Below are 143,547 nucleotides of genomic sequence, written 5' to 3'. Positions count from 1 at the left end.
TCCCCCCACTTTTTCTTTAACAATTTATTTATTGTGTGTGTGTGTGTGCATGTAGGTGCATGTAGAGCTCAGAGGGAACTTTTGGGAGTCAGTTCTCTCCGTCTACCATGTGGATTCTGGGGTTCAAACTCAGATCATCAGGTTTGGAAGCAGGTGCTTTTACCTGATGAGCCATCTCATTGGCCTGACAAGAAGAGTCCAGGCTGGGATAAGACTCAAAATCTTTTCCTGTCTCCAATGCCCAAGTGTTAGGATCCAGGCATGCACCATGACCCCTAGCTTGTTTCTGTTTTAAAGGTCTGGGTCATTCTCAGGTGGTATCTGATGCTTTGAGAGCACCAACTGTTGTGCCCAAATTCAAACCCCCCCAAACACTAAGAGACCCGATCCAATGCAAAAGCAAAGAATCTTTAATTAATTAACAAATTAACTGTATTAACTCAATTCCTCTGTCCATCTGACACAGCCGGTGGAGCAAGAAGGACCTAGAGGGACTTTGGGGCAGTGAATTTATTGGGGTAGAGCAAGGGGAGTGTCTGGGGTCTGCAACAGTCTCAGGATTGGTGCACTTCCAGGCTTGGGTAGCCTGGCCTGTGTTGATTGGTCAACTGGTTGCCATGGCCTCTAGGCCCTTCCAAAGAGGTTGTTATGCTCTAGAAGTCACTGTTACCTTAAAGCACATCCAGAGCCTGCCAGCTAACTTCTGATTGGTTCCTTGCCACATTGAGGGTATCTGACCTTCTAGTGACTAGGAGGTTGGGCAAGGTCAGGAAGATCAGCACATGTTGCTGAGTCAGAGACCTACCTCTTGCTGGGTCTTTTCTGCAGCTTGTCATGGCTGCTAAAGCAGGGGGCCAGGTGAGGGCCTGGTCCCTTCACAACTGGTGCTGGATCATTTAGAGAATGCTTCTTGGTGATGTTGTATGCCATTTATGGGTGGGGCCTAGTAGGATATGCAGATGCTTAGGTGGTGGGTGCCATGAGAATCAGGGAAGGCCTAGAGATAGTAGAAGTAATTTCTGTTATTTCTTTTTATCTATTGACCTAGCCTTGAACTTCCTGTCTAGACCCTGTCTCAGGGGTGGTGGTGTCTCTGCAAAGAAAAGACCACTGAGAGCCCTGCCCATGGCCAAGCCCTTTCTGGCTCTAGGATCAGCTACACTTACTCTCTAGGTTCTTTTCGGCTTTCTGGAGATACTTCAAAATGGTGTGAACACAAGCTCCTAGTATTGGGAAACTTTTCATTAGCCTAGTTATACACTATCACTAAGGGCAGGAAACATTTTGGTTTTTTCTGCATATGTGTATGTATGTATGCACATAAGTGAGGCGTATGTCTTTGGAGGTGCACATGCATGCAGAGGACTGAGGTGGACACTGGGTGTCTTCTTAGATCACTCTACCACTGGCAGATGGAGGCAGGGGCTCTTGCTGAATCACTGTGTGCTGTTTGGCCAGCATGGCTAACCCACTTACGTCAGGACTTCCTGTAGCCATCTCCTGCATACTGGAATCACAGGCAGACTTCCAGGCCTGCCCAGATTCTTCTGCGGGTTCTGGTGATCCAAATCCTGGTTCTCATGCTTGTGCAGTAAGCACTTTACTCACTGAGATATCTCTCGGGTCCTAATATGGTGTGTGTGTGTGTGTGTGTGTGTGTGTGTGTGTGTGTGTGTGTGTGCATGTTTTCAAGACAGGATATCTCTATAGCTTTGGAACCTGTCCTGAAACCCACTTTGTAGACCAGACTGGCCTCAAACTCACAGAGATCCGCCTGTCTTTGTCGCCCAAGTACTGGGACTAAAGGTGTCTGCCATTACTGTCCAGCTCTCCAGTCCTATTTTAGTTTTTAAGTAATAGAAACTAGTTTCTTGGGGGTCAGAGAGATGACTCAGAGGTTTAGAGCACCGACTGCTCTTCCAGAGGTCTTGAGTTCAACTCCCAGCAACTACATGGTGGCTCACAAACATCTATAATAGGATCTGGTGTCCTCTTCTGGCATAAAGATGTACATGGAGATAGAGTCTCATATATATATAATAATTTTTTTAAAAAAAGAAAGAAACGCTTGGCGTTGCTGGCGCATGCCTTTAATCCTAGCACTTGGGAGGCAGAGGCAGGCAGATACTGAGCGAGTTCTAGGACAGGCTCCAAAACAGTACAGAGAAACCCTGTCTGGGAAAACCAAAAAAAAAAAAAAAAAAAGAAAAGGAAAATAAGAAAGAAACTAGTTTATCTGTGGCAGGTTGGAATTGTCCCACTCCATTTCTTCTCCAAAAAATCCCGCCTCTAAATGCTTATTCATGACAAAGGATAAATTTTAATGTCTCCCAGTGCAATAAAGAGAAACATTTATACACGAGAGAGTTTCTTTGGGAGGGATTCAGAAAACCGAAGAAGGAAGGAATCTATCTTCTATTAATTGGAAAGGGCCAGATTTAGCCTATAGGAAAACATTTTTTTCTTTATGAGTAGACTTCATTTTGGAAATATCTAAGAAAGCTGCAGGCTTAGATTCAATTGGTGGGAAGTTCAACTGAAAATGAAGGACATGAGCCTAACTTTGGACCTGGGCAGGAGTCCACTCCTGTCAGGGGCCAAGAGACTGACAGAGGCCAGATGACAGTTAATCAAAGGAATTTCCTTGTGATATTCAAGATTGAATTCAGTTTAGAGTCAGGAAACCCTTCTCTATCATCCAGTACCACTCACTAAATTGGCTAGAACCAAACAGACAGAAACAAGCGTAAATGAGAATGTATATAAAGTTGTGTAATAAAACTCTTCCTGGGCTTCGGGGCGGTAGTGGTGTACCCCTTTATTCCCAGCACTTGAGAGGGAGGCAGAGGCAGGCAGATCTCTGTGAGTTTGAGGCCAGTCTGGTCTACAAAGCTACAGAGAAACCGTCTCAAAAACAAAAAACAAAACAAACAAACAAACAAAAAACCAAAAAACCAAAACAAAACCTAAAAAATAAAAATTCTTTGAGTCAATGAGTTCTCTACTTACTCCAGACAGACAACCCAGACAGACCAAAGTATGAATACCACCGAAGTTCAACTTGGTGAACCAATGAGTTTTATTGGGATTACTTACAGGAATGTGGGTTGTTGGGGAAGTCCTGTGTATATGTCAATAAAGCACTGCTGGCCAATAGGAATCTAGATAGGTGGGGCTAGGAATCCAGGAGGATTCTGGGAAGGAGAAACACAGGAGAGTCGACATGTGACGCCACGGGGTAGGAGCCCGGAACTATTCTCCGGTAAGAGACATACTTAGATTAACAATTATGGGGTAATTACTTAAGTCAGAGCTAGCCAGTAAGAAACAAGCAAGGCCAACAGCTTTATAATTAATATAGCCTCCTGTGTGTTTATTTGGGGACTACAATGCAGCAGAGCCCAGGCGGCTGGCGGGGGATAAACCAAAGCGGCTAGCAAAGAAAAAGCTTCTCTTTACAGTGGGTGAGGGGTTACAGGAGTAGAAATGAGTCAAGGACAACTGCATGACTGAGGCCCACTCCAGCACAGGTGACAGAACACAAAATTTGGGAAAACTAGAGCTATACAGCCTGCAGGCAGCTCAACAGGTTGGAGGGTACCCTGTGCAGGCTCCTCAGTTGCTCTAAATCTCTTCCAGGCAGCTCAGCTGCTTTCCCTTCGTCCAGGTAGCTAGCTAGTCCGCTCTCAGAATCTTCTTTGGGGTTGATCTCTGTGTACTCTGGCAGGGAGGGCCTAGTGATTCTAGTCAGTTTCAGGACTTCCTAAAGCTGTTTTTTAGTTGTTTAACTTGACATTCAAGGAGTTCTCCTACACAGGATGGAATGTTTTAATCCCAGAGGAGACTGTTAAACAACAAAAGTAGAATTATCAAACCAAGCAACGGTAGTACACTCTTGTAATCGCAGCACTGGGGGTGGGGTGAGAGAGTGGGGTGGGGTGAGGTGAGGGGGTGGGGAGCTGAGGCCAAAGGATTGTAGGTTCAAAGCTAACTTTGGCTGTATAGTGAGTATCAAAAAATAAATAAAGCAACAGGGGCCAGTGACATGACTCTGAGTTAAAAGGTTCCCTGTCCCATGAGACTTGAGTCCTGGAACCCTGCTTTGGGGATGGGGGCATCGAGAGAGTGAAGAAAGGACAGACACCCAGAGACACATACAATGAAGCAGGGATTATGTGGGTTTCCCGAACCACTACCCATTCCTCTGCATCCTAGAGCCTTAGTGTGTTTATTAGGTAAGGCACAGTGGGAGGGGTTAGCAGTCTCAGGCTGTAAAAATCTGACAGGAAGCAGCAGCAGCTGCTGGTATTTGTTCCTATCAGCTCAGAGGCCGGAGTAAAGCTTTTCCACCATCCCTCTTCAGCCTGGTTTGCACGGGCAATGGCTCTGCCAATTTACCATATGCTAATTGGTCTCAGAGTCCTTTGACAGGGCATGCTCATGTCAAAGTATACATCCTTTCAGAGCCTCCTCAGCTCCGTATACAAAGGCACTCGCTGTCAAGATTGAAGACCAGAGTTGAATTGCAACTAAGGTGGCTGCAGAAGAGAGCTAATTCCCACAAGTTGTCCTCTGACCTCCATATGTGCACTATAGCACATGCCCCCCCATTAAATAAACACACAAAAAGAAAATAAAACCAGAAACAAACAACAACAAGAAAATGAAACTCTGGTGGTGCATTTCTGGTGGGGGATTAAAAACTATTTGGTGAAAAATGTTTGGCAGTTCCTCAAAAAGTTTTTTGAGACAGGATTTCTAGCCCAAGTTGGGCCCAAGCTTTTTATGTAGCAGAGGACTGGTGGGGGTTGGATGACCTTGGACATACAGTTTTCCTTCCTCTGCCTCCTGAGGGCTGGTGTCACAGTCACATGCCACTGTCCTGGTTGATGTGTTGCTGGGGATGGAACCCAGAGCTTGTGTGTGCTAGGGAGGTACAACCCCACCCCAGTTCTTCAAAGTTTTAAACATAAAGTTAGCACAGAACCCAGAACTCCCATTCCTCAGGGATATCCTGCAGCGCCAGTGCCACAAGCAACTCCAAGGTATCAGGAAAAGAAAGATCAGACGTCCAGCTGTTTGTACTAAGAGAATGCATGTCCTGCTTTTATTGCCAGGAGAGAGAGAGAGAGAGAGAGAGAGAGAGAGAGAGAGAGAGAGAGAGAGAGAGAGAGAGAGAGAGAGAGAGAGAAAGAGAGAAAGAGAGAGAGAGAGAAAGAGAGAGAGAGAGAGAGAGAGAGAGTGTGTGTATCTTCATTGCAAGTGCTAACAGGTCTCTCTCTTGTAGGAGGGAGGAGCTATATATACAGATTTACAGCACAGTGGAAAAACCCCAGGTAGAAGAGAGCAGTGTTTTCCTCCTGCTGAATGTTGATGTCAGAGGGTCAAGGCCAGGGCAGTAAGCCAGGACTAGAAAACAGGAAGCACTTGGACTGGAAAACAAGTTGCACTTGTAGGCAGACCAGCAACACAGAGACCCCGTGGGGCTGGGGCCCAACATCTCCCCCCTTTTTTATATATAAATTAGCACCTATCTCAGGTGACTAAGACGTTAATGCCAATCTTAGTATCAATAACCAACCCTGTATAAATGTAAACATTTATAATCAAAATTTGGGAATGTGGGCATCATTCTTTCCAAACTACTTCCTGCTGTTAAGGGGTGCTGAAATACCATGGGGATCATGACAAAAACAAAACAAAACAAAACAAAAAACCCAGAAACCTGTTGAAGTTATTGTTTTTGTGGTCTGTAAGGCTGCATCATCTCAGCTGTTTTAGATGTTGGATCACCTGGGCCACTGCTTCAGGTGGTCTTGCTTCATCAAACCATACTAGTCTGGAAGGAACCCACAGCTTTTTATGTTCTGTGGAAACAAAAGCAGAAATTCTTTTCCCAAGTAACCTGTCCTTATATCTAAATTTAGAAGTCAAAGCATTTTCAAAATATATAAATTGGATTAATTTAGCAACATTAATAATCAAATGTCTTTTAGCAGTTTTTGTTCCTTTCTTAGCAATTAAACAATTTAAAGACAACACAACTGTACACAGTAGCCAGACTCTTTGTGTATTTTCCATTCCATATACTTTTATCTTTTCCTTAATACCAGTACCTCGTTTATTAACTGTCACCAATTCACCCACTTTTAATCCATCCTCCAACTGAGGGTGATCTCTCACGTTTCCCTTTCTTTCCTGACCTTGGTGTCAGGCGAAGGCCTGGAGATTTAATCCAATCCACCCTCCAACTGAGGGCGACCTCTCAGGTTCCCCTTTTTTTCCTGACCTTGGTGTCAGGTAAAGGCCTGGAGATTTAATCCAATACACCTTCTCCTTAGAAGGTGATCTCTCAAGCAAAGCCTGGAGATTTGACCATTCAATTTTACTGTTAGAAGTTGAGGTACCTGTTTAATTCTTTTCTTTCTCGAGTCTCTCCTCTCCTGAGTCTTCTTTCTGGCTGATCTTTCCCAGTCTTTCCAAGTCTCTCTGGATCTTGGTGGGACCTCCAATTGCGGTGCCAGCGCCACAAGCAACTCCAAGGTATCAGGAAAAGAAAGATCAGACGTCCAGCTGTTTGTACTAAGAGAATGCATGTGCTGCCTTTATTGCCAGGAGAGAGTGTGTGTGTATCTTCATTGCAAGTGCTAACAGGTCTCTCTCTTGTAGGAGGGAGGAGCTTTATATACAGATTTACAGCACAGTGGAAGAACCCCAGGTAGAAGAGAGCAGTGTTTTCCTCCTGCTGAATGTTGATGTCAGAGGGTCAAGGCCAGGGCAGTAAGCCAGGACTAGAAAACAGGAAGCACTTGGACTGGAAAACAAGTTGCACTTGTAGGCAGACCAGCAACTCACAGAGACCCGGTGGGGCTGGGGCCCAACAATATCCCTTGAGAAATGAAAATGTTCATCTCCACACAAATGCCCTAAGCAGCATAGACAAACTATGGAAATAACTCAAATGTCCACCGTGGAGGAATGGAAATAACTCAAATGTCCACCGTGGAGGAATAGATAAGTCAAATGTAACATGCTCATATACTAAACTCTTTGGTGGTAAGAGGGAATGACAATAGATATATGCTCCAATATATATGAACCTTGAAGATATTGTGCTAAGGGAAAGAAATATGCCACACTTACATGAAATGTTCAGAAGAGGCACATTCACAGAGTATAGATTGGCAGTTGCCTGGGGCTGAGCGGTGTTTGGGAAGCAGGACTGGGAATGAGAAATGGCTGCTCATGGGTGAGGGTTTCTTTTTGGAGTGATGAAAAGTAAAAAGCTCTAAAATTAGAAGATGATGGTTGCATTTTGTGACTATAGCAAAACCACCGGATTATATACATCTAAAGGGTGGATTTTTCCTGGATGTGGTGGTGCACACCTATATTCCCAGGAATGAGGAGGCAGGGACCAATGGATCCCTGAGTTTGAGGCCAGCCTGGTCTACACAGATTGAGTTCCAGGACAGCTAGGGCTACACATTGAAACACTGCCTTGAAAAACCAGAACCCCAAAATGTGGAATTTATGATATGTGAATTATATCTCAATAAAGCTTAAAAATAAACCTCTACTTCAAGCATCCTCAGACTGCCTCTAACATAGTCAGGATCAACAGTGGACTTTTGGCGGCCCATGCACTTTCTTGGTTATTTATTCATTGTCTAGTGTGTGTCTTCCTTTAGTGAGTTAACCTGTTTTCATTTCAAGTTCCCTTTTAAGCTGTGTGTGGTGGTACATAGCTTTAATTCCAGTACTTGGGAGATGGAGGCAGATGGATCTGGGTGAGTTCTAGGTCAACTTGGTCTACACAGGAAGTTCCAGGTCAGTCAGAGTGATACAGTAAGACCCTGTCTTGGAAAAATAAAACAGGGTTTCTCAGTAGTTCTGACTGTCCTGGAGCTTGCTTTGCAGACCAGACTGGCCTCAAACTCATGGCCATTTGCCTGCCTCTGCCTCTTGAGTGCTGGGATCCAAGGTGTGTGCCACTGCTCACCCGGCAAATTTATAATTTTTAATGATGATTTTGACAACTTCATACTTGTGTACAACCTGCTCGCTCACCCCCCCCCACTCCTGGTGAGTCCCTGAGTCCCCATTTTCTCCCCAGTGGTCCATCTCCTGTGTTCCTGCTTTTGTATGTATCCTCTCATGAGTGCCCACATGGATCTTACGCAGGTAGCCACAGCTTCTATGTGTTCTTGATCACAGTGGCTATCCCATGTCTAGAAGACAGTGTTTTATGGCCTCTAACTCTCACACAGTCCTTTTGCTTCTTCTCCCACTTCATGAACCTTGCATGGAGTGATGTAGTTGTTCCAACTAAGGCTAAGCACTCAAGGTCTTCAGCACTTTGACCTGTCACATGTCTCTGCATTAACCATTACCCATTGCAAAAACAAACAAACAAACAAACAAAAAACCAACAACCAAAAAGAGCATTTCTGCGTCATAGGCTGAGAGCAGCACTAGTCTATGAGTGTAACCATAAATATTTAGAAGGCAGTTAAACTACATCTCTATTTAACAAAATACAGATTTCCCCACCAGGGCCTGTGAACTCCCCAGCCATCAGCTTTTGGCCAAATTTACTAGACCAGGCATGTGTTCTCTGCCGTGGAGTAGGCCTCATGTCACTATTGTGTGATGGGCATGTCTTGCCTGGCTTCTGATATTGTAGCACACAGGGTGGGCCTACAGCAGGATAAGGTGGATGATTTTCCTCTCCCAGCAGCCTGCACAGCTGTATGAGTTCCAAACATCAGGGAAGATGCTTCCCACTTAGCTCTACATTGATTTCTCTGTATTTTTTTTATCCAAAGCTTATGATGTCTTCAGCGCTAAGTTCTCACCATCTAGTTTCATGTGGAGACCTAAATTCAACATTCCTCAGGTGTTGGGGAAGTCTTATGTCAATAAAGCACTGTTGGGCCAATAGGAATCTAGATAGGTGGCACTAGGAGTCCAGGAGGACTCTGGGAGGGAGAAACACAGAGAGTCGAGATGTAACGCCATGGGGTAGGAAGCCCGGAAACTTCTCCGGTAAGAGACATACTTAGATTAACAATTACAGGGTAATTACTTAAGTCAGAGCTAGCCAGTAAGAAACAAGCAAGGCCAACAGCTTCATAATTAATATAGCCTCCTGTGTGTTTATTAGGGACTGATGCGGCTCTAGAACCAGGCTGGCGGGAAAGCTTTTCTCAAAGGAAAAAGCTTCTCTTTACACTCAGGTATTGTCCACTTTTCTCTATTGACAACATAATATTTTTATTAATGTTTTTGATGGCTTTGAGCACATATTATTTCCCACTAGCCTCATAACTGCTTCAAGATCTACCCCCACTTCCCTAACCCATCCCCCCCCCCTTTTCTGAGACAGGGTCTCACTGTGTAGCCCTGGCTGGCCAAGAACTCAGTATAGACCAGGCTGCTGACCTTAGACTCAGAGATATGTCTGCTTCTGCCTTTCCAGTGCTAGGATTAAAGGTCTGAACCACTGTAATCAGCTTTTTTTTTAAAAAACCTTTAAAAAATTTAAATTAGAAACAAGCTTGCTTCACATGTCCATCCCAGTTCCCTTACCCTTCCCTCCTCCCCCAATACCCCAGTCCCCCACCCAATCCCCACTCTGCTCCCCAGGGAGAGTGAGGCCCTCCATGGGGGATCTCCAAAGTCTGTCATATCATCCGGGCAGAGTCTAGGCACTCCCCCATGTGTCTAGGCTGAGAGAGTATCCCTCCATGTTGATGGGCTCCCAAAGTCCATTTGCATGCCAGAGATAAATACTGATCTATTACCCAAGGCTCCATAGATTGCCAAGGCCTCCTCACTGACACCCAAATTTAGAGGGTCTGGATCAGTACCATGCTGGCCTCTCAGTCATCATTCTGGGGTCCATGAGGTCCCCTTTGTTCAGGTCAGCAGTTTCTGTGGGTTTCACCAGCCCGGTCTTGACCCTTTTGCTCATCACTACTCCCTCTCTGCAACCGGGTTCTAGGAGTTCAGTGTTTAGCTGTGGGCGTCTATCTCTGCTTCCATCAGCCACTGGATGAAGGCTCTAGGATGGCATATAAGGTAGTAGTCAATCTCATTATAGGGGAAGGGCATTTAAGGTGTCCTCTCCACTATTGCTTGGTTTGTCAGTTGGTGTCACCCTTGTGGATCTCTGGAAATCTTATTAGTGTCATATCTCTCCTCATACCTATAATGACTCCCTCTATTATGGTATCTCTCATCCTGCTCTCCTCTATTCTTCCCTCGACTAAACCTTCCTGTTTCCCCATGCCCTCCTCTCCCCTTCTCTTCTCCCTCTCTCTTTTCCCCAGCTCCCCCTCCCCTCTCCCCATGCTCCCAATCTGCTCAGGAGATCCTGTTCCATTTCCCTTCTCTGGGGTAGCATGCATATCCCTCTTAGGGTCCTTCCTGTTTCCCAGACTCTGTGGCAGTGGGATTGTAGGCTGACACTCTCATGCTCTGTGTCTAAAATCCATATATGAGTAAGTACATACCATGTTTGTTTGTTTTTTTTGTGACTGGATTACCTCACTCAGGATGGTTTCTTCTAGTGCAATCTATTTGCCTACAAATTTCAAGATTCCATTGTTTTTTTCTGCTGAATAGTACTCCATTCTGTAAATGTACCATATTTTCTCTATCCATTCTTCAGTTGAGGAGCATCTAGGTTGCTTCTAGGTTCTGGCTATTACAAATAATGCTGCTATGAACATAGTGGAACAGACATCCTTGTTGTATGAATGTGCATCTTTTGGGTATATGCCTAAGAGTGGAATTGCTGGGTCTTGTGGTAGACTGATTCCCATTTTCCTGAGGAATCTCCATACTTATTTCCAAAGTGGATGTACAAATGGGCACTCCCACCAGCAGTGGAGGAGTGTTCCCCTTTTACCACACCCTCTCCAGTATAAAGTCATTGGCATTTTGATTTTAGCCTTTCTGACAGGAGTAAAATGGTATCTCAGAGTTGTTTTGATTTGCATTTCCCTAATGGCTAAGGATGTTGAGCACTTTCTTAAGTCTCTCTCAGCCATTTTACACTCCCCTATTGAGAACTCTCTATTTAGTTCTATACCTCACTTTTTAATCAGATCTTTTGGTGTTTTGGAGACTTGCTTCTTGAATTCTTTGTAAATTTTGGAGATCAACCCTCTGTCAGATGTGGGGTTAGTGAATATTTTTTCCCAATCTGTGGGCTGCCTTTTTGTCTTGTTGACTGTGTCCTTTGTCTTACAGAAGCTTCTCAGTTTTAGGAGGTCCCATTAATTAATTGTTGATCTCAGTGTCTATGCTACTTGTGTTACGTTCAGGAAGTGGTCTCCTATACCCGATTCGTTCAAGGGTACCTCTCACTTTCTCTTCTAAGAGGTTGTAACCAGCTTTTTAAAAAATAAACTACTAATTTCTATTTGTGCCACCCATATACTTATTAGTTTTGGGCTTTCCACTGGAGAGTGTGGTTGGCCTACTAGGGGTCACATTCCTAATGAATATGACTCCCCATCCCCTAGAAACCATTAACTATCAATAGTTCCTCTTCTAGGGGTGGGTACTCATGAGCTCCTACCCACTCCAAGCTAGGGCATTGACTGGATTGATTTTGTGTAGATCTTGTGCAGGTAACAACAGCTGCTGTGAATTCATGAGTCAGCAATCCTGTCATGACCAGATGACGCTGTTCTGTTCTGGTCCTTCCCGACCTCTGGCTCTTACAACCTTTCCTTTCCCTACTTCTGAGATGGGTCCCTGAGCCTTGGTGACTAGAGAGGAGTGGGTTGACATCAATGTTCCATCTATGACTGAGTATGCCACTGATGTTTTTTCTCTGCACTTTGACCACTTGTGAATTTCTGCATTGACCATGGTTCACTGCACAAAAAGCTTTTTCTTCTGAGGATTGGGAGTTTCCAAGGCTAGGCTGGCTAGATAGTGGGCCTCAGGTATCCATTTGTCTCTGTCTCCCCAGTGCTGGGGTTGCCAGGACAAACCCCCACACCCACTTTTTACCTAAAGAGTGCTGGAAATCAGACACAGGTCTTATTGCCCACCGAGCCATCTTTTCATTCCCACCTTTGATTTCTCAACTTATTCCTATGCTGTATATCTCTTTCTGTTTTGGAATGATCTTTCTGCACATTGTAAAAATGTGTTTCTCTCATTGTTAATAAAAAGCTGACTGACAGCTAGGCAGGATTTTGGGGCAGAGAGAATGCTGGGAAGAAGAGTGGAGTCTGGGGGGCTGGTCATGAGCTAGACTTGGAAGAAGCAACATGGAAAGTTCATAGATGAAAGTTCATGTCTTGGGGCAGCACGTAGATGAATAGAAATGGATTAATTTAAATTGTAAGAGCTGACTGGAGATAAGCCTAAATTATCAGGTGAGCATTTATAATTGATATTAAGTCTCTGAGTGGTTATTTGGGAGTGGCTGCTGGGACAGAAGAGAAACTCCAGCTATATTTTTCTAATTCTTTGTGCAATTTCTTCATGTGTCTAGTTACTAGTCCTTTATCTGCTGGCAACAACTCCCAACTCTGCTTGCCTTTAAGCTCTAGCAATGGTGCATTTGATAAACAAAATAATTTAATTCTGCAGTTAGCACATTTATGAGTCTTTTCTATTATGGTTAGCATCCCTTGTGTCTTGTTTGAAAAACTCCTCCCTGTGCTAGGTCTTATCTTGTAGAAGCTTTACAGCCATTCATTTGCGTCAACTCCAACAGGTGGGATTGAATATTGTGTGTGACATGAGATAGGACAGTCCAGTTTCACTTTTTCCACAGATGACCAGCTTTATCAGTAGCATTTATTTAAAAGCCTGTTCTTGGCTGATCCGCAGGTCCCCTCTGCCATCCAGTAGGTGTCGATATGTACAGATCTGTTTGGGGCTCTTACTTCTGTTCTTCACATCTAAAAAATTTATTATTTTACGTGTATGGATGTTTGTCTGCATGTACATCTGTATGCCACATGCATACCTGGTGCCCATGGAGGCCAGAGAGGGTGTTTGATTTCCTGGAACTGGAATTACAGATGGTTATGGGCTGCCATGTTGGTGCTGGGAATTGAACTTTGGTCTTCTGGAAGAGCTCTTAATCACTGAGCCATCTTTCCAACCCAAGGTGTCTTCTTTAATCACTCTTCAACTTGCTTTGAGACATGGTCTCTCACTGAACCTGGAGCTTGCCAATTCAGTGAGACAGGCTGGCCAGCAAGCCCCAGAGACCTTCCTGTCTCTGTCTCCTTAGTGCTGGAATTGTGGGCCTTCCCTGTTGCACCTGAGTTTGTACAGGAGCCCTGGTGAGTGAACCCAGGTCTTCAGAGTTGCACGGCAAATACTTTACTGATTGAGTTATCACCCTAGCTTTGAACAGTGTAAAACTTAGCCTGATGTGGTGGTGCATGATTCTGATGCCAGTACTTGGGAGGCAGTGGCAGGCAGATCTCTGTGAGTTTGAGGCCAGCCTGGTCTACAGCTTGAGTTCCAGTTCTAGGACAGCCATGGATGTAGAGAGAAAAAAGATTCAGTTGGGTGGGACAGGGCAAAGACTTTCCATTTGGAAGTCAAAGAAGGAACATGGGCGTTGGTTCACATTAGCTTTGTTCTAGTGGCACCCAGGCAACACTCAAGGCCAGAGCCCAGAGAATCATAAAAATAGTCAGGAAGTCTGAGTTCTTTGTATCTCTACGTGCTCCAGCTACATCAGCTTGCTTTGGATTTCTGTTGCTTGTAACTGCTCAAAGCACCTGAATATATCCATGAGCTATCTGACATGTTCAGGGAAAATATATTTCCTTCGTGTAAAGGAAAACCACTGTCACAAAACTATTAATTTTATTCTTCAAGGAGCCAAGCTACAATAGAGACAATAATGATGACAGTTATAGCTAACATTTACCAGGACAAGAACTGTCTCCGGGAAAGAATAGATAATATATCATAATTTAATCATCTCATTCAGTGGCCATGACCTCTAAGAAATGTGACTCTTGCTTGTTCATCTATTTGTGCTTTTGAGACAGGGTCTCATTTTGTATTCCTGATATTTTCCTGAAACTCACTATATAGCCCAGACTGGCATTGAACCAGAGGCAAAACTCCAGATTTAGCTTCCCAAGTACTGGGCTCACAGTGTGACCCACCAAAGAGAAACCATTCGTTCCTCTGTTTTAGAGATGAGGAGACAGGCCCAGAGAGATTCCATAACTCTCCCAATGCCGTACAGCTGATAGAAATTAAAGACAGGCTTGTCTGGCTCCCACACACTTCTCAGCTGCTCTTTTTACTTGAACTCTTTATTAAATCTGGCAAATTAAAAGTGTTCAGAAGGTTGTTGTGAGTGCACCCATGTTTGTGGTGAACTGATTATAAAACCAGTTACGGATTTCTTGCTGGTTGTGGCTGCACACCCTTAATTCCAGCACTTAAAAGCAAGATAGTGCGACCCTGTCTCAAAGCCATTTTAGGGAAAAAGGTAACTTCCTCATTACTCATTACTGTAGGGAGGTGTATAAAATCCTTTGTTTTGGAAGGGGGTTTGGCAGTATTAAGTACTTGAAAAATGTTTGTATTACCTCCCTCACTCCCTCCTTCTCTCTTTATTTTTGTTTTTTTTTTCTTTTAGACATGGTCCTTTAATGTAGCCTTGGATGTCCTGTAACTCTCTATGTATAAAAGGTTGTCTTGAACTCACAGGTATTCACCTGCCTCTGCCTCCCAAGTGTTGAAATTTTAGTGTTATAGTCTCTTTTTTAAGATGGGTGTGGTGATATATTGTCTATGATTTACTAAAGCCACCGGAGATCAAAATAGCAAAGCAACTATACTAGTTACCCATAGAAATCAGGCAGTGGTGGCACACACCTTTAATCCCAGGACTCAGGAGACAAAGGCAGATGGAACTCTCCGAGTTCAAGGCCACCCAGGACTACAGGAGACTGAATCAGTCTAAAAGAGTAACAGAGTTCACACCTTTAATCCCAGGACTCATGAGAGATATTTAAGACAGGAATAGGGTCTCAGAGCTGGCATTCATTCTCCAGCCACATTGAGGATAGGAAGGCATTGATTCTCTAGCCACACTGAGGAGAGGCAGTAGTCTGAGGCCTGGTGAGAGCTCGTGGAGACAGGATCAGCCCTTTCAGCCTGAGGTAGAGGTAAGAGCTACTGGTTTGACTGCTTTGCTTCTCTGATCTTCAGCTTGAAGTTTGAGCCCCAATATCTGTCTCTGGATCTTTTCTTTTCTTTTTTGGGTGGGGGTTTTCGAGGCAGGGTTTCTCTGTATAGCTTTGGAGCTTGTCCTGGAACTAGCTCTTGTAGACCAGGCTGGTCTCTAACTCACAGAGATCCGCCTGCCTCTGCCTGGGATTAAAGGAGTGTGCCATCAATGCCCGGCTTGAATCTTTTTTTTCTGTGTTACATATGGGGTCTTTGTTATGTTGCCAAGTCTAGCCCTGTAGTCCTGGTCTCAAGTAGTACTCCTGCTTCAGCCTTCCACAGTGCTGGCACTACAGGTGAGTGCCATGCCATTAATTCAATTCACACACACACACACACACACACACACACACACACACACACACACACACACACACACACAGAGAGAGAGAGAGAGAGAGAGAGAGAGAGAGAGAGAGAGAGACAGAGAGAGACAGAGAGAGAGAGACAGCATCAGTGCTGCCTCTAATGGAGAACATCAAGGATGTCTATATCAGCAAATATTTTAGTAGAAAAAAGGAAGGTTGAGGGGCTGAGGAGGTTGGCACAGTGGCTAAGGGGGTTTGCTGCTCTTCCAGAGGACCTGAGTTTGATTCCCAGTGTGGCAGGCCCTAGACTTTAGCACAACTGACTCCAGGATGGAAATTCCATTCAGGTCATAAAATTCAGCATGTAGACAGCACCACCTGCCAAAATGAAAACAAAAACCTAATTCCTCAAAGTCCATAGTTCTGGGAAAGTCTCTAAGTGTGCTAACCTGGCATTTTGGCTTCTGTGGTTCTGCTTTTGGCTAACTGTGTTTGCTAACTGAACTGTGTCAACCAAGGATGTGGTTTTGTGTTTAAAAGCTTACCCAGAAAAAAGCTCAGGGCTACACTGGGATCCCGAACACTGGCTGGCTAATAAAGACTTATTGGCTTGAAACCATGTCTGAGTGGTGTTCTCTGGTGGATAACACACAACACCAACACAGCAGGTGACACAAAGCTAACGCAGCACCCCTAACTGTGTGACATACACTCACCCAGACATATAAATGGAAAATAAAGAGGATTGAATCAATACATTTTAAAAACTGGAAATAGAATTGTAAACATTAAGAACAATATTTTGGGGAACTGGAGAGATGGCTCAGCAGTGAAGAGCACTGGCTGCTCTTCCAGAGGTCCAGAGTTCAATTCCCAGCAATGACATGCTGGATCACAGCCATCTATAGTGCAATCTGATGCCCTCTTCTGGCATGCAGGTGCTCATGCAGAAAGAACACCATATACATAAAATAAGTCTTAAAAAAAAAAGAATCATACTTTGGCACTTCTAGTGACAAGAAAAAGTATATCTTTCTTTAATTAAGCAGATTACAAAATAATAGTCACAGCAGGATATACAACAGTAGACACCATTTAAAGGGTTAGAAGGGCATACAGTAAAATGATAAAAGTGATTATCTCTGAAAGGTTGGATTATGAATATCCTAAGATGTATTTTCTGAAATTAAAAGTTTTTAACAAGAACATGTAGACTATTTGATATATAAAGACTCTCAAACCTACTCAAAGGTAGGGAAACTAGGATGTAACACCAACAGTAATAACATTAAAATTATTTCTTTTCTTGTATATGGTTGTTTTGACTAGACATCTGTCTGTAGACACATGTGTGCCTAGTGCATGAGGAGGTCAGAAGATGGCATCAGATCCTCTGGGACTAGAGTACAGATGGTTGTGAGCTGCCCTGTGGGAACTGGGAATTGAACCCAGGCCTCTGTCAGAGCAATCAGTATGTGCCCTAAACCACCAAACCATCTTTCCAGCGTCCCCCTTTATTTATTTTCATTCACTTTTCTATCAAAGAAGCTGAGTCATTTGACTTTCAGAGTTCCCCACAGCTTTGATTGAGGAACTTATTTTTATTATATTTATTTATTTTGTGTGTGTGTGTGTGTGTGTGTGTGTGTTCACACATGTACATGCTATAGTGTATATGTGGAGGCAAGAGGAATTCCTTCTATCCTTCCATTATGTGAATCTTGGCGCCAAGGGTCTTTACCCTCTGAGCCATCTTGCTGGTTAGTCATGTGACAGCTTGATGCTATTCAACACTTTGTGCAGAATTTTGCCTGTTTCACACAGATACAGAGAGCTGATAACATTCAGAGATTTACTTTGTTTTTGCAGTGAGGTGGGACAAGGCTAAAACAACGTGGGGGAGTTTGCCTCTGTTTGAAGGATCAGATGTCTTGCTAGCTGTCACTCAGGGTTGATGTCACACCTGTCAATAATTAAGGACTGCAAGTTGGTGATGGTCTAATTCTGTCATTTATTTTCCCCTTTTCAATTGGAATACTTCTTTAAAGGAAAATTTTCAGCAGGACATAGAGACACATATCTAAGTCTAACACTACAAAAACAAAGGCAAGAGGATCAAGAATGCAAGGCTAGCCTTGGCTACATGAGACCCTGTCTCAAAACAAACAAACAAACAAACAAACAAAAGAACAGTCAACCAATTAACCAAACAGAAGAAAGAATCCTGCATAAGTTTCCTTTCATCAACTATTTTATTGTCTCTCAAATTAGAGCACAAAGGAAAGCGTTTGATTCTCTTTAATAACCATATTCTCAATATTTATATACATAAAATATATGACCTGTAAAATATATACATATTTTTGTGTGGGGGTACTGATGATTGAACCTGGGGCCTTATACATTATAGACAAGTGCTTTACCACAAACTAGCATTTCCAATCCTTTGCTATAATGGTGAGTATCAAACTCAACCCTTTTCTCATAAAGTATTTAGCACCACGGTGAACTTCTGTGGCCGTGACCAAGCACCTGCCATACACAAGTTACAGGAGGAAAGATTTAATTCCCAGTTGGAGATGGTTTGGTCCATGGCCACCTGGCTCCATTGCTTCCAGTCCCTGCACGGTGAGGCCGAACAGCATGGCGAAGAGCATATGGTACAGGAAAGTGGCTTGCCTCTTGGTGGACAGGAGAAAGGGGTAAGGATAAAGGCATTCTATGCAAAGGCACGCTTCCAACGAACGACTTTCGCAACAAGGCTTCACTTCGACAGTCCCACTACCTCTCAAGCGTATATTCTAATTCTGAGTCCATCAATGTATTAAACCATTGGTAGGGTGGAGCCCTCATGAACCAGTTGTCTCTGGAAACTCCCTCGCATATGTATCCAGACTGTGCTTGGTGAACGTCCTAGGTGACTCCCAGTGCAAGCAAGCTGACATTCAAGATGAACATCACAAACACCGAGCCACGTCCCCAGCCCCTAACAACCAGGTTTTAAAAGTAATTATGTGGTTTCCTAACAGCTTTCAGAGGTGACTCATTATTTTTGTATCATAACGAACTCAAGGAGTTAAAAATAGCGTGTTTTAATCCATTTATGTTTTTTAGCTGATTTAACATGAATTATCTCACTTAAAAAAAAAAGAATCTTTGAGAAAGTGTTTCTCTGTGTAGCCATGGCTGTCCTGGAACTTGCTATAAAGATCAGGCTGACCTCAAACTCATAATCTGCCCGCTTCTCCTTCCTGAATGCTGGGATTAAAGGCACGCAGCACCACACCCAGCACCTTTAAATAATTGGAGTGTCTTTATGTTGGATTCAGAGTTCTCTCAGCCCAATTCTGGTAGAAGTTGATAGGTTCTGGTTAAACAAGATGTGATGGATGATTTGAGTATGGTTTGCATCCTGAAATTCAGACAGGAGTTTGGTTCTTGGAGTCATATGCTAATAGCATCAAGAGGGTAGAAACTAACCTGACTACAGCATTTAGAGATGAAACATTTGGAATTGATAAGGATTAGATACAGTCTTTAGGATGCTGCACCCTGGTGCCTCATAACATGGCTCAGTGGTTAAGAGCATCGGCTGCTTTCCCACAAGACTTGGGTTTAGATCCCCAGCATCCACATGGTGGCTCACAAACATCTGTAACTCCAGTCCCAAAGGATACACGCCCTCTTCTGGCCTCTGTGGGCCCTGTACACAATGGTGCACATACATATGCAGGCAAAACACCCGCACATATAAGACAAAAATAAATCTTTTTTTTAAAGAGGGAGAGATGTATACACTCTCAAAATTGTGTTGTGATACAGCCAGGGGGACTTTACAGAGAGCTATCACCATGCTGTTTAACTTTTAGCCTCCAGTAGCTAAGAAACCTCTTTTCCTTTTAAGTTAGCCTTCCTCATATACTCCATTGTAGTAATGAAGAGTTATTATAGAAAATATACTGAAATAATCTTACACATTTCTATGTCTAGACATAGAAGAAGCCATTTCTTTTAGTGTGGTCCTCTGTATGTGAGGAAGGGTGTGTGAGTGGTTTATATTTTTATGTTATTTTTTTTTTTGAGACAGGGTTTTTCTGTGTAACAACCCTGGCTGTCCTGGAACTCACTTTGTGGACCAGGCTGATCTTGAACTCCCAGAGATCTGCCTGTTTCTGCCTCCTGAGTGCTTGGTTTAAAGGTGTGTGCTACTACTGCCTGGAAGTTTTTATGTTTATTATTATTACTATTGCACACATATGATGTGCACCCACACATACAACACAGAGGCTCTTTCTTCCAGGAAGCAGGTTATTGGTGCTGGTGCACAGGCCCAGAGGATTAGCATCTGTCTTAGTTAGGACTTGCTTCTGTCATGAAACATCACGACCAAAAGCAGCTTGCAGAAGAAAGGATTTCTTTACTTTCACTTCCCAGTGTATCACTGAAGGAAGCCAGGGCAGGAACTCATGACAGGAACCTGGAGACAGGAACTGATGCAGAATCATAGAGAAGTACTGCTAATTAGTGACTGCTCAGCCTGCTTTCTTATAGCACCTGGGCCCGAGAGCCCAAGCATGGCACTACTCAAAATGGGTCCCCCCACATTGATCATGCTCACTAAGGCACACAGACCTGCACATGCACGCAGTGTATCCTTGGAGGCCAGATGAGGTGGTCTGAATCCCTTGGACTGATGTTACAGATGGTTGTGAGCTGCTTTGTGGTGAATGAACATGAATGTATCATGGTAGTTGATACCAGCGTGTTCTAAATGTTGATTTAAAAAGAAAAACCCTTAAAAATGTATGAGCTGGTAATCTGTGCTTATTGTCAAATGTAAGGATTTGCATCTTGGAATTTAGCAAAGGGGCCATGAGAGATGATGCCAAAGCCCATTTGCCCCCTCCTCCTGCAGGGATGCCAACCTACCCACCTGAAGCCGTCAGCACATAGACCCTTTCCTCTCCCAGGATGCCACTGGCCTCAGCATGACTCACATTTCCAATGGCCTGTCTCTCCCAGTGAGAGTTCTTGACATCTGCTCTGCCCTCCTTTCCTGGCAGCAGAAGGCTGGTATGAGATTTAATTTCCCAAGACAACTAAGAAAGACACTAAAGTTTCTAGTCTGCATCTCACATGAGCCCCGTTCTTCTTTGGGTGCAGAGGGTCCAGGAAGACAAAGCAGGTCTCATCATCCCTCATGATGGTTTTTCTGCCTCTAATTACAGAACACACTTAGCTATTATCCTCTGATTGCTCACTGCAGTTGCATTTGGACAATTGCCTCCCCCCCTTTTTTTTTTCTTTGGACAAAAGCCTGTTTTTTTTCTGTTTTGTTTTCTTTTCTTTTCTTTCTTTTTTCCCCCGAGACAGGGTTTCTCTACCAAGCCTTAGCTGTCCTGGAATTAACTGTGTAGACCAGGCTGGCCTCAAACTTACAGAGACTCACCTGCCTCTGCCTCACGAGTGCTGGGATCAAAGGTGTGTGCCACCACTTCCCGGAAAGCCTGGTTTCTGATGCTTCTCCTGGCCCACCTGCCTTTTCCCCCTCTCCCTCTCTCCTTTCTGCCTTGGTCCATTGCCACTCCAGAACCTCATCTTTCTTTTGATGAAAGAAGAACATGGTAGCATTTTTTGGAGAAGCCACTTCACCTCCTCTAGTGGTTCTCTGTGACTGTGACAGTTCATTTTGATTGCCAACTGGATGGGGCTTAGCATCATCATGGACACGAATCCCTAAGCACATCTGAGGGACTTTGTAGATTAGGTTAATGGGGGTGGGAAGATCTACTCTAAATGTAGGTGATCTACTCTAAATTAGCCATCTAGAAGGCTGAACAAAGGTGGGAGAAGGAAGATGGCAGGCTTATTCTATTCCTGCCTCCCCCAGGTGCCCATCTTTGTCTTTCACATGCTCTTATTGTCACGAAGTTCTTCAAATAGCTCCTGTGGTGGTTTGAAAGAAAATGACTTCCGTAGGGAGTGGCACTACTAGGAGGTGCGGCCTTGTTAAAGGAAGTATGTCATTGTGGGGGTGGGCTTTGAGGTCTCCTATGCTCGGGCTACGTCCAGTGTGGCACAGAGTTGCTTTCTGCTACCTGTGGATCAAGATGTAGAACTCTCAGCTCCTTTTCCGGCACCTTGTCTGCCCTACACTGCCAAGAAGATAATGGACTAAACCTCTGAAACGGTAAGCCAGCCCCAGTTAAATGTTTTCCTTTGTAAGAGTTGCTGTGGTGCCTCTTTGAAGCCACAGAAACCCTAATTAAGACAGCTCCACTACACTGATTCACACGGGATGCTGGGCAGAAAGTTCAGTTGGGTAAAGTGCTTGTCTTGAAAACATGAGCACCTCAGTTTTATCCCCAGTCCCCAGACTCCCTTCCAAAACAGCCAGGTGTGGTGGTAGTGCAAATTTGGAATCTGAGCACCAAGGAGGTACCCACAGAGGGATTCCAAGAGCTTGATGGCCAGCTGGCCGGCATACTTGTCTAACTGCAGACCGATGGGATTTTTGTCTCAAAAAAAGGGTGTGGGATGGCACCCAAGAAAAAGACATTGAGGTTGTCCACAACTGCCACATGGACACACTCATTGTATACTCCCAGCATGTGCACCTGCACACACAGATACACATCTACACATGCACAAACACAGAATTCATATGGCTCTTGGTATAACTGAGATGGATGAACTATTTTCATGAGGGAGTTTTCTTCTCAGCACAGATGAGGATAGTACTGTTCCCAGGGGCTATGCCTTTTTTGGTGTTCCTAAGTTTGGTCATTATGGTGCTTTAAGCCCGAGGTCAGAAATTCTAGATTACACTCTGTAGTGGCTGGTTTTGTGTGTCAATTTGATACAAGCTAGTGTCATCGGAGAGAAAGGAGCCTTGGTTGAGGAAATGCTGCCATGAAACCCAGCTGTGAGGCATTTTCTCAATTAGTGAGCCATGGGGGAGGGCCCAGCACACATCCCTGGGCTGGTGGTCCTGGGTTCTATAAGAAAGTAGGCTGAACATGCCATGGGAAGCAAGCCTTGCAGCACTCTTCATGGTCTCTGCATTAGCTCCTGCCTCCAGGTCCCTGCTCTGTTTGAGTTCCTGTCCTGATTTGCTTCAATGACAGCGATTTGCTTCCACAGCAATGTGGAAGTGTAACACTAATAAACACTTTCCCTCTGGGTGTTGGAGTTCGAGACCGGCCTGGTCTACAAGAGCGAGTTCCAGGACAGCCTCCAAAGCCACAGAGAACCCTGTCTTGAAAGAACAAACAAACAAACAAACAAAAAACAAAACAAAACCCTCTTTCCCACCCCATCTTGCTTTTGGTCATGGTTCTTTGTTGCAGCATTGATTCCTTTCAGATATCAAAAACACATCCCTTTAGCTCAGGATAGCTGGACCACATTGTAGGGTAGGCGAGGCAGATGTCCATGACATAGACTAGGTGCCTAGAAATTGTCCAGACCCAAGAGGCTCCCCACTCCCACCCAGGGCCTCCTTCTGCTCTTCTGGCCCTCACACACCAGTGCTGCTGGGGTGGAGACTGGCATGTGGATGGCTCCCTCTGAGGGAGCTGGATCGTGGCCTGGCCAGCTTGGGTCTGAGCTTCAGGCAGTTCCTGCTGGGCCTTTCTGTCCTGGGCAGATGCTGACACAAGCCTCCTGGCCTCAGTCTGTGTCACACTGCTGGGCACTGTTCACCTTTGGGTAGCATGGGGTATCACACTGGCTTTACTACTTCTCTTACCACAGATTCTTTGTTCTTGCCTTTGCTTCAGAACACGGGTGCCTTAATTAAGGATTTTTTTTATTGCAGTGAGGAGACACCGTGACCATGGCAACTCTTATAAATAAACAAAAACAACCACAATGAAACATTTAGTTGAGGATGTCTTGCTTACAGTATCAGAAGTTCAGGCCATTATGGTCTCGAAGGGGAGCATGACAGTATACAGTACAGGCAGACTTGGTATTGGCTACATCTTGACAGAAAGTAGCAAGAAGTAGAATGACTCCCATTGAGTGAAGCTTAAGAAAAAGACCTCAAAGCCAGCCCCAACAGAGACACGCTTCCAGCAGAAGGTGTGGCCCAGATTAAAGATGTGCCCTCCACAAGCAGATCTCTGTGAGTTCGAGGCCAGGCTGGACCGACAACCTCCAAAACAATACAGAGAAACCCTGTCTCATAAAACCAAAAAAAAAAAAAAAAAAAAAAAGATGTGTCCTCCAGCCTCAAGGTCTGGATTAAATGTGTGTGTCATCCAGCCTCCTCCAACCAAACCACACTTCCTCCAACAAGGCCACACCTCCTAATAGTGCCACTCACTGTGAGCTTATGGGGACCAAATACATTCAAGCTACCACACTAGGACAGTTTCCTCATCACTTCCTCCACAGCCTTAAAGAGGAGCCCCATGCTCTGAGTATTCTTGCGGGTGCTTCTCTTCTGGAGCAGAGACACATAGAATCTTGTATGAAATCCTAAACACTCAGTCACCAGCCTCTGGTCTCTCTGTTGCAGAAACCCAGCTGGGACCTGGGGAGATTCTGAAATGTTCCCCTTCTGGCTTTGGTTGCTTAGTTGCATTTTCTATTGAGCTTCTCTGGTCAGATCCCCCTCCTGGTTTAAAATCCTCTAACGGATTCCTATCACACATTGATAGCTATCATTCTTATTATAGGGGGAGGGCATTTAAGGCAGCCTCTCCACTATTGTTAGGTTCCTAGTTGGGATCATCCTTGTGGATCTCTGTACAATTCCCTAGTGTCAGATTTCTCTTTAAACCTATAGTGGCTTCCTCTATTGATGTGCCTCTTTTCTTGGTCTCCTGCATTTCTCTCCCCACTCAATCTTCCTGTTCCCTCATTTACTCCTCCCCACTTTTCTTCTCCCCTCCTTTTTCTCCTACCTTCCTCCCCCTTCCCCCATGCTCCCAATTTGTTCAAGAACTCTGGTCCCTTTCCCCCTCACTGGGGGACCGTGTATGTGTCTCTTACAGTCCTCCTCATTTCCTAGCTTCTCTGGAGGTGTGGATTGTAGGCTGATTGATAATCCTTTGCTCTATGTCTAAAATCCATATATGAGTAAGTACATACCACATTTGTCTTTTTGTACCTGGGTTACCTGAATCAAGATAGTTTCTTCTAGTGCCATCCATTTGCCTGCAAATTTCAAGGTTCCATTTTTTTCCAATGAGTAGTATAAATGTGTAAATGTACCACATTTTCTCTATCCACTCTTCAGTTGAGGGGCATCTAGGTTGCTTCCAGGTTCTGGCTATTACAAATAATGCTGCTATGAACATAGCTGAACAGATGTCCTTGTTGTATGAGTGTGCATCATTTGGGTATATGCCTAAGAGTGGAATTGCTGGATCTTGAGGTAGACTGGTTCCCATTTTCCAGAGAAACCACCATACTGATTTCCAAAGTGGCAGTACAAGTTTGCACTCCCACCAGCAATGGACAAGTGTTCCCTTTTCTCCATATCCTCTCCAGCATAAACTGTCATTGGTATTTTGATTTTAGTCATTAAGATGGTATCTCAGAGTTGTTTTGATATGCATTTCCCTAATGGTTAAAGATGTTGAGCACTTTCTTAAGTGTCTTTCAGTCATTTTAGTTTCCTCTGTTGAGGATTCTGTTTAGTTCTGTACCCCACTTTTTAATTTAATTATTTGGTGTTTTGGTCACTAGTGTCTTGAGTTCTTGGAGTATTTTGGAAATCATTCCTCTGTCAGATGTGGGGTTGGTGAAGATCTTTTCCCATTCTGTGGGCTGCCTTTTTGTCTTGTTGACTGTGTCTTTTGCCTTACAGAAGCTTCTCAGTTTCAGGAAGTCCCATTTATTAATTAAAAAAATTTTTTTGAGACAGGGTTTCTCTGTATCATTTTGGAGGCTGTCCTGGAACTCACTCTGTAGACTAGGCCACCAATGCCCTGCTCCCATTTATTAATTGTTAATCTCACTGTCTGTGTTATTGGTGTTATGTTCAGGAAGTGGTTTCCTCTGCCAATTTGTTCAAGGGTACCTCCCACTTTCTCTTCTGAGAGGTTCAGTGTGGTTGGATTCATGTTGAGGTCTTTGATCCATTTGGACTTAAGTTTTGTGCATGATGATAGATATGGATCTATCTGCAATCTTCTACATGTCTGCATCCAGTTATGCCAGCACCATTTGTTGAAAATGCTTTCCTTTTTCCATTGTATAATTTTAGCTTCTTTGTAAAAAATCAGGTGTTCATAGATGTGTGGGTTAATATCTGGGTCTTCAATTTGATTCCATTTGTCTATCTGTCTGTTTTTGTTCCAGTACCAAGCTGTTTTCAGGACTGTAGCTCTATAATAGAGCTTGAAGTCAGGGATGGAGATGCCTCCAGAAGTTCCTTTATTGTACAAGGTTGTTTTGGCTATCCTGGGTCTTTTGTTTTTCCATATAAAGTTGAGGATTTTCCTTTCAAGATCTGTGAAGAATTGTGCTGGGATTTTGAAGGGGATTGCATTGAATCTGTAGATTGCTTTTGGTAACATTGTCATTTTTACTATGTTGATCTTACCTATCCAAGAACATGGGAGATCTTTCCATTTTCTGGTATCTTCTTTAATTTCTTTCTTTAATGACTCAAAGTTCTTGTCATACAGGTATTTCACCTGTTTGGTTAGAGTTACCCCAAGATATTTTGTGTAAAGGGTGATGTTTCTCTGATTTCTTTCTCAACCCCTTTATTGTCTATATATAGCAGGGCTACTGATTTTTTTTTTAGTTAATCTTGCATCCTGCTACTTTGCTGAAGGTGTTTTCAGCTGTAGGAGTTCCCTCATAGAATTCTTTGGGTTACTTATATAAACTATCATATCATCTGCAAATAGTGAAAGTTTTACTTCTTCCTTTCCAATTTGTATCCCCTTGATCTCCTTTTGCTGTCTTATTGCTCTAGCTAGAACTTCAAGTACAATATTGAAGAGATATGGAGAGAGTGGGCAGCCTTGTCTTGTTAAGGATTTTAAAGGAATCACCTTGAGTTTCTCTCTATTTAGTTTGATGTTGGCTGTCAGTTTGCTGTATATTGCCTTTACTATGTTTAGGTATGTTCCTGTTATCCCTGATCTCTCCAAGACCTTTATCATGGAGGATATTGAATTTTGTCAAAGGCTTTTTCAGCATCTAGTGAGATGATCATGTGGTTTTTATTTTTCAGTTTGTTTATGTGATGGATAACACTGATGGATTTTTGTATGTTGAACCATCCCTGCATCTCTGAATAAAACCTACTTGATCATGATGTTGTTTTCTGTTGTGTTCTTCGATTCTATTTGACAGTATTTTATTGAGTATTTTTGCATCAGTGTTCATGAGGGAGATTGGTCTGTACTTCCCTATCTTAGTTGTGTCTTTGTGTGGTTTGAGTACCAAGGTAATTGTAGCCTTTTAAAAAGAGTTTGGCAATGAACCTTCTGCTTCTATTGTGTGGAACAATTTAAGGAGTATTGTTATTAGCTTTTCTTTGAATTTTTGGTAGAATTCTTCACTAAACCATCTGGGACTGCACTTCTTTGGTTGAGACTTTTGATGACTGCTTCTATTTCATTAGGGGTTATACATCTATTTAATTGCTTATCTGTTCTTGATTTAATTTTGGTAATGGATATCTACTCCGAATATTCTCCATTTCCCTTAAATTTTCAAATTTTGTGGAGTACTGGTTTTCAAAGTGTGACCTGCAGATTCTCTGGATTTCCCCAGTGTCTGTTATTACGTACCCGTTTCATTTCTGATTTCGTTAATTTGTAGGTTCTCTCTCTGCCTTTTGGTTATGTTGGATAAAGGTTTGTCTGTCTTGCTGATTTTCTCAAGGAACCAATTCTTTGTTTCATTGATTATTTGTATTGTTTTCTTTGTTTCTACTTTATTGATTTCAGCTCTCAATTTCATTATTTCCTGGCGTCTACTCCTTCTGTGTGAGTTTTCTTCTTTTTGTTCTAGAGCTTTCAGGAGTTCTGTTAATTCTCTAGTGTGGCTATTCTCCAGTTTCTTCATGTGGGCACTTAGTTCTGTGAACTTGCCTCCTAGCACTGCTTTCAAAGTGTCCCATAGGTTTGGGTATGTTGTGTCTTCATTCTCATTGAATTCTAGGAAGTCTTTGTTTTCTTTCTTTATTTCTTCCTTTACCCAGGAGTGATGTAGTTGAGCATTGTTCAATTTCCATGAATTTATTGGGTTTCTGCAATTTGTGTTGTTGCCATGGTGGTCCGATAAGATACATGGGGTTATTACATTTTTTATTTGTTGAGGTTTTCTTTATTGCTGAGTATATGGTTGATTTTAGATAAGGTTCCATGTGGCGCAGAGAAAAATTTATATATTTTTGTGTTTGGATGGAATGTTCTATAAATATCTGTTAAACCCAATTGGGTCATAACTTCTGTTAGTTTCTTTGTTATGTTTCTGCCTGGTAGTCCTGTCTGGTGGTGAGAGTGGGGTGTTGAAGTCTCCCACTATAAGTGTGTGAGGTTTTATGTGTGATTTGAATTTTAGTAATGTTTCTTTTATGAATATGGGTGCCTTTGTATTTGGGGCGTAGATGTTCAGAATTGAGACTTCATCTTGATGGAGTTTTCCTGTGATGAGTATCAAATGACCGTCTTCATCTCTTTTGATTAATTTTAGTTTGAAGTCTAATTTGTTACATATTAGGATAGTCAAACCAGCTTGCTTCTTAGGGTTATTTGATTGGAAAATCTTTTCCCAACCACCCTTAACTCTGTGGTAACAACTGTCTTTGAAGTTGAGGTGTGTTTCTTGTATGCAGCAGAATGATGGATTTTGTGTTCGTATCCATTCTCTTAGCCTGTGTCTTTTTATAGGGGAGTTAAGGCCATTGATATTGAGGGATATTAATGACCATTGATTGTTGATTCTTGTTTGTTTTGGATTTGTTTTTGGTGGTGGTTTTGTGTATGAATTTTCCCCGTTTTTCTGGATTTTGGTAAAATGGGATTATCTATTGCCTATGTTTTGTGAATGTAGTTAACTTCCTGGTGCTTTAAATAAAACATGCTGTAGTGAATGTTATAAAGGGGTAGAGTAAGTCTCAGAGAATATGGGGGTGACTGTGTAGTTGTAAACAGGGATGGTGTTCTAGTTAGGTTTCTATTGCAATGATAAAACACCATGACCAAAAGCAACATGGAGTGGAAAGTGTGTATTATCCAGGTCAGTCAGGGCAGGAGCTCAAGGCAGGAACCTGGAGGGAGGAGTTCATGCAAAGACCACGCAAAGCTTACCGGTTTGTTCAGTTTGCTGTCTTATTTTTTCCAGACAGGGTTTCTCTGTAGTTTTGGAGGCTGTCCTAGAAATAGCTCTTGTAGACTAGGCTGGTGTCAAACTCACAGAGATCCACCTGCCTCTGTCTCCTGAGTTTGCCTCTGTTTGCTTTCTTACAGAACCCAGGACCATCAGCCCAGGGAAGCACTGCCCACAGTGAGCTGTACCCTCCTGAATCAATCATCAATTAAAAAAATCACCACAGGCTTACCCAAAGGTCAGTCTGGTGGTGGTATTTTCTCAATTAAAGTTTCTTCTTAAGGTTTCTTCCGAAGCCACTCTAGCTTGTGCCAAGTTGACATGAAACTAGTCAGTGCAGATGTCCTGTCTGTGGAAGTGACATTAGCACAGAGAACAGATACTCCAGAATAGAGTGGACCTATGAAGATACAGGGAGTAGCAAGTGTATGGGCAGCAACAAGCCTGGTAGGTTGAGGAATAACAAGTTTGATGAGCCAGGGGAGAGAAGCATTGGTGGATTTTTCTATTCAGTGCAGTGTGACAGCTCTGAACATCAATATTCAGTTTCCAAAACACTCACTTGATTCTTGAAAGAACTTCTTAAGTAAGTAGGGTCAAGAAATGGATGCTTATCAAGAGGGAAATAAAGATACCATCAAATAGAAAATCTGCTATAAGGCACACGGTGCAAACATAATTCATCGAGTCTACATAGTGTTGTTAATCCTGGCTGAAGACTAAAACCTCTTAGAAGTTCCACTAAGTGCTTATTTGGCTCCTGCCTGTTGAAGTTGGATTTAACAGGTCCAGGGATGGCCTGGGAGGATACTTGGGGCTCTGTAGATGACTCCAGTGTGGCAGAGAACAACTCCCAGTGCACCTGCTTTTTTATCATGGCACATTGACCCAATGCCAGAACCTTTCCCTTGACTGGGGTGGCTTGAAAGAAAGTGGCCCCCAGAAACCCATAGGGAGTGGCACTATTAGGAGATGTGGCCTTGTTAGGGGAAGTGTGTAACTGTGGGGGTGGGCCTTGAGGTTTCCTATGCTCAAGCTATGTCCAGTGTGATACAGTCTCATTCTGCTGCCTGTGGATCAAGATGCAGAACTCTCAGCTCCTTTCCAGAACCAGGTCTGCCTGCACACCTCCATAGATAATGGATTAAACCTCTGAAACTGTAAGCCAGCCCCAATTAAATGTTTTCCTTTATAAGAGTTGCTCTTGTTACAGTGTCTCTTCACAGCAATAGAAACCCTAACTAAGACAATTGGCCTGGTGAAATCACCCACTGTCCTTTGGGGGGTTGTTGAGGTCCAGACCCCAACTTAGAATCTAAAATAAAAAGTGTGTGTGTGTGTGTGTGTGTGTGTGTGTGTGTGTGTGTGTGTGGTCAGGGCTCAGGCACTACTAATTTGAAAAGCACCTCGGTTGCCTCTCTGCTTTGGAACTTCTTACACTGGCCTTTTGATTTTATATCTGCTTTGTCTTCTGTGTGTTCTCCTTGGGTGAGATGCATTTTCTTTCTTTCTTTTCCTCATAATTTTCATGAGATTTCAGAAGGGAGAGGATTTAAGTAGGTGTGTTTAATCTATCATGTTTAATTGGAAGTCTGCAAACTTGAAAATCAATTTAATTAAATTTTAATATGAAAGTTTACACATTCACTATACTAATTGAAGTTCTTTACGCTTTCCATCCCTCAGTGACAACTACTGGCCTGTAGCACCAACAGTTTCTTAGTTAGACTTACTGTTTAATTTTAGCAACCGAAATTATGTTTTTTCCCCTCTGCCTCACACATGCTAGGCAAATACATTCATTTTCTCTCATCTGGTGTTTGAGATTTATTTCTTTATTTCCTGTGGTCCTGGGCATTGAGCTCAGGATCCTGGCCATGCTAGGCATGTTCTGTATGTCTGGGCTCTACTTCCAACCCCTTAAGAATGAAAAGCACTGTCTATTGCTGTACTTTGCTTAATCTTTAAAATTTTGCAAATTACTTACTATTATTATTTTGTATATGTTTGTGTGCCTGTGCGTACATGCACATGTGATCATGCCACAGCGCACGTGTGGAGGTTAGAGGATGTCTTGATGGAGCTGAGTCTTTCACCAGTATGTAGTAGGATGATACAACACATATCATCAGGTGTGTTTAGCAAGTACGCAGTTACTCACTGAGAGGTCTCACTGGCAGCATTCAATTCTGCTTTTGGGTCACATTCTCTGTTCCTGGGTTGTTCCCAAACAAACACCTTTCCCAGGGGAGTTCCATGTTCTGCTTTTAGTTTCTTCTTGGACGGAATTAATATTTCCTTCTTTGTGCTCTATACCATTTGATTCATATGTAACTTTACCAATTCTTGCCCCATTTGGACATGATTGATTTAAAAAAAAAAGATTTACTTATTAATTACACAATGTTCTGCCTGCATGTGTGCCTGAAGGCCAGAAGAGGGCGCTAGATCTCATTACAGATAGCTGTGAACCACCGAGTGGCTGCTGGGAATTGAACTCAGGGCCTTTGGAAGAACAGCCAGTGCTGTTAACCTCTGAGTCATTGATTTTACTTCAGTGTGTATGAATTGCAAACTTGAATTGGTGAGGACTATGTCATCTCTATGTGTCCACCGTCTCTGTGTTTCGGCCATCTTCTCTGTATATCGTTTTTTTTTTTTTTTTCTTCGAGACAGGGTTTCTCTGTATTGTTTTGGAGACTATCCTGGCACTTGCTCTGTAGATCAGGCTGGCCTCGAACTCCAGAGACCCTCCTGCCTCTGTCTCCGGAGTGCTGGGATTAAAGTCGTATGTCACCACACCCAACTATGTGGTTTTTTTCTTTATGATGCTTTTCAACTAAGCTAAATTCTTAAATTTAATACAGTTCAAACTTATCAAGCTTCCCTTTACAATTTGTGCATGTGACTCTTAAGCCCTGTTGAACTCATGAAGATACATCCCTTTAAAACTTACTTTATTTTTCTCATTGGACTCTTGACTTCAATTAGTTTCTTCGTTGGGCAGTGATGGCACACGCCTTTAATCCTAGCACTGGGAGGCAGAGGCAGGCAGATCTCTGTGAGTTCAAGGCCAGCTTGGTCTTCAAAGAGAGTTCCAGGACAGTCTCCAAAAACTACAGAGAAGCCCAGTCTTGAAAGACCAAAGAAAAAAGAAAAAAGAAAAAATTAGTTTCTGCCTGCAGAGCTAGTCAAAGGGTCAGCAGATAACTAGTGCTCAGCCCCTCTCCTGTAACCCGCTGTCTTACCCCAGTGATCTGGAATGATTCCCTATCAGAATCAAGCTTCCACAGATGTCTGGAGGCTTCTGCGCTCTTTAAGAGGTTCCAGCCCTCTACCCATGCCTATGTCAATATCACATAGTCTTAATTTCCATAAGTGTACCTGTGGACTATGGAAACCCAAGCCTTTGAAGCATGTTCTTAAATTGATAATGTTTTGATTACGTTTTATCCTGTGCTTTCCCATATACTCTTTAGATTAGCTTGTTAAGGGCCAGGTAAAAATCCTGTTGGGAATTTGATTAGAATTACATTGAATTGATAGATGAATCCCCCTATTCAATCTTTGTCTTCCCACAATGGAACAGCCTCTGATGTTTGTAGAAAGGGCGTCTCGTAAATGTTTTCAAAGTACATCTTAGAGGTCAATATATCAGGCTCACAGCTAATGTGCATATTCTTATTATTTAACAACTGTCTGTGAATTTCTTCTTTGACGACTCATTCTTTTTTTTGGAGAGGAGGTACATTGTTAGAGTGGCTTTTAAAAAAATTTTCTTCCTTTTTTTAAATTTAAGCTAGAAACAAGCTTGTTTCACATGTCAATCCTAGCTCCCTCTCCCTCCCTTCTTCCCCATCTCTCCCTACCAGACTCCCCCCCCCAGTTCCCCAACCAATCTCCACTCCGATCCCCAGGGAGGGTGAGGCCCTCCATGGTGGATCTCCAATGACTGTCATTTCATCCAGGGTAGGGTCTAGGCCCTCCTTCAAACGTCAAGGCTGAGAGAGCCTCTCACATTGTGGCATGGGCATTCAAAGTCTATTTGTACACCAGGGATAAATACTACCCAGGGCCCTATAGATTACCTAGGTCTCCTCACTGACACCCACGTTCATGGGGTCTGGGTCAGTCCCATGCTTTCCACACAGCCATCAATTTGGGGCCCAAGAGATCCCCCTTGTTAGGTCAACTGTTTCTGTGGGTTAAAACAGCCCAGTCTTAGCTCCTTTTCCCATCATTTCTCCGTTTCTGACACTGGACTCCAGGAGTTCAGTTCAGTGTTTATCTGTGGGTATCTGCCTCTGCTTTCATCAGTCGATGGATGAAGGTTCTGTTTCCCAGACTCTCTGGCAGTGGGATTGTATGCTGGCACTTCCCTGATTCATGTCTAAATCCATATATGAGTGAGTACATACCATGTTTCTCTTTTTGTGACTGGTTTACCTCACTCAGGATGGCTTTTTACAGTACCATCCATTTGCCTGCAAGATTCCATTGTTTTTTCCGCTGAATAGTACTCCATTGTGTAAATGTATCACATTTTCTCTATCCACTCTTCAGTTGAGACAAATCTAGGTTGCTTCCAGGTTCTGGCTATTACAAATAATGCTGCTATTAACATAGTTGAACAGATGTCCTTGTTGTATGAATGTGTATCTTTTGGGTATATGCCTAAGAGTAGAATTGCTCGGTCTTGTGGTAGACTGATTCCCATTTTCCTGATCAACGACTCATTCTAATGCCTACTTAAGATTTACAGTTCTGCAATTGCAGCTTCCCACTAAACATGAACCCATAACCTGATTCCTGAAAAACATTCTGAGTAAGATTCTGTGTTGGTATCTCAGGCAGAGAAACGACCTAGAAGGAAATCCGCTCTGGCTCAGGGATGGAGAGTGCTGTAGTTAGTCTCAGTACTGCAGAGGCTCCGGCTGGCGTCCATCGGCTAAGGAACCGAGGAGAACTACAAGTCCCAGCAGGCCTCGCGGCACCGGCTTCAGTAAGCACCCGGGTGACTGAGGCACGGTTTCCTGGAGTACTGCGGCCGTTCTGCTTCCCTTCCCTCGGGTGAGTAGCTCCTGCGGACGGAGCCAGGGCAGACCGGGCTGCCAGATCTCTCAGCACGTGGAGCTCTGGGGAGCGGGTGTAGCTGTGCTCCTCACCGTCTGAACCCAGGCTTTGCAACCCTAGCGAAGCTGGGAGGAAACTCGAGTGTGTGACCTTGTCACCCTAGCAGGCGCGATCACTTGGCTCAGGTGACTCTCAGTGCCCGGCCCCCTTCGCCTGCGACTCTGTAGCCTGGTGCCCTAGCGGTGGTTAGCGTGGACTGGTCACTTTGGCGGCCCAACCTTGCGTGCACCGGGGTAGGCGGAGGTGGACAGGGGCTGCGAGGGGCTCCACCAAAAGCATTCACACCTTGGTGGCCTTGTGGGCTCCCTCACAGAGGTAGCTGGGGCGGTGAGCGTGGAGTGTTGAAGAGCAAGGGGTTCCCCAGAGATCAGGTCCCCTAGGCTTGCAACAGGGGCCAGTCTACTTCTGATCCCCGAGTCTACTTTCCGGACGACAGGCCGTCCTGCTGACTCGTGGAGAGAAGCCTGCAGTAGACACCTGGTACAGCTGTGTCCCAGACTTGAGTGGCGATTACTTGCCACCAAGTGGGAAGCTTAGCGGTTAGTAGGCGCTCAGGAAATAATTGCTGAGCTGATAGGAGTTAGATTTTTGTCCTGTCAGGAATTTTCTTTAAGCGTCTTCTTGCCACTGTAGTTCTCAGGCTGTATAGGTCGCATCAGAATTGTGTGGAGGGCTTGTTGCTGTACAGAATTCTGCCCACTCCCCTCCAAACTTCTGATTCTAGTATGGTATTTGAAGTCTGGAATCGGCCTGTCCAACATGAATCCTGGAGATGCGATGTTGCTGTCCTGAATGCTACTATTTTATAAGATAAATCCATACTTTCTTCATCCTTGGTTACGGTTGTGTTCTTTTGCCTTCTGTTTTGTCCGTGTTTGCCAGCTTCACTACTGAAGTTGGGCCACCCCTGGGGATTGCTTTACACAGTGCACCCCACCCCTATTATGTTACCTATGCATATTCATGGGAGTTTAGTCACTTTCGTCATTTTTTTACCCTGGGTTATATCACAATTTAGTTTTCTGTGTTATTTACTTGTTGCTCAACAGGCCTTGTTGTGTGAGATTTTTACCTCTGCTGAGAGAATTTGCATTTCATTTCTTTCTAGATGTAAACCCTTCCCCCATTTTTGTCAGAGAAGGGACTGGTGATAGAGAACGCTTGGTTTTGTCATCCATCTCTGTCTTGTCCAACCCCAATGGGTCGCCTAGTCTCAGTGTCCACCACAGAGAACCACTGGCCACCCCAGGACCCAGGCAATGATTTGCTCATATCCACCTGCTGTTCTGATGGTGGTGCAGACACCCCTGGATCCAAGCTTTCCCTCCATTGGCTCTTAGCCCTGTGGGCCGTTCCTTCCACTTCCTTGTCTGCAGAGGGAAACTCCAGAGACAGGCACCTGAGAATCTAGCTGTGTCAGTTACATGACTTATTTATATAAGCACCACTGGGAGGCTCACTGACTTATCTGCTGCTTGCCCTTTGTTCTTGACCTTACCTTGTTGGTCCCCCTTTCCTGGGTGACGTTTATTTCCCTTATCTGCTGAGGAGCCTTCACACTGGTCGGGTATTCCTTAATTTAATTAGTATTGATCCTAGCAACTTCTAGCCATTACACACTAAGAAGTGTGGTTAAAACTCACTCTTTTTTTTTTTCTTTCTTTTTTTTTTCTTGAGACAGGATTTCTCTGTATTGTTTTGGAGGCTGTCCTGGAACTCGCTCTGTAGACCAGGCTGGCTTTGAACTCACAGAGATTCACCTGCCTCTACCTCCTGAGTGCTGGGATTAAAGGCATGTACCACCAATGCCCAGCTAAAACTCACTCTTGCATTGAACTTTGCCAGGATTTGTAGGATGGGGAAGAGTGTGAGCCTGCTCAGGTCAACTGTCCCTGGGGATTAACTCATCTTATTTGTTCTTCTCAAGAGTATTTTGGGTCTTTCCTGGTTTGGATAACATTCTAGAAAAAAATAGTGCTTATTTGCCCAATAATCTATGGGAAATGGGAGGTAGCTAGGGTCACTTTTGGGGAACATTGAATTGGTTCGCTAAGTGATTTCCCTCAGTGGGGTATAATTTCAGGTCTGTATTCTCAGGATGTGGCCTGGGAAGGGGGCAGCCAGCAGATGGTAGTTGGAAAGGCCATTTACAGGAAGTGCTTGCTTTCATAGTTAGTTCTGTCCTCGACATGGACATTTCTGTTTGACCGTCAGCCTCCACATGTGGAGTCATGATGAACTGGGGTGTCTCCTCTGGCCCCTTGATGTGACAATTAAACAGCCACGTCAGTGCTTCAGCCCTTCTGTGCTATTTCCTGGGAGGTATATTGCTTGACCTCTGACATGCTATTGATTTCCAGAGCTGCAGACACAGCCTTTCACAGGCCTGGCTCTCTGGGGGTCGGTAGCAGGTCAGAAGTGATAGTTTCTGTCTGCAGCAGTGTATTTACTCCAAGTCTGTCGTAAGGACTTACTGTCTTGAGGTCCAAGTATCCCTATCAAAGAGATGTCATTAAAAAAAAAAGAAAGATGGGGCTGGAGAGATGGCTTATGGATATGAGCTCATGCCTGTTTGTATCCAGGGGTTTTGAGTTTGGTTCCTAGAATCCACATTGTGTGACTCATACATGTGTAATTCCACTTCTAGGGGATCTGATCTCCGTGGGCACCTGCACACACAGACACAGGCACACACACACACACACACACATACATAGACACACGCACAGACACATACACAGATACACATGGAGACACATACACACAGAGAGACACACAGAAATACACACATACACAGAAACACAGACACAGAGAGAGAGACATACACACACAGACACACACACATACGTAGACACACACACATACACATGAAGACACATACACACAGAGAGACACACAGAAATACACACATACACGGAAACACAGACACACACACAGACACACACAGACACACAGACACACACGCAGACACAGACACACACACACACACACACACACACACACCACAGGCACACGGGCTGAAAAGGACTGGTTGAACATTTGCAGTGGGCAAGCCTATTCATATCATTTTTGCCACCTTACTGACTGAGCCACCTGGGACTGCACTCTCACTCTGTGCCTTTGGCTCCTCCGTATACTGGAGAGGGTGATGCTTGCCTCATCTCACTGTGCTGTGTGAGGCATTAACACGATGAGTGTACCAAGTTGTGGGATTCAAAGTGTGCGCCACCCAACCCCACATGTGTGCAGAGGACTCTGTAAAGGGTAGTTATTGCTAATAACGTTATCTAGTGATTAGGTTTTGGGCTCTTGCTAGCCCCAGACCTCCTACAAGATGTGTGGCCTTATGAGAGGTAACGCAGGTGGAAGTCAAGGCAAGTAAACAGAACAGACAGGTGATTCATTAGCAGGGACCTTAATAATGAAAGGTGTTTTTCATGGACAGACATATTTCACGCATGACAGGCCTTTTAAGACACCCCGAGGGAAGCAGCTCATTTATATGGTGAAGACTCTCTGACACCGTATGGAAAACTCCAACTCCAATCTATTTAGACACAGTTTGACTCTTATATCAACTATTTTATGTATTTCAATTCCTACCACTTTTATTACTGAGGACATTTGTTTGAAAATGGGATTGCCTCCCTGTTCCTTCGACACCCAGAGGTGGTCTCAAGGGTAGGGGAGACTGCAGTCCATCAGGGGCTGCTGTGGGGGACGGTACAACAGGAGGGTGGAATTCAGAGGAGCAGAGGTTGGAAGGTAGTATGGGGGGGATGGGGAGAGAATGACTGTTGAGTTGGGGGCCTGGGGTATATTCATCTAGAGACCTGTGCTGTTGCTGGTTCTACACAGGCTTCATGGGGGAATATAGTTGGTCCAGTTATTGACTAATTGGGTTAGTAAATGTTTTTGGAGCACTTGTGGTGTGCTAGACTAAAGCCTGGCATATTATATCCTGGGGACCACATTTGGCCAGACCCATTGCTTTGCATGTGCTTTTTAGTTGCCTTGCACTAGAATGCAGAGTTGAGTAGTTGCCCCAGAGGTGGGGTATTCCCCCAAAGCTAAAAGTAGTTACTGTATGGCCCTTTGTAGAAGAGCTTGCTGGCCTCTGTCCTAGGCAGAGAGAACAGCAAAATCAAACTCTTGGAGTGCAATATGTGGCATGTTGGAAAACTAGGAAGTTGGAATGGAGTGAGCGGAGGCTAAGGTGGAAGGCCGGAGAGCCTTTGTGAAATCTGGAAGGCAGATCTGTTAAGACCTTGGCTCTTTGTGACCGAGTTGAGATCATTTGGATAGCTGAGTGCACAGAAGTAAATAGTTGGACTTAAGTTTCTACATACGAATCAACTCAGGGAAGCTGAGTGTGGTGGTGAGTTTGAGGCCAACCTTGTGAGATCCAGGTTACCAGGCTTTCCATAGACCCTATTTCAAATCAGTCAGCCAACCAACCAACCAAAAAAACCCCAAAAACCAAAAACCAAAAAACCAAAAAACAACAACCTACTGGGGGAAGGGAATTGCTCTGTTTAATAGCTGAGTTATTATGTTTAACTCTGATTTGGTCTTGAGGTCTTAGAGCAGTGATTCTCAACCTATGGGTTATGACCCTTTCATTGGAAAATACAGAGATATATATTATGATTCACAACAGTAGCAAAATTAAAGTTATGAAGTAGCAATGAAAATAATTTTATGATTGGAGGTCACCACAACATGAGGAACTGTATCAAAGGGTCACAACCTTAGGAAGGTTGAGAACCACTGTCTTAGAGGAATGGCTGTGTCTTAAGTTAGGGTTTCTATTGCTGTGGACACCATGACCATGGTAACTCTTATAAAGGAAAACATTTAATTGGGGCTGGCTTACAATTTCAGAGGTTTAGTTCGTTATCTTCATGGCCATGTGCTATCAGACATGTTGAAGAAAGTGTGTCATTGAGGGTGAGCTTTGAGATTTCAAAAGCCCACACCACGCCCAGTCCCTCACTCCTGTTTCCTGCCTGCAGATCAGGATGTGAGCTCCAGCACCAGGCCTGCCTGCCTGCCTGCTGCCACGCTCCCCATCATGATGATAATGGACTCACCCTCTGAACCTGTAAACAAGCCCCCAATTAAATGTTTCATCTACAAGTTTCCTTAGTCTTGGTGTCTCTTCAACAGTGTCTTCAACATGTCTCTTCCACATCGTGTCTTTTTTTCTAAGGCAGCAGGGAAAGAAAAGACAATGGAACTTGATGAAAAGTATCATTGAGTCCATGAAAAGTCAAGAAATGAGAGAAAATGACTAGAGGGATGGCTTGGCAGTTAAGAGTGCTGGCTGCTCTTTCAGAAAACCGGACATGGTTTCTGGCACCCATGTCTGGTAGCTCATAATTGCCTGTAACTCTGGCTCCAGGGACTCTGGCATCCTCTTCTGTCTTCCATGGGCATGTGAACACGTACAGATTCATACATATACATACATATAAAATAAAATAAATCTTGAAGAAAGAAAGGAGAGAAGCAGAACAGGTAGGAAAAATAGGAAGGGTTGGAAGAATTGCAATACAGATGTATAAGCTATGTTGAATGTAAGCCTAGAAAGCCAATGATATGCTCTTTAAAGAAATGGTATAAAGTTCAAGTTGAAAGTAAAAAATGGAAAAAAAGATGTGTCTTGTGTATATTTAAAGAAAAGCCTGTGTCTATATTACGAAGCATGAGTCAAAATAGACTCCAGAGAAATTGAAGACAAGGTTGTTTATAGCAGTAGTTTCCTTGCGGAGAGAAACCAAGTGGCAGAACGGGGCCAGAGCAGAAACTTATGAGGTGATGAACTGCATCTTGCTGCTAGTCTCTGAAGTCTTTGCACTGACAGGAGGCTTGGGAATGCTCCTTTCTGTCTGGGGCCTGTCCCTTACCATCTGCTGCTGGGTCAAGGGCTTTAGTTGGATTCAGAGTACTCAGTGATTGCTGAGGAGGTAGTCCAGTGGATGCAGTGTCCCCAAAGAATGTCTGTGTAGCCACCTGGCGAGTTGAGGTATGAGTAAAGAGGGTAGGATCTTTCTGCTCAGTGTATAAGTTTGGTACCCAATAGGACTGTATGTGGACAGAGTAGTATCAGTCATGCCCCAGGAACACAGTCTGAACTATGTGATTGTAGTAAACATTTTGACTGTCAGCTAGATGCAGAGGAACTGCTGACTGCTTCTGCCCGGCTACCATTTTGGCTGGGGCCTGCCTACTTCTAATCTGTACATCAAGGCTAATGGCGCCCGTGGCTGTGTGCTGTTGTAAACACTGGTGACAAGCGCCAACCGTGAGCACTCTTTCCTGCCTTTCCTATGTAAAAAGCACCCACTTCTGACCCTTTACCCCTCGGCTTTCTGATTCCTACCACTCCCTGGCAGCTCTGATAGTGTGCTACGTGTCTTTTTGCTTCTCCGCTGCCCCACCCTAGGATGTAAGCACCACATAGGCAAAAGCTGCAGGTTGTTAACCTCTTCTGCTGTAGCTAGAATAGCACCTGGTGCTGTCAAAGGAGGATGCTGGGAGCTGATTTGTACCAGGTGCTACACTAAGCACTTTATGTAATTATCTCACTTCATCTTAATTTTGAGGTTGGGCATTATCTTGTTTTATAAAGGAAGAAACTGAGATCCCTTGAGATCATGACAATGACACAAGGTCATACAATCTGTGAGTGGCAGAGCTGGGATTTGAATTCTGGACTGACACTCTATAAAATGCTTAATTGCTAACCTTTCTTGACCTTCCTTTCTTGCACAGGGTCCGGGGACATGGCCAGAAAGGCTCTCAAGCTTGCTTCGTGGACCAGTGTGGCTCTTGCTGCCTCTGGGGTCTACCTCTACAGCAACAACTACTTGGACCCTAATGACTTTGGCGCTGTTAGGGTGGGCCGAGCTGTTGCTACGGTAGGTTTTCCTCCTTTGACGGTAACAGAGGAGTTACAGCATTACCTGTAGGTTTTCCACAGGTGTGGCAGGTGTGCGTGCTGACATATATGGAAATGCAGGCATGTCAGGTCTGTCTACAGAAGTTCGGGGCTCGGGATGTACACCCTCACAGGCCATCAGTTCTGCAGCAACACCTGCCACTCTACAGTAGAACACAACAGAGTCGTGCCAGATCCCTGCTCTGAAGCCTCAGAGGCCCTGTGTCCTATGGTGGTGATGACTCAGAATGGCAGTGCTCCTGGGAAAATGCCAAGGACAGAAGACTTTGTGAGAAGATTTGACAGTTCAGTTCTGCCTGCCATCTCTGAGCTTCCCATCAGCTCTGAGGTGAACTCTCTGGGAGGCCTTTCTTACCACAGGTTCCCACCACCAGGTTGTTCCAGCAAGGGTATGGGGCCCAGCAAAAATGGACTGAACACTCTGAAATCATTAATTAAAAGAAATCCATCTCTAGCCATTTCTAGCATGGTGGCGCACACCTTTAATCCTGGCACTCGGGAGGCAGAGGCAAGTGGATCTCTGTGAGTTTGAGGCCAGCCTTGTCTACAGAGTGAATTCCAGAACAGCCAGAGCTATACAGTGAAACCCTGTTTCGACCCCCCCCTCTTTAGAAAGACAAACTTCTGCCAGCAAACTTGATCTCACTCCAGCAAGCTAATCTGAGGAGTTGGCACTTACATGTTGATTGTCTGGGGCTGGGGGGACTTTATCCATCTCCAAGTAGAGACTCTGATTTAAATATTTGACTTTAGATGTTTTCTCTGGTGGTTCAATAGCATACACTCTTGGTGTTATGTCTCTTTAGAAACTTTTTCAGATTTATTTGTTTTATGTCTATGAATGTGTTGCTTGCATGTGTATGTATGTTTGCATGTCTAGTGCCTTTGGAGGTCAGAAAAGGATGTCAGATCCACTGGAACTAAAGTTACAGATGGTTGTGTGAGCCATCAGGTGTTGGGAACTGAAACCAAACCAGGATCTCTGCAAGAGCAGGAAGTCAACTTAGCCGCTGCCCCTCTCTCCGGCACCCACCATGGCTTCTTAACTCTGCCTACAGCTCACAGTCTTTGCAGAATAGATTGCCAGCCATTACCAGCCACACACATCATGCTCTCTCTCCTTTGTTGCTACTGCTGAGCATAAGTTAACAGTTGCTGTCCGTGTCGTCCCCACCCCCCCACCCATGCGTGTATGAATCTCAATGTTGCTTGTTTAGTTTATTTCCTGAGAAGTCAGTGTTATGAAGTGTTCTCAGAGGAAGGCCACTCTTGGCGCCTATCTTCAAGGGGAAACTGAGTTAAAGAATCAAATAGACAAACATGCTTCGGAATAGCAGGCTATGGGATATGAAACCATTTCTAACTGTTTACCTGGTGTTTTTTGGGGCCCACCGTTTTCTTTTATGTTTTGAGGGGTGAAAACAGACTGTTCCATCTAGACCCAGGCTTGAAGGAGCCTCTGCTCAGGGAGCACACACATGGATACATCCAGAAGCAGTCTAAAGCCAGGCACACATCAGGACGGCTTCCATGGTCAGATGTAGGAGTGAGCACTGGGGCTTGGGAGTCAGGATGAGTATTCTGAGGAAGCAGGATTTGACTGGAACCTTAGGAATTTGTATAGCCAGAAGGAAGGCAGGGCAATATCAGTGGGCACTTTTTATAAAACCAGCTGCTAAGATGTGCATTCTTTCCTTTTTCATTTTTTTTTCAAGACAGGGTTTCTCTGTGTAACAGCTCTGGGTGTCCTGGAACTCTCTTTTTAGACCAGGCTGGGCTTGAACTCACTGGAATCCACCTGCCTCTGCCTCCTGAGTGCTGGGATTAAAGGAATGTGCCACCACTGCCTGGCTTTCTTTTCTTCTTTGAGGACAATTTTATTATAGTTTAAGGGAAAAAGTTTGAGTCAGGCAAGCTGTCATGTAGGAGTGAACCCCACAAAGCTATCCGCCCAACAGGGCGGGGTCAAGGTAGAGATAAAGGAAGTGAAAGGAAAAGGGGCTTCCCTTTTTCTCCTGGAAGCCAGCCATGCTTCTAACTCCTGGTCTGTGCGACTCTCTCCTTCTCTTTCTGGTAAATAAATATATTGTTTTCCCTATATAGCATCGAATATCGTTATACTGTCAGTCTCAGTAGCTGTCCAGAAGAGGGAGACAGGGAAGAGAAAGAAAACCCGTGCCGTCTGAGTTCAGTTGGCGTGGAATCAGCCTCGTGGCAGGCAAGCAGCCACACGGTATGGAATGGAGCATTAGAAACAGAGTGAAAAAACCCCAACTAACAGAGAAAGCATACTTGGGTTCTGGCTATCATCGAAAAGAAAAAGACAGTAGGAAAGAAAAATTAATCCCAGCATTCAGGAGGCAGAGGCAGGTGGATCTCTGTGAGTTGGAAGTCAGCCAGGTGTACAGATTGAGTTCCAGGACAGCTAGAGCTGTTACACAGACAAACTGGACCTGAAACACAACACAAAACAAAACAAAACAACAAAAAAGGGAGTCTTGAGTTTCACCTCAGAAAGGCGGCCAGACCCATTCTCTGAAGACCTCTGGTCAGGTCATCATAGTTTATTCAGTGAGCAAACCTTGCTAATAGCTGGTGCTCAGCACCTACAGGTGGAATGGAATTAGTACAAACGAACACTTTTTTGTGGGTAGCGCTTGGAGACAGGGTTTCTCTGTATAGCCATGACTGTCATGGAACTCGCTCTGTAGACCGGGCTGGCCTGGAACTCACAGATCCGCCTACCTCTGCCCTAGAGTGTTGGGATTAAAGGTGTGCGCCACTACTGCCCGGCTGCAAACCAACACTCTTGAATATAAATCTCAGAACATTGTATCTAAGGTAGTTAGTTACTCAGTCTGACAAGGAAAGTTTGAGCTCAGGGCTCCTCCATGCTGGACATAGGTTGGAAGCCTGTGATTTTTCTGATTGACAGTGCATGGGGGCCCCTCTTCGGAGGGTTTTGGCCAGAGGATCTAGAATGGAAACTCAAATTTAATAGCATCCGTTTGGTTAGTATTTATTGACTGCCTACCTGTGTAGTGTAAAAGATGCTGGAGAGCAGCAGGAAGTAGGAAGGTCCAGCCCTTAACTTCAGATAGCTCACAAATAGGGAAGCAAATGGGCAAGCGAGTTGGTTATGATCAACTGGGGGCAGTTCTGATGTGTGTCTGCAACTGGAGATCAGACCTCTCTGGAGCAGTGTCAGTCATGGTCACCCCAGAAGGCCAGCAAGGAACAACCTGGCTAAGATCTGGGAGCTGAACATCCAAGGGGTGGGACCAGCTACTCTTTTTGTTTTCTTTTAATTACTATTTTTTAAATTCATTGTATATACCAACCACAGTTCCCCCTCCCTCCCCTCCTCCGGCCCCCCCCACTTCTGCCCACCCCACCCCCATCTACTTCTCAGAAAGGGTAAGGCCTCCCATGGGGAGTCAACAAAGCCTGGCACATTATGTTGAGGTAGGACTGAGCCCCTCCCCCCTGCATAGTGCCTGAGCAAGGCACCCCGCCATATAGAATGGCCTCCAAAAAGTCAGCTCATGCACCAGGGATAGATCGTGGTCCCACTGCCAGGGGCTTCACAAACAGACCAAGCCACACAACTGTCACCCACATGCAGAGGGCCTAGTTTGGAACCAGCTAGCTACTCTTCTACATCCAGCAGCTCCTGTGTGGGTCTCCTGGCTTTGGCAGAGGTGTGGTATTTGATGTCCTCAGCTTTCTCCTCCTTTGGTTCACAGACAGCTGTCATCAGTTATGATTATCTCACCTCCCTGAGGAGTGTCCCATATGGCTCAGAGGAGTATTTGCAGCTTCGATCCCAGGTAAGGGACCCGTGGGACCCATCAGAGCTGAGCCAGGATGGGGTATGTCTGAAGAATGGGCACAGCCAGTTTACTTCCTATGGAAAGTTGGGCTGAGGACAGAGTGGGCATTGAAGTAATGGCCATTGACCATGTGATTTGGGACAAAGGGAAGGGAAGATCACCTGCTCCTTCCTATGCAGGTGCCTTATTACTGGGTCTTCCATACTATGGTGGTTTGAAAGAAGAATGGCCCTCAAAGGGAGTGGCACTATTAGGAGGCGTGGCTTTGTTGGGGTGGGTGTGACTTTGTTGGAGGAAGTGTGTCACTGTGGAGGTGGGCTTTGAAGTCTCTTATATGCTGAAGCCATACCCAGTGTCTCAGATCATTTCCTGTTGCCTGTGAGTCAAGATGTAAAAACTCTCAGCTATCTCTTCAGCACCATGTCTGTCTGCATGCCACCTTTCTCCCTGCCGTGATGATAATGGATTGAACCCGTGAAACTGTAAGCCAGCCCCAATTAAATATTTTCCTTTATAAGAGTTGCTGTGGTCATGGTGTCTCTTCACAGCAATAGAAACCCTAACTAAGACACATACTAATGCCATTATCTATAAAGTACTTTTGGGAGGCCACTGTGTGTTTCTGGTGACAGCAGGGATGTAGGCTCCTTTTGGAGGGATAATAACTTCTAAGTTGTGTTAGGCAGAAAGAGGTTAATTGTTTTTTGTTTTGTTCCCTCTGAAGGCCATTGGGGCCTTTCATAGGAGTAGAGCTGTGACCTCACACACCTCCTCAGTCAGAATGTGGTAGCTGATGCAGATGTTTTAGAGATACCAGGGAGGCGGGGGAATCAAACACGAGGTCAAACAGAGAGAGCTGGGCATCAGCCTGCTGTGTCTTTGCTCGGGTGGCTCCTGCGCTGGGCTGTCCTTAGATTGCTTAGCTATGCTTTTGGGCTCTTCTAGGCTCTCCTCTGTGCCACTTTCCTTCCAGGCATCCTTTGTGGATGGGCTGGTTAATGAAAACATTCATTTAAACTTTCTATTATGCACATTTTAACTACCCATAAACAGAGAGCAGAGCAGAGTGTAATGACCTCACCCCCACCAACAGCCTGAGGAATGACTGATGTGTCATTTCTCTCTTTTATTTACTCACTCTCAAGTGTTTAAATGAAACCTCAGGCGCCATATTGTTTCATGTATAAATTCTCCAGTACATGTCTCTAATAGAGAAAGACCTTTGAAAACCACAGCCATAATACTGTGGTCACCTGTAATGAGATGAGCAATTCCACAGTACCTTCTGGTCCATGTCTAGATTGCCCTTCTCCTGGAAACGCCTTTTGAAAGTACTTATTTATTTATTATGAGTATGTGTGTATGTGTGAGCTGTGTGCGTGTATACATTGGGTGTACACTTTGCCACTCTTTGCTTGATTTCCTTACCCCAGGTCTCTCGCTGAACCTGAGTGAGGCTTGTTGGGGAAGTCCTGTGTATATGTCAATAAATTACTGCTGGCCAATAGGAATCTAGATAGGTGGGGCTAGGAGTCCAGGAGGATTCTGGGAAGGAAAAACACAGGAGAGTTCGAGATGTAACGCCATGGGGTAGGAACCCGGAACTATTCTCCGGTAGGAGACATACTTAGATTAACAATTATGGGGTAATTATTTAAGTCAGAGCTAGCCAGTAAGAAACAAGCAAGGCCAACAGCTTCATAATTAATATAGCCTCCTGTGTGTTTATTTGGTACTGGTGCGGCTCTGGAACCAGGCTGGCGGGAAGGCTCCTCTCAAGGAAAAAGCTTCCTTAACAGAGGCTGGCTGTCTGCAAACTCTAGCAATCCTGTGTCCATGCTCACAATGCTGGGGTTATGGGTGTATGGCGCCATATCAGGCTTTTTATCTGGAATCTGGGAATTTGAACCCTGGTCCTCATGCTGGCATTTTTACCTGCTGCCCATCTCCCCAGCCCTGAGATGTCTATTTATAGTTAATTTGTTCTAACCTGGATCCAAACATGATCATGATATATATTGCATTTTGTTAACATTCCCTGAGTCTTTTAGAATCTGTAATATTTCTTCTCTCTTCATTTATTTTATTTTTTATTTGGTTATTCAGTTGTTGCAGAGGCAGATCGTTTATCCCGTAGTATTTCCACACTCAGGATTTGGCTGATTGCATCCTCAAAGTGCAATTTAATGGGAAATGCATTCAAACGACTCTCAATTCTAAATATACAATATTTGAAACAGACAAAATGACCCTTGTTCCTCAGGTACCCAATTTCCCCGCCTGGAGGCAATCATCATTTGTTGTGTATCTTTCCAGAGCTATCTTCCTGTAACTTAATCACTCTGTCTTTATTCCTGCCATCGTTGATAGTTAGTTACACATCTCTCAGACTGTTGCTTCTCTTACATTGGAGATGGGACTCTCGATTTGCATATCTAATATTCAGCAATAATGCCTAGGATGGGGGCTGGAGAGATGGCTCAGTGGTTAAGAGCACTGGCTGCTCTTCCAGAGGACCCAGGTTCAATTCCTAGGACCCACATGGCAGCTCACAGCTGTCTGTAACTTCAAGATCTGATGACCTCACACAGACATACATGCAGGCAAAACTACCAATGCGCATAAAATAAATTTAAATAAATTATAAAAAAGTAATACCTAGGATGGAGTGGATTTAATGTCTGTTTCAGTGTCAGGTTATGCCCTGCCTTCGGAGAGGCCATGGAAAAGAGTCTAAGGTTTTCATTTAGGAATCCCCAGCTTGTGCCTTGGCTTTGGGAAATTCATCTATCCACGTGGAGTGGCTGTTTTCCTTGCATGTGACTAGAGATGGTTATTCTACTCATCAAGGATTACGTAGTCAATTGGAGTCTGTGAAAGATAAAGCAGATGGGAAAGTAAGTCAGAGGTCTCCTAGAAGGTGTGCTTCATGGGGACAGACCTGGTGTATGGTGTGAGTTTCCAGGTCTGCAGTGCCGATGCAAGTACCTGGGACATAGCTGGTTCAGAATAAAGGCCTGAATAAATGAATGGATGCCATAAAGGGTTCCTTGGAATATCTCAAAGCCCTTGTCTTTGAGGTGTGGTTCCCCTCCGCTTTCCCGCATGTCCTTTCTCCATCTATTTCAAGCTATGGCCCTTGGAATCCTCCAGCGTGACAATTCTTCAGAGATACCCAGGTCAGGACTAGTGTAAGGTTTGTCTTGGGGAGTCCAAGGAGCAGGCGGGCTGTGAAGAGACTGGCTTTCCAGTATGTCAGTCATCTGAAAGGCAGTGATGCTGCCGCTCCCCTAGAAGCCGACAGCCCTGGGGAAGCTGGTGAGGAAGGTATAGCCAGGTCTTTGAGAAGGCAGCACGTGGTGGCTGGATGTACCAGATAACAGAGTGTAGGCTGGTTCCTGGAGTTGTGCCTGGGGAGGGGACCCAGCAGGCACAGAAGGGCCTGGATACATACTGCAGGAGTGTTCTCATCATCGTGACTGATAAAGGAGTGAGCAAGGAGAAGCATCATTATCTCACTTGTCAGGCCCGCATCTCTTGTGTAACCCAGGGCGGCCTGGAACGCACAGAGATCCGCCTGCCTCTGCCTCCCGAGTGCTGGGATTAAAGGCGTGCGCCACCACTGACTGGCTTTCTTGGCTAACTAGTATGGCTGCTGGGATTAAAGGTGTGTATCACCGCTGCCTGGCTGTATGACTGTGGCTAGCTTTGCATTTTGATCTCCAGTCGTTTTTAAATCATAAATAATCAATCACTACATCTGCTGGTCCCAGATATTGATTTAGGAATGGTCCCTAGATCAATTCTGACCATTGAAAATTATTAGGTCCAAGACATTTCTTTTGAAACTTCAGCTTTCTCTTTCTGCTGGGTTAACTGAGTGTGTAGGCTGTTGGCTAATTTCCACTGGCAGCCATCTTGCCACTGTGAAGAAAAAACCCCATTTGTGGGTGAAGTTGGTGTTGAAGAGTTGGGTTATTTGAGTTCCTGTATGTAGTCGAACCTGAAGTCAGTCCTTCACCAGACTTCTCAGTTATGTCTTCCAGTAAATTCTTTTTTGTCGTTTAAGGTGATTTGCACTTAATATTAATTAAAACCAACGAGTCTTGGTGATACTGGGAACTCTTGGAGAAGGATGTCTGTTTGAAGTATGGTCGGCGTTTTGACAGGCCACAGAAAGATCAATAACTTAAGGGAAACGATGCCAAGGAAAGGTTTGTTTGGTACAGGGTTGAAATGGAGCCACTGTGGGCCAGGAGCCATCTCTACAGCCCCTGTGTATTGCCCTTTTTGTTTAACTCTAGACAGTCTAAGATAGTCAAGATTAGGCGCATTCAGTGTGGTGTGGCCGTAGACAGACATCCTAAGACAGAGAAGACCCCGAAGGCCTAGGAGAGCAGAGTGACCTCAGATGGGTGAGGCTGTGTTAGGGCAGTATTGATTGAAGCTCAGACTGGAAGGGTGGAGTGGGACAGCCATTCTCAGGAACAAGGTGATTTTGGCTGAGGCTCCTGGGTAAGATCTGGGGGACTGTTCATAAGAAACAGAGGTTACTTCAGTGTGCTTTGGTTACATTTGTGTTGCTGTGGGCTAATACCTGACAGAAACATCTTCCTGGAGGGAAGATTAGTTTTGGCTCAGAGGTTCAGAGGCATTTCAGTCCATCATGGTGGGCATGCAAGGCCCACTGCCATGTGTGAGCATGAAGCAACTCTTGACCTCCAATCAGAACTGGAAGTGGGTGTAACCTTCAAAGACCTGCTCCTGGCCAGCTTCAGTCAGGCAAGCCCTGCCTCTTAAAGGCTCCACAGCCTATAAAATAGCAACACAAGCTGGGGATTCAGTGTTCTGTAGTTCTCTTTACAGTGTTCCAAATATCAGCCTTTGGGGGACACTATGGACTCAAATATGGAGACTAGGGCATACTGACCAGTAGTATTAGAGCCAAATCATGGAGGGACTTGAGGCCAGGTTTTATATCATAGAGTAGACAGTCATGGAACATTGTTAAGTACAGTTTTTTTTTAAGTCTTCAGTGAGACTATAATGTTTAAAGCCACTAGTTACTGAATATTTTCTTCAGCTTTTATTCTATCAATGGACACACACACACACACACACACACACACACACACACAGAGGGTGGGGAAGAATGTCATAATACAGTAAGGGACCTTGATCTCGACTGCATTGTACCTACAAAGCCTTGTAACTGACCTCACATTGTGTTACTGAGCGGACCTCTGGGCCCTTGGTGAGACACTTCAGTGCAGCTGACTTATTCTTTTCCTTACGATGGTATTTGGACTTGAGGAGGTAATGGGTAATACATTCTCTTCTGGCCTGAGAAGGAGAGCCAAGGAGACAGAATGCTGTTAAGTGTCAGCTGTATTACTGATAAATGCTGGGTTGTAGCATAAGGTTTGGGTCACCTTGCTGAACATCGTCCTTAAACTGGATAGATTTCCTTATCCAGGCTTGTGGCTGTGCATGCCAGTCATGGTGGTGGTGGGGCAGGGGTGGGGTGCTCTTAAGCAGTTAAGCAGATATGGAAAGAGAAGAGAGCTGGACATGCTGTCCCCCACCAAGCTAATTAGTGAATCCTGTTCCAAGCAGGAGAGGGAAGAGAGAAGTTAGCCTCATACCCCATTGAGACATCCCACCCCCGTGAAACTTAGGAGAGGGGAGCCCAGCAGTATGTAGGTGAGCAGCATGGAAGATGGATCTAAGTCTCCTGTGAGAATCTTTTGTGCCCATCAAATTCTGAGAACCACTGTACCTGTCCTTTTTTGGGCATAAGCTGGTTTAGGTTAGAGGGTGAGATGTTAAATTTGGCATTGCCAAGATCTGCCAAGATTTAGGAGGAGGGGTCCAATGTTAGCTTTTAGAATCTTGAGATAGTAGGGTGTTTAGGTGTAAAAGGAACTCCCTTTGGAACCAATGGATAGAAGACAGAAGGGTATAGTAATGGGCTAAAGGATGGTGGTGTTGCCTTTATAGGTAGTTATTCCATTGAACTTAAGAATCAGCTAGTTCTAGCTTCCAGTGTAAGGTTCAGGACTGGAAGGCCAAGGATGTGATGGGACTCCTTTGGCTTCCCCCACCATCTCAGGCTTGTTAGTAACATTTAGATCACTTCCAAAAAAAGACTCTCATGTTCGTTGCACCCTACACTCTGCTGTTTCCTTATCTGCTTCCAGCCCGAGGAAAGCACTACAGCAGATAGAAACCGGAAGTCAAGATGGCTTTCACCAGCTCCTGCTGCTGGAGTTGTCTCTCTGCCTCTGAGCCTGAGTCTGGGTCCAGCTGCTGCTGGGGTGGGCCCGAGGGGTACAGAGGAGGAAGGAGGGCCACAGAGCTTCTTCCCCCCGAAGTTCCTGATCAATCGGACAAGCAGTTAATTCCACAAATATTTGACATTGATATTCCACAGTGAAGGGGTGAGTAGACCTTCCAAGGAACAAGCAGATGAGCGCTCTTTGCTTTGGAAGGAGAATCAACTCTTAGCGTTGAACAGTTCTCTCTCCAGCCTACAGAAGGGATGGCCATTCAAAAAGCATTCTAAGGATCTTGGTTTACAAAAGGGAACTGTGGTATATGTGGTTCTTCAGGAATAGTCTCTGAGATGTGAGCACCGTCCTGCCCAAACCATTCTTCTTCTTCCTCCTCCTTTTTTTTTTTTTTTTTTTTTTTTTTGAGACAGGGTTTTGCTGTGTAGCCCTGGCTGTCCTGAAACTCACTTTGTAGACCAGGCTGGTCTTGAACTCACAGATTTCCATCTGCCTCTGCCTCCTGAGCGCTAGGATTAAAGGCTTGTACTACTACACCCGACCCAAACCATTTTTCTATTTAACTGTTCCTCCAGCTAACTTGAACTAACCTGTTTTATGCCAGGTGCTGTGTGAAGCTCAGAAGCTACGCAGGGAGCCCTCCAGTCACTCCTGCTGTGTCTCTGGGGCAGGCAAAGCAGGCATGGAAGACAGCTCTGTCTTTAGGGCTCTGCTCTGTGGGCTGTGTTGACTGTGTTTGACCCATCAGCAACTGGCTCCCAGTAGAGTGGGGGCGGCGTAGACGCATGCTGGAGCGTGGGGACTGTGTAATTGTTCCTCTGCACATGCGGTGCCTGTCCACTTGGTGTGGATGCTTTCCAGTGCATTTTCACACCCCGAGCCCCAAAGACCCCCTTCTTCTGCTCCCCGTGGTTATCGGGAGCATTTGCTTGCGAACATTCTGCTTAGAGAAGGGAAATCGAACCCTTGCTATCTCTGTGACTGGCTTTCTCAGCACTGTGATAAATTCCGCATGTGCTGTGCTGGGGTGGGGTCACCTGAGGATTGGTTCTCTGGGGTGAGGGAGGCAGTCTGTGATTGAGCAGGTAACCTCTTTCTGGCCTTCTATGTCCCCAGGTCTCCTTAACACGGCTGATCAGTGCAGATGTCTGCAGGGGCCCTGAAGCCTTCCTAGTCCTGGGACTGGTTGGCAGGAGTGGGCCTTGGTGCATCCTGGGGGACCTAGGGGACACTGCCTTCCTTTGGGGTGAAGCATGGTGGGGCTGCAGCTTTCCCCTGGAGCCTGGGCTCACTGGTGGCGGCCTCTCTGTAGGCCCCAGAACATGCCAGTGCCTTCTTACCTCATCTAGGCTGGTTAGTGGCCCATGGACTGTGGCCATTAGTAGCACTTTGTTTTGTCATAGCTGCATAAGACCTTGTATTCTAAAGCATGGGAAACACTGAAGAACTAATATTGGTAAAATTAGTTTTGAACTCTTTTTCTTTTCTTTAAATTAAAAAATTAGACTTGTTTATTTTATTTTATGTGTGCATATTTTGCCTGCGCGTATGGGTATGTGGTCATGTGTGTACTTGGTGTCCGCTGGGGTTAGAAGAAGGCACAGGATCCCGTGGAACTGGAGTTATGGGTGATTGTGAACCTGGGTCCTCTTCAAGAGCAACAGCGTTCTTAACCAGTGAGTCATTTCTCTTCTCTAGTACCCACTTTAAATTTTTTCTTCATTTTTTAAATTTAAATTAGAAACAAGTTTGCTTCACATGTCAATCCCAGCTCCTTCTCCTTCCCCTCCTTCCCTGCCCTCCCCACTAGGCCCCCCAGCCCCCCTCCCAATCCCCACTCCAGTCCCCAGGGAGGGTGAGACACTCCATGGTGGATCTCCAGAGTATGTCATTTCATCCCGGGCAGGGCCTAGGCCCTCCCCCAAGAGTCCAGGCTGAGAGACCATCCCTTATTGTGGGATGGACACCCAAAGTCCATTTGTATGCCAGGGATAAATATTACCCAAGGCCCCATAGATTACCTAGGCTTCTTCACTGACACCCACCTTCAGGGGGTCTGGATCAGTCCCATGCTGTCCTCCCAGCCATCAGTCTAGGGTCCATGAGCTCCCCCTTGTTCAGGTTAGCTGTTTCTATGGGTTAAACCAGTCCAGTCTTGACCCCTTTGCTCATCAGTCCTTCCTTTCTGTCACTGGATTCCAGGAGTTCAGTTCAGTGTTTAGCTGTGGGTATCTGCCTCTGCTTCCATTAGTCACTGGATGAAGGTTCTGTTTCCCAGACTCTCTGGCAGTGGGATTATATGCTGGCACTTCCCTGATTCATGTCTAAATCCATAAATGAGTGAGTACATACCATGTTTCTCTTGTTGTGACTGGGTTACCTCACTCAGGATGGTTTCTTCTAGTGCCGTCCATTTGCCTGAAAATTTCAAGATTTCATTGTATTTTTCCACTGAATAGTACTCCATTGTGTAAATGTACCACATTTTCTCTATCTACTCTTCAGTTGAGGCACATCTAGGTTGCTTCTAGGTTCTGGCTATTGCAAATAATTCTGCTATGAACATAGTGGAACAGACGTCCTTGTTGTATGGATGTGCATCTTTTTGGTATATGCCTAAGAGTGGAATTGTTGGGTCTTGTGGTACATTGATTCTCATTTTCCTGAGGAATCTCCATATTTATTTCCAAAGTGGCTGTACAAGTTGGCACTCCCACCAGCAGTGAAGGAGTGTTCCTCTTTCTCCACATCCTCTGCAGCATAAACTGTCGTTGGTAGACAACCTCTCTTTCCCTTCTAAAGATGTATCTGTGTGACCTTGATAGCATGTCTGTGTGGCCATGGGGTAGGGAGTGTGGTAGTGTAGGTGATGTGCTGGAAGTTACAATCAAGCTCTTGTGGTTACTTGTCCGACAACTCCTAAGCGTCTCTGCAGAGAAGAGCCCACTTTAAAATTTTAAGTAATTACATTTACTAGTTTATGTGTGTGTTCATGTGTGCACATGTGTGTGCTCGTGTGTGTGTGTGTGTGTGTGTGTGTGTGTGTGTGTCTTGTAGGAGTCAGTTCTCTCCTTTTGTCATATGGGTCCTGGGGATTGGACTGGTCAGTCTTGGCAGCAAGTGCCTTTACCTGACAAGCCGTCTTGCTGGCCCTCTCTCCTCTTTAATGTATATGCTAACAGCGTTCCCTGCACTACCTACACCTGCCTACTGAACCCTTTGTTTCACGCTGTCACCTGCATAGGGCCACCTTTGAGAAGCAAGCCTTAACCATCTGTAGGGGATGTTGGGTTGGACTCTGGCTGGCACCCACCCGCCATTGCCACCTCCTCTCCTCTGCTTGAGTCTGGCCACTCTCTCTCCACTCGTCTCCTGGCTCTCCTTTTTGCTTTCTCCTTTTAATCCCTGGGACTGCATCAGGCTCCCGGAAGCCTGGAGTTGGGTTTTCTTCCGCGGCTCTGAAGCAGCAATCACTTTCCAAAGGGTGTGGTTGGAGTGGTGTGAAACAGGCCCCTGCACTTCTGGTGGCAAGAATGCTGCATCCGACTGTCAGGGGCACCTGCATTAGCTAAGTACCTGTGTGGACATGTCTGTAGTCGCTGGCCTTCTCACGGCCTAGACCCTTGGGGCTGCTTTCAGGATGTCCCTGTTTTCTGGCTCCATGGGATGGTGGGCATAGTGATCGTCCTATTCCCCAGAGAGAAATGCATAGACACTGCACCTTATTCAAGGCCCTCAGCAGAAACCCAGCTGTTGCCCAATTTAGATGCATCCCAGCCTGATGAAGACAGGCTCTGGGATGCTAAGAGCAGGTGTTCACATGTACCCGAACAGCAGTCGCGAGACAGGTATGATGGTAGGGCTCTGTCACCTGTTCTAACTCCCAGACAGTCTAGAGGGGTAGATATCATTGTTCTCAATGTAAAGAAACTTGAAAAATGAATTTCCTAGGTTAGACTACAAAGGTTTCGCAATGTCATCCTCACACACGTGTTATTATGTTTTGTTCTTGTTTGTTCCCCTTCCCACTGATCTCTCCTGTGTCCCTCCTCCAGCCCATCCTTTCCTCCCTAGTCAGTCCCCTTTCAGATGAAGGAACTCTGGCACAGGCTCGTTAAATGACTTGTCTCGGGGTCCACAGCTAATCACCTCTCTGTGATTGTATACAAATGACTTAAAATGAGTGGCTTAACCCAACAAAAATATATCCTTCTATAGTTCCAGAGGACAGAAGTCCAAAGTCAAAGAACTAACAGGCTTGTGCTGGTTCTGGGGGCCCCAGGGAAGAATCTTTGACCTCCTCTGAAAGGTCCAAGTAGTCAGTGAACATTTCTCTAATTTCGACCTCCACTTTCCCCTCTTTCCTGGAAGGACAGTTGTCATTGGGCTTAGACACGTTCCCCTCCTATCCCAGGTGGTTTAGGCTGAGCACATTTGAGAATTTCCAGCAATGTTGGCAAAAGTCCTCTTTCTAAGTAAGGTTACAATTTTAGGTTCCATAGGCTAGTCTAGGATGTGTCTGCATCTCTCTCTCTCTCTCTCTCTCTCTCTCTCTCTCTCTCTCTCTCTCTCTCTCTCTCTCTCTCTCTCTCTCTCTCTGTGTGTGTGTGTGTGTGTGTGTGTGTGTTGGGGAGGTAGGCTGCTGTTCAGCACACCCCAGGAGCTCAGATGAGCTGCACAGTGTGGCCCTTCCTCAACCTGTGGCCATCACTTCCTGACTGGGAGCACCCAGGACTCCTCAAGCCTGCAGTCACACAGGTGTGGGTTTGCTTGCTGTGTCAGAGAGGATGGGCTATTAAGTCTTGACATTCCACTGTCTTCCTGCCCTCCATGCCTTTGTTTCTTCTGAAGCCTTTTGGTCTGTTCATCTTGGATTTCAGGATTCTCCCATCTCAATGTGTTCAGGAGGTCAGGCCTCAGGGGCATCGAGGACAGCTTGGTACCTGGGCAGGCAAGATGGATGTGGTAGGCTTGGCTCAGTGGCCACACCTCTAAAACGGGACTGCGGAGCGGTGCGATCTTACTTACGGAGTGTGGAGGGAAGTGTTCCAGCTGCAAAGGTGGCCGGCTGCTTGTTAAGACAGCAGCCATTGAGCAGGCTGCTCTTCATTCCCGCTTCTCACCCCTGTTGTGGCCCCAAGCAGCTATTTTCTACCAAATTAAAATCCACTCAGCACTCTTCCTGTTCCCAAATAAAAGCTCCTCTCCAAGCCCTTGCCTGTTACAGCAAGACTTTTTAATAGATTCTGCCTCGTAGAACCACAAGACATATGTCCAATTAGCGGAATAATTTTGCTTAAATATACAAATAAACTGTTGACTGACAACAGTGGCACATGTTTGAGGCTAATTTAAGGCAAAGTAGTTTGGGAACTGGGGTATGGCCTCTCTCCCCATTTCAACCCATTGCTAAGCCTTTCCTTAAGGGATGGATCCCCATCCTGACCATCTATATGATGAGGGGGACATCTCCATGCTATGCTTCATCATTGGGCAGAGTATCCAAGGATGAATATTCATAGACCCAATGGAGCAGCCACTGCTCAGTGAGCATCTGGTATGCCAGGCACCCTGTGGGATGCTGGGTATACACTGGTCCATTCCTGAGGGGCAAGAGGTGACTGACAGCTGGGAGCTCACAAGAGCATCTGCTCCAAGAGGACAAGGACTTGGTCTCTCTTGCTTGCTGCTGTGTTGGTTCACTTGGCACAGTAGGCTCAGTGTATATTCTTAGATGAGTTTGTCGAGGGAAGGAGCAAGATATTTTGAGCTCTTATTGAGTGTCTTAAAGGAGATAAAATGTAGTCACGGGATAAAAGCAACCGAGGGTGGTTTAAGAAGAGCTCTGACCTGGGCTGTGTCTGAAGAGCTGTCCAACAGCCAGCTAGGGGAGGGGTGCTGTCAGAGCTGGCTTTGCAGTTCCTGAGGCTCTGTGCAAAAGTGGCTTTGGCTGGGGGTAGGTGAGCCTGTTTCCTTCCTTTTGTCTGTGTTACCTTGCTGCACTGATAATGGGTACTCTCAAGAGGTTGTAGCCTCCATGCTAGTACATGACCAGGGTCTACATCTGAAAGTGGTGGAAGATGCCTGTCACGTGACCTTTTGACGTTGCTGTGGTCATTGGAGCCATGGTTGGGTATAGATGCCATATGGCTCTTGTGTGACTCTGACTCACCTCATGCCTGTACCAGGCTCCCTGCAGGGCTGCAAGGCAGTGGCAGAATGCAAGCCACCCTGGGTGGAGCTTCAGGGATTTCAGGGCAGAGGTAGGGAGGCTGGGGTTGAGACAGCCAGTGTGCCAGAACATGGGAATAGCCTCCAAGAGCCCATCCTAAGGATAGAGAATATGGGTGAGCTAAATCCCCTAGTGTAGACTCCCCTGCACTGCCAGATTTCACTTAAAAACATAAATTCAGAAATAAAGTAGTTCAAGACAGCCACTGTGTTAGTTTCCTGTGGTTACAGTAACAAATTGCTACTGAATGGTGGCTTAAAACAATACAGACTTGGGGCACTGGAGGTGAGAAGCCCAGAATGATTCTCTGTGGGACAAAATGGAGGTGGTGTTTCCTATGGCAGCTCTGGAGGAGGATCCAGCTCTTTTTTTTTTTTTTTTCTTTTTGGAGACAGGGTCTCACGAGGTAACCTTGGCTGGCTTAGAACTCATCATGCAGACCAAGTTGGCCTTGAACCCATAGAGATTGTTCTGCCCCTGCTTCTGCTGTGATTAAACGTGTGTGTCATCACACCTGACTATTTTTCTGGTTTTTAGAGATGCCCCAGATTTCTTGGCTCGTGGTCCCTCTCCCCATCTTCAGAGCCAACAGCATCTGGTCTAGTTCTTGTGCTGCTGTCTCCCTGGTTCTCTTCTGCCTTTGTCGTTCACTTCTAAGAACTGTGGAGATTACCGGGGTACACCTGAGCAATGCCACTAATCTCATTATCAAGATCGCGGGTTATTAGCAACCTTCTTTTTTTCCCTGCAAGCCTGTGAACTGCTGTTGGATCTGTTAAGAAAACAAATCTCCCTATGAAAAATTCCAAGTGTTGTCACAAAGAACAGAGAGTAATAAAATGAATGTTGTACCTGGCGCCTCCACCTAAAATATGCTGCCATAATTCTTTTGTTTGCTTACTGCTAGAGAACTTTAAATTGTAATTTTAGTTTATGTCTACGTCTCTAAACCAGGATAATTTGCTAAGGAATCATGGTGTTATTAGTACATGCAATGAGATTAGCAAGCATTAATGTTGTCTGTATTAGTCAGGATTCTCTACAGCAGTGGTTCTCACTCTCTCTAATGACACTTCGTACAGTTCCTCATGCCATGGTAACCCCCAAGTATAAAATTATTTTCAGTGCTACTACATAACTATAATTTTGCTACCGTTATGAATCATAATGTAAATATTTTTGGAGGTAGAGGTTTGTCAAAGTGGTTGCGACCCACAGGTTTTAGAACCACTGCTCCAGAGGAGCAGACCATAGAGCAGGACTGTGCCCAGAGTGGAATGATTGGACTGGCTGATGTGGACAGGTTGGTTAATCCAACAGTGGCTGTTACTCACTGGAAAGTCTGAGAGCCCCATAGCTTCTCAGTGCAGGAGGACAGATGCCTCTGCAATTCCAGGCTGGCACCAAAGGCCTGGAAGATTGCCGGGACCCAACGATCCTCAGTTCTCATAGGAAGGCCCCAGGAACTGGGTTCTAATGTTGGCAAAGGATGACAGGCAAAAGCAGCTGTGCCGTTTCCTCAGATCACTTTATATCTGGGCTGCTGTTGGAAGGTACTGTTCACTCTTGGGGAGTGTCTTCCCCCTCAGGTCATTCTTCTGAAAAAGTATGTCTCTTAGTTGATTTTAGACCCTGCCAAGTTGGCAATCACATCATCTAATTGCTACCTGTCGTCACTTTGCCCTAGGTTCCCCACCTAATGCCCTTTCTAAGAGTGAGGCTTCTTGCCTACATCTTTTGGGGTTTGTGTAGGAGGAAGTTTCTGTCCTGCCATCAGCTCCCAAATAACCAAGCACAGAGGCTTATTTTATTTACAAATGCTTGGCCAATAGCTCAGGCTTATTGCTAACTAGATTTCACAACCTAAATTAACCAATTTCTATTAATCTATGTATTGCCACGTGGCTTGTGGATTTATCTGTCCTCTAGCATGTCTTGTTCCCTCTGTGTCTCCTGGCCACTCCACTGACTCTCCTCTTCTTCCTCCCAGAATTCCTAGTTTGGCTATCCCGCTTATACTTCCTGCCTGGCTACCAACCAGTCAGTTCTTTTTTAACAATGAGAATAATACATAGTCATAGTGCACAGCAGGGTTATTTTACAGCAGGTTTAGCTTTGTTTCCTGCCATCAGTCATGAGAACTCGAGGCTGTGTAGATATGAGAAGAGACTGTCATCCCAAGTCTGAGAGACAGGATGGGAGGCAGGCTGGCTGTCGTGTTATTCTGCTCATGGCCTTAGCATTTGTTATTCTTGTCTGTAATTGCTATTCCAGAAATGCCCTTACTCTTCTGGCCACAGAGCAACTGTGAGAACAAATTAATTATGCATCTTCTCACCGTGTGTGATTAAGGGGCAGGTGGAGGGAAGGGTTCTCTGCAGCTTTTCTGGCCATGAGGCTCCCAAATGGATAGTTTCCAGATTGAAGAGTACAGGTCCCCAGCTCCTGTGGGCATCTGTGGAGGCAGGCTTGCTCTTTGGCAGGGGAACTGCAAGTTGCCAGCAATAACATCGTTAGTCTCTTAAATTTGCAACTCATTTGCTGAGTGCTTGCTGTCATGACAGCTCATTTGTGTGGATTCCAGGGATCCTGGGACAACTGTCTTTGGTTCGTACCTCCCTAAATGATTGCCAGCAGTTTTAATTCCATCACTAGAGACTGATTCCTTCAGTCTAAAACTCTGTTCCCAATTATGATACAGGTATTGGGCTGGGGAGATGGTGTATGGCATGCAAACATGAGGACCTGAGTTCAATTCCCAGAACCCATGTTCAAAGAAAGCCAGATAGACACAGTGACACAAGCCTTTAATCCCAGAACCTAAGAGAAAGAGGCAGGCAGATGTCTGTGTTTTTGAGGCCAGCCTGGTCTGTGTGGCATGTTCCATGCGTGCTGGAATTACATGATGAGTTCCTTTGTTTTAGTTACTTTCCAGTGCTGCAATAAAACATCACTGCCAAGGGAACTTATAGAAGGAGCTGGGGATGTATCTATTTTAACTTCTGTTTAAATATGCCATGTAAGTGTGGTGGCATTATGCACTCAGACTGTCCAACTCACAATCCGTCTACCTTGGCTTAGATGCACTTTATAGTCTAGACCTTGGAATCCTTTTGCATCATCCCCTGAGAGCTGGAAATACATCAGGCTTGGCATTAATGTTATTAATTACTAACTGTAGCATCAGTTCAGGTTTGAGTTGATTTTATTTGATGATTTGTCCCTCTTCTCATGACACGTGCTTTCTTGAACCTCTGCATATCTGCTAATTTTCCATTAGATGTTAGATATCACATTTTATCTTTGTGGGTGTTATGTATTTTTGTAATGATTTTTCTTGAAATTTGATCTGGGGAATTGTTGAATTTCTGGGGGATAGTTTTTTTTTAGGTCTTGCTTTAATATTTGTTAATTGGGAATGAGTCAGTATTTATGCTATCTCTAGCTACTGAGGCTGGAATTTCTATGAACAGTATCCCAAGTGAATTACGAGACTTTACCAGTCTGGATGGTAAGAATAGGTCACATGTAAGTCCTGGTACTTAACTCTAATCTCTGGGGTTGTTCTTTTTCTGGGCTCAGGCAGTTTTTGCATGGATGTGTGCTGATCAGCCTAAGTTGAGGACCAGGGTCTGACCCTGTGCAGATTGCCAATATTCTTTTATTATTATCCTTTACTTCTCTCTCCTGCCCTGTGAACTCCATCTCCTTAACTCAATGGTCCTTTCCGTGGAGACTGCAGTTAATTGGGACCACCATTGGGTTTACCTTCCCTCTTTCTACTTTCATTGCATGACACATAGGGTTTTGAAAACCACTGCTTTGTGTTCCGAATGTGAAGGTAAGAGAAGCCCCCTTTTGGAACATCAAGGTCTATGGCCTGGGCGACTTCCGAGTTTAGAGTTGCCATTTCCTAAGGTGGGGAAGCCTGGGGTGGGGGATCATGTTTCATGGTCATGGGTGTGGTGGGAAGCACACACCTTGTTTGGGGCACTTACTGGACACTAGTGTGATGTCAGAGAGGCCACTGGATCTGTTCAGCTCAAGGCAGGGGAGCAGTCTGGGTAGTGACATTGATCTTTGTGCCCACAGTGTATGGAGCTGGAGGAGACTTCCCAGGGAGTAAAGCTAGAGGATCAGACCAGCTATTGTTTAATTTTCTGTTATCTTTGACTGCTTTGAAGTCCTAGGTCCCTGTAGGCAGTAGAAGGGCGTTTCCTCTCCATAACTGACTCTGAGAGAGCTAGTGCCTCTCTTCCACTGACTTTCACATACAAACCAACTGATGCAGAGTACTTAATCCCCAACCACTTCCACCCAGCCTGTACACTCATGCCACATTCCCTTAGCTCTAAATGTCCAGGACCAAGTCCCAGATCGCTAGGCATAGCTTCTGTGCCCCAGAGTCTGCAGTAATGATTCAAACCAGCCAGTTCTAAACTGTCCTGCCTTACCCATCTTTCCTATAGAACCCACAACAAAGACGTTTGCCCTTGCTTTCTCCCCACCCTGGTAGTTTCCCATGTGGCCCTGTGTGGCATGCCATGACTTCTAGGGATTTGTGATGAAAAATTCTAAATTTTCCTTCATAATAATTGTGTCTGTGTTCATGAATCTTACCACACGTGCTTAAAACACTTCCCAGGTTCCCTTACAACAAGTATAGGAATACCTGCTTTGACTAAGAGCAGAACATATCCGATTTCCCTTCCCAGCAACTCCCCGAGGAAGCTATTGTTTATGGATGTGAAAACTGAGTTGAGAGAAGTTCTGTAAGTTGCCCACGGTGATGCTGCTGCTTTTCATTGCTGTTGTTGTCTTGGTGCTCATCTTCATCTTCTTTGGCATATGGTAGTATACAGTGCAATGAATTCATTATGACATTGCCAGGCATGCATACAATATACTTGATCACATTCGGGACTCAGTTGGCTCTGTTTGGAATCTATGGTTTTGTCTTTCACCGTTCCCACTCCTTCCTGTCTTTTGTGGGGCACTTGTCTCATGACATTCCCAGACATTGATCAGTTCTGATGAGGCCCCTGTGAGTTCAGTCTGATATTGGCACCTTTCTGCCAGGTTTGGGGAAGTAGGGCCTCCGCTCCCAGGGGTTCAGACAGGGAGAGAGAGAACGGTCCTGCTTGGGCCTTTGCTCCATTGGCTCAAATCAGCAATTAATCGGCACTGAGTTTATCTTATTAGCCATTCATTGTCTCCCCTCTCAAACCACAGACCAAGCTGTCGAATAACAATGCTTTTAATTAATATGAGGCAGATTAAAAGCCTTTACAGCAAGGTGGTAATGAGGTAATCATAAGGCGTGTTATTGAGCTGGGAGGGAAAAGGAAGAAGGAGCCTGGGCAGGGAGACCACGCCAGCTGCTGGGTGATAGTTCAGTGGGGATGGGAGGCAGGTGTTGGGGATCTCGGTGAGGAGGCATCACACCCATACATCCAGCTGCTCAGTGAAGCCAGGTACTAGGCAAGGGCGCAACTGGGATCCAGTGAGCAAATAGGTACCAGATGTTAAAGGTAGAGGCAGGAATTGGGAGTTCTCTGAGGGGACCCTGAAGTCTATATGTTTAGAATAATACTCCACTTCTATGTGTGTTTCTATCTCTTTCCTCTCTCCTTCCCCCCCCTCCCCCGCAGCTCCATCCCTTCCTTTTGTGAGATGGCCTAGAACTCTCTAGTTAACCCCGATAGGACTCAAGTTCATGAGCCTCAGCCTCCATGTGCTGGGATTATGGGGCATGTGTCACAGGTGTGATCTGCATTTCTTGTATTATGATGCTTTACAGTTTAGGTGACAGTCTGTGAAAGTAGCTTTTGTTTTTGTTAGGTTGTAGGGACCCGGTCTATTAGCCTGGATATGTGTATGTGGCGGGCTAGACTGTGTGTGTGTGTGTGTGTGTGTGTGTGTGTGTGGTGGGCTAAACTGGATGTGTGTGTGTGTTTGTTTTGTTTTTTCTTTATTGAGACAGGGTCTCTGTGAAGCTTAGGCCTCGAACTCACAGAGATCTGCCTCCCCTCTCCCCAAAAGCTGAATTGAAGGTGTGTGTCACTATGCACGGCTTTTTGTTTGTTTTGTGTTTTTAAAAACATTTTTATTCATTATTTAATTAGTTCCTCAGCATTTCACACATATTTTGATCATATTCATTCTCCTTCCCCCAGTTCTTCCAGATCCATCCCCTTCCTTTCTCACTTAACTCTTTTCTTTTAATCCACCAAAGGGCATTTTTGTGTTGGCTCTTCCTCTTCCAAAGCAAAGAATTGCCAAGAGCTCAGCTAGGGCTGGGTCTGTGTGTCCACTTCCTCTCTTGTGATGGGATTTGGTTTGGCTGGGGCTTGCACAGGACTTGTGTGTGATGTCACACCCACTGTGAGTTCATATGTGTGCTTACCTTGTTGTGTCCAGAAGACAATGCTTCTTTGTAGTCACCCAGTACCTCTGGATCTTAAACTCTTTTAGGTCACTCTTCCACAAGGATCTCTGAGCCTTTGGAGGTGTGGCACGTTTGTTCCACTTAGGACTGTCATTGTCAGTCTCTTATTCTCTACACATTGGGTCTCTGTGTCAATCATCATCTACTGCAAACAGAAGCTTTTCTGATGAGGGTTGAGAGATGCCTTACTCTATGAGTGTAATGGCAGGTAATTAGGAATTGGGTTAATGCTATTTACATTTAGTGGAATAACAGTAGTTGGTTCCCTCCTACAGTCTGTGAGCCTTCTCACCATGGTGCATGGCTTGATAATGTTGCCAAGTGTGGGTTCCCTCCTGTGTAGCGGACCCTAAGTCCAGTCAGAAAGCGGTTGGCTACTCCCATGACATTGTACTCCTTTTTCACCAGAATGCATGTCTTGCCAGATAGACTGTTACTGCAGCTCACAGATTTCACACCTAGGTAAGACTGATGATTACTTTTCTCCTCTGGTAGTGTGCATAGCACCTTGCAGCACAATGAAAGCTAGCCAGTAGGGGAAAAACTTTCCGGTTAGTTCTAGCTTGATTTCTCCATGTTCTGTGACTCAGTTTCTTCAGCAAGAGGGTCTTGCTGTCACGTTCTGGAGGGCAAGCAGTAGTGCTTGTAATAACCTGTACTGTTTAGGGGTCTATGGAACCTCACTAGCCTACAGCTCCAAGAGAAGCAAACTATTCCTAGCACTGGGCTTTTGATTTATTAGTCTCTGGTGTCTAGTAGGGGCCCTGTTGCCCTTGTAGGGTAATTCCATCTTGACTCTTTTTATGTATGTGTATAGATATATTTTAGGAGGATTCTATGGTAGGAGATTTCCATATGATCTTTTTTGAAGTCTTTAGAGTTATTTCCTCCCTCCCCAGTTTCCCTCTTCTACCCACCCTCCCCTTCCCCACCATAATTTATTCCTTCCTGTCCCATTTTTCCCTTTGAATCCTTTGCATCAGCACGGTCTATCTCCCATCTCTTGAAAGCCCCTCTCATGGTCTGTTAATAATTTCCTAATCTCTGTGGGTATTCCAGTGGGACACAAATATATAAGGATTCAAAGCTAGCCGGGCATTGGTGGCTCACGCCTTTAATCCCAGCACTCGGGAGGCAGAGGCAGGCGGATCTCTGTGAGTTCGAGGCCAGCCTGGTTTACAGAGCAAGTTCCAGGACAACCTTCAAAGCTACACAGAGAAACCCTGTCTCGAAAAACCAAAAAAAAAAAAAAAAAAAGATTCAAAGCCAATATCCATAAGTGAGAGAAAAACATGTGACCTCTACATTTCTGGGACTGGGTCACCTCACTCAGGATGACTGTTTCCAATTCTTCTCAGTCGCCTATGGACTTTATAATTTCATCTGTCTTAGTAGCTGAGCAATATTCCATTGTGTAGATATACCACCTTTTCATTACCCATTCATCTGGGCATCCAGACTGCTTCCATTTACTGGATATGGTGAACAGAGCCACAATAAACATGTCTCAGTAGTAGGATACAGAGCTCTTTGTGTGTATGCCCAAGCGATAGTTGAATCATGTGTACATGTGTGCATATATTTTCAGCTTTCTGAGAGACGCCCACATTCATTTTCATAGTGGCTGCATTTGCACTCCTACCAGCAGTGAATGCAGGTTCCTGCTTTCCCCGCATCCATGCAATCATTTGTGTTTCAGATTTTTTTTCCTTTTTCTTGTTTTTGTTTTAAGACAGGGTTTCTCTTTGTAGCCCTGGCTGTCCTGGAACTCACTCTATAGTCCAGGCTGGCCTTGAACTCACAGAGATCCGTCTGCCTTTGCCTCCTGAGTGCTGGGATTAGAGGCGTGCGCCACCACCGCCCGACTGTATTTTGGATCTTAGCTATCCTGACTGGGTGCGATAAAATCTCAACGTAGTTTTGTCAGTTTCCTGATGGCTAAGGATGCTTAACATTTTTAAAATTTATTTTATTTTTAATTATGTTTGTGTTAGTCAGGGTTGCAAGTGGGTATGTGTGCCTGTCTGGGAGTGCAGAAGCCAGCAGGGGCCAGAGGCATAGGATCTCCCTAGAGTGGGAGATCACAGGATGGGTGCTTAACATTTTAAAAACTGTTTCTCAGCCACTCTTTTGGGAACTGTTTTTATTAATTTTTAGGCATTTCACTCAATGGGAAGATTGTTTCCCCTCTGCCTCTTTCTGCTAAGTTTTGAGCATTGACTATATGCTGGACCTGGTGCTGGGCTTTTTTGGTTTTTATCCATTACTTCATTTAATCACTGCGGTGAGCATAATTATTGCCCCCTGTCTGCTTGGGAAGAAACCAAGGTTCTGTCAAGGTTTGATGATACGTAAGTAGCAAAATAGGATTTGGGCCCAAGTCTTCCTGACTCTAGTGTCAATGCCATTGATTAGCAAGTCACATGATTCCCCCTTGTTTGGTTAGGAATGAATACATCTTTTGTAGCCATCTGAAACGTATACACTGGATCCAACTGTCAGGGCCAGCACATTTCCTAACCTGGTGCCCATTAAGAGCCTGTTACATGGAGTGACTGGGCAGCTGCCTTTGCTGCCTGCTGTTGAAAGTTTTGGCTTGATGGACATATGCCCACAGCTCAGTAACTGTAGTCTTTCTATGCAGAGACCATGCATCCCCACTGCAAACCATGGTGCAGAGGATACAGGGCTGGGTATCTGACGGATGAAGGCCACATCGTGCTTTTACCACTAATTTACTGACTGTGAGACTTTGAGGTCACTGAGCTCTGAGGTTATTAAATCTTTATAGACATATCAAAGATCTGTGCTCTGGAGCTGGGGAGATGGCTCAGGTGGTAAATGGCTTGCCTTGCAAGTGTGAGACTTCGAATTTGACCCCCAGAACCTGTGTAAGAAGGTGAGCTTCGTGGTGTGTGCTTGAGATCCCAGTGAGGGTGAGATGAAAGACAAAGACAGGTAGAGCCGCTGGGGCTCACTGGCTGGCCAGCCTTGTGTGCTGGGTGAGCCTCCACTGGCTGGCCAGCCTTGTCTACTGGGTGAGCCTCCACTGGCTGGCCAGCCTTGTCTACTGGGTGAGCCTCCACTGGCTGGTGATACACACATACAGAGACACAGAAAAGACAGTGACAGAGAGACAGATAGACAGAGTAACAGAGAGACAGACAGAGAGGGGAAAGGGATACACATAGAGAGACACATGGGGTGGGGGAGAGTAGTATGCAGATTAAAAAAAACTGAGTTCGAGGCCAGCTTGGTCTCAAGTTCCAAGACAGCCAAGGTTACACCCTCCACCCCTCCCAAAATAGAAATCTGGATGGAGTGTTCATGTGTGTACTTACACCAGGGTACCGAACGGATGCTTTTGCATTGATTATAGCTGCAGCTCTTTGATGGGCCTGAGTTGTCCACTGTGGCAGCCACTAGCTCTTTAAAAATCACTGCATGTAATGATTCTTTGTAAGCAACTTAATGCAGTTGCCCAGCCACACTAGCCCATTTCAGCTGCACAGTAGCTACTCTGTAGGCAGTAGGCCAGAGCATGTTCATGTCACAGGAAGTTGACTGTGCAGTCTTATCTATCAAGTCATCCCTCCCTCCCTCCCTCCCTCCCTCCCTCCCTCCCTCCCTCCCTCCCTCCCTCCCTCCCTCCCTCCTTCCCTCCTTCCCTCCATCCCTCCCTCCCTCCCTTCCCCCTCCTCTCTCTGTGAGTGTGTGTGTAAGCTCAAGGATGTGTGCTTAAGGATTGGGGTCAAGAGGGTGAAGAGATCAGGAGCTCCTGGAAGCTTTGTTCAAGCATATGTGTATGGCTGGGAGATGGTCCCAGGAAGAAAGAAGCATTCCACTCCTCCATGGATTCCGTGCTACCAGTAGGCTCAACACCATGTGGTGCCAAGTGGAGTGACTGAAAGCCAGAAACTTTGTACTAAGTCAGGAACTTTCCTGAATGTAGAATGAGTCTGGTTTCTGACCCAAAAGGACAGTGGACCCTGGAGCAGAGCAGGGACTCTTGGAGGTCTGAGTGCTACTCTGTTAAACAGCATTTGTGTGTGTGTGTGTGTTTTACTATAACAGAATATTTTAAGTTTCTGTAAGTGGCAATGCTCCTTGTCTGTGAGCAGTGTGTGTGTGTGTGTGTGTGTGTGTGTGTGTGTGTGTGTGTGTGTGTGTGTGTGTGTAGCTGGATGACAGTGACCTCAGGGCTTCTTTAGTAGAAATGAGGGTGATATATACAGTAGGTGCTGACTCAGTTTCATGGATCCTGGTTTTGTGAGTATATGACTTATCTTTGTCATCATGAGTCTACATTTTTGGTGTCTGGGTAGCTTACCCTGAGGTACACAGACTGTATTATAGACATATATAACCTCTGTACCCAAGAACTGATGTGCAGGTAATAGTTGGGTCAGGGTTGACTAGCCTCTCTGGCCTTGGGTGAACCAAGGATCCCTGTATTGCTTAGACTGTTTTGAAGGCGGCCATCCCTTTTTTGTCAAGAGATATCCATTTGTCACTGTTTCAAGCTATAGGTGAGGGACGATGAACTCTGTTTGCTTGTGGAGGGGCTGGACAGGATGAGGCCAATGCTTTGTAAGGACTCAAAACAATAGGGTCATGTAGATGTGACTCTAGCTTAAAGAACATGGTGGATAGGTCTGCCAACAACACACACACACACACACACACACACAGACACACTCACATGTACATACATGTGCACGCACACATACCGAGGGCACCTCACAACATTCGAGCATACACAGAAACACATGCTGCAACCTTCAGGATGCACACACATAGTTGCATGAGCGCACACACACAAACTGTGCCTTCAATAGTTCTCTTGATCTGAAAAGTCCCTCAATTTTCATCTTAATCATTGCAGATTAAATTTCAGGGCTTGGCGCTGTGTATCACCCGGCTCCTAATTACATAAGTAATTTGAACAGGGGAAACTGAATGTAAAGAATTATTAAGTAGTGAAAGATGGCTAACTCCTAAAAGAGATCCAATGATGTTCTAACGGCAGTAACTGTAAATATATCCTGGAGATGATGGGGCAGAGAACTTAGCTGCCACCTCTTGGGCAGCCTGCTGGCTGGCAGAGGAGCTTGTTAGTGGGTATGACAGCCAGCTAATCTGTAGGGACAGCCTGTTGGGTGCTCAACACATTGTGGAGTGTCTTGGTTGGGCTACAGGAGGGGACCACAGGTAGTGGAGGGTATGGGCCACTGCTAACCTGTGAGGTCCTGGGGTGAGCAATACCTGGCCCACCTGGCTGTTCATCTCTTCTGGATACTAGAACCGTTAAGGGCAATGCTGGCCTCTGTTTGGACCTCAGAGAATCCCCCCACTGCCTGAACCTGGTACCTAGCTTTGGGATCAAAGGAGAGGTGGATCTATAGTTGAGGGGCAGTGCAGAGAGTCCCACTTAAGGGGTTTGATTTATTAAGATTTTTTTTTTAACCTTTCATGACAGGGGGAAATGTCCTAATTGGCAATATGCCTGTTGTGCAAGTATGGGGACCTGAGTTTGGATTACTGTCACTTACATAAAAAGTTGGGTGTGGTGATATGCATCTGTAACACAGCCTTGGGGGGAGTTGGGAGACAGGTGGGTCCCTGTCTCCCTGACTTACTGGCCAGTCAGCCTAGAGAAATGGACGAGCTCCGCTTTGCTGACAGACTCTGTCTCAAACATTGAAGTGGAGTGTGATTGAGCAGGACACCTGATGCCGGCCACTGCCCTACACTGGTACTCACACACTCAGGGTTGTTTGCCCACAGTGCTTTTAAGCTTTATACCGGAAACATCATCTCCTCTCAGAACTGCGGCTTAGCCTTGACCAGCTGTGGCCACTCCCCATATAACCCAGCCCCATATGTCCTTCCACTGTCTGGCACTGGCCAGCTTTGTCCTGGTTTCAGGTCTTTGTGGTTCTGGGATTGAACCAAGCCCTTATGGATGCTAGATAGTCATTCTGCCAGAAGAACTGCATCCCCAGATCCCCGTTTTCTCACTTCTCAAGAGACTCTCCCTGCCTCCCAACTCTAACTCCTCCAGGGTCACTCTCCACATTGGGACTTATTTCTTCCTATTTCTTGATAGAGGGAACACTGTCATTGGTGCCAGTAGGACCCTGTCTGAATCAGGGCCGGAGGGTTCCACTGAGGGGTGGGATTGTCGTAGGGCCACAGGTTTCCCCTGGAATGGGTTGCGATGGGCATCAGAGCCATACATCAGGGTTAGAAATGGATGGATTCCCGTGTGCCTGAAGACAGCCTGGAGCTGGGACAGGGGTGTTCAGGGCTGCAGGGTTCTTTTTCTTTTCTTAGATTTTACTTGTTCCGTGTGTCTGCATGTTTGCCTGCATGTGTGGATGTGAATCATGCATGCCAAGAACCCATGGAGGTCAGAAGAAGGCACTGGATCCCTTGGAACTGGAGTTACAGATGATGTGTGAGGTGCCATGTGGGGACCAAAGCAAGTCCTCTGCAAGAGCAGCAAGTGTTCCTAACTGCTGAGCCTTCTCTCCAGTCCCGGGGTTCTCTTCTTACTGTCAAAAGCAGTGGTTCTCAACCTTCCTAATGCTGCGACACTTTTAATACAGTTCCTCATGTTGTGGTGACCTCCAACCATAACATTATATTTGTTGCTACTTCATAACTGTAATTTTGTGACTGTCATGAATTGTAATGTAAATATCTGCTTTCCAATGGTCTTGGGCGACTCCTGTGAAAGGGTCATTTGACCCCCAAAGGGGTCATGATCCACAGGTTGAGAACCACTATCTAAAGGAACAGTGTGCTCACCTGGCAATTAATTATACAGGAAGGCATTTCTTCCGTCCGTGTGAACTCTTCACATGGTCTTATTGCTAATTGCATCATTATTCTTCTTAGCACCTGGAAGTGTAAGTTCATCTTCAGGGTTCAAACTCCTTTGCTGCTTTGGTGGAAGAAGCAGACAACAGGTCTCCATAGCACACTGGGACTCCTTGTCTCCTAAATTACATGCAAAGCCCATCATTCCTTAGAAGCTATAGCTCCAAAGCTGGAGAGATGGCTCAGTGGTTAAGAGCACTGACTGCTCTTCCAGAGGACCCGGGTTCAATTCCCAGCACCCACATGGCAGCTCACAACTGTCTGTAACTCTGGGATGTGATGCCTGATCTCAAGACCCTTAGCTGGGCTGGGCTGATGACTCAGGGGGACCAGGTTAGGTGCATGTAGGGACTCCTCTCAACTCCAGTAGGACAGTCTCATCATTGGTAACCTGCCCAGCTGTCTGCTCCATGTGTGGGAATAGAGCCCTAGATTTGGAGTGTTTTGTAGCCTTTCCTTGGATATTTATCTCTGTTTTCTAAATAAGACAATTGACTTTCTTGTCTTTAAAGGTATCAACTCTGCCTCCCTGAACTGCTTTGAGGAATAAAAAAATATGATATATATGAGTAGTTATTATTATTTACTATTATTACTGTTATCATCCTGTCAGTGGTAGAGTTGCAAACAACTCGAAGTGCTAGATGGTTGAGGAGTAGGTGGCAAAAGTATTAACTCAGTATACCCTTGAAGGAGTCAGTATGTTTGTCTTGGTTAGTAGCTGTGAATACTCATTTGTGGGGACTGAGGTTCCAACCAGTTAAGCTTTGATAGAACGGGAGGAGACTGGAAGCATCAGACTGGGTGCAGAGGCTGGCCTCAGTGAGAGATTAGCATTGACTGCTCTGGGGACCAGTAAGGTAGAAGATTAAAAGAGAGGTGTGTGTGTGTGTGTGTACACGCATGCTCATGTGTGCACGCATGCGTGTGTCTATGTGTGTGCATGTGTGCGTGGATGCATGTGTGTGCATATGTGTGAATGCACATGTGTGCATGCATGTATGTGTACATGTGCATATGTGTGTGTGCACTTTATGCCTGTGTGAGTGTGTGTGTATACACATGTTCGTGAGTGTGTGTATTTGCATGTGTGTATGCATTCGTGTGTGTGTGTATGTGTGTGTGTGCAGGCATGCATGGGTGTTTACGCATGTTTGTGTGTGTGCATTCTCATGCGTTTGTCTATCCATGTGCATGTGTGCATGTGCGTGTGTCTGTGTGTGTGTGTGTGAGTGCATGTATGTGTGTATATGTGTATCTGCCCTTGTGTGTGTGTGTGTGAGTGCATGTATGTATGTATATGTGTATCTGCCCTTGTGTGTGTGTGTGTATGTGTGAGTGTGTATGTGTGAGTGCATGTATGTGTGTATATGTGTATCTGCCCTTGGCACTGGGGAGTAAACAGAGGTGTTTGCGTAGAGAGGCAGAAGAAGGGAATACTGTCAGGGACCAGTCTGCTCTCACTTCTCTGACTTGCCTGTCTCCTGCAGGTGCACCTCCGCTCTGCCAGACGTCTCTGTGAGCTCTGCTGTGCCAACCGGGGCACCTTCATCAAGGTGGGCCAGCACCTGGGGGCTCTGGACTACCTGCTGCCAGAGGAGTACACCAGCACGCTGAAGGTGTTGCACAGTCAGGCCCCACAGAGCAGCATGCAAGAGGTCCGACAAGTCATCCGGGAAGACCTGGGCAAGGAGGTACCTTGTTTTGGAGCAGGGAGGGGGCAGAGCAGGGAGGGACCAGAACAAAAGTGAGCCTTTACAAAAGTGAGCCTTTACAAAAGGGCCTGCTGCCTGGGCCTAGGGCTCTGAAGAGTCATCCCTGATGTGGAATCAAACGTCTCAGCAAGATTCAGTGCTAAACCAAAAGCTAGAAGGGACCTCAGTGACCATCAGTAAAAGATGTATTAGCCGAAATATGAGATGTCCATATTCAGCAGTGTTGGCTGGTAATCTAAGAAGGTTTGGGTGTCTTGACCTAATACTGTCAGCTCCTGGGGCTTTACTGCACACTGGTCAGACTGTCACTGTCGTGTGTTACGCTGCCACAGTCAGTCCTCACAGCAATGTGAGGGGAGAACTATTACTGACTCCATTTTGCAGCTGAGGGTTGAAGGCAAACTCATTGCACTAGGACGCTATCAACAAACCATCCAGTTCACTGCCTTGGTTTCTCTGGAATGTTTCTGGTAGACACTTATCCACCTTGATCTCCAAGGGATGGGGCGCTTGCTCTCTTAGCTGCTGGTTGTCCAAGGACCTCTTCCATCTATTGCCAGTGGCCTCTGACTATCCGAAGGCTTCCTGCTGGACATAGTGCTGCAGGCCTTTAATCCCAGCACTCGGAAGGCAGAGGCAGGTGGATCTCTGTGAGTTCAAGTCCAGCCTGGTCTACATAGTGAGTTCCAGGACAGCCAGAGTACATAGTGAGACCCTGTCTCAAAAAGAAAAACAAAACAAAACAAAAAAACAAACAAGTGAAAGACTTCCTTAAAGTAAAGCACTAGAATCGACCTCAGGTCTCAAGTTCTCATGTCCATTCTGTGCGCTGGAGTGACAGAAAGGAAGGAAAGGCCCCTTTGTCTCACCTTCAACTTCATGATGGTGACCTGCAGGGAGGTTTTGTTTTTTCTAAATTGGTTTCCTGGACCCTCACTGGCTGTTTTTGGACACAGAGAGGGATTGGAGTGCCCTTTTCGGGTAACTGAGCAACAGGTCAGGCCCAGCCTTTAAACACCATGTGCTGTAACTTGAGCATCCCTTCCAAGACCTCTGCCAAATCCTTATTCCCCTCACTTAGTGCTGTGTCTTTTGGAGTTTTCTGAGCATGATCTTAAAGTCCAGCTGTCACCTGATGCCTGTTCTGAGGTTGGTTTGTAATGGTTGGTGCCTCCCAGTTGTCCTTAAGTTAAAATCCTGGAGGTTGGAGAGATGACTCAGTGCTTGGGAGTGCTTGCCAATCTCATAGAGGACCACTTGGTACCCAGCTCTCGAACTGGGAATCCCACAGCCATCTCTAACTTTAGGATCTGATGGTCTCATAGGTACCTGTATCTGTGTGGTACACACACACACACACACACACACACACACACAGTGTGAGAGTCCCCACCACCTACCCGTTTTATGACTGCCTCAGTGTGGCAGAGGCCTGGTGACCAGAGTTAGGGCTTTGGAGCCACAGTCTTGAACCCAGCACAAATTATGTGTTCTTGTACCTCATCTGTAAAATGAGAAAGACCATAGTGTCCGCCTTGTAGGGGCACATGCAGATCGTAGAGGACAGTGGACCGCAGACAGTGGTACCTCATCTGTAAAATGAGAAAGACCATAGTGTCTGCCTTGTAGGGGCACATTCAGATCGTAGAGGACAGTGGACCGCAGACAGAGGGTGGTGTTGTGATGCTCGTGATGTCCTGTGCTCCCCTGGTCACGTCTCACTGTGTGCACCAGTGCCTGTGGCCTCGATCCCTGCTCTGCTTGCAATGCTTTTTTCTATATTCTCTACCTGCCAAGTGATTCTAGGCCAGTTGTCCATCTGTCCATTCATCTAGCAAATGCCAGGCAGAGTGCTAGGTGGTGTTTATCCCATATAAACAGCAGCAGCTGTCCTGGGAAGTCTTTGATCTTCTCAGACCATCTGTATCAGGCCCACATAACTTAGCACCCTCCAAGTGTGGCGTGGCTTGCTGGAAATCAGGCCATGCTATCACGAGTCAGAAGAATCTTCAGGGATGAAGACCATGACAGTCCATTTTTCCTGGACCTGTAGCACCAGAATAGTAAGGTGTTTGGTAGCTCCCAGTCTTTGTTTACTAGCAAATGAGCTGTCCTGGGTTATGCAAGGCAAGACTGAGAAGAGGGGCAGGGGTTGGATAAGGATCAGTCCTGTCTCCCCGCCCCACCAGTATGTGGAGTTGGAAGTTGTAAGAGGAAGTCTGTATGCGCCTCTAGTAAGTCACATCGTTAATGGCGGCATACAGACTTCCGTTAAGTATCCAGCACCCAGACAAGGAGGTGCTGTGTATCAGTGATGGCCTGGCCTGCAGGGTCTGACTCTTGAGGCTGGGGTCAGGCGCAGATGCCTCCAAGACTGCCTTGCTCTAAGGAACATTTCCTCCAGAGGGAGAGAGAAGGAATGAAAGGCAGATTGGACTTAGGGCTGGAGTCAGGGAGAAAGCTGGAGGCTAGGAGGATCAGGGCTTGCACAGAGGAACCCCTGAGCAGCACGGACAGGGTTGGCATGCTGCTAGCCTGCCTGCCTTTGCCTCTTGCTGCGAATGTTGGCTTCTGGATTCTAACAGTGGGAGATTCACCCCCTCCCAAGCTAAAACAAAGTAACTCTCTGTAATAACAGTGCTGAGAGGATCCTTGCTAGCATGTGGCGGCTCAGCAGGGGTGGGTGTGAGGGAGGGGTGGTAGGAGAAGATTAACCCTTGGAAGCATCTGGGTGAGGGGTGGGACAAGGGCAGAGGGAGGTCCTTCTAGACCAGGCCAGGGCAGAGGGAGGTGACAAATCAGTCAATAGTCATGGTGGGGCAACTAGCTGGCTGCAGGGTGTTTGGGGTCGGAAGGTTCTCCTGAGTATTCAGGCTTCTCCAGCCTCCTCTAGCTCATCTTGAGCCTAGTGGCTGTATGGCTACTGTCCTAGTTTGCTTGTAGTTCTCCCGAGAGAATGAGACTGTGGTCCAGGCCATAGTTCTGAGTGGCTGTCCCTCATTGCTGGGGATCATAGTCCCCCCACCGCCTGGAAAGGTGGCATTTGCTCTCTGGTGACACACTTTTTCATCTGTGGGCAGAGAGGAGGGAAAGGGGCTGTGTGGGAGGCAGGGGTGTGAGGGCGGAGGAAATCACTCACTTTGTACTCCCTCCTCCCCCAGCCCCTCCCATGACACTGCTTGGGAAGAACGTGTTCTTTTAGGATAGTGTTGATGGGCTGCACTGATTCCTGCCCCCTCCCGTGGCAGCCGGGCTCCTTCCCTAGTTTCCAGGATGTAGTCGGAAGAAGCTGAATATCGAGTATCACCATTTTTCCAGCTCCCCAGTTCTTGGCTAGGTTTTAAGGTCATCCCAAGTTCAAGGACTGCTTGAGTGTGCCTGCTTCTCAGACTACAGCAGGGCCAGGCAGGGCTGAGGGTGCTTCCTCCATGCGTTTCTTCAGGATCCTTCCCAGCCACAGAGTCCCCGAGTCAACTGTGTACTCAAGCCATTTCCTGATCTAGGTAGTTAGGGCTGGTCTAAGACGGTATCTCCACTATAGAGATGGCACATAAGATGGAGGTGACAGCATCCCTGGACTCTTAACTCCATGGTTACACTGGTTCCAGATGAGTCCCAGCCCCTTGACATCAGGTGACCCTATCTATCAGTGTAGGGAAAAGGTCATTGAAGGGTTTAATCCTTGCATAGGGACTGGCTTAGAAGAGTTCTGGGGGCCTTTGGCTAAGTTAAAGGCAACAGAAAGTAATAAGAGGAGGCCCAAAAGCTGGTCCCTAAAGAGATAGGGACTTTTTCTGCTGTCTCAGAAGTGACCTTGGCCTGGATTGAGTCACCTCAGTTCCTTGACCACCCTAAGGGCCACAGGTCCAAATGCAGTACTTCCTTTGACCAGCAGATGGCACCTAAGTTCATAAGTCAGGGATGTTTAGTGGAGCCTTGGCCATTTCCTGCCAAGGGGTGCCCTGAGGATAGGTTCAGGCTCTTTTTATTTTCTTCACCATGCAGGGGGCAGGCGCAGTCACTGTGCTGCTGACTGTTTTGTTCTCTGACGTTTTGTGTTTTAAAGGGTCCTGGACTCATGGCATTCTACCTCTAGTAGAAAGGGCCCTCTGGGAGGACCTTAGGTCATCCGGAACTGTCTTAGTTACTTTTATCATTGCTGTGGTAAATACCAGTGAGAACCAATGTCAGGAAGAAGGGGTTTATTTTGGCTCTCGGTTTGAGGGCACAGTCCCTCATGAAGGTAAAACATGGTGGCAGGAGCGAGGCTGTCACAGTGTACCCGCAGTGTGACCCCGCAGTGTGTGCCCGCAGTGTGTGCCCGCAGTGTGTGCCCGCAGTGTGAACCCGCAGTGTGAACCCGGAGTGTGAACCTTCAGTGTGAACCCGCAGTGTGAACCTGCAGTGTGAACCCGCAGTGTGTACCTGCAGTGTGAACCCGCAGTGTGAACCCGCAGTGTGAACCCGCAGTGTGTACCTTCAGTGTGAACCCGCAGTGTGAACCCGCAGTGTGAACCTTGAGTGTGTATCTGCAGTGTGAACCTTGAGTGTGTATCTGCAGTGTGAACCCGCAGTGTGAACCCACAGTGTGTATCTGCAGTGTGAACCCGCAGTGTGAACCCGCAGTGTGAGCCTGCAGTGTGAACCCACAGTGTGTATCTGCAGTGTGAACCCACAGTGTGAGCCTGCAGTGTAAACCTGCAGTGTGTACCTGCAGTGTGAGCCTGCAGTGTGAACCCACAGTGTGAACCTGCAGTGTGAACCCGCAGTGTGCATCTGCAGTGTGTATCTGCAGTGTGTACCTGCAGTGTGAACCTTCAGTGTGAACCCGCAGTGTGAACCTGCAGTGTGAACCTGCAGTGTGTATCTGCAGTGTGTACCTTCAGTGTGAACCCGCAGTGTGAACCTTCAGTGTGCATCTGCAGTGTGAATCCGCAGTGTGTATCTGCAGTGTGTACCTGCAGTGTGTACCTGCAGTGTGAACCCGCAGTGTGAACCTTCAGTGTGCATCTGCAGTGTGAACCCGCAGTGTGAACCTACAGTGTGTATCTGCAGTGCTCCTGGTTAGCTCTGTCTCCTTATTCAGTATGGGACCCAGCCTGCCACATGCTTTAAAGTGGGTCTTCCTACCGCAGTTAACCCAACATAGAGAATTCGTTACAGACACGCGGAGGTTGATTTCTGTGATAATTCTAAGTACTGTCACATTGGCCGCTAAGATCGGCCGTCACAGGGACCCTTGAAGGGAATGGTTAGCCCCTTCCTGTGTCTCTTTGTTTCCTGATCATGAGACAAGCATTCTTTACCTGGTGAGGTAACCTATGGGACCTTCCACCAGTTCCAACAGCCTGAGACTTTGTGACTCAATGCTATTTCCTTCCTTCTTCCCATTTTCCCCCCCTTGCTTGTAGAAATAGTTGGAATATGTGAAAAAGGAACAGTTTCTAGACCCTGATGCTGCCAATTATGGTTTGACCTCATTCCAGACCCCTTGGTGGGAGATAGGCAGGTCTAGGTGATCTGGTCGTGTGAGGGTCCAAGGGGTTTGCAGGAGAGAGAGGGATTCCATTCAGGTTCTTCAAAGACGGTTGGGACCAGAGATGTTGCAGATGGGAGGAGGGGCTCACTGAGGGATGACACAGGACCAGCAAAGGTGTAGTCATAGGACAGGCAAAAGCAAGGAGGAGACTGAGCTTTGTTGACTGGAATGGAGTGTTTAGGAGGCGAGGCCATGTTTTGAAGGGCCTGCGATGTTCATTTCAGATGTGAGCCTGAGGGAGTGAAGGACTTGGAGGGGGCTGGGCAAAGGAAGGCTGAAGGGACCGACATGTAGATAGTGGAGAAGGGAAGCCATCCAGAGACTGAGCCCGACTGTCTCAGTAATGCAGAGATGTGGTCCTCTTTTATAAGAGGGTTTGGGGAGAGTGGGACTTGGGAAGTGATCATGACTGCTGGCCATCTTTGATTTCAGACATGCACATGCGTGTCTGCCCACAAGCACAGGTGAGTCAGGACACATCACATGTCAGTAAATGATGCAAGCATGTAAACACAGCACGGACATCCAGAACCCTAGCACTCAGAGGCTGAGGATCATGAGTTTGAGGGCAGTCTGGGCTACAGGAGTGAGTCTTTATTGAAATAAAGGAAAGCAAAACAGAGCAATCAAGAGAGAACCGATGAATGCAGGCTTATCATCATCATGGAATGTAGTTGTGCCAGCTAAGATTTCCACCTCTGAAATTTTATGAGACGCTAAAGAGAATGAGGTCACTGGCTGGAGTTTAATCTGGAAATGCCTTTGTTGGGGACACTTGTGTGGTTAATGTCCTCTGAAACATGTTGATGTCAGTCTTTTGCATTTGAACTCCCCTGCCAGGGGGTATAGGATTGGCCTTATTTTGTGGCTTCCCATAGTGGCCAGGGACGAGTGCATTATGTTTTCACGAGTGCTGTATGTTGCAGGTGCTTAGTGTTCTTGGTGGGACACATGGCTGGAGTGTCTGCGGAGACTCAGAAGAGATCTTGTGGTGCAGTTGTGTACCAGGTAGAAACACCTATTTTTATGTGAGTCCACAGGGTTACACGGAGGCTGATTTATTTGTCTTGTTTTGCTATGGTTGAATCATAAGTTCAGAAGAGAGAAGAAACTTCTACCCCAAAGATGTCAGTTCATTATTCAACACGGAGGGCGTAGCCAGAAAGACAGAAGGGCATAGCCAGAAAGACAACGCTGTGGGGGTGGGGGGCAAGGACCAGCCAGAACAAAGGCAGGAAGGGAGGGGACACAGGAGAGGGGACAGCCTGGGCAGGGAGTGCTCAGGATTGCTGCTGGCTTGGGGAAACCGGTGAGAAGTAGGACAACATGCCCCCTGCAGGCAGGCAGCCTTTCCTTCAGGCTGTTAGCGCTCTGCCAGGGCTGGGAACATTTTCATTCCTATGTTACTCTGGGTTATCCAGAGAAACCGAGCTGACATGAATATATGCTTTTTTATATGTAAAGACACACTGGTTTTTAAAAAAATTGGATTATGTGATTATAGAGGCTAGCAAGTCCAAAGCTGCCAGAATCCTTGTAAGAGGTTCCAATGTGAGGGCCATCTGCTGGCACAATTCCCCCTTGCTTCAGGGATACCATCTAATTGCATGGGGCCCACTCACATATGGAGGGCAACCTGTTTCACTACTACACTGGATGGGAAGGTCTGTAATCCCAGTGCTGTGGAGGTGGAGGCAGGAGGACTGAGGGGTGGAGGCCAGCCTGGTCTACACAGTGAGACAGTGTCTCAAAACCCAAGGGCTGGGTTTTGGGTTTTCCAGCGTGGCTCCGTGGAGGAGGAGTGCTTGTCTAGCATTGTCAAGGCCCTGGCTCTGACCTCAGCACTGGACAAAGGAAAAAAGAAAGGGAAAAATCCACCTAGAGTAACATTTCCTCTAGTGTCTGGGCACAGTGGCCCAGCCAGGATGGTGCCTAGATAAAGCCCTCTTTTGAGGGGAGCTGTGTGTTCTTACCCCTGGCCCTGCTTTGATGTGATACTTGATGTTTATATTGAACTTAAGGTCAGGAGCCAAACTCCCTGTTGGTTTATTAGTTTTGTGGCTTTGGGCTTATTATTCCCCTGCTTCTTTTTTTGTAGACTCTACTAAGGGTGGGCTTGCTGTGGGTGAGTCCACGTGGGCTGTTTGAACACATGTGCCCATCTGCCTGTCCCTGTCCTCCTGCTATGAACGTGTATTTACTGAGCCCCTCCTGGTCAGGCATTGTGTCTGCCCCTGGGAGTCCTTGCTCTTAGGATCCCTTGTTCCTGGTGCTCTTACTCTGGCACGGGCCTGATGAGGTTAGCTTGCTTGTTCTCATGGCTCAGCTCGCCTCATTGGCCTGTAGTTATCTATAGGATCACATTGTCGGGCTCAGCTGGCCTTTGACCTGCTTCTCCTGGCCTGAATGCTACCCTTGTTTGTCCCAGCACCTGGCTCGTCTCTCCTCTCCCCAGATTGTCACTAAGAAGGCCACCAAGTGAGTGTTCTGGGAATGGAACAGAAGGATCAGTGGGGAGGGAGAGTACTGCTCCTCCTGGCTTGTCCTCATCCTGCCTTCCCAGCAGTTCTCAATAAAAAAATACATTTATATTAAAAACATAATGAAGAATAAAAAACATTTTCCCCCAATAATGCCGAACATCAAAAGGAGATTTTTATCAATTATGAGAGAGAGAGATTTTGGCCATAAAATGGTAATTTAATGAGTAGGAGACGGATGGCGGGAAGCATTAATGTCAGCCACAATGGATGGCCTGCCATTAGTCACTAGAGGAGAGGTGGTGGCCACATAGCCTGGCTGGTCCTTTTTTGATGTCCCCCAACTCCTGATCAGTCCTCCTCAGTCAGCTCCTTTCCCTGAGCCTGCTAAGTCTCTGCTCCAGGCTCCCTCTGATTATTGTAACTTTTTTTTTGAGACAGGTTCACTATGTAGCCCTGGCTGTTTTTGGTCTTACTATGTATGCCAGGACTGACCTCAAACTCACAGATATCTATCTACCTTTGCCTCCTAGTGCTGGGATTAAAGGTGTGCTCCATATATAAAGGTGACTCTAACTCCTAGTGCTGGCATTAAAGGTGTGCTCCATATATAAAGGTTACTCTGCCTCCTAGTGCTGGGATTAAAGGTGTGCTCCATATATAAAGGTGACTCTAACTCCTAGTGCTGGCATTAAAGGTGTGCTCCATATATAAAGGTTACTCTGCCTCCTAGTGCTGGGATTAAAGGTGTGCTCCATATATAAAGGTGACTCTAACTCCTAGCGCTGGCATTAAAGGTGTGCTCCATATATAAAGGTTACTCTGCCTCCTAGTGCTGGGATTAAAGGTGTGCTCCATATATAAAGGTGATTCTGCCTCCTAGTGCTGGGATTAAAGGTGTGCTCCATATATAAAGGTGATTCTGCCTCCTAGTGCTGGGATTAAAGGTGTGCTCCATATATAAAGGTTACTCTGCCTCCTAGTGCTGGGATTAAAGGTGTGCTCCATATATAAAGGTGATTCTGCCTCCTAGTGCTGGCATTAAAGGTGTGCTCCATATATAAAGGTGATTCTGCCTCCTAGTGCTGGCATTAAAGGTGTGCTCCATATATAAAGGTGATTCTGCCTCCTAGTGCTGGCATTAAAGGTGTGCTCCATATATAAAGGTGATTCTGCCTCCTAGTGCTGGCATTAAAGGTGTGCTCCATATATAAAGGTTACTCTGCCTCCTAGTGCTGGGATTAAAGGTGTGCTCCATATATAAAGGTTACTCTGCCTCCTAGTGCTGGGATTAAAGGTGTGCTCCATATATAAAGGTGACTCTGCCTCCTAGCACTGGCATTAAAGGTGTGCTCCATATATAAAGGTTACTCTGCCTCCTAGTGCTGGGATTAAAGGTGTGCTTCATATATAAAGGTTACTCTGCCTCCTAGTGCTGGCATTAAAGGTGTGCTCCATATATAAAGGTTACTCTAACTCCTAGCGCTGGCATTAAAGGTGTGCTCCATATATAAAGGTTACTCTGCCTCCTAGTGCTGGGATTAAAGGTGTGCTCCATATATAAAGGTTACTCTGCCTCCTAGCGCTGGCATTAAAGGTGTGCTCCATATATAAAGGTGCTGAGTCGTATATACCTGGGGTCAGGTGGCCCTTGTAGCTGTCAAGAACCCCACAGTGAGAAGAGCAGATGTCGCAGAAACTCTCAGCCCTGCAGCCCGGCCTGCCTGGGCTGCCCTAGGGCTCCTGTTTTTTTGTTTTTATTTTTTATTTTTAGGTTGACTTATGTTTTTGACTGCCAATCTTTTGCCTATGTGCACGTATGGGCACCACGTGCATGCCTGGGGCCCATGGTGGTCAGATCCCCGGGACCGCATTACAGATGGCTGAGAGCCATCGTGTAGGTGCTGGGAACTGAACCTGGGTCCTCTGCGAGAGTCATGAGTGCTCTTCACTGCTGAGCCCTCGCCTGTATCACATCTGTCCTGTTTCATTCTGTTCTCATTTCCCCCATGTGCTCCCTGGACTTGTTCTCATTCTTTGAACCTCTCTGTCTGACCACAGTGACCAGCTGCATGCTAGGTTAGCCATTACTCCAGGAGGGGTCCTGAGGAGCAGCTTCCCCTGACACTTCTGTGGTTTCCTCAAGTACCCTAGTTGGGATCAGTGGCCCTTTTCGGCACCCGTAGCTGGTCACTTTCTAGTACTGACTCTCTCATGGTGCCCAACTTGGACTTGGTATACAGTATTAATAAATGTCATTCAATAGAATTCTAGAATTGGGTTGCTTCTGTCTCCTTGAAGCCTTAACTGACCTCCTCAGGCAGATTAGATGGACCCCCTTGTGGATCTGAAGCACATGCTGTGGACCCCAACCCTGGTCTTCTCTGCGTTGGCTTAGGGTTTTAGCAGGGCATATTGGGGTTTCCTCAGGGTGCTTCCCAGGGCCTGCATAGAAAAATGCTTGGCAGTGGCTTGTTAGGTGAATGGGTATTCTGTCTGACTTGGAACCTTGCTTGAGTTCCAGGTGCTGTGTGTCATCCTGGGTGTGATCTTTCTAGCCTTGGTTTCCTCGTCTGTAGCCAGAGGTGATCAAAGAATCTGTGAATTTATAGAGCTGTGGTACGGACTGAAAGATATAAGCTGACTGAAAATGCCTTAGGACCTTGGGCTGGGCAATGATGTTTTAGGTAAGACCTCAGAAGCACAGACAAGAGTAAAACTAGATCACCAGGATCTTGTGAAATAAAACTTCTACACAGAAGACAGTCAGCAGATTGAAGTGAACCTGCAGAGTGGGAGAAAAATATCTCCAAGCTTTTTTAATCTATTCAATGAAGGAATGAAATCCATGGTTTATCAGAAACAAAATGAAAAACCTTAAACCAAACCTCAATAGAAAAAAATGACTTATTAAGACATATGTGTGATGACATATTCCCATCATGTGGGAGGCAGAGGCAGGAGGATCTCTATGGATTCCAGGCCAGCCTGGTCTGCATAGTGAGTTCTAGGCCAATCAGCGCCACATAATGGCTATCTCAAAAACAACAAAAACAAATAACAGGAGATAGGCAGATGATCTCAAAAGAAGACACACACGCATGTGGCTAGTGAGCATTGGAGAAAAACACTCAACATTGCTAATCAATGGTGGTGTATGTCCAGCAGAAGGCTGGAACAAGAGGATTCATGTACACCAGAGTCCAGCCTGAGATACATAGTGAGTTCAAGTGTAGCCTGGGGTACATAGCAAAACCCTGTCTCAACCCTCAACCTCTTCACAACCCAGATCCTGAAAATGAGCTATCTCTCACATCATTTAAAATGGCTGTAGCAGCTGGGCGTTGGTGGCGCACGCCTTTAATCCCAGCACTCGGGAGGCAGAGGCAGGGGGATCTCTATGAGTTCGAGGCCAGCCTGGTCTACAGAGCAAGTTCCAGGACAGCCTCCCAAACAATACAGAGAAACCCTGTCTCAAAAAACCAAAAAACAACAACAACAAAAAGGCTGTAGCAAAACAGATGAGGACGTAGAGGATAGGGAATTTCTCACACTTTTTTTTTCCTTTTGAGTTAGAATCTTGCTGTGTAGCCCTTGCTGGATCTAGTTATATAGACTAGATTTCCCAATTTTTCCAAGTTCTGGGGTTATTGGTGTGTACCACCACTCCCTGCCTCTCCTGCACTTTCTGATCTGCTGTGGAAAACAATGTGGAGTTTCTTCAAGAAGCTCAGGTGAGACTACCATACTATTCAGTGGTCCCATTACTGGGTCCATCTCTACAGAAATCAGCATGCCAAGAGTCATCTACATTGTCATGCAGTATTCATGATAGCCAAGATTTGGCACCCATCTAAGTGCCCAAAAGAAAATGTGGTACATATACACGAGAGATGACTATCCAGCAGCAACAACAACAACAACAACCGCTGTCAGCGGTGCTTCTGCTGCATGGAGCCCTCAGCGCATGTGCAGGAACCTCCCGGCTCCTGGGTCTTCTGGGGCTTTTCTCCCCGGCAAGTGCACGAGGCGGAAAAACCCGTAAGAACCCTGGCTGATGGGTCACAAGGATTTAGAAGCCTTCTGGACCAACCCTGAACATCCTAAGTGAGGAAACTTGCGTGGTATGGCACATCTGGGAGGTAGAAAGGGGAGTCGAACCCACGTCTCCCTGCTCTTATCTAGTGTTCATCCTCCTGGACTGTCATGGTCCAGGGTGGAAGTTTAGCGCCTCAGAGAGAGGCTGGTCCCGAGGAATTGGACTGGACCCCAGGACCCAAGGAGCCTTCACTCCTCCCTGGAGACCTTGTGGTCTCCTGTGAACTTTGAAGAATATATATTTTCATACCCCCATCCCTCAAGGCCGCAGAATCTCTGGTATGTAGGCATCTGCTCTATGCTGGATAATCACAGGTTTTCACCCCCTCCTCTGGCTGCAGAGGAGGGGCAGAGGTGGGTGTTGGTGTAGTCAGGCTTTTTCATCTGGACTTTAGACTCCTGGGGCTGCTGGTTACTGAGGCAGGATCCAGGGAGCAGGTGTGGCCGGGTACTAATTCTCCTGACTGCTCTGTGAGGGGCAGACAGTTCAGAGAGGTCCAGGCCTGAGCCTGAGGAGAGGCTCGGCTCCTAACTCTGGCATTCTCTGGCCTGAGCTTTTCATGGAGGTTCCTGTCCTGGCAGGGTACTGCTTTTCTGAGATTCCTAAGAAGAAGGTGGGCAGGCAGATGAGCTGTTGTTGCTACTATTTATTAAGTGCTTCCTTCGTCTGAGGCGGGCACTGGGTGTTTTCAAGCATGTGGTCTCATTTAGTCCCAGAGCAGCTTGGCAAGGTGTGTTTGGGACCCCTTACCCTGGTGTTCCTAGGTGTGGAAAGTGACTTAGAGACATTGGATGACTGAGGGCCACACACATGACTCCAGAGACACACCCGCTTTAGTTAGGCTGCCCCTCAGAAGAGATGGGCCTGGTTCAAGGCCACACTGACAGGCCAGTGAGGCTGGGCTGAGCCAGCACCCAGTCTGGTGAAACTGGTGAGACTCACCCAGGAGAGAGTGAGGCTGTTCTCCTCGTTCTGGTCTCACCCATGTCCGCCATCTTGACTGCGGTGCCAGGCTGCCCTTGACCTGTTACTTCAAGAGCCAGTCAGCTGGTGGCTAAGTGGAGGCCTGGGAAGCGCCAGGGCAAACGCTCAGGCTCTGGTGTGCCTCTGGAGAAGCCGCTGCCCTGTGCTTGCACGCTGTGGTTGGAGGGAGGGGTGCTGTCTTCCAGGAAGAGCCTCCATCTTTGTTTCTCCCCACCTGCTTTCTACCTGATGCTGCCCTTGGGCAGCAGAGGGAGATGTGTTCTGCATGTCTAGTTGATTTATGTTCACCACTGAAACAATAATGTTTAATCTGGAAAGGGCTAATCAATTTTTTATGCTGATTATGAGTCAGCCAGGTGGGCCTGCTGCTTCATTCACGGAGCTTCAGGAACAAGTCCATTTCCTGACTTGGGCATGTGTGGTGATATATGCTGGGGAGGCCCTGCTTCAAGGACAGCCCCTTTTTGGAGCCTATACCCTATGGGAAGAGCATGAGCGTGTGCCTGTGTATGTGAATTCATGCATTCACATACATTTGCATACTTGTGTTTGTAAATGTATGTTTGTGCATGTGTGAATGTATGCACCGTATGCACGTATGTGTAGGTGTGTGTCTGTGTCAAAATGTGCATGTATGCACATATATTGCACATGCACATGTGTTGCATATGTGAATGTGTATATACGTATGTATATCTGTATGTATGTATGTACTGTATCTGTATGTTTATGTGTGTGGATGTGTGTTTACATTTCTAACCAGGGAGGTAGCCTGATGTCTAATGGAGGGCCTATTCCATGGATGTTTGTATGAGAACACATATACACTCCTGTGTGTATGCACGTCTCAACGGGGAGGTAGCCCGACTCCAGATAGAGAACCAGACTTGGGTATGCATGTGTGTTTGCATAAGTGCATATACTTACGTGTCAGCTTATGTACCTGTATGCACACATCTTTAACCAGGGGTGTATACTGAATCTAGGCAGAGACTGTGTGCACATATACAAATACATTGCTGTGTGTAAGTTGGCTGCTATGGACCTTGGACATAGTTTGGAAATTGCAAGTTGGAAAGGGTTACAACATCATAGAATTGGAAATGTCAGCGAATCTTCTAAACACTCTGCTTTTGTAATTTAGGAGTCAAGACCCAAAATGGTAAGGTGATTTCCTGATGTCACCAGCTTGATGACAATGTGGGTCTAGCTTTTACCCCTGTATCCTCCAATGGCTGCATATGCTTCCATGGTCATGGTCATGGTGTGAGAGTTAGAGGAGGGGACTTTATGATTGGCTGGGGTTGGCTAGTCTTTTGACTTTGCAACCATCTTAACATCTCTGAGAGCTGGTACTTTGGGAACAAGACAAGGTGGTGACACGCCACAATATAAGGGCAGTGTAGAATAAAAGAGAGCTCCCTTGAGTTTCTGCTTCCAGTGCTCCTGGATCCCACAGAAGCATGTGGAGGGGGTGAGTCGGAGTTTTCTGTAGAAGGGACTAAGTAGGACATGGCATAGAGAGAATGAGCAAGAAGGTTTTTGGGTACCTATATACAGGTGACATGTCCTGAGCTGACTGCCAGTTTAGCAGGATGGGGTATCACACTGGAGGGGTCACCCCAGGGAGGTATGTGAATCTTGAGTGAAAGTAGGGAGGACAGTGTCTCTAAGTATACATAGCTCAAGTGTCCAAGCCTGGGGCACTGGGATTTGTCATCTCTTATTCATTGTCTGCTTATGTGCTCCCTGCCTCCTCTACTGGCCTCGGAAGCTGTTGTGTGGCCCTGTGTTATACAGTTGAACAAGCTTTCCGTGAGGGAGCTTGGTATTTTTTTTTTTTTTTGGTTATGGGAATCACAACAATAAAACTCTAATGACACTTGCTTAAGTGTCACAAGGAGAAGTATACAGTGTTCTGGATAGTGAGTTCAGGAGGCGAAGCTGGCCTGTCAGAGCAAGTGGTTTGGACATTGTGATCCAAGGGTAGCTAAGGGACAGAAGAATGTGACACACAATGGAAACTTTATATGCCTCAGGGCATACAGTCTGGTCAGGGACTAGAAGGAGGGTGACTTGCAGGCAGAGGCTGGAAGTGAGCTGGGCGTGTTAAGGAGATCTGACACCGGCAGCCATTTATCGGCTTTCTGAGGAGCACAGCATGGTCTAATGTGCGTTAGCTGGTCTGTGGAGCTACTGGGAGAGCAGTCACGTGTCTCCACGGTCATCCAGGCAAGAGGTGATGTTGGTTGGACCAAGGTTGGGGAGATGGAGAGGATGGATTGCCACACTTGGAGACTGAATTAAATGGGACGGCACGCAGGAAAGAAGGTGCCAGGATCCAGCCTTGGCACTGAATCCGGTGTTGAAAGGAACAATACAAGATGGTGTTAGCCAGCCATCTGAGGACGTATCTTCTGTAACACTGGCATTTGCTTCCTCTCTGCAGAATGGAAACTGGTATCGAGGGTTACAGTGGCCCTGGGTTCATGTAGGACTGAGTGATTGAGCTGAACCCGAGAAGATCGCTCAGTCAGTGTGCTGCTGGCCTTGTAAGAATGAAGATCTGAGTTTAATATCCAGAAGCAGGTAAATAGTTAGGTGTAGTGCTCTTGTGGTCCCAGCACTAGGGAGGCAGAGACAGGTGTATCACTGGAGCTCCCTGGCCAGCCAGTCTGGTCTACTTGGCAAGTGTCAGACCAATAAGAGACACTGTCTCAAAAAAGGTAGATAGTGCCTGAGGAATACACCCAAGGTTGTCCTCTGGACTATGCGGGGCTGTGTGCACATATATGTGTGTGTATCCATGTGCATGACCATGCATACACACTAAGATTGAACAGACTGAGGTGTGTGTATGTGTCTGGATTTCTATTAAGTTGAAATAATACATTGGCATGCTGGTGCCGTGAGAGCTTTGGGGTGTTTCTCTGTAGTCAGGTGTGTGGAAGGAGAGGCTTATTGCAACAACTGGAGAGCCTGCCTGTCAGCGCTGCAGTCATGAGAGGAGGCTTTTGGGGGCTGTGTAACTCTTCCTCAGGGCCTGAGGTTGGTGACTACTTGAGAAGCTGCAGAGAAAGCAGGGTTTTTGCAAGGGGAGAGGGAGTGCCGTTGACGTCCGATGGGCTTGGCCTTGGCACAGGGGTTGGGAAGGGGCAACCTGAGGAGACAACAAGTGGAAGACCGTTTGCTGTGGGAGGGGAAGTGGGCTGGTCCTCCATGCCATCTCCTGGTTGGGAGTTAGCAAAGCACTGGCATCCCCTCCTGGTCCATACTGGGGAATTCTTGTTTGGTTCATGTTACCCTGATAGTGTTCGCAGCTTTCAGGCGCACCTTTGACTGGGGGAAATATGACAAAAGGCTAAAAACTGCTTTATACTTTATATTTTGATGCTCATATTGTGTGTTAAGGGTCAGTCAGCAGACACTGGAAATGGCCTGCATAAGATTCCTACTACTGCAGTGACAAATCTCTGCACATTTAGTGACTCCAGTCAATACCAGCTTATTGTATTCCTGTTTTGCAGGGTAGGAATCCTAAAATCAAGATGTTGCCCAAGCCACATTCCTTCTGGAGACCCAAGAAGGAACTTTCTTGACCTTTTGTAGCTTCTAGAAGCTGGCTGAGTACCTTCGTCAATCCCTGTCTCAGCCTGGCACCTCCATTCCTCTCTTTAATTTTGGCCCTTATGTCCCCCCATCCTCTTCTCCCTTTCCCTCCTCCCTTTTCATCTATTTCTTTCCCTTTCTCTTCAGTATTGGGGATTGAATCTAGGGCCTCATTAATGTTGGACAAGCCCTTTGCCACTGGGTTATAGTCTCATTTCCTCTTCCCCATCATATGGTTTTTAAAATTGTGTGTGTGTGTGTGTGTGCGCACGCATCTGTGGAGGTCAGAGGACAACTTATAGGAGTTGGTTCTCTCTTTTCAACATGTGGGACCTGGGACTGAAATAAAGTCATCAGACTCAGTAGCAAGCACCTTTACCTACTGAGCCGTGTGACATTGGGTCCTGGCTGCTTTCCTCACTTTGGGATCTCCAACTTCGTCAAATCTACAGAGTCTCTTTTGCCATGTAAGATCACATTTACAGGTTTTAGGTTGGGAACATAAGCCATTTTTTTTTCTGTTTACCCATATTTTGACTTTCTCAGGTCATATTCTCTTTGTCACAGTGACTCAACTCTGCCTGGTGTGAGGGAGCTGTGCAGATGGGCATGCCATTGGCTGGTTGGCAGGGAGGCCCCCACCCTGCAGCTATTTTGTATGTGCGTGTATGCATGTGTGCTTTTATGTGTGTGTGGTCCTCCCGACCCCCGTGTGTGTGTGTGTGTGTGTGTGTGTGTGTACACGTGTGCTTGTGTGTGGAGGTCAAAGGTCAACATTAGGTGTGTCTCCATCTGTTGCTTTCCACATTGTTTTTCTTCTTTTTAATGACTGGGTTTCCCTGTGTAGCCCTGGTTGGCCCGGAACTTGCTCTATAGACCAGGCTGGCCTCAAACTCATAGATCTGTCAGCCTCTGCCTCCCCCACCCCCAATGCTGGGGCCACCAGGTCTAGCTCCCACCTTCTCTTTTGGAGACAGGGTCTCTCACAGAACAGCTGGCTGTTTTGGTTAGATTGGCTGGCTGTCCAGCTGCCTCCACATCTGCAGCACCAGGATTATAGGCACATGCTGTTGTGCTCGATTTTTTTTGTAGGTGCCGGGGATCTACAGGTCCTTTGGTTTGTTCGGAAAACACCATGTCCACTGGGTTGCCTTGCCAGCCCCATGGCTGCAGCATGCTCTCCTTCCTTGTGGTCTCAGTAGCTCTGCTGCAGCTGAGTTTCCCTTCCTTTTAAATTCCTGGGCTCTGCATCTTCTTCACATGGCAAGCGAGTCCAGAAAACTTCTTGCTGTATGCACGTTCTGAATTCTTTGCTCTGGGCTCCAAGGCATGGGAACATGGCTTAGGCATCTGCCCCTTCCCAAAGCGCATGAAGCCTGTCCCAACAGCAAATGGAGTGCCCATACATGGAGGAAACCATGCTTCATAGTCTCTCCCCTCTCTCGTTTTGAGCCTAGGGACATCTCAGGTGGTTGGAGAAGGCCTGTGGGGTTTGTGAGGCTGAGCCTGGTAGGTTTCAGAATTCATGAGCTGCACAGAGCTTCGTAGTGAGCAGGAGCGGTGGAAGAGCTGTGTGAGGGACCACAGAGCCCAAGTTGGTCTGGATTCTGTATTGGGAGCTGCTCTCCATCAGATCCTGGGCTCTCTTGCCATTGTATGCTGTTGCTCAGTTCCCAGGTCTCTCCCCTGGAAGGCTCTTCCTTCTCTGTTTTAGCAACTCAGCTGACTCATCAGTCTTCGGGTCTCATTCTAGCTATTTTCCAGAGAGGTCCTCTGCCCGTGTTCAGTTCCTTGAGCTCTTTGTTCCTCTCCCCTCACAGTGCTCATAAGGACCAGACATTGCACCTTCATTTGTGATGACTTGGTAAATTCCTAACTGCCCCCCACTTCCCTTTATATGCTGCTAGTGACTTCAGAAAATGGTGACTGGATTCATTTCGTACTTACTCTCTCTTAAGTCCCACAGTGCCGCGCACATGTTAATCACTTAGGATTTGTTGTTGTTGTTGTATTGTAAAAAGAATAGTGACTTTTGGTGAATATGTTGTCCTGGGGGTTGGTAATAGCTCCCCCAGCTAACTTCAAGAGGGAGTGGAGGACTAGGTAAGAATTCTTTGAGGACACCAAGCATTATGCAAAGGTAACGTGTTGCCTGTGGTTGATTTGAACATCCTATTCTTGAGAAGCTAAGTTATCCTGATGTTTCCTTGGTCATACCTAGGTTCAGAATCAAGGAGGTAGAAAGGCCTTCTGCGTGCCAGCTGGCACTGGAAGGCAGAAAGTTCCAGACTTCTGGTCCTATGTTGGAACCACATCTTGGCTCTGGTGGAATGACAACATGTAGCCTGCCTAGGTGCACTGCGGCTTCAAGAGCGTCTCATTACCTATGCTCAGATCACTGGGGGGGAGAGGGGGTGCCTGCTCAGGTTGAACCCTGGCTGGGGGGGCATGACTTCATAATCTTCTTTATCCAGGATCTCTGGTCTCTTGTCCCAGAGACCTCTGTCACAGGCAGAGGCATCTACATGGCACTCTCCAAGACTGTAAGAGTTATTAAGATGGGAAATTTGAAGGATTAGATTTATGATAGGCAATGGTGGATTATGAAGAATAATTTATCAAATGTCAGTGCCTGCAGCCTACAATTTACAGAAGGTTTACTTAAGCTGAGGAGATCTGATGGGACATGCCCCTCCCCCACCACTAATGAGTGACAACTCTAATGGGATGGCTTCCCAGGCTGGCCAGCCACACTGGGTGTTTATCTGCTTTTTATTAATCATTATTAACATAAAAATTCCCTAGAGTTCCTCCGGCTACAGTTCTCAAGATACTCCGTGCCAAGGAGGCTCCCTTGAAGGAACTGTGGTCACTTCTGGGAGGTGTTTCAGCTACCTTGGTCAGTGGGAAGGTCCCAAGTTCCTTTTCCATGATGGACACAGGGAACCTCGTCTCAGCTTCAGACATGCACCAGAAAGTTCCTAACTGACTGAGCACAGGTCTGTGTCAGGCACTTGGGATACAACACTGTGAGAAACCAGAAGCCTCTAGTTCAAGGGGGATGAGGAGAACTGAGGAAATACAGGAGGTGAACACAAAGTCATGGCACTGTTCTCAAGGAGGGCATGGGCTCTGAAGATGTATTCAGGTCTCTCTGAGTAGGTGACAGTGAGGGAGGGCGAGCCTTCCAGGTGGAGGGCATAGCATGTGCAGAGACCTGTAGGGGCCTAGGAAGGAGTGACCCGGGGTCTAAGAAAGCCTTCTGGTTGGGACAGAAGGAGGAAGTTTGAAAAGGGAAGCAGATAGGCCCAGCCCTAGTGGGCCTGCTAGGGATTTGAACCATAGACTCCTGGTGAGGTGATTTAAGCAGAGAGAAGTGACACGGTCCAGCTGTGTTTGTGGAGGAGGGTAGATCAGAGGATACAGGAATCTAACTGGATGAGTTGGTTAGGAGGCCAGTGTAGTCTCTGGGTAAATGAAGACAGTGGCTTATATCACGACAGAGCAGGATGGAGATCAGTATCTCTGACTGTCCTGTGCTTTGGATCACACCACTGTGCCCTCATGGAACCATAGTGCAGGCATTTCCTCTCTACTCCTTCTGCAGTTGTTGGGGGTCTAGGGTATTCTATACCCTCTGTGTGCATGTCATGTGTCAGCCCCGCAAAATTGTTTTTATAGTGTTTTAGATGGGGAAGGTAGGCAGAAGGGTATGTGAGCTGGTACATCACAGAATCAAGATCTGAACCTGGTATTCATCAGCACTTGTATTGAAGTCTCCACAGCGCACTGTCCCTCAGGCCTGATTGTCCTGACCAGCTGCTGAACATGTCTCAGAGGCATGCTCACAGTCGCCACACATTGTTCCTGCTGTCCCTGGGCTCTGGGTGTTTGCCACCATTTTACAGGAAGAAAGAAGCTTGGGCATGTAGCTCAGCTGATAGAGTGCTACTTAGCATGCAGGAACCCCTGGCTTTGGTCCTCTGCGTCTCACAGACAGCTCAGTGGTACACGCCTGTGAGCTCAGCACCGGAGAGGTGGAAGAAAGGAAGCTCAGAAGTTCAAGATCAGCCTCAGCTATGTAGTGGGTTTGGGACCCTCCTGGAGTACCTGAGACCTTATCTTCAAAATTAAACCAAACCAAAGCAGCAAACATCTAACCAATAAACTGAAAACAGAAAAGAAAGAAGACCAAACAAGATGATAAAAGGAATATGCTTGATTTGAGTGGAGAGGCCTTTGGGAGAGCCGGGTAGATGATGCCCAGAGTCTGGAACCATCAGCAACTGCAGGAGTTGTACTGGGTTGGCCTCCTCTCAGAAATGTTGCTAAGTTGACCTTGGATTCTGCCGATGGCCTCCCATTTTCTCCCAGCTCAGTAACGTCAGTAGCCAAGGGCTCTGCAGAGCTGACAAGCAGCTCCCTCAGAACTGCAGAGAACATGCTGCGGGCCTTGAAGGTCCACGTGGGCTCGAGCTGTTGTTGCTGTTAGGGTTTTCCTTAGATTCACATTGTGGCTGTGCAGGCAGGATGTCTCACTCTGGATGCTGAGATGAAGAGGGAGAGACTTTGATGTGATGTCCTCTTATTGGTCAGCCAGGGTCTGTGCAGCCATACTGGAGGTCTGCTCAAGGCAGTTTGCTGAGTCCTGGCTAGTTGGAGCTACCCTGATGGCCTTAGGCTGAGGTTCCTTCTAGCTACTCCATTAGCATAGACTGAGACCTTGTCCATCAGACTTGAATGGATGGCAGCTGGAGCCCAGCCGGGTCTGGACTAGGCCAACTCCACAGGAGAGAGCCAGATGTTCCTGGTGCCAATGTCATGGTAATCTTCTTCCCCCTCCCACCAACAACCCTGCTGCGTTGGTCTGTATTAGGTACCCAGGGCATCTTCTCAGCTCTCAGAGAGCTGTCTGGCCCTGGTATTTAGGCCTGCTTAGCTAAGATAGGCTCCTATCCTCATAGAAGCTGGACTGTCCAGGGCCTGGGAGCTGTACTGTGCCTCCGATGATAACATCTTTGAAGCTAAAACTGAGCTGATTTGAATGAGTCTGGGGACCATGGGATGGGATGTTGTGTGTCGGGTCTTGTTAGAAAGCCCATGCCCACTCTACCCTAACATGTGACCTTGAGCAAGTGGCCACGAGGGGCGTCAGGCTAGCCAGGGTGTCAGACAGTGGTATGGCCTGCTAAGATACTGAGTTGAGGCAGGATTCCCCATCCTCTCCAGGGTACCCTGACTCTTGTCATCTTATTTTGGGCCAAATGAGGCTCCTGGCTAGTGCTTAGCCATTTCATGTGGTCTTTTGGAAAAGATGCCTAGCAGCCCTGCTTTCTAGGAAGCCTATAGGCCTGACTTAGGCCTCTATAGACGGTGTCACTCAGTCTTCAAATCCTGAAACCCCTTCTCCTCAAGACAGACAACTGGGGAGTGAATGGCCAGGGTCCCAGAGAGGATGCTGATCTTGTCTGGCTAATGTTTTTCCTCATAAAAGACCATCCTCCTTTACATTCATGTTCTGTCCCTCTGTCTGTTTCTCTCTAAAAAAACTGGAGCAACTTTTTCCCTTATAATTTTTTCCTTTCTAGGTGATCATATCAATATATTTGAATCTCAGACTGATGATAATTTAAAAAAAGCACACAACTAGTCATTTTAAAATTCACCTATTTTACTTTATTGATTTTGCCTACAGAGAGAGAGAGAGAGAGAGAGAGAGAGAGAGAGAGAGAGAGAGAGAGAGAGAGAGAGAGAGAGAGAGCAGGGAATCAAGCCTTAGAAGGGAGACAAGTTTCCATGAGGGACTGGAGGCAGCTGAGGGTCCTGCTTGAATCTAATTGCTGAAAATGCTGCCATTTGTTTCTGCTAATGGTTTTCTGCCAAGAGAGAGGGCTAGGGAATGAGGCAGGTCCTTAGCGATTGGAGGGGAGGGGCAGCATTTATTTCAGCTGCTTGGGGGTGTATAATTCTGCTTTCGGGACAGGGTCTATTTTTCCTTACTATCTATCAGCATAAAGTACTTTCACTGAACACTTTGAATTAAGGTTCCATTTAGAGATACTTTATTCATATTTAATTACAGGCTGCAGCACTGATCTTTAATTACCTTTTTTATAAGTCAGCTAGGAGCATCCACTAGTGATCAATTATTGTGTATGTGTATGCGTGTATGTGTTTGTGTGAGCACGGGAGGGTGGAGGAGTTACTTCTAGTTAGAGAAGGGAGGATGGCTTCACAGATGCTGGGGCTTGGGGTGGGACAGGGCTTTGTCTCATACCTATCCGGTGACTCCTTTGCTTCCAAGGGTGAAACTGAGAGTTTGGTTAACCCCTTCCTGCCAGGGCTGGTTCAGATGCTGAGTTAGCAGCTGGGGTTAGGTGGTATCTTGGGGGCTTCCTCCATCCCTGGGTGAAATAGCAAGCCTGGCTTCCTCTCGTTGTCGATGTGGATCTGCTTGCCCCAGCCCTTTCCTTCCTCCACTTCGCTGTGGGGAGTTCTTGGCAGCTGTTCTTGTCACACAGCCCTCGAGATGCCATGCCACTCTGGTTGCGATGACTCTGCAGTGTCCCCGCAGTGGCACAGGTTTGAAACAGGTTGTCCTTCTCAGAGAAGGAGGTGATGTTCCCTGGGCCAGGCAAAGGCTAAGGTTAGGGAATAAGGTCACAGGAAGATTGGGCAAGGTCCACAGCTCTGCCTTGAGAAATGGTCTCCTTGGTGGTCCTCCAGACGTTACTAGTCTCTAGAGGGATCTCATTATGCAGCAGCAAAAGCTCTGCTTCATACTGTTCCTGAGTCCATGTTCCAATAAGGGGGCAAAGAGGGGATAAGACCCCCAATTTCCATGTCTTTAAGGGGCCCTGGGCGTGTGTCTTCCTTCCCTCAGTCACCTCATGATGTTAGAGCCCCTTCAGTTGTCTCTGTCACAAAACTTTGCTCAAATTGACCCAGGCAAGCAGGCAAACAAGCAGAAAAGTATTGAGGGATGGTTACATCAAGGGACTAAAACTAACCAGGATTTGTTTCCCATTTCTTGACTCGGCTTTCTTTGTTTCTATTCTGTGACCCTTGGCCTTCCCAGAGTTGTGTTTTTCTTCTCAGGTTCAACAGAAAGTACATCTTCTCCCACTGCTTAAACAGATGCAGAAAAATTGAGTCTGACTGGGCTAGTCGGGCACATGTCCACTTCTGAGCCAGTTGGGGTGGTTGTGACTGCTGAGGGTTCCGGCAGGCCAGGTTGAGACCTCTCCTGGAGTAACAGGTGGGCTCTGCCCAGGTAAAGTTCAGACATAGTATATACTTGCCCCATTCTGGACAGCAGTTCATTGGAGTGTTTGTGTTGGTGGCACTGTGGGAATGGGAAGGCCGAGCAATTTCAAAGGGGAAGGCTAGGTTGATTCTGCTCTCAGCAGGGACTTGTTTGACACTGACTGGTCCCATCCCTGTACAAATTGCAGGGGCACAGCAGTGGCCAGAGTCGCAACCCCCCAGCTCCCTCAGCACATGGGGAAAGCGGTTACACTGTTCTCCCATCCCACGACCAAGTCCATGACGAAAGTTCTTGTGCTTAGAGCCCCAGCGTGAGTAGATAACACAAGAGACTCAGGAAGCCTCAAACTCACAGAGCAGGGAAAGGCAGGTGTGTTGTTGGGGAACAAGGAGATTAAACACAAGGATGGGGAGAAACCCTCCAATGGAGGGCTGTCTCTCATGACCAGCATTTGAGACCCTTCCCCAATGCCGGGGCCTTGTCCTCTGCAGAATGTTGACAAATGCAATGAAGTTTAGTGGAAGGTATAGGAATCGCGGCAGGGAGGAGGGAACCATTTGTGACGTAAAATTGACAGGGAGATCCTGACAAACAGAATTGGGATGGTAGCTGTGGGGCGTTTGGCATCTCAGGTTTGAGGAGAGAAAGGGGCAGGACAAGGTGTTTGGAAGTGGGGACAAAAGCAGGAATTGGGCAGGAAAGAGGACTGGATTGACCTTGAGTGGGCGTCTGCGGGGAAGCAGAGGCAAGTGATGAATTACAGTAAATATACTAGTGTGTGTTTGTCTGCAAAAATAGCCAAGCTTTCTGGAACTCTGAGGCTGTGAAGAGCCTTAAAGAAATGGAGAGGATTTGAACCACAGCCTTTGCCAATCTTTAGAAAAGTTTCGGGGGGGAGGGGTGTCTTTTTCCATCTAGTAGGATATTTGTCTCTGGACCGTGTGGTGGTGACCAACTGTCAGAAAGAACCAATATGGCAGTTCTGAAAGAAAAGCGAGGAAGGAAGAAAGCAGGAGAAGATGCAAGAGTAAGGGTGCACTTTCTACTTCATGCTGAGAGAAACTGAGGCACAGAAGCAGCAAGGGGAATCCCAGAGACTCACTTTAGGTCTCCGGCAGCCCTGGGATCCCGCTAGGGTGTGGCCAGGTCAGCAGTGGCTCAGAAACCCATGTTGAGGCTGCTGCTCAGGCAAAGGCAATTGGTGACCATGATTCGAAGCCTCCAGCTTAAGATCCCTGAGCCCTCTAGCTTTGTGGGATCGGAGCGTCTTCATCAGGTCTGTGAGCTGCTCTGGCCCCAGTTCTGCTAGCTCTGTGTGATCTCAGTCACCTCATGATGTTAGAGCCCCTTCAGTTGTCTCTGTCACAAAACTTTGTGTGAAGGTGCAGCAGACTCAGCGATGAGTCGTTCAACGGGCAGATGATACGAAGTCTTTCTTTGGCTGTTGATGGGGGCTTACAGGGCTCCTGTGCAAACACGCCCTTCACGTGTATCTGCTGTGGGATACTGAACACTTCTGGCTCATCGTCTCTCTGGCTCCCCCCACCCTCCCTGAATTAGGCCACCTTCTTCTCAGTTACGCTGTTTTCTTTTACTCCGGACAGATCCAGGATTTGTTCCTGAGCTTCGATGACACCCCTCTGGGGGCAGCCTCCCTGGCCCAGGTCCATAAGGCAGTGCTGCACGATGGCCGGACAGTGGCAGTGAAAGTCCAGCATCCGAAGGTCCGGGCTCAGAGCTCCAAGGACATTCTCCTGATGGAGGTGGGTGCTCCCCCTTTCTCTTACCCGGTGTTTCTCAGGAGCCAGACGGCCTCGTAGACAGTTACTCAGGCTGGTGGGTGGACTGCGGCCTCTGAGGAGCAGAGTGGGGGAGGAGAGCTGAGGCACGACCAAGGCTGTGTCATAAGAACTTGGACTCACACCCTGGTAAGGTTGGTCAGTTCTTGATTTGTCCTGGAAATGCTCCTGGGGTATGTCTCAGAACACGACGAACAGTTGATGGGGTTGAGCTGACTCAGGGGCCCTGAGTCATGGCGAGAGATGCAGTGGAAATGAAAGGAACCAAAGGTGGTCTCCTCGGGGGTAGGCAAAGTTGCATCATAATGGATTAGATTTTAGCATAAGAAAGTATGTGATAAGCCAAGGCACAGAAAAAATGGAGTGCAGATCATGTAGAAATAATTATGCAGATGGCTCACTTGCTTATATGACATTTGCCTTGAATTAAGAAACTTACATTCTTGCAAATGGCCCCAGGGAAGTCCCAAGAGGGCTGTGTGCTCCTGGAATCTTCTATACATATGTCCACCAATGGAGGGAGCCTGTGTGTTCCTATTATTGGAGAAGAAGCCAGTACTCCTACAGGGAGGTCAACAGTCTGTTGTCCCACATGCCCCTCTCCATCTCTCCTCCTTTCCTTCTTAATCTAGTCTCAACCAAGGTCTCTTCTCACTGTGTATTACACGGGTGCTGAGGGCATGTTAATAAATGAGCTCTGTCCCCACCCTCACGTCTAGCACAGGAGACTGCTGACACACAGCCATCAAGTGGGAACCTGAACTCTTAGCCACAGGAAGGCACTGTGCCAGGATGCACAAGTTGGCAAGAGGGCTTCCCTGCAGCGTTAGTGTTCTTGTGGACTTGGAGGACTCATGAGACTGCTGGCCAGCGCATGGATAGCCCAGCACGTGGGAGGGCCATGAGGCTTGTAGGAGCAGAGGGACCTTGGAGAATCCCCAAGGAGTGGGAGTAAGACTGGGAAGACAGACAGACAGGACAAGAGAGGACCCTTACCCCAGGCTCCGGTGTGGAACAGTAGCCACAGTCAGCAATGACATACTTGTGGGACTGACAACATCTGATTGTCTCGGTATTCAGTGGTGGAGCCATTTAAGAATCCTAATCAGGCGACTGTCAGGATCAGATAAGCACTGGAAATAAACGTGTGTTGGCAGTCAGGAGAATGCACTGGGAAAGCACAAAGTCTGTGTAGTCAGGAGACTACTTGAAGGGCTACAGTGTGAGGGAAGCAAAGTATGAAGGGAGACATTGTCATGGGGGTAGAGGAGGAGTCATCTGGACTTTGTGGCCAGCTCTTCAAGGGGAGGGGCCAAGGAGGAGGTTTCTGGTGTAAGTGATTACCATGAGGTATCTTTGCCTATGTATATCAGCTAGAGTCCAGTTGAGGAAAAAGAAATTGCTCTAGGCTGCAAAAGTAATAAGTATATGAGGTTCCAGAAGCATATTGGAATGGGAACATTGTTGAAGCCATTTTGGAGAATAGTTTCCCAGAATTACTTAGCATTGCCTAGTGGAAGGCCAAACCAGGAAGGCACTGAAAAGGGTATTTGGGGCTGGGGGATCTTAGAATTGTTACAACGAGCAGCTATGAAGGTGTGAAGGGTGAAGGAGAACTGATACCCAAGGAAGTGAGGGCACAGTATAAAATTCTCCCATCCAGTGTTCAATCATGGGCGGCTGGGGAGACTTAGTCCAAAGTGTAGACTTCAATGCACCTGGGACATGAGTAGGCTTTCCTCAGCAGATGGGGAAGGGATATGGGAGACTGAACAGAGAGACATGACTAAGAAGTCCAGAAGGACATTCAAGAGAATGGGCACCAAGAACAGAAAAAGACATTGGCCTTGATAGGTCTTTGCTTTGGACATAGAAGGCAGTAAGGCTGAGCATAGATGAGTGTGTGGGGCCCTGGAGAGGGGTGGGAAGGTAGGCAGCAGAGTGTGTACCAGCCTGATAGCCTCTATTTTTTCTCTGCTGTAGGAGGCCAGACCATCTGCCAAAAATGAGAGGGTAGGAGGTGGCATTGGAGGCTTGAGGGGGTGAAGGTTTAGAATAGCTGCTGCGTGTCTGTTAGAGAGAGTGGATGGGCTGATGGATCAGGACTACAGAGTGGCCTTGATCCTGTGCTGCCTAAAACCTAAGGTTTTAGAGAAGAGTCTCTAAAGACATGGTCACAAGCAGGGGAGAACATGGGCCAGGAAGGGTCCATGGGTTTCTGATGGCTCTAGAGTCAGGTAAGAGCCTACCTTTGCCCAGCATAGGTTTCATAGCCCCCTGGGCCAGGAGGAGAGCAGTAACTTTGCTCTGTTCAGATCCTCAATAGCTCCTTAAGGAATGGTGGCCATAAAGTCAGTGGCGATAAGAACAGTATTAAGGTCTGGCATCTTCCTTCCTGAGGTTAGCATCAGATGCTTTTGTTGGGACATACGCTTGAAGAGTCCTCTGCAGAGCACACAGTGCCCTCCTGGCAGTGACTGGGAGGGCTAGGGTTAGGATCACAGGATGGCCTGATGCTGCTACCCACACAAGCCATCAGCAGCAGAAGCGGGACCAGGTTGGGTCCTTGGTGGTAAGGTTCTGTCATGGTTACCTTTCTCTACTGAGAAACCCAAATAGAAAGCTTTTGTTGTTTGACACTTGAAATTAGTTTTTTTTTTTTATCCCCAAGTCCAGATCTAAGTGGTATCTTTGTTTTAGGGATGGCAGCCCTAGGAAGGTGCTTAAGCATCCATGGCGGGAAGAGAATGGTTTATTTCTAGGGGACATTAAGGTCACTTTAGGTACCAGAAACTTGTGGGCAGGTGTAGGCTTTTCTGCATAGACTGCTGGGTTTCCTTCCACGACAATTCCAGGTTTTGGGCACCTTCAGGCTTGCTTCTTACTGTTGGAAGGGCAATCTGATTAAAGTAATTCCTACTAAACAGAGAGGGACTGATGGGCTTAGTCTCTGGATATTTGCTGTTTTAGGAAGGCAAGCTTATAAATATACCATACATCTCATCCTCTGATAGAGGGCATAGAGGCTTCATGGACTGAGAGTTTTGAGAGTGAAGATGCGAAGACTATGGGCTGTCCCAGCTAGGATGCTTTTGGTTGACATAATTAGAGTATCCATGGAGAGATGAGGCAGATGGGATACCCGTATCTTCTCAGGTGTGGAAGCACCTGTCCCAGTTGTTCCAACGTTGACTAACCTGGTACTCATTGTGGTTTGTAAGGACCAAGGTTCTTCCCAACTTTAGCTGGCCATTAGCTTCTTCAGCTTCCTGGCTTCTCCTAACAGTATTCCTCATGGGCACCCAACAGCTGCACAGCTCTGGTGTAATCCAGATGCCAAAGACTTGCTCTTTCTCCCTTATATTCTTTTCAGTGTCAGCTTCTTAGCGAAGCCTGGCTTCCCTGATAGACAGGAGGATGTGCTAGTATCATCTTAGCCAGAAAGATGGATGGGAGAGGTGGCTCCTGGGTTGGTCCCCAGGAACATGTGCCACCCTAGGATTCAGTGTTTTGTTTTGTTTTTTGGCAAATCAGGGCATACCCTTGGGGTTGGGTGGGGACTGTCTGGGACAGAGTGTAGCAAGATGCCACAGAAAGAGAAGTCACTCAGAGCACAGCACCTGACAATCTGATGACACCAGTGACTTTGTGCAGAAGAGAGAGGCTCAGCCAGGGACACTTTTCAGCTTTGTCATTATCACCTGATATTGTCCCCTGAGCAGTTGGGGTAACTTCACTTCTAAATGCACAGCTAGGGACGCTTATTGATTTGTGTGGCTGCTCAGAGCCAGACTAATTGGGCCCCGGGATTGGAACAGTGATTCAGCAGGAAGGACTGAGGGGATGGGCACTATCTTTCCCCCTGCTGGCCAGTGCTGTAGTTCTTTCCTATGCAAGGTGGTGGGAATTCAGCAGACCATATATACTGCCATGGTCACTGCCGGAGCAGAGTGGGACTTGGTGGGCTCTGAGCTGGCACTGAATCCTTCATCTCCAGTTCTCACGGCACCACCCTATGTCATTGTCCCCCCTCCATACCCATTGTCTATAGAGCTTCTGAAGCTGATGGAGAACAGCTCTTGCTCTGTCACCCCTAGGGATCTAAGTCATGGCCGATGCCGGGCCATGCATATGCCATGGTCCCCAAGTGGTCTGATGCATTGAGGCAGAGCTTTCCGGCCTGAGTGCCAATGTCTGATCTATTGCTTGATGGCACTTGGCCTTTCCCAAGGGTCTTTTAAAGAAGTGACTGGTGACAGTTCTGTTCTTAACTTTTTAAGTAGCATTTTTCCAGTGTCTGTCATCTTGTTGCTTTTCTAAATGTGCTGATTGAACAGTGGGTGGCTAGGTAATTCCTGGATTGGCACAGAATCCAACAGCCGATTTTAGTTAAAAGAAACAGATACATAACTAACTATGCGGGGATGTAAGCCATCCCCATGGACAGTGTGTTCACTGTGTACTTTCTGACCGTCCATCCTCGTCGGCACCCATCTTTACCAGCTCAGTTCAGTGTGGGCCTTGTCTCTGTGCGCTGGCTTCCCCTACGCGATATCTACCTTATGGTGTTTAATAGCAGTAACGTCCGCTGTGCTTTGCCGATGACACAGCTCTTTCTGTGCCTCCCCGCGTGTCCTATTTGTATTAACTCGCACTGTCTCCTAAGAGGCAGGACTCTAGAAAGGAGGGAGGAAAACCTGGGTCCAGATTCTTCCCAGGCAGCTAGAAGCTGTTTCAGGCTGCTCAGGTCTCCCAGAAGCACTTTCCTTCTTTGTAAAGTGGGCAGGGCGATTAGATGAGAGCGTGTCTGCAAAGTTCTGTGTAGCGTAGAGCTGGCACATCGTGGACACTAAGCGATGAGTGCTTTCGTTTTTTTATAAATAAATGTCACTGTGACCGAGCATGGAACTGCACGACTTTGATTCCAGCACTCTGGAGGCAGAGGTAGGAGGATCTCTGTGAGTTTTGGGCTAACCCGGTCTATGTAGCTAGCTCTAGTACACCCAGGACTATATAGAGAGAGAGACCCTGTTTTCAAAAACCCAGTAAAAACTGGTACTTGTTTTCAAACTTCCGCATTACTGTTTTTTCCATTGTATTTTTGTATGTCTCAAGATTGATTTTTCTCTATTGTGAGGCAATTACTATATAGGAAAATAATTTCATTACCTATATTTTCCTTTTTTGAGATAGATTTGTAGCCCAGGCTGTTTGTGAACTCAGAGCAACCCTGCCTCAGCCGCCCTCATGCTGGCATCACCAGGCATGGGCCACGGTGTCTTGCTCCATTTTGATTATCCCGCCTTGAAGGAGACATTAGCTACCCACTGCTCCTTGATTGATAAGGCTCCAGATTTGGAAGCGGATTCTCAGTTACTCTGTGGTTCTCTGGAATTCAGAGGTAACCCTTTTCCGACCCAAGTCTCCAAAACAAAACCTAGCCCATTCCCGTCACTCAACCGTGAATGTAACTGTCTGGAGGAGAAGCTGAATACTTTGAAATATTCATGTGTTCATTTGCTTATTCACTTTTTCATTCATCTGAGTGTCCAATAAACATCTGCAAGCGTTGAGTAAGTGCTGGCTGCCGGTGGAAACACTGGCTGCTGGGAGGGTTTTATGGAGAAAGTGCATTTTGGGGAAAAAAATTGAAAAGGCAAACAGAAGACACCACCTGCTTTATTTTAGTCAGTTGCATCTGTTGTCAAAAAGAAACCAAAATGAATCTACTTAGGTCTGGCTCTCAGATGGATGTGTGTGGGCTTAGAGGTGAAGTAGGGCTTTCTTTACTCTCATAAGCCAGGAAAAGTGAGAGAAGCAGCAGCCAAACCCCATGTACCCCATGACTCTCCCCTTCCTCCTCTTCACCTAGGGAGAGTTAGAGGTTGGTGAGCCCCTACCCCTCGAGTTAGGGGCAAAATTGTGCACTTCCTGGGCTTCATACCTGACCTCAGAATTTCAAGTTGGCCACCCCACATAGGGAGATGGTGACCTGCTGTACCCACGAAATGAATGACTTCTCTAAAATAAAAAGTATGTGTTGGTGTGCATGTGTGTGTGTGTGTGTGTGTGTGTGTGTGTGTGTGTGTGTGTGTTTGTGCATGTATGCTTCTGTCTTAGTTAGGATTTTTTATTGTTGTGAAGACACCATGAGCACGGCAACTCTTATAAACATTTATTTGGGGTGACTTGCTTACAGTTTCAGTGGTTTAGCCCATTATCATCATGGTGGCATGCAGGCAGACGTGGTACTGGATAAGTAGTTGAGAGTCCTACGTTTGCAGGCAACAGGAAGTTGACTGAGTGTCACATTGAGCAGTATCCTGAGCATAGGAAACCTCAAAGCCTATCCCCACAATGATACACTTTCTCCAACAAGGCTGTGTGTGTGTGTGTGTGTGTGTGTGTGTGTGTGTGTGTGTGTGTGTGTGTTTGTGGTGTGTGTGAATATAGGTGCCTGTATGCCGTGGCATCGTGTACAGGTCAGAAGACAACTCTCGGGTCAGGGTCTCCTCTTCCACTGCGATTTTGGGGACTGAACTCAAATCATCAAGATGTGCAGTTAGTTGAATTTACCCTCTGGGCCATCTCACTGGCCTGCAAACCACTAAGTCTGAAAGACAGAGACTCCCTTTATGCAGTTTGATTTTTCATGTTTTTCAGGTGTCTGTAGCTCGCTTACCCACAGCCAACCACAGTCAGTTCAGCACAAGAAGATTTTGAGACTGCATCTGTATAACTTTTATTACAGTATATTACCATAACTACTTATTTTTCTTACTCTCTTGCTATGCTTCATTATGAGTTAGAAGCCTTTATGAATAGGAAAGAACAGTAAATAAAGGGCTTGGTATCATCTGTAGTTTTGGATGCTCTCAGGGTTTTTGTATTCTCCCCTGGTAAGAGGGCCTGCAGGACCCACCACCCACAGAATGACTTGGAACCCAGTAAAGGTTCGGGGTTATGAACTAATGCACTAATTAGTTATTAGCAATGAATATTAATAAAGTGTCTGCCTTTGTGATGAATGGCATAGAGTATTAATGGTGACCAATAGCATTAGAAATGACTAATTATATAAATGATTAGTGATGGAAAAAATCTTTAAAATGCCTTTCAGTATGCTTGGATATTAAGGATAATTAAAAATTTCACAAATAGCATGGACATACAGAAAGCAGTGAGTGACGGCTGCTTGGTCAGCAGCTTCCCCTGGTACAGACGTGTGTAGGCTGTAGGTACCTACCTCCCTATGTGTACCCGACTGGTCCAAGAGGTCAAGTCCTGATTGCACAAGTACTGTGCTGCTTTCCTGCACCTCTAGGCAAGGCCCAGCATTCAGACTTCAGCAAAACGCCCTGAGTTTTGTTGTCTATTTGTTTCTGAACTTGGACCAGAGACAGGAATTCAGCTGTTTTTGGTGACCCTGGTGCCCCAGGCTGGGCTTAGGTCTAGGACAGCCACTCGTATTTTTGTGTACTTGCTCTATCCTCACTTCAGTGACAGCTGAGGGCCGTCTGAAGACACCTGATGAGATGTGGTGCCTGGAGGCTGTTAAGTTCAGGTGCCTGGGTCTGATGCACGGTACCCTGGCCACTGTGGTCACCGCCCCCTTCTTGTTTCATGCGACACAAACAGAAACAACAAATGAAGCCAGTTGGTATAAGGTCACAGGTCTAGCCCATGAGTGACCGGACAAGACTGAAAAGAAATTAGACATTGTCCCAATGTAATTAAAAATGGTGTTGTTAGAAATTGACCATAGTAACCCGATGTGATGGTTCTTAGAATGGCACCTGGTACATCACAGAGATCACAAGGTTTTAAAACAAAGCAGCAAATGCCTTTTAGGTGATGTTTTCTCGTAGATTTTTGAATTTTCTTTTTCTCCCATGTGTCTAATATAGTGTGAATAGCCTGAGACCAGCAGAAACAGAGGCATGGAACCAGCCTGTCAGTGGGGGCTCAGTTGAGTCCTTCGGGGGATTGAATAGGGAAGGTGGGGAGCGAGAGGGATGCTGACACTGAGTCCCCACACCTGTGGGGGTGGGGTATGTGCCTGGCTCCTCTCACTGGGTTCTTGTCCTCTGCCTCTGATCATCATCGAGCTCACATCATCAAACTCAAACCCAGTAGCCAGATAAAACTTCCAATCGCCCATCTCATTATCTCACCACTCAAGAATCCACGGTGAACCCAAGTGTCACAATTCTTCTTTTAACAAACTAATTTATTTAACTTTATTTTATGTGCATTGGTGTAAAGGTGTCAGATCCTTTGGAACTGGAGTTACAGACAGTTGTGAGCTGCTATGTGGGTGCTGGGAATTGAATCTCAGTCCATAGAAGAATGGTCGATGCTCTTAACTGCTGAGCCATCTCCCCAGCCCCCAAGTGTCAAAATTCTATGTTTTTCATCTAGATGGACAAGCCTCTGTCTTACGTCTCTTTATTCCAATTATTTTAATCATGAATGGTCTTATTTTATGCAGACAACAGAAAATAATGCAGGGTTAGAATATCCCTTATCAAAAATGCTAGGGACCAGGAGTGTTTTAGGCTTTTTTGAATTACGGAATTTTGCACCTATATAACGAGGCATCTTGGGGATGGTTCCATGTCTATGGACAGAATTCATTTGTGTCTCATATGCATTTTACACTGGTAGCCTGAAGGTAATTTTATATACTAACTTCAGTGCTCTTGCATTTTGAATGTAGCCTGTCACGAGGTCTGGTGTGGGAGTCTCCATTTGTGATGTCATTCGAGCATTCAGGAAGTTTCAGATCTTGGGACATTTCTGAGTTCAGAACTTTGAGTCAGGCATGTTCATCCTGTATGTTAACTGCCTCAGCTCCAGCCCTGCAGCTAAAGAAATTGAAAGTGACTGCTACGGCTGAGCACCTCTCTACTCTTCATAACAGGTGGAGAACAACTCTGGGCTAGGGATTTGGGTCAGCTGTTGAGGGCTTGTCTACCTACCATGTGCAAGGTCCTAAGTTTAGTCTCTAGACCCCCAAACAAACAAACAACAACAAAATAAGAGCAAATATGGGAGTAGCCATAGCACGATTTATGGAAACTTGTCTTGATCAAGGCCTTGGGAGCCTGGTAGACCCACCTGGAACTGATCTCAGGCTTCCTTGCTGGGCAGATTTGGAAAAATCATCGGAACTCTCAGAGCCTTGATTAGTGACATGACATGTACCTACATGTCTCCCATAATTGTGTGGATTCAGAGAAACATTAGTGTTCAGTGCAGTGCTGGGTACCCAGCCAGGAAGCACCTAGCCAACAGTCGTCAAGGTTACTTCTGGCTGCTGTTAGCCTCTCATCAACTTGGACTTGGTACAGTTACAGTGACAGAGTCCAGGAGAACAGTTTCCCCTCCTACGTGTCCTCTAGGGGAGACCCAGGCAGTGGGTAGGAAGTGTACCTTCCTTTCTTGCCATCATGGGCTGACTGACAGGTTCCTTGGTGGATTTCAGGTGCTTGTCCTGGCTGTGAAGCAACTCTTCCCCAATTTTGAATTCATGTGGTTGGTGGATGAAGCCAAGAAGAATCTGCCTCTTGAGTTGGACTTCCTGAATGAAGGGAAGAATGCAGAGAAAGTGGCCCACATGCTTAAGGACTTTGACTTCTTAAAGGTAGGATGGCAGGGACTTCTCTTTGCCAAAGTTTCTTACTTAAGGTAAGCGATTAGTAATTGAAGACCCATGATAAAGCCCTTGAAGGCAATTTCCAAAAGAATGACCCCATGGTATGGCTGTTGACCTGCCACTCAAGTAAACTGACCTGTTCACTGCATAATTGATACAGAGTACCCCTGTGGGACTGTGTGCTGTGGCCTCTGTCTCCGTAGAGCATGGAGTGATAATGGTGACAGTGACAGTGATAGCCAACATAACAGCATTTGGATCCTGTTCCAAAGATACTTATTGCATTTGCTCATGTGATACACAGTTCTGTTACAAGTGTTCCTAGCCATCACTGCAATGTGCAGAACTATACAACAGAGAACCCAGGGCTCTTGAGAGAAACAGGCCTGGGGTACAATACCCCAAAACCTCAACGATGCAGACACAGGGCCTCAAACATGCGCCCACTTGCATGTCACATTTTTCTTACTCCTTTTCCTGTTGTCTTGATCTCTTGCTGTGGTAGGCACTGTAGGTTGGCCCCTGCTCTAGAAACTTCCCACTTAATGGGAGCAAGCAGACCCATGTGCTGTCTGTCTTACAAAGTGTTTTGCACACAATGGACACTTACCTTCCTTTTGGTGGTTTCCCATGAGGAAGTGCTTAATCTTCCTAGGACAAAGAGCTCAGAGGGCTTCCAAAAAGTGCTGACTGTGAGTGTGTTAGTGTATCAGGTACTATTGCGCTGACTGTGCTGACGCATCCTGGTGGTGGCCTCTTCCAGCCCATGCCCGTATACAGCTGCATCTTAGGTAGAGTTGTAGTTCTAGCCCAGCCTCTCTGACTGTGTCAGCTGCTCACCTCAGAGTTCCTACCACCTTTTACCTGGCAGAGGTGCCCCTCAGTGCCAGAGTGCTGAGCTAGACACCCAACAATCTCCTCCAGGGTTTCCATGGAAACAGCAGAATCATCTCCTGGCTGGAGCCAGCTAGCAACTGCCAGACCAAGACATGTAATAACAATAACAACAACACAGATTTTTGAAACAAGGATGCCAAATTGGTAAATAATTTACATACTGATCTGACCCACGGCTGCCAGAACTCACATACCATTCCTAAGACAATGGAGGAACGGAAGAAGGCTCCCGAGTAATTAATTTTGCCTAAGCACATCATAAGCAGGAAGCAAATTTTGCGCTGCAAACCCAGCTCAGCTTTTAAAACTGTAGATAGATTGCTCTTGCACGCTGGCACCCCATCGCAACATCTGTGCGTAATTAAGCCTCAGCAAAGAGTTTGCCTCTCATGTGCGAGGCCTCTTCTGGTGCTTAAGGGCTGGGGAGGTCTAATAACCTCGACCCTGCACAGTGAATCTCTGGGCTTCAGCCCATCACTGAATAAATGATAGGAGGCCGGAAAAAGGTGAAGGGCAGCCAGACTGAACAGTATGGATCTGAGCATGCATGGGACAGGGCTGTGCCAGGCAGTGAGGCTTGCGATTGACCTGAGGCATAGTTGGGGACAGACAGGAAGGGAGAAGCTGTCTAAGCATAGGTTTGGAGCTGGGAGACATAAGAGCATGCCTACGGATAGAGTGGGACCAAGAGTGGGTTGCATCCTGCAGGGTCATGCCAGAGTGTCTCTGCATGAGGTCAGGAGCCTGAGGGATATGTGTACTTTTGGAGAAATGTCATAGCTTATTAGACTCTCAGATGAGTAACACGTATGATAACAGCTGACCTTTTAATGTGTTAGATACTCCTAGAAGTGTTGCGTATGTATTTCCTCTTTAATCCTTAACAGCCCCACAGTGTCGTTTTAAACCCCATGTCATCAGTGGGGAAGCAGAAATCCCCTGTGATCAAATCATCAGCCTAGGATTATGCAGTGAACCAGCAAGGGGCAGAAGCAGGGTTAGGGCGGAGAGAGCCATGGCTTAAAGCCTGCACATCAAACTGCCTCTGTAGTACTTCTTGGAAAAATTTCTGAATCACAGATACACGCAAGTTTGCATGAGTGTATAGCATTGACTCAGCCCTGAGATGGACCTGGAGACCCTCATGAGTCACTGTGTAGCCATCACAGGACAGCCAGTGTTTGACCAGCAGGTCAGCATCCGGTGTCTCCATGCCAACGGTTAGTAAGGTGAAGCAGCTTCCTCCGTGACCATCAACACCATCTTACTGGGGGTGCACTCAGATGCAGAGAGACTATGCATGTGTCCGTAGTCAATACAGCAAGTAGGAGGCTGAGCTGTGTTCTGCCTGGCCAGACTGACTGCAGAAGGAATATACCCTGGGGGATAGCTGAGGGTCTAGACAAGCCACAGCATGTGGGCAAAGCAGAAGTTGAAGGCCAGACCCCACCACGAGGCCAAGCTCACTCAAGGTCTTGGAACTTTTCATAAACTGCTTCTTGGGGTTGGGATGATCTTGATGTGGGAACAGGTAGAGCCCTCAGGTGGGCTTCTATGGGGCTGTATTGTATGACATAGACCATAGGTCAGGCTCTCCCATAGGCCAGTGGTGAGCTGCCTCTTAGAGCTTGATGTCTTTATTGCTGCCCACCTATGTTTGTCTCTCTTTTCTTCCTAAAAGGAGGAAGTGGATGGGCAGTGATGAGATGTAGCCATTTGGGGACTTGAGGGCTAAGTCATGCAGTTGGCTGCTTTGTGATTTTTTTTTTTTTGGCCATTTTCATGTGTTAATCCATTCCATTTTATAGCTCCGAGTAGCTGAGGAAAAGGGCCGGTGATTATCAGACTGGAGTGGTCACGTTACAGGGATGAAGGAATGGGAGGGAGCGGCCCCAGTTTAGCCCTGCCCCTGCAGCCCAGAGAGCCTGCAGTCTTGGGCTGTCACTCCGCCCTTGGTGCTCTCCTGGCTGTCCTCCAAATGGCCCAGCAGATCCTGCTGGGGCTTTGGCCTAATGTTTACTGAGCTCCAGGGCCCACTGCCAAGCTCAGGTTTCCAAATCAATGGAAGAACTTAACCCCCAAGTAACGTGCCTTTCCTCTGGAGACCAGGGACAACTCTACCAACAGACATGTACTTGTTTTGAGTTGACAACGATGTCAAAACAACCAAAGAGACACAGATTTCTTGATCAGCCTAGTTTTCCAAATGGTGAAAACCTAGCTTAGGCTCATGGGGGTCCCAGCACAAGGACTTCACTTGTCTGAGTAGCTCCACCCCTTGCAGGACCCCTCACCAGGGAAGGAAACTGGGGTGGGATGGGGCACGAGGAGGAAAGAGAATGATTGACAGTACGGCTGTCTCAGAAGAACTATGAGAAGTACGTAGCTGGACGTGAGGGCTGTCTAGATGAGTCTTGGGGACGGATGAGCAAGGACTCAGTCTCCAGAACACTTGAAGTCATCACCCTCGAAAGGAAATAGTTTGCCAATATTTTGGAGAACATGTTGAAAGCATCAGGGCTTTGGAGGTACTGACTGTATCACTTGCTTAACGTGGCATCATGTAGCCTGTGTTGTCCTCTGACCCCTTGCTGTTCCTGAGGAAACCTGTTCTCTTTTGCTTTTAGGAGTTTTCAGAGTTGCAGAGGGTAGGAATGTGACTATTAGCTTATAATTTGTTTGCAAATAACTGAAAGCCAATCCAACAAAAATTTTTTTGATGGTTATCCTTCGGGCTGGAGAGATGGCTTGGCAGTTAAGAGCATGCACTGTTCTTCCAGAGAACCCGAGTTGGTCTCCCAGCACCCTCATTAAGCAGCTCACAACTGCCTGCAACACCAGCTCAGGGGGATGCGATGCCTTGGACACCTGTATTCATGGGCACATACCCCCTCCCCGTACATATCATTAAAAATAAGTTACAAAGTGTTTATTGTCTTTATGAAGTGGGAAGCAGTTGTCTGCTGATGGAATTTAGCAGTCTGACAACATCAGGGCTGGTACCTGTGATTATTCTCTGAGTTGTTGTTGTTTAACCCCTTATGGTTACAAGATAGTGGCAACTGTTTCAAGAGTCACATTTGTTCTCAGGGTGGGAGTGAAAGAGAATAATAGTGCCACAGTATCCTTTTATGAAGAGAAAGTAATCCTTTCCCGAATCCTCTAACCAACCGCTGCTTATATTTGATAGGCACAGACTACATCACATGACCACCTACTATAGTGCAGGCAGGGAAAGGGTTTAAGTTTCCCATGTGTGGGGAAGAGGAAGATGGGTAATAGGCATTGGGTTAAGATCCAGTGTTGTCTGCCATAGGAGGCTGGTAGGAAACTAGCAGAAAACAGAATGTATGGTTTGGTTCAACTCAGTCCATTGCTTCAATGTATCTGTCTCCCAGGTGCTAACACTGTAGCAGAGTTAGGTCCCTGCAAGAGTCTGGTAGAGGGAGTCGCAGAACAAAACAGCCCTGTGTAACACTGGTGTTAGCTATGTGTGTAACACTGACCATGGTACCTGATGGAAACAACCTCAGGAAGGAAAGCTTTGTTCTGGCTTTCATCTTCAGAGGGTTTCACTTCATCATGGTGGTGAAGTCATTGTGGAGCTTGTGACTTAGAAGGGTGTATTAGATGTTCTTTCCATCATAGGGGACCAGAAAACAGAACTTCCAGATACAGGGCCTGAGCTCCTGTACCAAAGGCCTGATTCTACTAGGGCCTTCTTCCACCAGCCAGGACCCACCTCCTAAACGTTCCCAAACCTCTCAAAGTAACACCCCCTGCTGGGGACCAGGCCTTCAAAGCATGATGAGCCTGTGGTGGGCGTTTCCAATTGAGTCTTAACAGCAGCAGCTTCCAGGTTGGCAGGAAACACTTGGCGCTCAAGTACGCATATCTGTTATAGTGTCTGGCTTGCAGCAAGACGGAGTGGGGGTAAGGGTGGGAGGGGAGTGGTGTGGAAGGTAGGAGTTTAGGGGAGCAGTGGTGGGGGATCAGGATGCTGCTCCCAGCTTCATGAAAAGGGCCTGTGAGGGAGTTCTGCTGTAACGGCCACCTGGCTGAGGCCGTCTGCCTAATTGTCACCCCGGCTTTCCTCTCTGGCAGTGGCTCCATTCCAAAACAGTATGCACCAAGTGTCCGGCTCCCGGCACTTGACTAGAAGCCAGCCCTGACCACAGCCTCTGACGTGACCCACCTTTTCCTTCTCCAGGTCCCCCAGATCTACTGGGAGCTGTCCACCAAGAGGGTGCTCCTGATGGAGTTCGTGGAGGGGGGGCAGGTCAACGACAGGGCCTACATGGAGAAGAACCATATCAATGTGAACGAGGTGAGGCGGGGTTAGTGCTGGGGCGGAGTGTGGTCGGGACTGCTTGGCTAGGCCTGGGGCTCTGAGGCCCTAAGAGCCTGGTCCACGGCCTTTAACAGACTTATGTGTCCTTCAGGGAGGGTCCTGCTAGGCTTCCCCATCCAGTCCTGGGCTATCATGGCAAGCCTCTCAGGGCACAAGGCTGCTGCTGGCTTCTTTTCTCAAGCAGGGAAGACCATACAGCTGGGCAGCGGTGCCCAGTCAGGGACAGACAGCCTCTCTGTCTCTTTGGTGCCTGTTTATCAGCTGCCACCCTGCCCTCCTGGGTCACCACCCAGGACTCAAGGTGGGGAACAAAGGACTGCAACAGTCATCTGGATCAGATTCCCAGACCAAGGGAGACGATGAAGTGGTGACTTTACCCCCGTTCCCCTGGGATCAGGGAAACTGGCTGGTGGCTCAGGTTCTGTATTCAGGGTTTGGCTTCTTGGTCACCCCAGGGTCCTTAGAAAAGAGGAAGCTGCGCTTTTTCACCTCCACACCCACTGTTAGTGCAGTCCCATGCAAGCGCAGGGTCTGGCTACTCAGGGTGCCCAGGCTAGAGTCAGACGTCATCTGCTCCATCCGCAGTGGGGATTATAACCAGGATTAGAAGCCAGGTCCTTTCTCCTTCACCTCTCCATCTCTCTCCCATGTGGGTCTACAGTAGAACTTGCAGCCACTTGGATGATGACTGCATCAGTAACCATTCCAGGAAATTGGCAGCACTCTGGGAACTTCCATGCTCCCCTTGCCTTCAGCTCCTAGGGTGGTGCCTAGGTGGATCACAGAGTCTGGCTAAAGTGGGGTACTGGGGCCCTGCTGGGAGGCCACCTCCACAATCTCTCTAAAAGGGAGTAGAGCTAATCAGGAGATCCAGCATCTTTGTACTTGTGTCTTCACTGGCCTCTCTTTCTACCAGAGAGGGGCTCCCCCTCACCCATTCATTTCTTCAGATCCTGCAAGCTAAGACTGTAATGGCATCTTGTCAGAGGTGGCTCTGATTTTCCAAGACGAGTTTAAACACAGAAACATGTGCTCTGATATTGTGGCTTGTTTGTGACTGAACCAGCTGGAGAGCAGTAGACTCTGGGCCCTCTCAGCCCGGGGCCCTTTTGCTCCTGACACCATTTTTCCTATATGTGTGGGAAAAGCCAGTATCCGGGCAGATAGACCTTAATAGACATCCTGAATTTTCAAGAGTGAAACAAGCCAGACTTACCTCTCAGTTTTCTTAGTGGAGGTGATGGACCAGTTGACTTCTAACCAAGGATCCTTTCTATATGAATATTTAATATAGACAAGTAACTCAGTGGCTTAGTGAGCACTGACTCAGGATGATTCCGGAGCCGTCTATTTCAGAACCTTTAGGGGAGCTTGTTTGTGTAGCTATTCAGATTCCTGGGAACCGCCCCAGGGTACACATGAGGATCTGGGGAGGGGAGGCTTGCAGAGTCTCCAGATGGATCCATGGAAGCCCTCACCCCAGTATAAAGTCCTTGAGCTATAAGTGTTCTCCTGCCATTTGTACCTGCAACACACGTGGCCCTACCTAGGTGTGTTCACCTTCTAGGAGCCAGCAGCCTATGAGGGCTCCTGTTTCTGTCCCTGAGCCTGGCACCATAAGCATCCAGGTATTTGCCAGGAACTTTAAGAGCTGGTGGCAGCAATTGTCACTGATCTCATTAAAAGCCAAGGTTGTACAGGCATCTTCGCAGGCAGGTGTGGCTTCTTGTAGCCATAGAAGGATTATCGATTGTAAGACCTTTATCGAAGGTTAATTGGATTTCAGTGAGTGTGGGTTGAAGACCCTGCCTGGGTTGAGGCCTGGCTTAATTGGCATGAAATTAGCCAAGAGGAAGGTCCTACAGGGCAGCAGGGACAGATGCAGGAGACCTGGTGGGCAGACATCACCTGCCTACGAAGACTGATTGGATCCAGGGGCTCTGGAGAGATGCCAGCCAGGTACTTCCTTGGGGAGAGAGCCAGTTGGAAAAGAGGGCTATAGTTGCATGGTCTTGGATTGAACCCTGGTCCTTAGGATCCCCAGGTGGAGGTCGAGGAGGAGGACTATGGAGACTGTCTCCTCATTCTCCAGGGAGCAAACTTCTGTTAGACTGGGAATGGATTTAGGACTTAGCTGAAATCATTAAAACCTTCTACTAATCTTCTCTTTTAGGACCCTCAGAACCTGTTTGTAGAGACGCCATGTACTGAGCCTCCTTGGAGCTGAGATCATAGGCACAGAGCACCTGTAGCTGGCTCAGGGCCCCTAGACTTTGTCCTGTCACCAGCTGTCCCCAGGCCAAGTCTCTGCTGTCTCATGCTGGCTTCTATGGTTACCCCTTCTGCTTTTCTTGAGATGGGGGTGTCTCCTTTTCTGTCCCTTTGAAGTCAGAGTCACTTTCCAGTACGATTTTGAGTACCTACTATGTACAGGCATGCCCATGTGTGCGTGCTAGCATAGGAATGTGACAGAGTCAAGCATGGGGCTTCCAAGAGACCCGGTTCTGGTCAGGATGGGTACCTGGGATTGTCTGGCTCTGCCATTCATTGCTCTGGCACCCTAGAGTGAAGGACTTGAGATAGGAGTCCAAGTCCTTTTTGCTATGGGGTAGGTGCCATCATGTGAGATTTTTTGGGGGGTGTATGTGTGGTAACCAACAGTTCTCTCTCTTTTTTAATTAAAAGATTTTTTTTTCATTTTACATACCAACCCCAGTTCCGCCTCCCTCCCCCCCTTCCCATGCCCCATCCACTCCTCAGAGGGAATAAGGCCTTCCTTGGGGAGTCTACAAAGTCTGGCATACCAAGTTGAGCTAGGTCCAAGCCCCTCCCCCCTGTATCAAGGCTGAGCAAGGTATCCCACTGTAGGGAATGCGCTCAAAAAAAAAAAAAAACCCAGTTTATTTACCCAGGATAGGTCTTGGTCCCATTGCCAGGGGTCTCCCTAACAGATGAAGTCACTTAACTGTTACCCACATTCAGAGAGCCTAGTTCGGTCCCATGCGGGTTCCCCAGCTGTCAGTGAAGAGTCCACGAGCTCCCACTAGCTCGAGTCAACAGTCTCTGTGGGTTTTCCCCATCATGACCTTGACCCCCCTGCCCTCTTCATATGATCCCCCCCTCCCTCTCTTCAGCTGAACTCCAGGAGCTCAGCTCAGTGATTGACTGTAGGTCACTGTGTCTACTTCCGTCAGCTACTGGATGTAGGTTCTACATCATGTGAGATTTATGAGCAACAGGACCATGAAAACATCTTCTATAATTCATAATCCACAAGGGTCTTATTACTGACTGAGGTCTCTCTTCTTCTGTAGCGTCTTTGAGAGCCCTCCTTCCCTCTTGTCCCCTTTCTGTAGCCTGTGGCTTTGGATCTACTGGCATGCAGTGCCGTGGATTCAGAGAAGCCAGGCTGAAGTTCTGCCTTTCCCTTGATTACCGTTGTTCCTGTTGCCACCCTGTGTGGACAGAATCATTCCAACCACCTGGCCCTTCTGGCAGGCTGGCACCTGAAGATGCTGGAGACCCAGTTCCTGGAATCATTAGGAGGAAAACAGTTTCTTCTCTCTAATCCCCATCACTCTTGGGTGCTCATGCTGTTAGGGGTGGGGATCCTAGGTAGTTCCTGAGGATTTGTTTTCTCACAGCAGAGGTACTGGTTGGGCCAAAGGAATTTTCTGGAGTCACTGCTGGCTCTAACTGTCATTTGTCAGCGGTTCTGTTGTGGGGTTGCTATTAGGAACGCTGACTTCCCTGTGTGCAGTAGATGGTGGGTGACCTGAAGGGCTTTCGACAACTGAAGCACAGTGCTGAACCTGGTGTATACGCTCAGTACACAAGGACACTGGAACCCCAGCTCTCTGATTTTCCTGGCATGACAATGTCTGTTCAAGGGAGGGGAGAATCCTTTTCCTGGCCTTTCACATTGACCAAGGCAATCTGTGTGTGGGGTGAGTTGTCACCCTAGAAATGAGATTCCAGATGACAACAGCAGTTCCTTCCCCTCACACGTGTTCTTAATGGCAATGATCCCTGGGACTCACTTTTGCCACTTTCTGGACTTGGGATGACTGGCAGGGCATCTCTGGTGCTTATGTCTGGTTCTCATGTTAAGCCTGGTAAGGCCTGATTAAAGAAGCGGTATTGGTTTTCTTTTTGTGAGAAAATACTTGCTGTTGTTAGAGAAGTAACTTGAGGAAGCGTTTATTTTGGCTCATGGTTTCGAAAGGTTACATCCATCATGGCTCTGTCTGTGGAGGGAGGGGCCACGACACAGTGGGTCTTCATATGGCCAGAGATCAAAAGAGCAGAGGTCTCAGGCAGAACCAGGGCCAGATATCACCTGAAAGGACCTACTTTCACCAGCCAGGACCCACATTCTCAAAACTCAGTCACCTTCCAAATAGTGCCACAAGCGGGGGAACCAGGCACTGAAAGCATCAGCCCGTGGCGGCGTTCAAGACTGAAGTCTTAACGGGAGACTTTCGGAGTGCCACCGTCAGATCCACGCCTCAGTTTCCTGTGACCCACTGGCACTTCTGTTCCTGGCCTCACTACCACTGTGTGAGGCTGAGGAGTTCACAGCATCTGGGCGTTCAGGGACATCATCTCACAGCTTGCTCATCCAAGATCTCTGTGTGTCATGAGTTCATTGACTTCGGCACTGGGCAGCACTGGGCAGCTGGGGCGGTCTGCACTTTCTATATCTCAATGTCTGTTCCTGGTGACAGGAGGAGGGTGATGGTGATATGCCCCAGGCAGCAGGCTGGTCTATCTGGAGAATCTGGCAGACTCTGAGGACAGATGTCACAACAGCAGCCTCCCGTTTCTCTCGAAGACATTGGCCTTGCTTTGGAGACAGCCCCACCCAGGAACGTACATAGACTTTTCCTTGGGGGTAGGAATGAATTAATTCACACAATTATAGACCAATTAAGCTACTTTCAGCCAATTCAGGCCTTGAGAAAAGTCCCAAAATAACTCCTTGATTTAAATATTATTTACTCAATTAATTCTTTACTCAGCCTTTTTATGGAGTTCTGTTTTTTCCCCCTCTTCCCTACTGCTAGAGAATGAAGGTTTTTGCAATTAGTGAAATCACGTTTGAGTGGCATGTTCCCTTCACACAGTACAATTCAGATTTCTCAATGACTTTTTAGTAGAGAGCACTGTCCTGTGTCCTGTGTTCTGTGCCAGGACTGGGGGAGTCACTCAGCCAGGATCTCCTCCTGACTTCATTTTCTTCAGACAGATAGTACCTCAGAAGTCGGCCTCAGGGAAGCTCTCCCTGGAGTGGCAAGGCAGGTGGACTGACCATTGGGCACCTGTTCTCCAGAGCCAGGTCACATGACAGATCAACATCACTGACAGCTGAGCAAGTGATCAGGCTTCTTCCTGTCTTTTAATCCCCACCTCCCCACCCCTGCAGCCATTTCCTGCAGAGAATGGCTAAGCATCTGGAGCAGGGCCTGGACTGCTCTAAAAATCGTGTGGGGACCATACAGCTGCAGATGGGGCAAAGGCAGCACTGGGACGTGATGGTCTGTCCCTCGGTAGATGATGTATCTAAAATAACATGGAAGAAAAAAGAGAGGGGCTCAGGGATATTGATTGACCTTGCTCCTGGGATGCCACCAGCCCAGCGGAGGCCTGGGGCTTCTCCAGGACCCTGAATACCTGTGTTGGTAGGAAGGGCTGGCTGCCCTGTGGAAAGACTGATTCCCAGAGAGGTGTCAGCCTAGTTCTGCAAGCTGCAAAGAAAATTCACCCAAAACTAAGAAAACAGAGCTACAAGAGTGCCACGCCCTTTCAAAGTCATTCAGCCAGCACTGTGTCAGTTTCAACCCCCCTTCCCCGAGGGGTTTTTAATATCTAGGGAAACGTACTTTTCTTTGTTATCTACAATTTTGAGCTCAGCCTGAAGTCATGCATCAGCTTGCAGCTCTTTCTCAGTTGAGATGCAAATAGTTTCTGCCCAGTAGAAAAGATAACCCTGAAGGTTGACTTTTTTTTTTCTTAAGATCCCAGAGGACAATGAATAGTTCTCATTTCATTCAGGAATTCTTTCTTCCTGTGTACGTGCTCCTCCTCACAGTTGTCTTTGAAGTATGTCTGCCATCGCACCTGCTTCCTAACTGTTGAGTTGAAAGCCTCGGACACTTCTTTCTCCATGTGTTTGTGAACTGTGCTTCTAACCTGATAGTTACACTTAGGAACAGGTACGCATTTTTATTCGTGTCTAAAAAACCTCAGCAATGACATTTGTGTGTCCAACACGGAGTAATGGCTTTCTCCTGGGTAATGGTATGTGACTTTGAATTGTGAAGTTGTCCTGTGAGGAGGTCGAACAGATGGCGTTAGTCCCACATAACTGCTAATAGAGACTGAGGACTGGGGTGACTTCTCTCTCAGGCCACCCTTTCCCAGAATGGCAGCACCAAGATGGCTTCTGTGCTGAACTATTGGCATCAGCCAACTCTTGTCCCTTGTGCTTTGCCTTCTATACCTGTCAGTCCTAGTGACATCTGGTTAGCCGAGCACTGAGAGCAGCTCCCAAGCAGGAAGGTCTCCAAGTGGCAGCTGGGGGTGTTGAAATGGTGTGTGTGTGTGTGTGTGTGTGTGTGTGTGTGTGTGTGTGTGTGTGTACAACAGAGAAAGATAGAGACAGGGAGACAAAGAGACAGGCAGAGACATGGGGAGAGACAGACAGAGAGAGAGAGAGACAGAGAGAGAGAGACAGAGAGAGAGAGAGAGAGAGAGAGAGAGAGAGAGAGAGAGAGAGAGAGAGAGAGAGAGCAGTACTCCCACCTGCCCCATGGAAGATCCACCCTCAGGGATATGAGCACTCCCACCCTGAATCCGCATGCCCCTGGGGGGCCATCTTTCATTGTAGAAATAAGGGGCCCAGAGCGATTAGCAATATTTCAGAAAGCTTAAGGGAGATCATACATCTCCCTGTGACAGGTTTGCCCAGACTAAATGAAATGTCACTTCTCCACATTTTGACTGGAATTCCGTCAGCTCAGTCTGGCTGCGCTGCTTATCTTGGGCCGATCAGGAGCCCTGATTGGACTTTATATGCGTCCTTGACAAATAAAAATGAATGATTACTTAATAAATGGAATCGGTTTGTCAGATATGGCCTTTTGAAGCGTGGCTCCGAGGAGCTCCAAGGAGCCTAACAAAAAGGGTTCTTGGTCGCACAGAGATGGGGAACTGGCTGGCTTATCCAGGCTTTGCTTTGGCTGAGGCCCATCTCCCTAGGAAATAGAAAACACTGGCCCTGGGACCCCTGAGATTCCACCTGGGGAAAAGTCCAATTCCTAACGAGAATGACTAAGTCCCAAGATATGTTTCATTCGAGGCAAATTTCAGGAGTCACAGTGTCGGTGTGGCAGGGTAGTGCCTTTGGCATCTTCCAATGTACTGGCCTGTTACAAAGAACCAGTGACAACTACCACAGGGACATCTACATGAGGTCACTTGGTCCCAAGCCCTGTGGCATGCTCCTTCACCTCTGTAGCCACCCATGAGAATTATGACTTACTGAAACCAGTAGTGTAAGCAGCTGGTTCACAGTCTCTAGGGAAAGGTACAGATGTAGGTGCAAACCATGGAGAGGGCCGTTGTTAGGCAGCTGGGGGTCACGCCTACTTTGAGCAAACAAGACTCTGCTATCAGAGTCCTCAGTGCTCTCAGTCCCTTGTCTGCAAAGTGGGGGTCATAATCCTTCCTACCCTTTGAGCATTATTAGTAAAGGATGGCAGCTATTGTTCTAACGTGGGGTTATTCTTTTATTCAAGTCCTCTGTAACTCAGGCTCGCCCTGGGCTTGCAACCCTCCCATCTCGGGTTCCAGGGTGCTGAAATCACAGGTCTATGCCACCACTTTTGACCTAATTCTTGACCATTAGGTCATTCTTGATCTTTTAACTTGGTGCTGATTACAAATGGTAGGGTCTTGGGAGAGACTGATAGGATTAGGATAAGCACTGGGTAGGAAACACAGCATCTTAAGGACCACGGAGAGCTCACTCACGTTGCGTGCAGTCTTACTTTGCTGGTCAGGTGCTGGTACAAGCAAGTGCATGTGTAATAGAGCCAGTCTGCAGCACATCAATTGCACTTCAATAAAGCTGTTTAACAAAACAGAGCCAGTCCCCACTGTCCTAGGAGTTTATGACAGTGAACCAGATGGTCATTTGTCAAATAATCACACGAGCAATTGCTAGTGCCATAAAAGAAAAGGCCAAGGATCCTTTAGGAGTGTATGATGAGAGCATGCTTCCAGCCCCGGATAGGAAGGAAGGGGGCCTGGACTTAGAGATGGGGAGATGACAGAGGTGCATTGTGGCAGCAGGAATGGTTTGCACTAAAGGCCTGAGGGAGCAAGGCACTGGCGTCACTGAAGGAGAGAAAGCAGGTGTGACCAGAGAGAGTGTGTCTCATGCAAGGGGAGAACAGGGAGAGAGGCAAGACCTTAGGCCATAGAACTTGTTTCCTAGGACTTAACAGTTGAGGAAGAATCTTAATCTTGAGGCCCCCTCCCTATGAACCCCAGCTCCCTTGTCTCCACTATGTTAATTTGTTAATGACCGTGAGGTTCAACCGAGGCTGGAAGGAATGCCAAGAACAGTCAGTGTCCTGGGGCGTCTACCTTCTGGGCCTGTCTCTGTCCCCTGGACACCCATCGATGGATCATCTGGGGGCTCTGGTCTGGTTCTATTCAGCAGCTGCTCCCTAGCTGGGAAGAGGCTTTTAGCTTTAATAAAAAAGGGAGTAGAGATAAGAAGGCTGCCTTGGCAGGGTGCGCAGAAATGACAGGATGATTTAAATGGCCTCTCCAGTGTCGTTTCTTCTGTACAGACATCATAAATCAGATTAGCATTGGGCTCTGGGGGATGGGGAGAGGGGAGCAGGGCCTGGACTCTGGGTCTGTCTAGGACCGACCAGGTGGCAGGGCAGCTCCAGAGGAGGGACATTGTATCTGTCACCTGTTCCTGACCCAACCCTGTTCTTTGATGGAGTGGGTGGGACTATTCCCACCACCCACTCTCACTTTCGGGAAAGTGAGCAGAGGGGCTGATGAGAGAGCAGGGAGGAGAGGGATGAGGGAAGTGGGCAGGACAGGGTGGGAGGGGAGGGGAGCACTGACAGCCGTCAGGAAATGGAGAAGCAGCCATCACCCCCCCCCGCTACATGCAGGAAGTCACACTGGGCACTCGGGAAAACACTGGGGGCTAGCGCTGTCCAGGCACGTGTGAGTTCCAGGTGGTTTTAATGCGTGGTCGTGTTTGAGCTGAGCCTCTCTGTCTTAGATGTGAGAACTGCATTATCTCAGACTGCTCTGGCCTCACTGGCATCTCTTAGAAGTTCCTGGAGCAAGTGTGGGCAGGGCAAAGCCCCCCACCGGACTGCTTCTCTTTCAGATCTCCTGCCACCTGGGCAAGATGTACAGTGAGATGATCTTTGTCAATGGCTTCGTGCACTGTGACCCCCACCCAGGCAATGTGCTAGTGCGGAAGCATCCCGACACGGGCAAGGCCGAGATTGTCCTCCTGGACCACGGGCTTTACCAGGTAGGAAAAAACTCCGCTCTTTCATGGGATTGTAGCCCACTGGTGCCCTCCAGAAGCCCTGCAGATGGGGGTCGGCAGGTGGCTGAGGGAGCTGGGGAGGGCCCCTCTCCCCAAGGAACTGTCATTTTTGCAGAACCCTAGCCCAAGAATTTCCTGAAACTCAGCACCCATGTGACACAGTGAAGTCACTCTGACCTCCTTTGTAACTGTTGTGAGGAGCAGATAGGAGGAGCGTGCCAGTGTGGCCATGTCTTCCCAGGGGACTGCAGGTCACCTCAGACTCTGCTGTGTGTGAGCGGGAACTTCAGGAGACAGGGGACTGCATAATCAGTCCTAGTGAGGAAAGCAGGGTTGGAGGCCCTCGACTTCGTCTTCTGGAGCTCAGAACAAATAGTTACTATGGTATGGATGAACCACAGCCAGCACCGTCAAAGCGGGGCATATTACTATCAACCTGGGACCCTAGCTTGATTTGATTCCATGAGGCACATGGTCCTGAAGAGATCTCACATTCCTTTCTCAGGCCTTGATACACAACCCTAATCTCAGCTTCTGCTGAAAGGCTTGGTAAAATAGGGTGCAGGCCAAAATTAGGCCAGCTGTAGTCACATGGAGCCCAGTGACAGATGGCCCAGTCCTGATGGAAGTTCATTGGCTTGCTCACGTGCTAGTCCTGGGTGTGTTGGACGGAGTCTTCAGGGCTCTGTTCCCTAGGACTCACAGGAGGTGATGACAGAGGAGAGGGCTAGGGGATATATGGGAGAGCTTTGAGGGAGAAGAACTATGCATGTCTTCTCTGGGAGGCCAGGGAAGTAGCCTGTGCCTAAAATGGAGATGCCAGTATAGATTTTGGAGGGCAAGTTAGCAGTCTCTGCCAGTTAGGACCAAGGCTAGCTGATACAGGTTGAGTATCCCTAATCTAAAAATGTGCATTTCCAGTGCTGGAAGTTTTTGAACACTGTGACACCACAAGTGGAAAATTCTATGCCTCCTAACTTTGTTTCATGCTCAAAATTGTTAAACACATCGTGTAAGACAACCTTTAGGCCATGTATGTAAAGCATGTATGAAACAAATGAATTTCATGCTTAGATGTGTGATCCAGCCCCAAGATACGACGTATATGCAAATCTGAAAAAGAGAAACCAAATCTAGAGCATTTCTGGTCCTGGGGGTTTCAGATTCATGATATTCAAACCCCGTTAGTTTTTGAACTTGGGCCCCTAGGAACCTCTGGGTGTTGGGGAAACGATGGTCCTCCTCATGCCCTGTGCAGTGCTCAGGCCTTGGGTCAAGAGAGACTGCTGACCGTGCTGCCCGGGCTCTAGGTGCTCACAGAGGAGTTCCGCCTGGACTACTGCCGTCTGTGGCAGTCCCTGATCTGGACTGACATGGAGAGGGTGAAGAAGTACAGCCAGCGCCTGGGGGCTGCGGAACTCTACCCACTGTTTGCCTGTATGCTCACAGCCCGGTCCTGGGACTCCGTCAAAAGAGGCATTGGCCAAGCTCCAGTCACTGCCACTGAGGTAGGTGACCGTTTCACAGACGCAAGGGTCAGGGCCGAGGGACCCCCTTCCAACCCAGTGTCTAAGGCTCATGATTGGTGGGCGGTGTGTCTCTGTAGGGAGGGCTGTGTTGGAACCACATAGGATGAGGAGTAGGGCGGAGAGTAGGAACTATGGCACTGGGGTGAGGAGGGCAGGGGAAGGATAGCCTATGGCGTCCTCTGGGACCTCATTAGCCTGGAGGAGACATAAGGCTTGTGGACTTAAATCCTAGACCCCAGTAGCTTAGTGAGACGCCAGGCTCCCTCCAGCATCCTTCTTACTCCTGCAGCTCTTCGCTTCTCCCACCCACTGGGCATAGCTCCCGTGGCTGCCTGCATCCCTCCGGCTTCCTCTCCATCCGCAAACACTCTGCTCAAGTGGAGCAGCCCTTTTGCTTCACCCTTTGCTCATGAACGTTGGCTGTCTGGACAGGACACAGGCTTTTGGGAGCTCCTGTCCGCCATATTCCTGCCCAGGCTCACAGGAACTTATTTGCTTGTTTCTTAGTGGTGAGCAGCAGACTCAGTGCCTCTTCTCTCTGCATGTAGAGATGGGGTCCTACTCATGCTTTTGAAGAGCCTGGTCACTGCTTCCAGCGCCTCCTCTCCGTGGTCCCATGACCTTGGATACTCCCATCAGCCATTTGGGCTTCAGGGTCCTTCCCTGCAAGCTGCTTTGTTACAGGCACCTCTAGCAAAAGGCTGGGTCTAGAGTCTCAAACAATGTCTTAAACAGTCTATTTCTCGACCCGGCGGTGGTGGCGCTCGCCTTCAATCCCAGCACTCTGGAGGCAGAGACAGGAGGATCTCTGTGAGTTCGAGGCCAGCCTGGTCTACAGAGTGAGTTCCAGGACAGCCTCCAAAGCTACACAGTGAAACCCTGTCTCAAAAAACAAAACGAAACAAAAAGTCTGTCTCTCACCAGTTACTGGCTTCATTTTCCTTCAGACAGGCATGTTTCTCCAGTGGGCCTAGTGGCAGTGATGAACACTTGCTATCCCAGGCTCTACAGCCTTAAAAAGCACCCCAGAAGAGGGGCAATCTAGGGCTAGGAGGAGCTCTGCTTTCTGTTTTACTGTCATTGCATGTAAAGTGCCTACTCACAGTTCCTGGAGTTCATCCATTCGATAAACATTTGCTTTAGCTGGCCCCTGAGCGTGTTTCAAAGCTCCCGTGGTCAACAGACAGACAGGCCTTTTGTGTAGTTTACACTTTGGTTGAGAGAGACAGACAGTAAACACTGCACAAACAGGCAAGCGGGATAATTGCAGGCTACTGGTACCCTGGCGGAAACAAGGAAAGAGATGTGCATGAGGAAGGGGTTGGGAGCCTGTCTCAGAGACCTGGGATGGTGGTTGACCTTTGATCTGAGGTGTGAAGGATGAGAGAGACATCAGCCTCAGGAGCGCCTGAAGGATGCACTCCCGGCACACTAAGGCCCAGGGCAAACACGTTTGGTGTGGTCTGGAGGTTGGTGGGCCACAGAGAACACCACATGGGGCTTTATGTGCTGTGGGAAGAGGTACAGACTTGGCTCTGAGGAGGCTCTTGGTGGACTTTGAGCAGGATGCTCCGATCTGCCATCTTAAGGGTTTCTGTGGAGTGAGAATCCACGCTTAGAAGCCCCGCTGGCTGAGAATGAACCTGACACTGGTAGCCCCGGGCTAGCAAGTAGCTCTTTGTTCCTGAAGAGTATGACCCGAAGGGTCAGATAAACTGCTGGGGTCACTTTCAGAAAGGAGGGCACTGGTTGTTGGGCAGGCACCACCATCAGGACCCAGGCAGTGGTAGAGCACAGGGAACAGTAGGGAGGAAGCAGTTCAAAGCTGGGGTGGGACCTGAGAGTTCTGTCCACGGAGTAGATAGGGCTGGGCTTGGTTAGCCAGTAGGGCTTCTTCCAGGTCAGCCTTGATACTGGCATTGAATAAAGCCTTCAGGAATCCTTGACCGTTTCTCAGAATACACTAGTGCTGTTTCCAGGGCTTGCCAGGGAGCCAGGCTGGGACCTCGCATCTGGATGGTCAGGCCACAGGGCCCCCGATGCTTTTCTTTTGGGATGATGCTCCACAGGGTACCACGGCAGCTGTGCTAGAAGCTGCCACCCGGAGCTTATTTGTGTTCTCTTGGTCCCAGGCTACCCCCCTGCTCCTGGCACTGTGATCCCCGCGTGCCATGCCGGCCATTCTCATGTCTTCTTGCTGCTGTCTAGGACTTAGAGATCCGCAGTAATGCGGCCAACTACCTGCCTGAGATCAGCCAGCTCCTTAACCACGTGCCTCGCCAGATGCTGCTCATCCTGAAGACCAACGAGCTACTCCGCAGCATTGAGACCACCCTGGGCACCCGGTCCAGTGCCAGCTCCTTCCTCAACATGTCTCGGTGTTGTATCAGGGCACTGGCTGAGTGAGTATGCTCCTGACTTGGCCACCGCCTCCAGTTCCAGGAACTGTTCCATGGGCTCCGCCTTCCCCACCACTCAGTCCTTAGGATCCGATCTTGGTTTCTCACCCTCTAGATCTCCCTTCAGATAATCACAGGGGCAAAATAGCTGCAGTGGCCTTGAGATGGCATCTTTGGGTAGCCTAGAACACCTGTACTTTGCCAAATGATAGCATCTGGGATTTCATCCTCCCAGTCCAACTGTCCAGATGATTTTCTTTTTTTTTTTAGTTTTTCAAGACAGGGTTTCTCTGTGTAGCTTTGGAGGCTGTCCTGGAACTCCCTCTTGTAGACCAGGTTGAACTTGAACTCACAGAGATTTGCCTGCCTTTGCCTCCTGAGTGCTGGGATTGAAGGTGCGTGCCACCAATGCCCGGCTCCAGATGATTCTTTCCCTCAAAGAAATTTAAAGTTGGTTTTTGAGCATCTCAACCCATCCAGGTGTCCCCTGGATTTGCGGTTAGGAAACCCCAACATGAACCTATTTCTAATTGGCCCTGGGACTTGAAGGCTCCTTGTACCAGCCCAGGCACTGAGGCCATTGCTCTTTATCCTGGAGATGTGTCTGTGACCTGGGGAGGCATGGCTAGTAGGCTCTCTTAGGGTCACAGAGCTCTTTAGATGCCTTAGCATCCTTGAGACACTGATGATAAGGGGAACCATGCTTCTTCAGGAAGGGTCTAGAGGAGCAAGCGCTAGGCCTCCAGTTGAGTACAGTGAACACACCAGAAAGGCTGCGCTGTGGCAGAATATTCTCAGCCCAGAGAGGAAGCCTAGCTGTGGTCACATCCCAGTCTGTCCATCCTGGGGAAGGAATGGATCATTGTGGGCAACCAACAGATTTGACCGCATAGACCCTGCATTCACTAGCAAACATGAGGTTGGGTTACAGCAAAATACTCCAGTCAATGAAGGACAGAGTTTGATTTATCTTTTCTCTGAGGGCAGAGGAAACCAAGTCTTAAAAAGTGAAAGGTCTTGGGTTTGGCGCTCAGTAGGGTCCAGGAGGTAGACAGCCTTTTGGGATGAGAGACTGTTTAGAAGAGTTACTAACACCGTAGACAGACAAACAGGTAGACAGAGCATGGAGGGGGCATCCAAGGAGGGTTCAGGTCCATGTCGCAGAGAGGGCGTCCCTTCTTAAAGGTTTCGGAGGAAGAGGGAGGTTTCATACCATATAGTTGACCAGTAGTTCACAGTTGGGACTTATCTAGGCTGTCCCTGATCACACACAGGTTCCTATAGGGGGGGCTTGTTTTTTTTTTTTTAATAGCAGCTACGAGAAAGACCACTGTGGCTTGATTAACTCCTAGCCTAAAACCTAACAAGAGGTCCTTATCGTATTCTAGTTTTCATTGTGCCTTTGTTTGGTTCAGAGAGACTGAGCTGGGTTGATTCATAAAGTGCTTGGTCTCCCAGTCACCTGACCTGCCTGCAGACTCTGACTGTACTTGTGTCAGGGTGAGATGGGGCTCTGGGTTGGCATATTTACTGTACTTTTGGGAAAAGAAACCACTCAATGTTCTGCTGGGTGAGGGGGTCAGTGCCTTGATGCCTATTTTATTGCTTTGAATATCTTCTTTGGGATATCCACCACCTGCCGTCTTTTATTTTTCTCCATGGTGCTGAGCTGGTGTTTTCTCACCTCTGTTCCTTTCCTTCTCTTCTTTGTCACCCCTCCTCTAGGCACAGGAAGAGAGACGCCTGCTCATTCTTCAGAAGGACCCAGATATGTTTCAGTGAGGCCTTTACCCTTTGGCAGATCAACCTTCATGAACTTCTGCTTCGAGTGAAGGGCTTGAGGCTAGCTTCCTGGGTCTCAACTCTCCTAGGTTGGCTGACTCGGGCTCCACACTGAGTGTGACTGTCATTCCCTGCCCCTCCCTAGTGTCTTTCCACACCTCATTCGTTCCGTCATGCTCTGAGTATCCACTGACACATGTCCGCCCAGGATTGGCCTGTGGTCCCAGGGTGGACTTCCATGGCACCATCATACCCTGCCGTTGGAGTCCCCAACTGAAGACTTGTCTTGGGGCCCTGGACTGTACTGGGGAGTGAGTTTCTTTCCTCTAAGGAGGGGATAAAACAACCTTCTTCCCATTTCCTGTAGGTGCCATTGGCTTGGTCATCCTCACATTCACGGGGATTGTCAGAAAGTACCAACCACATGTGCCGAAAAGGGCATGTTTAACTTGTAGGAAAAAAGTAGGTTCTTGGAACTTGCTAAAGAACAGACTTTGTATTTTTGCCATATCACTCCCAAACGTGTCTCACCTCAGTGAGGAAGGCTACATCTGAGAGTAAACTGTGCAGCTGTGGGTTCATGCTGTCATGGTGACATCTCCAGTATTATATATATTGTGTTTTAATAAACCCTTGTTTATTAAACTTGTAGGGACTGTCCCTTCTGACTCAATGGCTCCACTTGAACTATTATTTGCTCTTGGTAGCTGCTTCCTTGGGAAACCCCTAGGTTTCTAAGGGAGGCCTAGGAGAATGAAGTCTGATTTGGTTGTAGAATTTATTTGCTAGGTTGGGAGCAAATCCACATGGTTTGCAGTGGACCTGAACACCATGTACCCTGGACCCTGCCCCTATGAGCCATATAGGCTGTAAGACTGCCTGACACAGCGTCACACCCTGCTACTTGGAGGCTTCTCCTCCTCCATCTACATTCCAGATCTTCACTGGTGGTATTAAGACGTTCGAAGTTTGGACCTAGAGGCAGAGATAATCTCCCACTGGTTTCCAATGACTGGGGCACCTGCCTTGTTCAACTTGCTAGGTTCTGACTTACCCTTTTGACCTGAGTCTCAGGTCTAAGATTGTCCTTCCAGGTCTTTGGAGACATCAGTCTCGATGATGAAACCACAGTCATTGTGGATGTATGCATTCTGACATATCCATGTCACCTGTTGAAGTTGTTCCTATTCTATTGCCTTGTCAGCATTCACATCTCCTAGTTCATCATCTGCTACTGTGTCTGCATGGTGTCTGGGTCCCGGAGACCCCACATATGGCAGGCTCCATGATCACCCATGCTTGCAGATGGATAACTAACCCCAAATCTGAGCCTTATTTTGTTCTCTTTGTTAATGATACAACAAGCAGATTTTTCTAGTGGTCAGAGACTATTTGCATTCTTTTATTTTCTGAAAGAATTGATTGTTCTTGGTGACCAGTTGGATGTATCCAGGGACCCGGGAGAATAATTTGCAAGCTCTGTTATTAATCATGAGGATACACGCTGCATATTCTATTTTATGGTGTCTTTTACAGCCACTGAAGCAAATATAAATGTCCCTTCTGTTCAAGAGAAGGGTCACTTGCTTTTCACGGCGGATGTAGTGGTTGGCTTAATCTGGAATTTAAAACATCAGTGTGTTGCCTGTAGACTTAACACCCAAGACAGTTTCCAGGCTAGGAAGGGTGGTTGGGAGTATAGGGAAGTTTGCAAATCTAGGAGTAGGCTGATACTTATGCTTGCTCCTTGAGTTGTCCTGTGTGCCTGAGTTGAGTACCTCTAAGTACCTGGTACATAGATGCCCTGGCCTTTGGTTAGTACTCTGTAAGCACGGGGATATTGGGAGTCTTGGCAGACTTGGTGGCTCACAGGAGGTGCTTCGAGGATGGCCAGGTTAATATCAGCACTGTATCTTCCAGGATCAGAGCTGCTCAGCCTCTACACTGCAGGCTGTAGGGGCCTTCTTGCCATCGCACAGGTGCCCCTAGAAAGACAGAGCTGCTCTAAGAGGTCCCCAAGCAAATTCTGGGTAGTGGTGTTGATGGGAGGTTTGCAGCAGTCCTTAATGTGGGCACCTCTGGGAAGAGTGATGCCAGTGGGGTGAGTGGCCAGGCAGGTGTGGCTGGAGCAAGAGATGGGTTCTGAGTCAGGGTGTGACCAGTGTGCGGTGCATCCCTGGCAGTGGGGACACAGGCCACGTTGGCTGCACAGGAGGGTCCGTATTTAACAGGAGACCTTGAACACCAGGTAACCTGGTGCTACTATTCCCGCTTTGTGAACTGAAGGAAGCCCCTACAGTCATGTTTGGCAAAGTCATTTGCTCATCAGCCCTCTGCTGTCCTCTCCCACATTTTTCTCCTTCCTGTTTTCATTTGTTCCTCCCCCTCCCCTTCTTCTGCTTTGCCGTATTCTACGAAGCAAGGCCTGGAGGGTCAGGCTGTCTTTATCTGATAGAAGGAGGGCTCAGCCCCTGGAAGAGTCAGTGGGAGCCCTGGGCTGTGCTGTCACTGATATTTTCCAGGGTCACTGCCTTCTGGTCAGGCCTGGCTGCTCCTGGAGATGCCCTGGCAGCCAGCACTAACCTGCTTCCCCCCTGTGCCAGTTTGCTGTCATTGGCCAGGACTGTGGGGATGATGAGACACTACTTTCTCTCAACTCTGCCTTCGGTTCCTAGGTGCAGAGCTCTGACTCTTCTTCCCATGTTCCTCTCTCCTGGGACCAGCACAATGATGGATGTTCAGCCCTGCCTTTCCAGGTCCTCCCCATTCCCCCTCCCCGCACCATGCATGATCGTTCTATAGATTTTCCTGTGTAAGCCAGCCACTTGGGGTCCTATTAAGTTCTGAATTTTTGCTTCTGTGAGCCTGGGTGACACTGCATTGGTAATCAGCCTCCAGGGAATTGTCGTGCTGAACCAGAGCTGCAAGGATGGAGAACAGTGGTTTTGGGGGTGTGGTCCCAGGAAGCCACCAGTCCATCACCCAGGAACTTGTTAGGAACATAGTCCCTGTGCAGACTCACTGAACCAAACCCTGCCTTGAGGCCACCAGTTGCTTTAATAATTCTTCCAGGATATGCTGATGCGTTCTTGCCCGTGAAGTTCCGCCTCGATGGCTCTCAGTGCTCCCTGCATAGCAGAATCCCTGGGAGCTTCATCTGCCTGAGATTCTGAATTAGTTGGTTTGAAAGCATGCCAAACCCATCATCCTAAGATATGTGGCTAAGTTGCTATTCTGAAGTATTCTCTGATTGCTGGCTGATTTGCAAATGTATTATCCCCCTCCCCCTAAGGTCAACATCTCATGCAACCAGGCTGCTTTGATTAATAGGATGGATATTCACTTTAGTACAGTGTTAGTAACAGAAGGACAGGTGCTGCTGATCTAGCCAGTTCCTCACTGATGTCCTTGCTGTGTTGTGGATCTTGTCTAGACTACTACTTGATGCGGAATTCCGGTGTATATGTCAATAAAGCACTGTTGGCCAATAGGGAAGCAAGATAGGTGGGACTAGGAGTCCAGGAGGACTCTGAGTAGGAGAAACACAGGGAGTCACCATGTAGCCGCATAGGGGTAAGAAGTCCGGAACTTTTCTCCGGTAAGAGAAATACTTAGATTAACAATTATGGGGGTAAATACTTAAGTCAGAGATAGCCAGTAAGAAATCAAGCAAAAGGCCAACAGCTTCATAATTAATACAGCGTCCTGTGTGTTCATTTGGGGACTGCAATGTGGTAGAGCCCAGGTGATGTGGGGAAAAACCAAAGCTGCTGGCAAGGAAAAGGCTTCTCTCTACAACTACTGCACTTCCTTATACCATCTCCTCAGACGCATTTGATCTGTAACAATCCAGCCTCTGAAACCCTCCTGTGTTCTGAGACCTTGACTCTTGGAAAGAGTGCTGGCTTGAGACTGCAGAATGGCTCTGTCCAGTGTCTGTTTTCTCGGGACTAGACTTTGTTGAGGGTTTTGACTAGGGACTCACCCTCCTTATCCCAGCCTGCCATGGGAATACAACTCTACTGTGATCTTGATCTTGATCTTTGAGGCTCCGCAGCTGGGACTCCTGCTTTAGTCTCATATGCCTTCCAGATTCTTCTAGAGAAGGAAGGCACAGCTTAGGAACTCCTTATTTCTGGGCACCAGGCAGAAGATCTTCCAAATCAAAAAGCTTTCAGGAAATAAAGCCCACAGATAACACAAGGCGATAAGCACAACGTAATTAAAATGGTGTTGGGGTTTTGATGTTTCTGTTAGCCATAATTAACTCTTTAAGCACCCCAGTTGTAATGAGCAGTGACTATAGTGCCATCAGAACCTTAACCATTAATCCCCTTCTTCCCCAAGAGGCAGACTCAGTGATGGGAGTTTTACTTTCCAGGTGTATTCACAGTTTTAGAATGGGAATGACCTGTGGGCTTCATAGGGTGCCATCAGCAAATCATGCAGGGTAGGTCTAACCTGGCAGCCCAACAGTGTCTGCAACTCTAGCAGGAACAAAAGAGTCTTACCTCGGCTGTGGTGGCCAGGTGTATTGAGATCTGCTGGTCATGAACGATGGAGGTGACTGATGGGCTTGTCGCCAGGGTGATAATAGAGAGGGAGAGCCAGAGGGATGCTAGCAACACAGAGACTTTCTTCTCTTCAGCACAGACATTGGGTGGACATGAAGCCCTTTCAGACCCATCAAGCTAGAGAAAAGAGGTCAAAGTGAGGGATCTGGGCTGTTTCTGCTCTCATGGAACTTCTAGAAGGCACAGCTCAATTGGCAGGGCTATTTAGCTAGTTAGAACTCCTTTCTAGCACAAAGCAAGCATGTACATACCAGATGGCTATAAAAATCCACCGACAATGGTTGGGCCATCACCAAATCAGTTTAGGGTAGAATTGAAGGGCAAGGGCAAGGAGTTGACCCAAATTCTACTCTTCTTTCCATATATTTACTCTATATTGCCAGTATGATCTTGGACAGGTAAGTTGGGCTATGTGGGCCACAATTTCTCAGTTAGAAAAGTTGAGGTATATCTGGGCATAGGCATAGTGATGCATGCCTTTAATCCTAGCACTAGGGAGGCAGAAGTAAGTGGACTGGTGAGTTTGAGGTCTACAGAGTGAGTTTTAGGACAGCCATGACTACACAAAGAAACCCTGTCTCGAAAAGAAAAAAAAAAAAGAAAAAGGACAAAAATGGAGCTAATAATGCATATCTCTTATAAGTACTGACAGGATCAGGTTATATAAATGATAGAATGTCTTTGGAGAAAAAAGTCACCCAGTAAATGCCCAGTAAATACTTATTATTAACTCCTGTGGATCACTTGTTCTTGAAGAGGACATGGGTATGGTTCCCAGTACCCATAACTGTCAGTAATTCCAGTCTCGGGGAATCCAATGCCCTTTTCTGATCTCTGTGAGCACCAGGCACACATATTGTACACATTCATACATGTAGGCAAGACACTCATAAAATAAATCTGAAAAAATTAAATACATAAAAGAGATTAAAAGCTGGGATCTTGTTTTCCTACAGCTTCCCTTGCAGCTAGGTTCACTCATTACATGAATGGTAAAGGGGAATCTTAGGAAAGTGAGAAAATCTTTCTTTAGAAAATGTTAAAGGCACCAGGCAGTGGTGGTGCATGCCTTTAATCCCAGCACTTGGGAGGCAGAGGCAGGTGGATCTCTGTGAGTTTGAGACCAGCCTGGTCCACAGAGTGCGTTCCAGGACAGGCTCCAAAGCCACAGAGAAACCCTGTCTTGGGAGAAAAAAGAAAAGAAAAGAAAATGATAAAGACATATTTATGTGTGTTGCCTCTTCCTTTCAGCAGGAGAGGCTGGTGTGTGGTTTGGGATATTGAACCTATAGATGCTCTTTTATGGCCTAAAGACAATTGAGAACAATGTATTTTATTGGTATATTGCTATGGACTGAATTATGGGCTTCCTTAAAGGAGTAATTCAAAATAGAGTCTTAGTGATGAGGTTCTGGTCCTAGTGGGGTAGTATCCTCACAAGATGAGGAGACACCAGAGCTCCCTCTCTACCCCCCAGAGGGGATATGTGAGACTATGGGATGGCAGCTGTTCACAGGAAGATAGATGTCACTAGAACCCAACAGTGCTGCCCCTTTCTGGACTCCCAGCATCCAGAACTGTGAGAAAGTAATTTGTTGTTTGAAGCAACAAGTCTGTGCCGGTTAGATGTGGCAGCCTCAGAGAATATAGACACTGAACATCCTCTGCCAGGTGCTGGGCAGCCTCATGTCATTGCCTGTTAGAGTAATGTCACACTGTACTCACAGACTTAAAGCTCATTACGCAGTTCATGCAAGGTAGAGGGATTCCCCTGGGAAAGGACTCAGGTTCTGTCTGGAATGGGACCTGAGTAAAAAACAGACATATTGCCGGGCGGTGGTGGTGCACGCCTTTAATCCCAGCATTCGGGAGGCAGAGGCAGGCGGATCTCTGTGAGTTCAAGGCCGGGCTGGACTGATAGCCTCCGAAACAATACAGAGAAACCCTGTCTCGTAAAAAAAACAAAAAACAAAAAAAAAAAAAACAAAAAACCAAACCAAACCAAACAAAACAAAAAAACAGACATATTGCTGGCTTTCATTGTGATTGGGGTGGGACCATGGCTGCTTGTGAGAGTAGACACATGATACATATCTGTTGTAGAAAATGGAACTAGGAGGCTTTTAGAGCACCAGGAGGACCCATGTCTGTTAATCTGGTATCCCTAACCCTGTGGTCTGTGATTGGCATCGGGAGAGCCACATTAGATCTCAAAGATCCTGGCAGTTTGTATTAGGAATGCTTGGTCTGTTTAGCTGCTATGCTGAATTTACATGAACTTAGGGAGTGGCAAACACATTGGCTCTAGAGGTCAGAAATCTGAAACCACACCCTGGTCATGCTACAGAGAATGAAAGGAATGGATTGCTTGGCCTTTTCTGGTCATGGAGGCTGTTTGTGTCCCTTGATTGTGGCTCTATCACTCCATCCTTGTCTCTGTTGTCATGGTTCTCCTCTGATCCTCCAATTCTCTCCAGAAAGATTGTTTTAATGAACATTGGAGCCATCGACTAACTCAGAGGAATCTACCTTGTCTGCAAAGCACTCTGACCATGTAGGGTAGGGTACCATTTGTGGACATCTTTGAGGGCCATGTCTGCAAAGGGCTCTGACCATGTAGGGTAGGGTACCATTTGTGGACATCTCTAGGGCCAAGAGGAGTAATATTCTACCTCCAATGGTACTGGTAGTGCTAATCCAGTGTTATTCTGAGTGGAAGACTTAGCTACCAGTAAGTACTATTTTAAAGCAATAAAGATAATATCTAATACTGAGCACTGATCACATTGCCTCTTCATGGATTCGGCTTATGGGACATACTCTAGGGAGCACCACTGTCAGCTGAACAGAAGAACACACTGCACAGAAGGTCTGTGTCACTGTGGGAGCAGCTAGGAACCAGCAGTGGGGACAGACTCTGAGCTGAGGTAGCCCACAGCCAGGACTTGTCCTCAGCCCCTTTGTTGCATGACACATTGCTTTGACTTGCTGTTTTCCTCCACTGGAGTGCACAGCTTGACCCGGACTTCCTAGGCTGCTGGAGGTGAAGCCCTCCCTTCTTTCCAAAGCCTCCTTGGCCTGGGGTTGCTGGACAGCTGGGTGAGGGTACCCCTTGAGTGTTACTTCTCCCCTAAGCACTAGGTGTTTGGAAGCCAGGCCTCTTGAAACACTGCCTACCAGGACACACCCTTTCCAGAAGGTTCTCATAAGGGGAGTTAGTATCAGAAATACCATTTTTCTTTCTAGGAATATAGAAGTAGTTGTGTTTTTTTTCTAATTCTTTCCCTACATCCCAAAAATTCAGGCACGAGTGACCAGAATGTGAGGCAATTAGGAGGGAAACCATATCCATTCAGGAGATTTGAAGGAACCGAGTGAGTTCTGTCGCACATTAGATCTGATTCATAGGTGTCATGGCAGCTGGCCTTGAGTAGCCTCTGTTCCTTTCTCTGTCTTTGGCCTGGTGCTGAGTCTCTGGTGGTAGCTAGCACCAGAGGTTAGGCTGGTCTTAGTTCTCCTGTCACTGAGTCTCTAAGCCACAGCTTCCCTTCTGTGGGATGGCAGCAGCTGCTCCCCAGGTGTTCTCCACAGGTTGTAGTGACTGAACAGAGTTGCCAAGCCAACAAGAGAAAGCAGTGCTGTAAACCCAGCACTGGCGCCTTGCTGCTTTCACAGACACCCATCTTTATAAGTGTACAGACTCCTGCCCAAGCCATGGAGGTAGACAACCACCCTCTGGTCACAAAGATGGCGTCCAGTGTCAGTGACACTCCTGAGCAGACTCTATAGGTAGTTATTGAGAATGACCACTTCTCTTGGGCCCCAGCTCCAGTGACTAATCCCAGATCCCACCATACCTGCAGGCCAGATCCTCCCTTGAGTTTTCAAGTATATGAACCAATAAACCTGCAGTCTCCCAGCCTGCATTCTGCCACTCCATTATTTTATGCATTACTTTAAATTGGTTTGCTGTTTTTGGAGGGAGTAAGTCCTGATCATTTTCTTGGGGGGCAGGGGGAGTTGGATCTATGTTGGAAGGTAACAGGGAGCCCACAGACGTCCAGAAGTGACTCCCTGTACAGGGATAGAAAATGACTGCGCAGGTTGGGGACTCTGCAGAGAGCTGATCAAGAACAGACAATCAAGCGGCCACATTCTTACTGTCATTGCTGCTGCCGAAGGTACAAATCAGGGCTACAGACTGAGTGCTTTACACGCCCTTGTGACCCTTGTTACATTAGATGCCAGCTTTGTATGCTGACTATGTCTCTTTTTCTGATAACCCAGGTTGGGGGGAAGGAAGTTAGAACTGGCTATTTGGCTTAATTTTTCCTATTGATTCTACTTGCTGGTGTCTACACAGGTGATCCCCAGAGAGCTGGCAGACGCTGGTTCCTTAATCACTGTGTTATTTGATGCAGACATCCTTGGAAACATTTAGGATAAAGACAGACTCCCACAGGTACTCCTCCCCCTACTGCTGTGTACTAGGCCGCCTAGTTCACAGGATCCAGCTCAACCATGCATGATCGTGGGATCTGGGGTTGTGTGTGGACTATCTGCACCATTTTTCATTCCCTGCATTGGAATGAGTCGATTAGTAGTACTCATTGAAGAGCTGTCACCCCTTTTCCTGTCTGCCTATGTCATTGTTTATAGATTCATGAAAGGTCCATCTTGTCCTGCCCAGATAGTAGGTTCACCCCAAGTCCATGACCTGACTCGGCTTTTCAGGTAGGTTCAAGCCCTTTGCTCCCTACTTCAGTGACAAATCCCAAGTCCTGCCTTCTGCAAAGAACTCTCTAGACCACTGTGCCCCTTATCTGCCCATCTCAGTCCCTCTGACCCTCTTCTCCATTCCAGTCATCCAGCCCTCAGTTGTTCCCCTGCCTGTATTGTCTCCAGACAATGAGGTTCAGGCCCTTCTACCCCAAGACAGCAGAGGTAAAAGTCAGTTCATTTACATATGGCTGTCTACACTTGCCTTGGCCCCAGTGCCAGTTGGGGAAGCCGGGTTAGTCAGACATGATGCTGCCTTGAAGGTCTGGAGCCTTGGACACGAGCTGGCTTTGGCTCTTTCTGGAGAGAGCAGTCGTAAGTGAGTCTTACATTCTGGAGAGAAAGGAATTTTGACATTTCTTGGGGGCCACTAGTTTCTGTTGGCAGCCTTAACAGGAAGCTCATCTCTGTGGGACCAGAATGTCTCAGGATTTCATTGTGATCAAAGAGCATGCATTTATTGTCTTAGTGTTTCAGTGAATAAGCTCATCAACAGTCATTTGCGCAAGGCCAGGTCTCAGGTCTCAGACTTTGTCCCCTCTCCACCTGTACACCATACCCTTGCACCCACCATAGACACTACCTTCTTCTATCTCTTGTATTCACCAACTTTCCAGTGTCTCTTTACCCCGCCCCCACCATGTGGTTCAGAACTGGTACCCCTGTGGCCTCTTCACCTTTTGTCCCTCCTAACCTCCATCGCTCTTCCTAACAAACTGCTCACTGACCTATAGGTTGCTGTAGGTCCTAATTGCCCACGTGCCTGTAGGCACACAGCCACAAGCGTATTTGTTTAAGATTTCTTGCAAAGACAGTTTACCTGAAATTAAATGCTCTTGACTCTTCCAGTCATTAGACCTTTCTGTTTAAAGATTTTTATGGCCAGTTCATGAAAGATCATTTGACTTAATTGCATATTTCTAATAAGTATTTATTACACATGCAGCTTTGGTGAATGATTATCTTGTGATTTTACGGATATATTTTTCTAGGTTACCTACTTTCATTAACTTTAAAGATAACCAATATTGTACCTAAAGACACTTTCCTCAGAATATAGCTGTCCTGGCAATAAATACCTAGGACATTAATTATAATCAATATTTATGCTCAGTGTCATAAAACCCCCTTAACTAAGGGCACGCTAATTTCCAATGGAAGGAATTAGTATCAGCATTGAGTTTTATGGTTCTTACTGCATCATGATTTAAAGACAACCCCCCACCCCAAAATGATGATTCTTGTGAGTAGTAGAGTTTGTTAACTACTCTTATAGCCAGTGACTGGGATCACAGGTGTGCTCCACTTGTGTGGACTGAACCAATAAGAGATGACTTGGCTGCAACAGCTGTAAGGAAGGAGATGGCTTCAAGTTTTGTTCCAAGGCATGGAAGGAATGAAATAGACTACCAGCAGTGAGAAAATGTATGAGCTTTTGGTTCAGGGAATTAGACCACATTTGTCCGAGGCTCTAAAACAATTATAGAAAGTATTGGCATGGTGCCCCTTCCTATTATGGTTGATGGTGACTCCAGAGACGGATGACTGCTTTCTTCCATACCAAACTGGGATGTGGCCGCAGAATCCTTCTTAACACAGCATGCCAGTTACCTGCCATTGATGGCGCAGTGGGCACTTGTGCCAGCTGAGCCTTTTCTAACTTGGAGACTTTCTTTACTGGGGATAGACTTGGTGCTCTCAAAAACGAAAGGACAGTGACCTGGTTAACTTCTCCACTATGCCAGAACATTCCGGTCTTTTCTGTGATGAGGAGTCAGCCTCACTGGAAGAGACTGATTTAAAGACACTGTGGTGGCCTTCTCTGGTTTAGATAATATTGTCACCAGTGCTGTGTGGCTGTGCCTTCTGCAGGGAGTTTGCTCTTCTAGATGTGAGGATCCATCTGCTCCATCTAGTTTTGTGTTAACTTGACACAAGCTAGAGCCTTTTTTTGAAGAGGGAGCATCAGTTGAGAAAATGTCCCTACCAGCTTAGCCTGTGGATAAGACTGGGGTGCATATCCTTAACAGGACCCAGCTCACTGTGAGTGCTGTGGTCTCTGAGTACCTGGTGGTCTTGGGGTATGTAACAAAGCAGGCTGAGCAAGCCTTGAGGAGCAAGCTAGTAAGCAGCCTTCCTCCAGGGCCTCTGCTTCAGCTCCTGCCTCCAGGTTCCGCCTTCACTTCTTTCAATGATGGACTGTGATAAAGGAACTGTAGGCTGAAATATAAACCCTTTCCACCCCAAACTGATTTTGGTCATGGTGTTTTTTTTTTCCACAGCAGTAGTACTATAACTAGGACAGCATCCTGAGTCACTCGCACTGAAGCCCAAAGGAGTTCTGAAAGAGCCAGTCTCTCCTGTGGTTGTGGGGCTGGGGAGGCTCACTAATGGAAGTTAAAACATGTGTGTGTTCATCAGTTGGCAACGTAGGGAAAATCTGCACCCCAACCTTTCTCTGATTTGTTCCTTTCAAGTAAGGAGCCCATTACACCAGTGGCTCCCAGTGGACCTGGGAATCCCTTTAAGGACCTTCTGGAGATGTGTGTATACACGTTTGTTTATCACAATTGTTTGACAATTGGCATTGACGGGTTGGGGGTCCTAGATTCGAGATCTTTCTGTGGTTAGTTTGGACTCATTCAAATAATTTTTTTGTGTGTGATAAGTGTGAGTACCAGATTCCACTTAGCACACTTCTGTAACAAAAGTCCTGCTTATACCTAACTCTTGTTTTAAACTTACAGGCAAAACATTCTCTGCATGGTTTTAATACCTGTTGAGTTTTTGAGGAACTCAATGGGCATGAGGGTGGAGGGCTGGTTCGTTTCTTTGGGGAATCATTGCTCACTATTTCGGGAGACTAATGGCTACATGGAACCTACATATGAATGGCCAGTGCAACCCACCTATATCAATATGACTTTTAAAAATTATGTGTGTGGGTGGTTCATCACTTTTATAAATATCACTTCAGGATGGTGAGGGGACATTACCAAACATTTGTTGTAAGAAGGTTGCTCTGGGTTTTATTACTCTAAAAACCACTAGTCTAAGGATTGTTTTTTAGCCCTAAAACCTTTTCAGTTTGGGAGAGTTGAGAGGAGATGTAGATACCATGAAAAAGTGAAAACCCACAGACGTGGAAACGGGTCAAAATGGAGTAGTGTTCATTGCCAAGACAGAACCCTCATGTACAGCCCAGGGACTGGAGAGGAGGACTTAATTTTGGAATTAGGATCAGAACTTACTATTGTGTAACTGATTTTTAATTGTTAAGTATTTTATTGCTATTAACAAATTGTTGTGTTATGGATTGAATGCTTCTGCCCCTGGCCCCAGTTACTTATGTTGAAGTCTAAATCTACAGTTGGGATGTGAAGTCTTGGTATAATAATTAGGTCATGAACATAGAGCCTGTCATTCGGATTAGTGTCTTTATAAAAAGAAAGAAGTGAGTTCTCTTAGCCTTGTAAGGACACAGGAGAAAGGGCTGTAAGTCAGGGGACAGGCTCTCCAGCAATGCTAGCACCTTGATCTTGGACCTCCTAGCCTTCCAAATCATGAGAACACATGTCCGTTTCTTCTACTCAGGCTATGGTATTTTTGCTTTAATATCCTGACCTCAGCAAAGCACCCAACTCAAATGTGTGCCCTCTATATATGGAAGCATTGCACGTGGCTCCTCTCCTTTTGTTCGTAGTCTTTCCTCATGCCTCGTTTTCATGATGCAATTTGAATGGAATTAAACTTGAACAGCTCCAAATTATATAATTAATTACATTCAACTTCAATTACAATCACTAATTGATCCAACCCTGCTAGCACAACACTTTCATTATTTGGCACACAATTATTGAGTGCCTACTTTGTGTTAGGAATAAAGTAAGAATTGGTCAATTTCTCATGGGAAGGGTGAGTGGGGAGCAGTGGGGTTGTTGAGAAAAGCCATCTAGGGACAACCGGCTGTAGTCAAGGGTTTGGTGGGGAAGGAGGGAGCTGGGTAAATCCTGCTGGACTTAGAGGTTTCCTTTGAATGTTTGTCCACTAAAACCTCAAGTGGACCACGCTCTGGGATTCGGCAGGCTTGGTCTTGGCACCAGAATTTATATGATACAATCCAGATCATTCTGGTTTTCACTTTTGCTGACTCAAATAATTAGCTAAAGTGTTAATAGACACATGGTTGTACCTGTAGCTCCAACTACACAGGGCATTGAGGAAAGAGGACTGCTTGAGGTCGGAGTTCAATCCCATCCTGAGTAAAATGGTGAGATGCTGTCCCAGCAAAATTAACAAAAATTAACTATTGGCAATGGTGGTGCAGGCCTTTAATCCCAGCACTAGGGAGGCAGAGGGTATGTGGATCTCTGAGGTTGAAGCCAGCCTGGTCTAACAGAGTGAGTTCCAGGACAGCCAGGGCTACATAGAGAAACCCTATCCTAGAAAAACAAAAAACAAACCAAACCAAGACAAAACTGAAAACCCCACAAATTAATATATACACTGAATATTTGCTATGCCAGGTGCCCTGGGTCACTTCTCTAGGCTCCCTTCTCCTAACCCTCTCTAATCTCTCCCCACCAGTATACTGCAACCTCTGGCTTTGTTCCCCAAACCTGAACATGCACTCAGATCCCTGTTTCACCTGAGTCTTTTTCATCAGCCGCCTTCCAGCTGGTGTTGGTGCGGCTGGCCTGTTGGAAGCATTTTGAAGTTGTCAGGTGGTAGGTGAAGTTGGCAGCTCCTTTTAGCTGTTGTTCTGTGAGGGAGAGGCCAGCACGAAGTTACCAAGTGCTGAATCTTAGTTTGTTTGGGATGTGACAGCAACATACCAGGAACTGAATGACTGAAATAGTATCAACACTTATTTCTCACAGTTCTGGAGCCCGAGAAGCCCAAGATCAGGTGACAGCGCATTTGCTGGTGAGAGTTTGGTTCCTCATCTGTAAATTCTGCTTTCTTGTTTTCTCATGTCAGGAGTCAGACTCTCTCTCTTTCCCTCTTTCTATCCTTCCCAGGCTAGTCTGGAAAACAGTATTCCCTTCTTCTGAGATTACAGATGTATGTCTTTGTAATTTGCTCTCAGGTCTCTTTTGTAAGGACATGAATCTTAGTCATGAGAGTGGAACAGCTTCCACTTTTTAGGTAGCTGTGTTGGGATTTAGGACTTTAACAATATTTTTGGGGGCAGGGCAGCGTGGGGCACATATTCTGAAGCTTTTCTTGTGGTGCTTGGCAAGGAGGTTACCCTGTTGTGGCCTCCCAGGTTGGGACAGTTACTGCCTGATTGCTGTGGGGGATTACTTCCCTGTCCTGTGTTCTCATATGAGGGCAGGGAACTCTTATTTCTTCTGGTAGTACTTGTACTAAGCAGCTCTCCGAAGTTTGAGTGAGTTTGGATGCGGTAAGAAGATGACTTGTTCCAGAAGCAGGTTAGGCATTTGTTGAGTGGCTTAATTGTGTTGTTCTTTCTGTCTACCCTTGAAGAGCTGGGCTCTACAAAGGAAGGAGACACAGGCCAAAGCAAAGATGAAATGTGGGGATGAACAGGCAGACTTGTGTATTACCATTCTTGTCAGCACTCTCCATGGAACCAGCTGCACCGTTCCTACTTCAGAGTACACCCAGTGGTGGTCCATCCCCTTTACCAGGGATGGTGGTAGCATGGTCCGCCTGGGAGTCAGAGGACTCCCTGGGAACCAGCTCACTCAAACCAATGGAGAATGCTTTATTCTGCAAGTTTTTCTGCCCCAACCTCCACTTTCTTCCATGTCCTTTGTCCTACACTTTCAACAAAGCCGAAGAAGGTAGCTGCTAGGCATTCAGAACCATGAGAAGGAGGTAGCTCCTAGG

General features: G+C 46.9%; 1 protein-coding gene across 4 annotated transcripts; it reads left to right on the top strand.

The window, feature by feature from the left end:
• The first annotated feature begins 33,792 nt into the window (after positions 1-33,792).
• Adck1 (aarF domain containing kinase 1) lies at positions 33,793-128,989 on the top strand. 4 transcript variants are annotated; one of them, XM_005083993.4, is made up of 11 exons: positions 33,793-33,923; positions 40,764-40,909; positions 44,697-44,780; positions 72,129-72,332; positions 97,936-98,094; positions 107,618-107,776; positions 112,896-113,012; positions 122,461-122,610; positions 123,939-124,136; positions 126,366-126,559; positions 128,282-128,989. In XM_005083993.4, the coding sequence occupies exons 2-11, from the start codon at positions 40,775-40,777 to the stop codon at positions 128,451-128,453; spliced, it is 1,572 nt and encodes a 523-aa protein (XP_005084050.1). In that variant the 5' UTR covers positions 33,793-33,923; positions 40,764-40,774; the 3' UTR covers positions 128,454-128,989. The 4 variants fall into 4 exon arrangements, with proteins under 4 accessions (XP_005084050.1, XP_012978993.1, XP_012978992.1 ...); XM_013123538.2 differs by lacking the exon at positions 33,793-33,923 and adding an exon at positions 33,933-34,111; XM_013123539.3 differs by lacking the exon at positions 44,697-44,780.
• Positions 128,990-143,547: the final 14,558 nt, after the last annotated feature.

The sequence above is a fragment of the Mesocricetus auratus genome, unplaced genomic scaffold, assembly GCF_017639785.1.
Source record: "Mesocricetus auratus isolate SY011 unplaced genomic scaffold, BCM_Maur_2.0 Super-Scaffold_15014, whole genome shotgun sequence".
Lineage (NCBI taxonomy): Eukaryota > Metazoa > Chordata > Mammalia > Rodentia > Cricetidae > Mesocricetus > Mesocricetus auratus.
Note: the sequence above shows the minus strand (reverse complement) of the source record. Positions and strands in the feature narration are given on the sequence as shown.

Excerpts from the sequence above, each read along its gene's own strand:
- Adck1 (XM_005083993.4), top strand. The coding sequence starts at position 40,775 with ATGGCCAGAAAGGCTCTCAAGCTTGCTTCGTGGACCAGTGTGGCTCTT. Across the intron at positions 40,910-44,696 it reads TGGGCCGAGCTGTTGCTACG|ACAGCTGTCATCAGTTATGA; the intron begins GTAGGTTTTCCT and ends TTTGGTTCACAG. Across the intron at positions 98,095-107,617 it reads AGGACATTCTCCTGATGGAG|GTGCTTGTCCTGGCTGTGAA; the intron begins GTGGGTGCTCCC and ends GGTGGATTTCAG.